A 121,896-nucleotide genomic window follows, 5' to 3' on the forward strand; every position below is an offset into this window, starting at 1 on the left:
AATAGATGCAGGAAACTATAGACCTGTCAGCTTGACCTCAATACCAGGGAAGATAATCAAGCAATAAATCAGCGAACACCTAGAAGCAAACAAAGTAATAACCAAAAGCCAACATAGGTTTGTCAAAAACAGATAATGCCAGACTAATCTTATTGCATTCTTTGACAAAGTGATCAAATTAGAATACTAATTTGAAGAATACTATCGATATAATTTACTTGGACTTCGATAAGGCATTTGACAAAGTAAACCATAACCTACTACTAGAAAATGTAGAAAAATGTGGGTTAGACAGCATCACCACCAGATGGATTTGTGAGTGGCTGACCAACTGCACTCAATGTGTAGTCCTCAATGGAACTAAATCGCCATGGAGAAAAATATGTAGTGGAGTATCCCAAGGCTCTGTTTTAGGCCCAGTACTTTTCAATATCTTCATCAATGACTTGGATGAGATGATAGATGGGGAACTCATCAAATTTTCAGATGACACCAAACTAGCAAGAATAGCCAATACCAAGAAGATATGCTCAAGAGAAGGATTTTTTAAATTTTATTTATTTATTTATTTATTCATTTGTCCAATATACAATACATATGAAAGAGAATAGACATGAAGTAATATATATAAAGATAATATGTAAAAATAGAGGAGAAGATATATGAAAGGAAGAAAATATATATGATATATGAGATAAAAGAAAGACAATTGGACAGGGGACGAAAGGCACACTAGTGCACTTATGTACGCCCCTTGACAGACTTGAACACTGGATGCTAACAAAATGAAATTCAAAGGTGAGAAAGTAAGGTTCTACATTTAGGCAAGAAAAATAAAATGTGCAAGTAAGGCATATGTGGTACCTTGCTCAATAGTAGCAACTGTGAAAGGGTTCTTGGAGTCCTAGTGGACAACCATTTAAATATGAGACGGCAATGTGCAGCAGTGGCCAAAAAAGCCAACACAATTTTAAGCTGCATAAACAGAGGGATAGAATCAAGATTAAATGAAGTGTTAATATCACTTTATAATGCCTTGGTAAGGCTACATTCATTTGGAATACTGCATTCAGTTCTGGTCAGCACAATGTAAAAAAGATCTTTTTTTTTTAAATATAATTTTTATTGATTTTTATAGGTTTACAAAAAAACAAACATATAACAGTGCACAGTGCTTGTGCCCATCACCAAACAACACCCCCCCCCCGTCACCCCACCACCCCTACAGGAGGATTCAAAGAGGTTTCACTTGTTTATCTATCTATTAATCCTTGGCTCTATCTTGAGCAAATCACTCTTTTAGTAAAATTTGCTCAATGTAAAAAAGATCTTGAGACTCTGGAAAGAGTTCAGAGAAGAGCAATAAAAGTTGATTAGAGGCTAAAACATATGAAGAACAGTTAAAGGAACAGGGTATGTCTAGTTTACTGAAAATAAGGACCAGGGGAGACATGATAGCAGTGTTTCAATATCTCAGGAGCTGCTACAAAGAAGACGTAGTGAAGCTATCCCCCAAAGCCCCTGATAATAAGACAAGAAGCAATGGGTGGAAACTGATCAAGGAAAGAAGCAACTTAGAACTAAGGAGAAAATTTCTGACAGTTAGAACAATTGATCAATGGAATGGCTTGCCTTCAGAAGTTGTGAATGGTCCAACACTTTAAGATATTGGATAACCATTTGTCTGAAGTGGTATAGGGTTTCCTGCCTGGGCAGGAAGTTGGACTAGAAGACCTCCAAGATCATTTCAACTCTGTTATTCTATTCTATAAGAACATGCCTCCTCAGTTCTCTGGGATTACATCACTTAGGAGGCCTATGAAACAGAGAAAGAAACAAGGGAAACCTTTGAGGAGAAAAGCTTTATTGTACTGGAATTCTTTAGTTACCCTCATTTTTGATTAGGTAAATGTATATTTATCTTATAGCACTTATTTTATCTGAGAAAAAAATACCAAAAAACTTTAGTAGAAAAATATGACACTATCTTAATTGGCAGCTTCCAGTAACAAGTTAAAAATGCAAATTACAGCAGGTGGTCAGTAAAACATTATTGGAAACTCCTGAGAGAATGACATTCCTGGCATTAGTGACTGCTTGAGTTGCAGTACAAAGTATGTGGGAAGTTTTTGCCTTATTTTTTTTAATTTAAATATCTGTTGAAAGCTATGAAAATCAGGCAAGTCTTCCAAGTCCAGAGACACCAGGCTAAAAATGGAGGTTATAAAAAACATAATAATTAATTAGATTTGTATGCTGCCCCTCTTCGAAGACTCAACCTGTGGGTCGTGACTCCTTTGGGGTTGAATGACCCTTTCACAGGGGTCACCTAAGGCCATTGGAAAATATATATTTCTGATGGTCTTAGGAATCAAGACACCGCTCCTCTAACCATCTCCAGGTAAGTCCACCACATGCAGTTATGCCCACATATGAGTACCTGGTGTAATGGATCATTGTGCCAACCCCATCACATACACCCCGTACAAATACAGGTGTATGTGATAGGGTTGGCACCATGATGTATTTTTGCGGACCAGTCACATATGTGTAGAGAGCAGCTACTGTGTTGAAAGGAGCAGTATTAGAGGTAAAATGACACTTTAATGAATTATAATTACTAGGTAAATGTAAAATCATGTACTGTAAAATCAACTACTAAAACACACACACGCATACATCTGTACCATGGGAACTTAATCTGGATGCTGGTCCGTCTTTTTATATTCAGCTGTGGTTGCTGTGAATACTGCCCCCCTTCTGATAGTAACATGTATGTAAAACAACAACACAGAGAATGGTAAATTATAGGAAACTTTAATGAACAGTATTGACTGAACTATGCCATGCTATTGTTATGTATTATTTTCATTAGCAAACTATCCCATAATAATGGATCGTGTAGAGAAGAATGTTAAGAAAAGAAAATATAGTGAGGATTTTTTACAGTATCAGGAATTGAGAAACCGCAGTGTGTTATTTGTTGTGAAGTTCTATCAGCCAAATCTATGAAGCTGAGCAAACTAAAACGACATTTTGATAGCAAGCATCCAAACTTTGCCGGCAATGAAAATACATACTGCATATCAGATGTTTACATTACGATTCACAACAGTAGCAAAATTACTGTTATGAAGTAGCAATGAAAATAATTTTATAGTTGGGGGTCACCACAACATGAGGAATTGTATTAAAGAGTCACAGCATTAGCAAGGTTGAGAACCACTGGTCTAATAATAATAATTATAATTATAATAAAATCAGGTGTGTCTTATAAAAGCTTTTTCAAAGCTTTTTTCCCCAGCCCTAACTAGGTGCTAACAATCTTCCTAGCTCTTACCTTGCAAGCTCTTTCATTGTTACTCTCTGTGAAGAATGTTTTCCAAGCCCTAAGTCTTTGTAGGGTTTTTTCATTGCTCTGCTTGCTCCAAATGTTTTTTTCCAGCCTTAACCAAGTGCTACCAATATTCCCAGCTCTTGCAGGCTTGCAAGCACTTTCATTGCTACTCTTTGCGAATAATATTTTCTAAGCCCTAAATCTTTGCAGGTTTTTTAAATTGCTCTACTTGCTCTGAATGTTTCTTTCCAGCCCTAACCAGGTGCTAGTGATTTTCCCAGCTCTTACTGGGTTGCAAGCTCTTTCATTATTACTCTCTCTGAATAAGGTTTTTTTTAAGCCCTAACCAGGGAATAAAATAATGTGCTGAAGCTGACCAGACTAAGGATGCTAGCCAGATGAATATCTGGTAAGCAGATTCTTTTCCCTATTTTTCTCACCCAAAATTAAGGTGCATCTTATACTCCGGTGCATCATATGCTCCAAAAAATACGGTAAGTTAGAACCCACCCATGCGTATTTTCTTTTTGATAGATAAATTGATTGGGAAATTATGTGGAAATTACTTTCACAGAAATGTTGTTTCATAAACTGAATTTCATGAAAATGTTAATTATAAAAAAATAATCTCTTGATATACAGTTTATTTTCAATATGTACTTTCAGTTTTGAAACAACCAGCTAGGGGATCAAATTAGTTTTGGAAGGATGCTCTAATTACTCATGAACAAACACTGTTTTGGAAATGAAACCTTACTTACTGTATAATTGAAATAATTTATTTCTATTTGTAATCTTTTAAAGATATTTATGTGTTAGGATTTAAATGTTTTAATGCTGGAAACTGCAAAGAGTCATTTGCTATAACATGGGTAGTAAACAAACAAACAAACAAATAAATAAAGCATATAATTAATTGCTGTCCTATGTTTTATTCTCTCAAATTCTTAATTTCAAATAGAAGGAAGAAATACAGTTAGTTGAAAAATAATTAAACCTTAGCTATTCCTATTCCTAAATAAATAGATTTTTCTCCTGTGTCATTATTTCAAAGTGTTTTAAAACTTCTCACTAATGAATACATGAATGCAACAGCAAAGATGAGAATAGATCCCAAACTGCTAGGGACATACATAACTAATCCCACAGATTTGGGGTCCAGATTTACAAAATTAAGATGAGTTTCATGGCTTTGATCCAACAAAATAACTTCACTGGAACTTTAGACTGAGATGGACTGTTGGTCTTATCTGATATACCTCTCTTAGTAGGGTAGAACTAGCATTCAGACCAGTTGTCCTCATCCACTCATAAGGAGGATCGAGTTTGTCAAGTCTTCAGAGGTTCTGCCTTGCCAGGACCCCCAGCTTTGATGTATCTGAAAAAACAGACTTGATGTGACGACTCCCTAGATCCAGTCACTAATGTGCAGGCAAACACCACAGTCGCAGCCTCACAAGTGTCGGATCAGGAACTACAGCAAATTGAACATGTACAACCCAGTCCAAAGATGGAACAAAATAGGGTGTGGTTGAATGCTAGCTCCACCCTACGAAAAGAGGCATATCTGGTAAGACCAATGCCCCTTCTCCATAGTGGTTGGAGCTACCATTCAGAATGGGACATACCAAAGCCAACATCCCTCGGGTGGGAATAGTTCTGATCTGTCTAGTAAGAAGCCTCTTGGACTTTCTGCATCACCCTCTAACAAAAGGTGGTGTCTTTTCTGAGAGCCACACTGGCAATGGAATTGGGTCTTTTGGCAGCTCTGTATGCCCATGCATTGGGAATAAGCTCCTTCTCTTCTTCCTGGTCACTGATGGGAGCTTCTGGAGGTTCTGAAGGCACTGGCTGAATCTCCGCCTCTGGCACCAAGTCCTCTCCAGCCTCATCACTGTCCGATTCGGGTGCCAGCTGCACAGGCCACTGGCACATCACCACATCAGCCTCTGTATTGCCAGAATCAGCTACCAGTTGCATGGGCTTCTGGCAGGCCACAACAGATATAGATTACCTCTGGATCATAGTCCTGTCCTCTCAAAGACCCGATTCCATTGCCAGTGTGGGTCTCAGAAAAGACACCCCCAGGATATTGCTGGCAGTTGTCACCAGTGCAGTGAGTGTCGGACCTACAGAGGGACCAGGACCCAGACATTGATGTGTTGCGGCCCACTCTCTGGAAGGGTAAGAGGAACCATTGAAGCTCCCTACAGTGTAGAAATACCCAATGGGTTATGGCAATGCTGGAAATCATTTATCCTAGGAGAGTGGATAGTGGAGTGGATAGAAGGGCAAGGGAAACCTTATGCTCCTGTTGAACAAGAAGACCCTAGACTCTAGGGACTCTAGGGAATCTATAACTGTTCCCAGGTGGAGCAGGGAGGTGGCTCCTGTCCAAGTTGATGGACAACCTGTGCTGTTGTAATGTTAAAATGGTTACCTGGAGATGTCGTGCCACTAGGTGGCACCTGAACTAAAATATCATCCAGGTAACACTGGTCACAGATGGGCAAGGACCTGAATTGAGCCTCCAAGGCCATCAGCACTTTAATAAATACTGTTGGGGTGGAAGAAAGGCCAAAGGAGAGGGCCCTATACTGAAAGTGCCACCCAAAAGTACTTCTGATAAATCAGAATGTGAAGGTAGGCTTCAGTTAGGTTCAGTGAAGCCAGGAAGTCGCCCCGATGGATGTACCCTAAGATGGGTTGAAGGGAATGCATCTTGAACCTTCAACATTTAACATAACGGTTCAGATGCTTTAGTTCCAGAATTGCCCTCCAGAAGTTGTTTAATTGCTCACACTCCTAAGAAGTTTTTCTTTACATTTCAAGGACTTTCCCTGCAAAGATCTGCCAAGAAAGAGAAGCAGTGAACTGCCAGAGGGCTCATTTCAACTTATGTCCTGAAAAGTCCTGTTGGGCTTATTATCAGGACGTGCCTTATTATAGAGGAAACATGATTGCGAAGTGTATACATCTGTACACAGGGCAATATTTTTCTAATATCTGTATTTTAAAGTGAAGTTGCCCTATCTATGCTATGGTTTTTGAATATTTGCTTTAGAGAATTATTCCTAGCTAATGTTTTCTTGTCATAGCAAATTTCTTGTGTAAGCAGCTTGAAAAAATACCATGCAGGGAAAAAAATTCTCACACCTCTATAGACCATTAGACAAAAGGAAGTAGCTAATCTGAGCAGTTCCTTGGAATTATAAAACAGAAGCAAACTACTTATTTAACTATTACTAAATACTAACTGCAAGGAAGCTCAGTTAAAATCCTACATTTTCTGCTTCAGGTGTAAAAAAGTAATATTTTAACCTTTAGCTTGTATGACTCAGGCAGCAAAATATGAGATACACTTGCAGATTCACAACTGCTGTAGCTCCAATGTTATATAAGGTACAAAGAAGTTATACAATCTAAAAATTTTCTTGAGAAATATAATTGACCCTAGTGCTAAGTCTTGAAATGGTGATGAATATCACTTAAGTTGTGAAGCACACAACTAACATTTTTCTCTCTTTCTACAAATACCATTTAGTTTTCATTTGCTTTCATGTTCCTGATATGTTTAAGAAAAACTAAAAACAAAAACTTTCAGGACAAAAACAGATGATATAGTTTTTAAAAATAAAGTGAACATCTGTAGCAATAGACATCCTTAACTAGACAATGCTTTATTTTCTAATAGAATAGAATAGAATATAATTTTTATTGGCCAAGTGTGATTGGACACACAAGGAATTTGTCTTGGTGCATATGCTCTCAGCGTACATAAAATAAAATATACATTTGTCAAGAATCATGTGGTACAACACTTAATGATTGTCATAGGGGTCAAATAAGCAATGAAGAAGCAATATTAATAAAAATCTTAGGATATAAGCAACAAGTTACAGTCATACAGTCAACATGGGAGGAAATGGGTGAAAGGAATGATGAGAAAAACTAGTAGAATAGAATATGAAGAATATGCTACTAGTAAGTAATTTTCAATGAGGATAGATCCTGATTTTCCCATGTCAATTTACTCTATTGATTATTATTCTCTGGAAGATGATTTGGGACCTTAGGACATAGATTTCAGTTCCAAGATCCAACTTTGTTGTATCACTGGTCCTGATCAGATTTAGTTCAACCCAATCCACACATTTCTCTGTATCACTGACTTCCCTAAAGAGAAAGAAAAGCCACTATCTTTAGCAAAGGGAGAGGAATTTATTCTCTCCCCCTCCGCTGAGGAAAACATTGGCAGAAGAGCCCCCCAGTGGGTACTACTTCTATGTCTCTGTGTGGGTGTTGGATTGTGTTCCTTGCAAGGACAGGCAGAGCTGCAGTATTTTACATTGCTTAAGCTCACGAGTCCTAGCAAACTGTCAGCATTAACTAAATAAGCCCCGAGCATGAACTGAGGTGGCATTAAGAGTAGCAACTTGTCTTCCTGAGAGGAGTTGTTTACCTAACTACAATACATTTCATCTCCATTACTACTGGAGAATGCTGATGTCAAGCTGCTCAGGTGTCACACACTAGAAGCCTGCCTTTCTTTTAGACATTAATCCCCACTTTGGGATCTGCCACTGAATACTCCAAACTGTCATTCTTGGAAGGACGTTGGTTGTGTAATCAGTCAGAGGGAATCATTAACCAGAATATAACAGAAGTAAACTTTAAATGAGATGCTAAATGAAGGGAAGGGAAAGAATCCATCAAAGTGTCAGGGTTAATGTTTTCATAAAATCAACCAGAGGCTTAGAACTATTAAAACTAAACAAAGAAACAAACTTTTAAATTGTTCGCACAAAGTTTTACCCTCGATAATCAGGAAGTAGCCTGCTGGGTTACATTCTCAAAGACTTAGATACTCTATCAAGTGGCAGCAATCTTATATCAGGTAGTCATTTGATGTACGGTAATACAGATTCAGAAACACAACGCGATGTGAATCTGTGCCAAGTTTTCCTTACTAATGTGGCATGCAATTATCCCATAAGACAAAATAAATAGAGAAAAGTGGAGGAATGGCATAATCCTTTTATTGCTGAAATGGAGATGGCCACAAAAGGACATGATGGGTGAATTTTATAAAAGCATGACCTAAATCATCCCCCCAAAATTATTTTTTATTTTTATTTGTTTGTTTTGTCAAGTACGTATTGGTGGTATACAAAGATATAATAGAATAACAGAGTAAAACCATGGAGGTCTTCTAGTTCACCCTCCCTATTCAACCAGGAGATTCTATACCATTCCAGATGAATGGCTGTCCAACCTCTTCTTCAACATGTCCAGTAAAAGAGCACCTACAACGTTTCCTTTGCTAGACCTCTATCTATCTATCTATCTATCTGTCTATCTATCTATCTATCTATCTATCTATCTATCTATCTATCTATCTATCTTTCTACCTACCTACCTACCTACCTACCTATCTATCTATCTATCTATCTATCTATCTATCTATCTATCTATCTTTATAACTACAGTATATCTATATGTATCACCAGAAGCTGAAAATCAAAACTATGCTACATTTAATAGCCATTAGTATACAATTTGTGCAGATTTGTCTCTTATAATTCAGGGTCTGCGGAGAGGGGCGGCATACAAATCCAATAAAAAATAATAAATAATAATAATAATAATAATGTTTTCTGATGTGGTAACTCTGACTTGCATGGCTGGAGGAATTGCTGTCATCCTACTTCATTCTCTTAGTTCAAATATGTCAATTATTTAGCTTCAAATTAATTAGGCAGGAATTAATGCATTGGGTTGGATGGGGAGATCAAACCGTTCTATCTATAGACAAAATTAGGATTATATTGAATTGAACTAAATGTAGCATAACGCAAATGATTCATTTAGAAACTGAGTTGCCCCTTTTAACTGATTTTCAAATGTTAGAGCTTTGGAACAATTTATATTTCTACCAGCTTTTTTCTAAGATCTCCCAGTTGTTAGGAGTAGGCAGGCCTCTGGTCACCCAACATTAGAGTTCAACTATATTAAGAAAGAAATACAAAAAATCTTATCAACAAATCCAGTCTTAATCCTTCTTGTCAGTTCCATAATAGTGTAAAAAACTGTCCCTGTTTATCAGCTCCATTAGTCAGTGAACTTACCTTAATTCTTCTTGTTAGTTGTTAGAATTGCTTGGTTTGAGTTTTCCTTTTTATATAAGAAGTGGCTCACAGTACCTGTTTATTTTAATACAGCCTATCTGGTATTACTGAATTGCTTTCAGTGCATTTATCAACTGATTTATATGTGATCTGCTCTGAAATATTCCCAGGCAAAAATGTCAAACTAAGTCATCCTTAATTCTCTGGGGCCTCTTTCTAACAATAAGAACAACACCCTTCATTTTTTTTAGTGAACCAGCACTTCACCCATTTTCCATTATTCTGCAAAAGCTCAACTTCATATCCCACTTACCGTGTGTAAAGATGCTGTGATAATCATTTTTATTTTTTTTTGAAAATAAATTTATTAAATATATACAATAAAAACCAAATACAGAAAGACAAAAGAGATATGCATATTGTACATTTTTTACACTCTACTTATGTAGTAATTGGGGAGTGGGAGAAGGGGGTTGTGAAGGGAGGGAAGTAGATATAGACGGAAGGAGGATAGGGAGAAGAAGGAGGGGGGGATAGAGAAGCGAAAACCAGCGTTAGAGCTGGGTCTTTCATGATTTGCGGCCTGTAGTTTGAGCTCGTAGTTGGTGTGTTTTACCCTAAGGCTTTATCGATATGTTTTGAATGTAGTTTTTAGTGCCAATATATATAATTCATTTAGGGGTTTATTTTCTTTGTAAAGTTGGAGTTCGTGTCGATCGATGTTTACAGTTTGTTGTTTCAGTTTGATGTTATGATTTGTGATGTAAATTGCTATTTTTTCAAGTTGTTTTTGTTGGATATTTTTCTTGATGGGTAATTTTTAGATAATTCCTTTTTTTTAACCAGAGGTTAAATCCTTGTTTTGCAGTTCCATTGTTAGTTTGGACATTTCTGTGCATTCCATTATTTTAATCAAGAGTGATAGAGTAGTTGGGGTTTTTTCTTGCTTCCAAAATTGTGCATATAAAATCCGTGCGGCTGTAATAATATGGATTATAATATATCTGTTTTCTTTACTAAAATTTTGTCTTGTCTTGTGATTCCTAGTAGAAATAGTTCGGGTTTCGCATGGATAGTCTGAGAGGTAATTTGTTCTAGTATAGTTTTAATTTTTTCCCAATATTTTTGGGTGGTTTCACATGTCCACCAGATGTGGTAATATGTACCTGGTTTTTCTCTGCATTTCCAACATAATGGTGATAGATTTGGATACATTTTTGCAAGTCTAGCAGGTGGCAAGTGCCATCTGTAGAACATTTTATAATGGTTTTCCTTATATGAGGTTGCCATCGTTAGTTTATAGTTAGCAGTCCAAATTTTTTCCCATTCGTTTAAATAAATTGTGTACCCAAAGTTTTGTGACCACGCTATCATAGATCCTTTAACTATTTCTTCAACAGTATCGTGTTGAAGGAGGATATTGTATATATTTGATATTTGCTTTTTAATCATTTTTAAAAGACACATCCTCTTGATCTTGTCTTCTGTCGTCTCCATCTCATTGTGGAGGGAGTTTGAAGTTATACTTAGTCGTTCCATTGTTAAAGCCATATTTCCCTCTTTCCCACAATTCTTGTCTTATGAAGACTCTATAGTGGTTTGATAGCAAAGTTGATAATGATGCAGTCAGGATTAGGGACCTGTCCAGATTCTCTTAGCTATCCCATTCTGTAGCTAAGTCTATTTTTCTCTTTTGGATTGCAAAAGAGATTGGACAGTCAGCTTGACCAACCTTTTTGCTATTATGTCATGGAAATACCAAACTTCTGGAAAAACTGACATTTTCTGAGTCATATAGTCATATATTGCCTGTCTTTTGAATGGCAGTAAAACTAAGCCACAGAGGGAACATGGATTGCATCACCAAACTTTTTAGCCAACTTTAGGATAGGGGGAATGCTTTGTAAGGTGTTAATAAGGAAGCATCCTTTGCACAATGCATAAGGGTCTGATGATCTGAACTCATTCAATTTAAATAAGAAACACATAACCTCTTTTTGGAGAAGAGTGGAATACATACTGTAGGAACCCAGCTGCTTTTCTCTTCTTTTTCATGTGTTTGCATGTTTAGTGGTTAAAGACTGCAAAATGATTGATGCTAGCATAAGTTTTATATGCAGTTTATTCTCAGCTACTGGCTTTTTAAATACCTTCTTTAGATTGCATCTGTTCCTTTATGGATTTCTTCACTGTAGATCATTCTGCAAGCTTTTCCTAATGGACGTTCTTTGATCAGCATAAAATCATTGAAAAACAAATAGGTCTCTAAAAATCTCTAGAAGACTTTTGCTTCCAATTGTATTCAGAACAACCCTGATTTAACTAAGTCGTGTGAAATACAAAAGGGGACAAAATAAGGATATCCTTGGTCCCATTTATTTTTCATTTCAGAGTTCAAAAATACAAAAATAGACTTATAAATTGAGGGCTTTTGATGATGATTAACTTTGAGTTGTCAAGAGCCAAATAATGACACTGAATACTTAATGAAGAATCTGAAGAACTTTGGGGCATTAGCCAGTTTTAAAATTCATAAACAAAAAGACAAAGAAGTTTATTGGAATATGACTACAGAAGATAAAGGGACTGTGATGAAACGCCTAGTTTCAAAAGAAGATTAGATATTTGGAGTTATATTAACTAATATGAACTATATAATGTTTTGAAATGACTATGCTAAGATCTAGAATGATATTAAAAAGGATTTGTCAAAGTGGGATAGATTACAATTGCCATTAATAGCATAATTTCAATGATTAAGAAGAATGTTTACCTAGGATGTAATTTTTACTTCAAATAATAAGATGTTGACATCAGATGTACCTTCAAACTATGACAAAAAATATTTCTAAGTTTGTATGGCAAGGAGAAAAAAAACAAGAATTAAATATAAATTGTTGCAAGATGCCAAAGAAAGAGAAAGTTTAGCATTAACTGATTTAAAGTTATATTTTGCTACTTGCTGTTTGGAAGGAAGAAAAGTTGGGGTGATTTGAAAAACAAGAGGTTATAAGAATATAGACGCATATGATTTGAGTTTTTGGTGGCATGCCTATATATGGTATGACAAATTCAAGGTTAATAGATATTTCCAAAAACATTTTGTTAGGCATGACATATTTAAGGTCTGGAATGGATATAAACCAGGACTGACTCCCCATACTCTCTTATGGTTATCACCAATGATGGGCTATCAAAATTTTTACTACCACACTGTGGGCGTGGCTAATGCAGGACACCCTGAATTTTCTTTCAACATTTTTCAGTGCAAATTGGGTGCTCTGGGGTGGAGCTCCATTTTCACTACCCTACTGTGTCTCACCCCCTCGTCCAGGCAGTAGCCCACCCCTGGTTATCACCCCAAGAAAGCTTTTATAGAAGTTAGCTTGACAAACATAGTTGACTTAGGCTGATTTATCTGACCATTTTCAAAGGAGAATCTAAATTGAAAACAAGGAAAGAACTGGAATAGGAGGGTTCTTTTATCAATGGTTCACATATTCAGATATCAGAAAGGTTTAAATTGGATACGTTTTGATTTTACAAATGAGAAAATTGACTTTGAACTAGGCGTGTATTAATTATAAACATGTCAATGTCAAGATGTATAGATTTTTATTGAAATGAATATGTAAGATGAATATATTAAAATTATGAACATTAAATATTAATGATCTAATGGGCAAAAACTTGTAGATCTGATATAATGCTGGATTAGTGGGAAAATATGTGGAGTAGAGCTTGAAATATACATTGAACAATAATTTGAAAGAGAATATTTGCAAGATGATACATTATTGGTATTAATACCTGATAAACTGTCAAAGATGTATAATAGTAAGTCAAATATATATACATATATATAGTGATACCTCTACTTACGAACGCCTCTATGTACAAACTTTTCGAGATACGAACTGTATGTTCAAGATTTTTTTGCCTCTACTCCAGAACCATTTTCTACTTACAAATCCTCGCTTCTCTCTCAGCTGCTGCAGCAAAAAAGGCGCATCCGAGGAGTTCTCCACAGCCACCCCATTTCCCTGATATTATTATTATTATTATTATTATTATTATTATTATTATTATTATTATTATTGTTGTTGTTGTTGTTGTTGTTGTTATTATTATTATTATTATTATTATTATTATTATTATTATTATTATTATTATTATTTGCTTCCGCACATGTGTGAAGGCAATGAAATTGGCAAAATTGGCAAAAATAATTGAAATCTTGCTTATGCAAGATTTCAGCGATTTTTGCTGATTTCTTTGCTTCCACACATGTGCAGAAGGAAATTCTCATGTGGTGGTGCGTGCGCACATGCCAGCCTCCAGGACTGATCCAGTAGGAAAAGGTAAGTGTGGCCCTTCAGTGGGTTGGATATAACTGTTTTTACTATTTATACTGTCCCCATCGTGTGCAAATGCTGGTTTAATTCTAAAGTACTTTAAGGAAATCCTGCCAGGACGATAGAGACCTTCCTGTCCAACCTGTTAACTCTCAAAATTCTCTCCCAGTATGGAAAGATTCTAGGATACCTCGCCACAGCCAATTCAACAGGCCCTACTTGCCAGAGCCAATTTGCTGGAGTTGAACTTGCCGTGGCCAATTTGCCACGGGAACACTCACCATGGGATAATTCAACCATGTATATTTTGGACAGTTACTTTTATTATTGGTGACCACATTTTCAGTGAAATTATTAACTCTTGTATTTCTGGATTGGTTGTCTTTATTTTATTATTATTGGCCGCAGTTTTGTCAAAATTAATTTAACTTTTTGTTGAATTGTCCTGTGGCATGGTGTCCCTCAGCGAGTTGTCCATGGCAAGTTGTTCTGCAGCAAGTTGGCCACAATGAGTTGACCGTGATGAGTTTTCCCATTTCAGCAAAGGAACTTCAAGTTCTACAGTTGGAACTACATCACTAAATTAGAAAAAGCTCATTGAAGAAGATGGAGCCAGAGTTTTACTTACTTTGAGGCTGGTTTTGCTTGTTTCCATAGGGCAGGCATCCAATTGTTTGATGCCTGTACAGAGAACATTGAAGGCTTTGATATCTGCACTTCTTGTAGCTACTTCTTTTCTTTAACATAAAACAACCTAGGTATCCTCATTAGTTCAAATAACTTTTCATAACTCAGCCCTCTCTTTCCTCACTCTCACCTCCCCCCTATCACAAAATGTATTCAACATCAAAGGGGAAAATCTTTTCATCTTTCTTCAAGGCGAGAGGTCAATAGCAAGAATTCTTTATTAAGGTAAGATATTGCTTTGGTATCAAAAGAAACAGGAGGTAAGATACATTGTTCCCACAAGGACTGTATACCCTTATATTCTCTTAGGCCCACACTAAATGGGCAAATTGTCAATGGCTAAAAGCTATGCATAACATTTGTGAGGAGATGAGTCAAAAAGTAAGTGGAGCCATATTATACATGCATGCAGGCAAGATATTTTTCTGATTTTTTAAAAGAATATTCCTTCCTTCCTTCCTTCCTTCCTTCCCTCCCTCATTCATTCCTTCCTTCCTTCCTCTGTGATATGCTTATTTTAGGGCTTGTGTTATAGTTTTCATGTACAGAATTTGCTCAGATGGCAAGAAGTTCCAGGGACATTTATTTAGATTAAATTTGCATTAATGAGATTTTTATATTATTGTACATTGTACAGAAATATGCAGATTTCTCTTTCTCTTGTCAATCAGTTCAGACCTGGAAGTGCCATGTATTAGTTCTCTTGCCTCCTCTTCCTACCTTGGAGGGCAAAAAGATTCGTGAGTCACCTGCAATCCACTAATAGCTTTGCAATAGATTTACACAGAACATTTTGCAACCATTCAACCCAATCAGTTCTTTCCTTTCCATATTCCTAACCTTGCACATATCTATGACATAATTTAGTGATCCAGCATATCTTAATAGTTAATAGTAATAATCTTTTGAGTAAAACTGATAACTATCCTTTAAAAAAAATTAAAGGCACAAACAAAATTTAAATAGGGAAATGGTTGATTGTTTTACTATTATATTTATATGTAAAATCCTCAGAAGTTATAGTGAACTCATTTTTCTTTCTTTCCTTCCTTCAAAATGTAACAAAGTAAAGCCTTCCACAATGGAGGTATTATCTGTTTCTCTGTGTTTCCTACTTTTATATACAACTGAACAAATGTCTGCATTGCTGGTGACCCAGTTTGAGTTATCGAGCCAGGAGTAATTTCTACAGCGTGAAAGACACCTCAAAGATGCACAAAAACACTAACTTCTTTAGCAGCAAGTGTGATGCTGAACATAGCTGCACAAGGGGAGAATACCAATCAGATTGAGATAAAAATGAGGAAGGGGGGTGGAGGAAGTTTATGAGAAAAGTGTGTAGAACAAATCTAATATATTAAAGAAAGTACAACTAAAAACCCTATATAGCCGCCCCAAGTCTTCGGAGAGGGGCAGCATACAAATCTAATAAACTATAACTATATATAATACTCAGTCAGACAATCCAATCCAATCACATCACACCATACATCACATTTATTGGTCAGAGGGGCAACATAGGTGAGTCTTAAAACTCTTGTGGAAGGCGAGGAGGGTGGGGGCAGTACGAATCTTTGGGGGGAGCTGGTTCCAGAGGGTCAGGGCCCCTACAGAGAAGGCTCTTCTCCTAGGCCCCGCCAAATGACATTGTCTGGTTGACGGGACCTGGAGAAGGCCAACTCTGTGGGACATACCGGCCGCAGGGATTTATGAGCCTATAATTTGAGCCTATATTCATGCCATAGGCTACCAAAAGAATATTGACAGGAGAATCTTAACACATACCAGGAACAAGCACTATTTAATCTCATGAGCCAATCTAAATGTAAGTAGAGTGGAACTTTGAGCTCTACTCTTCTAATAAGGCAAATAAATCAATTCTGAGAAACCAATTACCATATAGCTATATAACTGCGGGGATAATAATCTGAGTTCCCAGGAAGTAAACCCCTGGGATTTGATGTTAGGATGTTTTAGGAAAGGACATTGGGCATTAATGAAACTATAGAATGCTTTGGAGAAGTCCAAATTTTGGTAGAAAGTCACAATATACTGATGGGACAAATAAAATCCAGAAAAAAGGGCATAAGTAAAATTGTCAATACAGTGCATTTGAGAGGACCAATTATAAATGAACAAATTTACTGTAGACATTTTTAAATGGAAAAAAAAATTGGAATATAAACCAATCTTTATACTTCAGCTAATAGTGAGAAATGCTGGGGCAACATCTAGATCAGAGGTGGGGACATTGGCCCTTTTATAACTTATGGACTTCAACTCTCAGAATTCCTGTGCCACTATGGCTGGCTTAGGAATTCTGGGAGTTGGAATCCACAGGTCACAAAAGGGCCATATTTTCCCCACCCCTGATCTAGATTATAAACCTAGGGCATTCTCAGTTTATATAATAATATTAAGACACTTGATGTTTACAATGATGATGATTCATCAACACTATAAAATATTTATACCAATGCTTTAAGTATCTTGGGTAGGGCAGCCAGAGCCTGTAAAGGGAGGGACAGTAGGGTGGCAGATGTGGCACTGTGCCAGAGGGCAGCGGTGGCTAAGGGCAAGCTGGAAGTGGCAGTGGAAGGTAAAACAGAGGGTGCAACAGAGATAAAGGCAGGGTAGTCAAAGGGGCAGAGATTGGGAGGAGATAGATGAGAGAGGGGAAATGAAGTAGACCTTACAGTTGAAAATGTGTGCAAACTGCCAAGCATCCAAATTTGGTCAGGTAATCAGGGGAGTGCAATGCTTATAACTTTGAAGATTAGGCATAAGGATCGTTCGTTCGGTTTCATCATAACAGATTTTGAGCCAGATGAATCGGGTCCGTCTGGGCATGGTTGGCCTGGGTGTCAGAGGAGTCGGATAGTGAGAAGGACGTAGAGATAGAGTGTGAAGGTCCTGCAGAGACTGTAGAACTCCCAACGGGGGCTTTGCCTGGATCTGATGAAGAAGAGGTGTGGGACCCTATCCTAGATGCAAGAGTGAGAAGGATGCAGAGGAGGCAAGAGCAGTTACAGAGACTCCGAAGGAGGACTTGAGTACAGCTGTGTGCAGTCTATAATCCCAGGGTGCATAAAAAGGGAGGAGATTGGGAGGTTCCCTTTGCAGGAAATCAACATTTGACCATTCGAAGGAAAAGAGCACATTAAGAGCTTTTGCCATTGGTACAAACATCTCTTTCTGCAGTTTTGAACAATATAATTTTAAGAAGAGTAATTTTGCTTTGGAAACTTTGTTTTGAAACCTTGCTTATCAGTTCTGCCACTCGCTTTGAATTTTGGCAGCCGAAGGATATTCCTTTGTTCTAATTTGTGTTTTTCAACAAACCTAATTGTACAATAGACTATTTCATTTCAAAACCCTGTGTCTGAACCTTAATTGGAAGTTAATTGCTGCTCTTTTGCTGTGTTAGACAGAACACGAATGGTCACTGAACGAATGGTGGTTAAGCAAGTTAAGCACCTATAATATGAAACAAACCTCCTGATGTAACATCTCCCTTCACTAAGTGATACTAATGCAGACCAGTATTAACTTTCATGATTTTTTCCCTTTACTGTTCTGACTGGTGGGAATCACTGTGTGTCTGGTCACAATTTGTGGACTGAATGTCTTCGGAGAGGGGCGGCATACAAATCTAATAAATAAATAAATAAATAATAATAAATAAATGTAGACCAAAAAGTCATAGCTTTAAAGCCTGATGATAATTAGCTGAAAACTTGGGATCATATTTCAATCATCTCACCAGGGGTCCCCAATTCCTTATCCATAGACACTGGTCCACAGCATGACAGAAACTGGTCCACACAAGCTAATATAGTCCTATCTGCAGGATACAGGCAGCCAGGGCCGCCATCAGGAATTTTGGGGCCCCATACAGCCTAAGTGTCTGAGGGCCCCCTCCCTTCTTCCTTCCTTCCTTCCTTCCTTCCTTCCTTCCCTTTTTCTTTCTTTTTTCTCTTTTTGTTTTTTTTTCCTTCCTTCCTTCCTTCCTTCCTTCCTCTTTCTTTCTTTCTTTTTCTTTCTTTTTTCTTTTTCTTTCTTTTCTTTTTTCTCTTCTTTTTCTTTTCCCTCCCTCCCTCCTTCCTTCCCTCCCTCCCTCCTTCCTTCCTTCCTTCCCTTTTAAATTTTCAAACTGTCTTCTCCATATTCCTGCCTGAGGAATTCTGAAAGCTGCAGTCAACTGTCTTCAGCCATTGTCCAGCCCTGCGCTACGGACCCCTCCCTCCACCCCCTGAAGAGGCCGGGGACTTCTTTCCAAAGCCAGTGGCAGTGATGCCAGAACCCCCTTCCCTGGGGATGGGAGCGGGGAGGGCTCCACTGGTCTCCCTCAACAAGACCTTCCACAACACATCAGCCCTGCTGGGCAGGCCTCTTAGCGCCACCAAAGAAATGGGGGTTAAGGAAGACCCCCACCCCCCCACCTTACCCCAAACACTGGCACTCTGCATAACCCATGCGGGGGCTTTGGCTTCCCCTCTGCAGAACAGAAGCTGGGGACCCCTCCCTCCACATACACCGGATCCCTTTGGCCCATCCGAGGGCTGGCAAAATAGGTGTGCCCCCCCACCTGCTTTTCTATCACTCTCTCTCTCTTTCTCTCTCTCTTTCTCTCTCTCTTTCTCTTTTTATCTCTCTTTATCTCTCTACTTTTCTTTCTTTTTCTCTTTTTATCTCCCTTTCTCTCTCTTTTTCTCTTTTTCTCTTTTTCTCTACCTTTCTCTCTCTCTTTCTCTTTATATCTCTTTCTCTCTTTTTTCTCTCTCCCAATCTCTCTCTTTCTCTCTTTCTATCTCTTTCTCTCCCTCCCTCTTTCTTTCACTTTCTCTATCTCTTTCTCTCCCTCTCTCCCCTTCTCTCTTTCTTTCTCTTTCTCTCTCTTTCTCTCCCTCCCCCTCTCTCTTTCTCTTCCTCTTTTTATCTCTCTTTCTCTCTTTTTTTCTCTTTTTCTCTCCCTTTCTCTCTTTCTCTCTCACTTTCTCTCCCCCTCTCTTTGTCTCTTTCTATCTCTTTCTCTCCCTCCCTCTCTCTTTCTCTTTTTATCTCTCTCTCTCTCTCTTTCTCTCTCTCTTTCTCTCACCCTCCCTCTCCCTTTCTTTCTATCCCTTTCTCTCTCTCTCTCTTTCTCCCCCCTCTCTCTGAAGTGGGGAGGGCCGGGTTGGCACCAACAGAGCTCGAGACGGGGTGCAAAAGCAAACTACTCTGCTGGCCCGGGCCCACATCAGAAGGAAGGAAGGAATTGTAAAAGGGGCGATCAAGAGAGGAATGGGTGAATGAATGGACGGAGGGTGGGAAGGAAGGAAAGAGGGAAGGGACAGGAACAGAGGAAGGGTGCAAAGAAAGCAAGGAAAGGTGTGAAAGGGGAGAGTAAGAGAGGAAGGAGTGAAAGAAGGGAGGGAGGGAAGAAGGAAAGAAAGAAAGGGGAAAGGGACAGGAACAGAGGAAGGAAGCAAAGAAACTTATGAAAGGGGAGAGTGAGAGAGGAAGGACTGAAGGAAGGGAGGGAGGGAGGGAAGAAGGTAGGGAGGAGAAAGAAAAGAAGAAATAGAGGAAGGGAAGGTAAAAGAGAAAAAGAAAAAGAGCAAGAAAGAAAGAAAGAGAAAGAAAGAAATAGAATGAAAGAGAAATAAAAAGAGAGAGGGGGAATGAAAGAAATGGAAGGAGGGAAGGAAGGAGAGAAAGAAAGAGAAAGAAAGCAAGAGAAAGAAAAAAGAATGAAAGAGCAAGAGAGAAATAGAGAAAGAAGGAAGGAAGGAAAGAAAGAGAAGGAAAGAAAGAAAGAAGGAAGGAAGGAAAGAAAGAAAGAAAGAAGGAAGGAAAGAAGGAAGGAAAGGAAGGAAGGAAGGAAGGAAGGAAGGAAGGAAGGCAACTTCAAAGAAAGGTTCACTGAGCGGATGCATGAAAAGAGGGACCGGGATCTCCACTTGCCTCCCCCTCGCGCCTTGCCCTTCCCACCCGGCCGCCCGCGCGTGCTTATCAGCTCCCCGCGCCAGCAGCAGGAAGGCAAGCGAGTAAGCCGGCGCACGCCAAAAAGAAGCCATTGGCTCCCTGCCTGTCCGCCCCTACCATCGGGGCTCCCTGCCTGTCTGCCGGCCTCCCTGCCTTCTTTCCTCGCCCCAGGGAGCCACGGCTCTTTGCCAACCCAAGAAGCGGGAGAAGAGAAGCGTGACTGAGGCTCCTTTGCAGGGCAGGGAAGGGCAGGTGAACAAATGTTTCAACGGAAAAAGTGGGAACGCCCCGCGCACAACAGTGGTGGAGGATCACGGGAAGAGGGAAGCCGGCTTTAATTTCATTTACTTTACTATACTTTAGTTTAATTGGATTTGTATGCCGCCCCTCTCCGAAGACTGAAGAGATGAACTGAAGTGTGTGGCTAGGGACAAAGGAGGTGCGGCAAGGGTCTGCGTCTAAACGTCCCATTCTACCTCCGTGCTGGGAAAAATTAAAATAAAAGAAATAGAAGAAGGTTGCAAGCTCTTCTCCAAAGAGCCCCTCCTGTCTGTCCCTCAACGTTCCTGATGCAGCTTCTTTCCCCATTGCCCTCTGCTGCTCCTGCTTCTCTCCCCGCATATTACTAACATAATAACACATATTAATCATACCAGTCCCACCCTGCCTGTCTGCCGGCCTCCCTGCCTTCTTTCCTCGCGGGGGGAAGGTGCGGGCTGCTGTCGGAGGAGAAGCTCCGCAGAGGCAGAGTTCGTCGCAATCGGGGTTGGGGAGTTTTTGGCGAGCGCCGGGCCCCCCCCCCATTATTCAATTGGGCCGGGCCCGTGACGCCACTCCCAGTAATACCGGTCTATCGGCGGCCCTGCAGGCAGCACATGAAACCACACCACACACCACACACAGAAAAAAACTCAGCAGAACTGGTCACTGGTGCCCAAAATGTTGAGGGTCACTACTTCTGACCTCTTGCTTTAAAAATAATGTATGGATTCAAGTAATAGGAAAGGGATACACATCTACACTCTTCTTTATTCTGAGTGAGGTCCCATTGTCTGCCTTGGCTGTGGTTGGTAAATCCACAGTAACTGAATTTAAACATGCCTGGGATTAACATATATCCATCCTAAGATAAAATACAGGAAATAGTATAAGGGCAGACTAGATGGACCATGAGGACTTTTTCTGCCATCAGTCTTCTATGTTTCTGTGTTCTATGGCTGAGAATCCCTATATCCAGCCCATGTATTTACAGATAAATTGATTTATGGAAATAAATTATTCTTATTGATAAAATGTTCAACTATAAAAATATTACTTCCCCCAACCCTTTTTGTTTAAATACCAAAGCACATAGAAAAATCTGAACAGATTTATTTTAAAATTAAATGTACTGCATCTAATAGACATATACAGGAAATGCTCAACTAACAAAACATTCCATTTGGGATGGATTGAAGTTGCAATGGCACTTTTTTAAAAAGGTGATTTATGATCATCTTGCACAGTTAAAGCTGTTGCAACGCATCCACGGTCACATGATCAAAATTTGGATGTTTGGCAACTGGCAGGTATTTATGTTGTCTTGGAGTCATGTGATTATCTTTTGTAACCCTCTGACAAGCAAAGTCAATGGAGGAGCCGTATTCACTTAACAACCACTTCACTAACTTAACAACTGCAGTGATTCACTTAACAACTGTGAGAGGAAAGGTTATAAAATAGGACAAAGCTTACCTAAGTCTTGCTTAGCTAAGGAAAGCTTGGGCCCAGTTGTGGTTGTAAGTGAGGTAACCTGCATACAAATTTACTAGCTCTGCTTGAGGAAAACCGTTTAACTTCTATCCAGCAATTTTGTGCCAGTTTAAAACTAATCTCATTATTTCTGGCTCAGCTCTGATGCATTTGAAAACAACACTAAAGCTTTCTATAGCAGCTCTGTGCTGTTTATGAGCAATCTGCTTTCCCATCTTATCTACCAGCATTTCAAAGTTCTTTATAGAGAGGGTGGTATGATATCCATTTATTTTCAGTCATAGGAGCATCAGGACTTTTGGCACTGAGGCTTAATGACGCTATGTGTGTGCCAGCACTCCAGCAGTTTGCCAGCACTCCAGCAGTTCGAGTCCAGTTCCATGGAACAGGCTGAGCTCCTGTCTCTTGTCCCTAGTTCCTGCTCACCTACCAATTCAAAAGCTTTGTTTATGAGTAGATAGGTAGGTACCATCATTTCACTGCCATTTGTAGACGGTCGATTAACTGTTCCTCTGGGTCTTTGTATTTGCATTTTGCCAGTAAGGCTCGTAGTCGGGTGACAAAGTCATTGATAGACTCACCTTCAGCCTGCTTCAACTGGGAGAATTTGTTTCGGCTGATGCGAGCAGGAGTCGTTGGCTGGAAATGGTTCGCGAGCTTTTCCTGCAGAGCCGTCCAGGAGATGCTCTCGATGGCCCTTCATCTGTGAGCGTAGTGGCTAGGTTGTAGATCACTGGACCGCAGTAATGGAGGAATATAGCTCGTTTTCTGTTCTCCGATGCGTCATCTAGATTGCTCGCTTGGAGGAAGATGCGAAATTTGGACATGTATGCTGTCCATTTTTCCTCGTCAGGGTTGAAGAAAGGCAAGGCGTGTGGCATTGCTGAAGCCATCTCTGGAATGCAAAGGCTCGAACCCCTCATCGCCACTGTTAAATCAGAGGCTGGAGGCCAATGAAGAGGGTAACAGCTATTTATTTAATAATCAGGAACATCTAAAGTGACCAGCTCGCAGGCAGGTAGCGACTTAAAAAACAAGCAGCCAAAACTGCACCTTATACAGTGATACCTCAAGATACGAACCCCTCGTCTTACGAACAACTCGTGATACGAACCCGGGGTTCAGAAAATTTTTGCCTCTTCTTACGAACTTTTTTCGAGTTACGAACCGGTGTTCGGAGACTGCTGGGAAGCCGCACGGCTGTTTTAAAAGGTGACAGCCGGGCGGCGGGGCTTCCCAGCACCCCCCCGAACCCCGAACCCGGACGTTCGGCACAAGTTCAGGGTTCGGGGGGGTGCTGGGAAGCCCCCCAGGCCGGCTGCGACCTTTTAAAACAGCCGCGCCACTTCCCATCTGTCTCCTGAAGCCGAACGGCAAAGCCGAACTTCCGCGTTCGGCTTCAGGAGACAGATGGGAAGCGGTGCGGCTGTTTTAAAAGGTGGCAGCCGGCCTGGGGGGCTTCCCAGCACCCCCCCGAACCCCAACCCGGAAGTTCGGCAAAGGTTCGGGGTTCGGGAGGTTGCTGGGAAGCCCCCCAGCCCGGCGGTCACCTTTTAAAACAGCTGGGCGGCTTTCCAGCAGCCTCCCGAAGCAGAACAAACCCGAACTTCCGCGTTCGGTGTTCGGAGGCTGCTGGAAAGTCCTACTTCTCCCCCCCAGCCAAAACCCCAAAGCCTGTTTGCTGCCACACGATTTAGCCAGGACAGGAGCGAAGTGACGTGGAGGAATGGGGAGCTGAAACCGGGCGGTTTCAGCTTTCCATCCCTTCACGTCACTTCGCCGCTAAATCGTGTGGCAGCAAACATGCTTTGGGGTTTTGGCTGGGGGGGAGAAGTAGGACCTTCCTAACTCCCTCCCCCCCAGCCAAAACCCCAAAGCCTGTTTGCTGCCACACGATTTAGCCAGGACAGGAGCGAAGTGACGTGGAGGATTGGGGAGCTGAAACCGGGCGGTTTCAGCTTTCCATCCCTTCACGTCCCTTCGCCGCTAAATCGTGTGGCAGCAAACATGCTTTGGGGATTTGGCTGGGGGGGAGAAGAAGTAGGACCTTCCTAACTCCCTAAGAAATAATAGAAAAGAAGATACAGTAATACAATATATGAATGAAAGAATAGAAGAAGAGATATAGGAATAGAAGAAAGGTATAGGAGATATAGGAGAGCAACAGGACAGGGGACAGAAGGCACTCTAGTGCACTTGTACTCGCCCCTTACTGACCTCTTAGGAATCTGGATAGGTCAACTGTAGATAATCTAAGGGTAAAGTGTTGGGGGTTTGGGGATGACACTATGGAGTCCGGTAATGAGTTCCACACTTCGACAACTCAGTTACTGAAGTCATATTATTTACAGTCAAGTTTGGAGTGGTTAATATTAAGTTTAAATCTGTTGTGTGCTCTTGTGTTGTTGTGGTTGAAGCTGAAGTAGTTGCCGACAGGCAGGACATTGCAGCATATGATCTTGTGGGCAATACTTAGATCTTGTTTAAGGCGTCTTAGTTCTAAACTTTCTAGGCCCAGGATTGAAAGTCTAGTCTCATAGGGTATTCTATTTCGAGTAGAGGAGTGAAGGGCTCTTCTGGTGAAGTATCTTTGGACATTTTCAAGGGTGTTAATGTCTGAGATGCGATATGGGTTCCAAACAGATGAGCTGTATTCGAGGATGGGTCTGGCAAAAGTTTTGTAAGCTCTGGCAAGTAGTGTGAGATTGCCAGAGCAGAAGCTACATAGGATTAGGTTTACAACTCTTGAAGCCTTCTTGGCTATATTGTTGCAGTGGGCTTTGGCACTTAAATCTTTTGTTATTAGTATACCAAGGTCTTTAACCTTTATTCTCCCAAGGACAGGACAAGAAGCAAGGGTGAAAGCTATTCAGGGGAAGGTCCAACCTGGAAATAAAGAGGAATTATGATAGTGAGAATGATTAATGAATGGAACCGATTGTCTCCCAGAGTTGTGAGTGCTTTAAAACTGCAGGTTTTCAAGAAAAGATTGGACCACCAATAAGGACAATAATAAGGATAATAAGGATAATAATATAAGGATTCCTGTCTTGGGCTGGGAATTGGACCAGAAAACCTCCAAGTTCCTTGCTAGTTCAATTAGTCTATGATTCTTTGCTGCCATTTAATGGTCTCCAGCCTTTTCAAGACATATATTGTAATCCTAATCATTTTATTGTAAGGAAATATTGGGGCACGCCTAGCTGGAATCCTTCAGGTCATTAATTTTAAACAGCCTTTAGCTGAGCAGAAAATGGACACCAGCCTGCTAACCGTATCTAGAGGCAGACCTTTTAAAGTCCAAAAGGACAAATAAAACTTACTAAGGAAGTTATCAGCTCTAACACAAAGCTGCCTCTCAGCTATTTCTCTCCTCATGATACAGTAAAGGAGATGAAAGATGCCACTTTATCCTTCTAATAGAAAGACAAGTGAAGGGGAAATCTAAAAATACCAGGTTTATAATATGGAAAAGGAGAAAAACAAAATTACTGGCTTGTATCTCTACTCTTCTATAAGCCGGAGTGGTTAGAGTGCAGTACTGAAGACTACTTCTGCTGATCACTGGCTGCCAGCAGTTTGGCAGAACGAATCTCACCAGACTCAAGATTGACTCAGCCTTCCATCTTTCCAAGGTGGATAAAATGAGGAACTAGATCAGTGATGGCGAACCTATGGCACCGGTGCCACAGGTGGCACACGAAGCCATATCTGCTGGCACATGAGCTGTTGCCTTAGCTCAGCTCCAAAATGCATGTGTGTGCTGGCCAGCTGATTTTTGGCTTCCACAGAAGCTCTGGGAGGGCATTTGTGGCTTCCAGAGAGCCTCCGACGGGGGGGGGGGGGCAGGGCATTTTTACCCTCCTCCAGCTCCAGGGATGCCTTTGGAGCCTGGGGAGAGTGAAACACAAGCCTACTGGGCCCACCAGAAGTTGGGAAACAGACCGTTTCCTGCCTGAGAGCGCCTCCAGGAGGTGGGGGAAGCTTTTTTTGCCCTCCCCAGGTATTGAATTATGGGTGTGGGCACTCGCTCATACACAATAGTGCACGCCCATGCTCTTTCGGCACCTGTGGAAAGAAAGGTTTGCCATCACTGATCTAGATTGTTGGGGGCGATATATGCTTACTCTGTAAACCGCTTAGGGAGGGCTGGAAAGCACTGTGAAACGGTATATAAGTCTGAGTGCTGTTGCTATTACTATTGTGATTCGTACTGGATTCACAAGCTTTGAAAAATTCACCTTTGCTGGCAGGCCTGGGGCTGCTGAACGCTGGCATCCTGCTGTGGCTGATGATATGAGTGTATGATTGTGGTTAAGATTAGCGTGACTGTCTGTTTTCAATAATCCTCAGGTTTTAATATTAGATTTCATGTTTGGGTTTCTCATTGCTTTATTTGTACAGTGGTACCTCTACTTAAGAACTTAATTTGTTCCATGTCCAGGTTCTTAAGTAGAAACATTCTTAAGTAGAAGCAAATTTTCCCATAGGAATCAATGTAAAAGCAAATAAAAGCTCGGAATTTGGGTGGGAGGAGGAGGAGGAAAAGGTGGAGGAGAACAGTCGCTGCTGAAGGAAGAAGGTGAGATGAGAGGAATCAAAAAAATCCAAAACTTTAAGGCTTAAAAAAAAAGAGAGACTCTGAGGCAGCGAGGAAGAGCACGCACCTCCAATATGCCCGGTGCGAGGCTGCCTCGCATACACTGGCTACTGCTGCTCTACCTGATGCCTCTTCCTTCCCATGCTGAATGGGTCCCCTCTCCTCTCGCTCACTTGCTTTGTAGCCGGTGCCTTTCCTTCACTGGGGTGACTCCTTGGCTGCCCAGAGCGAAGGGAGTGTTTCTTTTCTCTGGGTGCTGGCAGAGATTTATTCCCTGTCCAAGCGCCCAGATAAAGGAAAATGCTTTGTTTGCTCTGCACTGCCAAAGCTTACTTAAGCGCCACCAAAAGGCTCCTTTGGCAGCCCAGATGGCTGGGATTAAAGGGGGAATGGCAGGAAATTGGCTGATCCTTTGTGCCGCTCTCAAATTTCCTGGGAAATTTTACCGAGCTAGGTTTCTTAAGTAGAAAATGGTTCTTAAGTAGAGGCAAAAAAATCTTGAACACCCGGTTCTTATCTAGAAATGTTCTTAAGTAGAGGCGTTCTTAAGTAGAGGTACCACTGTATTTGTTTTTTAAGCCATCCTGAGTCTATGGAGAAGGGCGGCATAAAAATCCAAACAAACAAACAAACAAATAAAAGATGCAAACTGTTGATGTTTCTTGAGCTGCAGTTTCAATAGTGTTAGCTTTCTGGTGGCGGGATATAGGGAGAAGAACACAATGGCTTTTCCTAACAGTTGTGCAAGGCGGACTTAAGGTTTATTTTGGAGAAAATGCCTATGGAGTTTTTCTTCACTGAAGCATGTTTTCCTTTTCTGTGTTGCCATTGAAACTTGTTTTTGTAGACGATAGAGCAATTGGCCTCTGCGTAGATTTGGCATTGCTTTGGCTAGTATAGTGCTAAAAATAGTTCGGAGGAAAACACACTGTTCCCTATTCAAATGCACGCAACAACACAGCTTCTCCAGGGCAATAACCAGGCATTCATTTTTCAGCTTAGTAGCACCATCTACTGTTGGCCATCGGGCATTTTGATTAAAAAAATTAAAGATTTCTGTACAGTGGAAAACATAAACATTGGATCATGCTTGCTCCGTTGTACAAAGATACAAACACTGTAACCCTGCTTTTTAATATGGAGGCAAAATGTGTGTATGTCAGGAAAAACATAAAAGTAATAATGAATGTGGACAAGATTGAGCAGGTATGGAATAGAACTGAATAGAAATAGGAGGGGTCTGTGTGAAAGAAGGGTTTTGAGCAGTCTGTTCATAACAGAGAGGATTGAATGAAGATTGGCTCATACAAAAAATATATGAAGGAAGAGTGAAAGAAGGCACAGGAAGAAGAAAAGCAAAACTTACATGTTTGGATGGAGCTCGCATGACCCTCAATAAGAGTTGAGTGAGAAGCTCAAAGTACAGAGGGCAGTGTCTGAATTCCAGTCTGGATCTGATACAAGCAAAGATGATTTGCAAGGATAGAAAAGCATGGAGAGGTACTGTATATGTGAGTGAAGTGGTGCAAACTGGTTCCAATTAGACTTCCTTCTACCTTATCTCAGTCTTCTATTATGGTTGCTACTTCCTATCCCTTTTCAGCACTGCCATAATGTTGCTTATTCCAAAAGAGATTAGCATACTAGGGATGGATATGTATCTACAGTATGTATCCATGTAGCAGTAGCAGCAACACTTAGATTTACAGTGATCTCTCGATTAGCGCGGGGGTTACGTTCCAAGACCTCCCGCGCTAACCGATTTCCGCGTTATAGTGGATGCGGAAGTAAAAACCACCATCTGCGCATGTGCGCCATTTTTTCATGGCCGCACATGCGCAGATGGTGGAGTTTGCGTGTGGGCGGCGGGGAAGACCAAGGGGAGGTTCCTTCAGCCGCCCAACAGCTGATCTGCTCCGCAGCGCGGAAGCAGCGAGGAGCCGAAGATGGGGTTTCCCCGTTGCCGCGCTGCGGAGCGGATCAGGTGTTGGGCGGCTGAAGGAACCTCCCCTTGGTCTTCCCCGCCGCCCAGGCAAAGGGGAAACCCCAAGATCACTTGCCGCTTGCCGTATTGCAGCTTGGAGCCTTGCTTCGCCTCCTTCGCTGCAATACGGCAAGCGGCAAGCTGCCTGGGCGGCGCTGGGGCCATGCGGAGCCGCTCATCTAGGGGGGCGTGGACCGGCAAGGTGCCCTCCGCTCTCTCTCTTTCTCTCCCTGTTACCGGTGTGGTATAAGAGAGAGAAAGAAAGAGAAAGGAGGGCGACTTGCCAGTCCACGCCCCCCTGGATGAGCGGCCCCGCATGGCCCCAGCGCCGGACTCCGTTGCTGACGGAATGCTGAGCTTCCCGTTCTCTCTCCGCCCCCTCGCCCCTTCGCCCCCCTGTGTTCCTAGGAGAAGTGCTGGTGAGGAGCAGAAGGTCTGTCTTGCCTCAATCCCCAGCACTTCTCCTAGGAACACAGGGAGGCGAAGGGGCGAGGGGGGGGAGAGAAAACGGGAGGCTCAGGAAGGGAGCTCGGGAAGGAGCCCACGGTCAGTCGGCTGCGGGAGGAAGGCGATTGTTCCGCTGCCGCCAGCATGGCCTGGCTGGCAGCGGAAGATGTAACGGAGCCCACGGGGGATTCGCCTTCCTCCCACCCGCAGCCGAGACTGATCGTGGGCTCCTTCGCAACCTCGGAGAGCTTCCAGGGCATGAAAGCTCACGAAAACCAGGAAGCTCTCCGAGGTTGCGAAGGAGCCCACGATCAGTCTCGGCTGCGGGTGGGAGGAAGGCGAATGCCATGGGGCTGGGCTCGGCTCCCCCCTCGGCTCCCCCCCTTACCAGCCCCGCCGCGGAAGGCTCCATTCTGTTCCCTGCCGGCCCGATTGAGCGGCCGGCGGTCTCCATTCAGGGAACCGGCACCCAGCGTCCCCACGCCGCCTCCACCTCCCGATAATGCGCCCGACCTCTGCCTCTCTCTTTCTCTCTCATATACCACGCCGGCAACAGGGAGAGAAAGAGAGAGAGAACTAGCGTGGACTTATTTTTTATTTTTTAATATTTTATTTTAATATTTTATTTTTTTAATTAATATTTTTTGAAAAACCGCGTTGCAGCGTTTCGCGCTAATCGAGAACGCGCAAATCGAGGGATCACTGTATATACCGCTTCACAGTGCTTTACAGCCTTCTCTAAGTGGTTTACTGAGTCTGCATGTTGCCCCTAACAATCTGGGTCCTCATTTTACTGAACTCAGAAGGATGAAAGACCGAGTCAACCTTGAGCCAGTGAGAATCGAAGTGCCAAGCTGTTGGTTGGCAGTCAGAAGAATTAGCCTGCAATACTAACTGCTGTACAACCACAGCTTAATTTTAGAGGGCTAGTTAAGTAGCACAGGATTAACTCATGCATTTCTGGGCACAAAACACTCGTGTGTGTGTGTGTGTGTTTTTCTATTTACAAATAAGAATCTTAAAGAGATGTTTTTTGAAAGGCTGTCTGTTCTTATGGCAGGAAACTTGGAAGCTTCACCATAAACTTGATATGACATTGACACCAGTGGTGGGTTTCAAAAAATTTTTTTACTACACGTTATGTGAGTGTGGCTTGGTGACCATGATATGACTTAGTGGGCGTGGTAGGGGAAGAATACTGCAAAATCCCCATACCCTACGAATCAACAGAGAATAGATGGGGGCGCAGCCAGTCAGTGATGGTATTTACCAGTTCTCTGAACTACTCAAAATTTCTGCTACCAGTTCTCCAGAACTGGTCAGAACCTGCTGAAACCCACCTCTGTTCTAAACTACCACTGTGTCTGTCATCCTCATCTCATGCCTAATTCTAAGAAGCGACATCTAAAAAGCAATTCTATAAGCAATGATTTCACACAATTACATTTGCAGAATAATTATGTTTCACTTCATATCACATTGAGGTTGTTGCAACTCCCATACATTTTGGAATTAATTGAAACATACAGTTTGACCAGGAGTCCTTAAACTTTTGCAGTCCGTTGTTCAGTACCTTCTGTGCATTCCTGTTCACTTCTTCTACATACCAACAATTTGTTTGAAGACAAATTTTCTTCTACATACCAACAATTTGTTTGAAGACAGATACTAAAGAGTGCATTTGCTCTTTCCTTAAATTGAGTTCTATCATAAATCTACATTAAAACATAAATTACAGAGGGATTAAGTTGATATATTATGTAGGCTGGATTCCTTCAAAATACTAATCCATATGCATTAATTTATAAAGCACCATTTCTAGATTTGCATTATATGTTATGTTTTTCTTTAATAGCAAATTGCTACACTGCTCGCACACTGTTCACAAGAACAATATGAGTTGCGATAGTGGTGGTAGTAACTGTAAATCTTTTCCTGCACTCTTGAAAAGTCATGCCTAGAGCTTGTACTTTTCATTAATACAGTGACAAGATTGATCTGGTTACTGATTAAAATAAATGGAGTTACCAAAAAGAATAAAAGTATTTTTAATTATCCAAAATAAATAAGATGCAAAACTGAAAATAATTTCTGCAATTACTTTAGTTCTAAAATTTTATTATTTTAATATAAGAAAAACAAGTTGTACAACTGGACAAATGAATTAATATGCTATGCAACATTAAAATTACAAGATAAAAAGAACAAAAATAACCATTTACATAAATTCTAGAAGAGGGATAAGAAAACAAATAAATAAACAGTCATGTATGTTTTGATCCAAAGAAGGCAATCTTTTTTTTCTGAATCCAGCTAATTATGTTTTATTCAACAAATGATAATTAGGCAAACTTTATTATACTGTAACAAGTGAGGCAGATTGCTGCCTGGGTACCTCATGCCTACTATCAGAGTCATGATATATATATCATATATCATATATCAGGTCCCACAGAGTTGGCCTTCTCCGGGTCCCGTCGACAAAACAATGTCGTCTGCTGGGCCCCAGGGGAAGAGCCTTCTCTGTGGCGGCCCCGGCCCTCTGGAATCAACTCCCCCCGGAGATTAGAATTGCTCCCACCCTCCTTGTCTTCCGTAAACTACTTAAGACCCACCTATACCGCCAGGCATGGGGGATTTGAGACACCTTTCCCCCAGGCTTATTATAATTTATGTTTGGTATGTATGTGCTGTTTGGTTTTTAATTATGATAGGGTTTTTAGGGGGTTTTTTATATTAGGTTTGTGCCTATATAATACTGTTTTTATCGTGTTGTGAGCCGCCCCGAGTCTTCGGAGAGGGGCGGCATACAAATCTAATAAATTATTATTATTATTATTATTATTATTATTATTATTATTATTATTATTATATGATATGAAAATAGAAACATAATAACAGTCTTCCAGTACTTGAGAGCAGTAATGGGCAGCCAAAATTTTTACTGCCACACTGTGAGTTTGGCTTATTTTGTGGGTGTAGCTTGACGGTCATGTGACTGTGTAGGAGTGGCTTGCCAGCCATGTGACCAGGTGGGAATGGCTTGAACGATCATCATCGTTCAAGTGAACTGTTAAGTCCTTGACTTACAACCTCACCAGTGTCGCTCTCTGGGGTGACAATTTGCTTTGTGTTTCCTGTGCTCTCCTTCCTGGGTCATCCCCCTGCCTCAGGCTGGGTAGCTAGGCGAACAGGTGCCAATCAGCTGTTGAGAAAAGACGGGGGAATAAATGGTCCCCCTGAAACACCTGTTAGTGCTGGTCTCCCTGCTGTTTTCCGAGGAGGAGGAGGATGGAGGAGGAGGATGGGAAGGGGGGATGGTCAGCTAAAGCTGGGCACACAGCTTCATTTCTGCCAGTGGAACTACATTCCACTCCGTCCTACCTGCTGCCCACCCCTGCTTGAAAGGCTGTCAAAAAGAAGGGGGAGATTAACTTAATTCCACAAAGATCTGAGAGCAGGACAAGAAGTAATGGATCAGTAATGGGTTGCAGTCAATACAGGTGGGATCGGGGTTCCGGTGGCAGAAATTGAGATGTGCATGCATCTCCACACCCCTGATGCATGCACGTGCATGCATGCATGAGATTTGGCTTTTGTGCATTTTCAGCAAGCATGTGCTCTCACACATGGGATTTCCCCAATTTTGGGGGGGTTGCTTCTGCGCATGTGTAGAAGCAAAGAAATCACCAAAAATCGGTGAAATCTTGCACACGAGAGCATCCTCACATGTGGTTTTGCTTGCGGCACAAGCGCAAAAGCCAAATCTGACGCATGCACATGCTCACACAATGATCCTGGAGGGTGAACCAGTAGCAGCCGGTAAGTGGAACCCTCACCTGAATGGATGGAAGGCCAGAGAGATCCAACAGTAAAACTGGGAAATTTCCTGACAGTGGGAAGTATGAATAAATTAATGTGGCCGCCAGGGGGAGCTACAATCCAAGACAATTAGAACATCCACAATATAGCAAGTTTTCAAATCCTTTCTTCTGGAAAAAGGAACAGAAGAGAGACATTGTTTGGCTGATGAATGCTAAGAATTAGAAGCGTCTGTAGAACTATTTGTCCTTTTATCTTTGTCTGTGGAACTATTCGTCTTTTATCTTTCTTTGTAGAACTATTTGTTCTTTTATGTATTTGGTTACAGTTTCCAATACCACCTGATAGCTAGCAATCCCTCTGCATAACAAGCATAGAACCATAAAATGTAAACAGAGACAATGGAACACCAAACCTAAAGACAAGGGAAAACAGCATCAGAATTAAATCAACGAAACCAGTGTTCAAGTTCTAAAGTGTGCTTAGCCACATTTTATTATTATATTATTTATATTTATTATTATATTAAAATGTATCATACATTAACTTTGGATTTTGGAATTCATTCTTGCATATATTTGCACAGATCCTGCGTTCTTCAGTAAATAAGTGTTTCTCCAGACTAACGCTTTCTCTTGTTTTCTCATTTTAAGTCCAATTATAGTAATAATATAGTAATATAGTAGTAATTATAGTAATGCCCTCAACATCCTACACGCAAATGCCACATTAATTAGTTTGTCTTGGGTGATCTTTCCAAGATTTATTTCCTTCCTTCCTCCATCCAATTAAAACTGAAAGAAACACTCTTATTAACAAAATAATATACAGTAATCAAAAATAACAGGAGCATCCACAAAGAAGACATAAAAAGCTTGGAAAACTATTTCAAAAACAAACACACCTAAGAATTTTTACCAGTTTTCTGAAAGGTCCTCCTGCTTCTTTCCGTGCCACAAAATAATAATTCAGATACTGACAGGCCACCCAGCCTCATCTTTTCCATCCAATCCAGCATCTGAAAATAGGATTGATTGATTGATTGATTGATTGATTGATTGATCGACCGATCTACTTATTTATTTATTTATTTGTTTGTTTGTTTGTTCATTCATTCATTCATTCGTTTGTTTGTTTTTTGTATGTTTTTTTGACTTCTGTCGCCTTTCTCGAAGCGACTCAGGATGCTAAACTTCTGGCAGCTGTTGCTTCATAAGTATTTGTTACAAACAATTATGACATTGTGACATTAACATAGAAATGAAGTTAGCAATAGGTGGAGACGCATTGACCCCAAACAGCAGCCTGTGACATTTCAAAGCTCCCCTGTGAGTCACAATGGTCTGTGCTTCTGTGGTAGTGCCATCTACTGGCAGCTGCTGGTATGCCTGCGCTAGATCGAACTTAGCTAACAGGCAGCCAGGACCCAGGGAATGTAGTAGATGGTGCACAATTGGCACGGGATAGGCGCTCTGCTGCAACACCTTATTCAGTGTGCCTTTGCAGTCAGCGCATATCCTGATTGTGCCGTCCGCTTTAATAGGGGTTTCCCACTTAGCATAGTCAACCGGTTCAAGGATTCACTGCCTTATAAGCTTGTTGAGTTCCTTGTTGATTTGAGGCCTTACTACTAGTAGAACATGCCTGGACTTTAAATGGATAGGGGTGTAATTGGGGTCCAGACTAAACGAAATAGAGGTGCCCATATACTTGCCCAGGTTTTTGCTAAAAACATCCTGGAACTCTTCAATAAAGGTCATCAAAGTCATGGTTGGCAATTGAGCTGATGCCGGTTACCCTACCCACAGCTGAGGGTATCATACCAATCCAAGGCCAAGGGGCTTGGAAGGCTGCTGCTGACTACAGTGAGCTGAACATGCATGTGTAGACCTTTTGGTGAGGTTTTTTGCTTCCCCATATGCGGGGAAGCAAAAAACCTCGCCGAAACACACCTGCATAAACGTCCCTGTGCGCGATTTTGCTACCTGCACACGTGCAGGAAGCATAATTGCATTTGATCCTGCACTTGCGTTCCTCAGCCGCAGAGCTGCACACAATTAGGCATTCCAGCAGCAGCTGGAATGAGTGTTTGTGAATGTATTACCTTAATATGTATTATTAGTAGTGAATTTTCCTCATCATTTCCAGTTTTAGATTTGCAGCTGTAGGCTGAATTCCCATCTATTGTACAGAAAGGAGAGTGAATGAGAAAGAGAGAACAAGAGGAAGGAGTGAGGGAGTGAAGAAGGGACAGAATGTCTTGTTGAAATAATAAAAATCTACAAGATTTGGTGCAAAGTCTTGCTAAACCAATAAAAAATTGTAGATTAAAAACATAATAAAAAGTTCCTATTTTAAAGACTACTGTCCTGCTTCTAAAAATTCCACTGTACCCAAACAACTCATACATTTGTCTGCCAGCCATTGTCCAGTCATTTTTACCTCTCTCTTGGGCATCTTATCACAGGAAATGCTTGAAATAGTTCCAGAGAAGCATGCCAGTGGAAGATGAGAACACATCTACCAGCAGGCCCACAAAGATAGAACAAAGAATGCAAAATATACTGCAATTTTTCATCCTTACCTTAATAGTAAACCTAGGGTATGAAATCTGGTGAGGCTGTAAATAATTGGTTAAGTTCTGTCTCGCTTATCGTTTCATTTATAAATTGGTCAGTAGCGTGATTATCAGTCGAATAATGAAACCTATTAAAATTAAATCTGGCTTTTTTGTCGTCATTTGGATTCAGGGGGGCAGTGTGATGGGCAAGTGCCGTGGACTTCATACCACCAGGAAGCTGCACAGTTACCATCGAGAACAGAAGTGGTATGACAAGCAATATAAGAAGGCCCATCTGGGTACTGTTCTGAAAGTGAACCCTTTGGGGGGAGCTTCCCATGCTAAAGGAATTGTCCTGGAAAAAGCTGGTGTAGAGGCTAAAGAGACAAATTCTGCCATCGGGAAATGTGTTCAAGTTCAGTTTATCAAGAATTAGAATTAGCATTTAGACATATATACCGCTTTCATAGCTTTTACAACCCTCTCTAAGTAGTTTACAGAATCAACATATTGCCCCGAACAATCTGGGTCCTCATTTTATCCACCTCGGAAGGATGGAAGGCTGAATTAACCTTGAACCAGTGGTGAGATTTGAACTGCTGAACTACACCTAGCAGCTAGCTGAAATAGCCTGCGGTGCTGCACTCTAATCATTGCATCACCCAGCAAGATGATTACAGCTTTTGTTCCCAATTAGGGCTGTTTGAATTTTATTGAGGAGAATGATGAAGTCCTGGTTGCTGGCTTTGGTTGGAAGGGTCATGGTGTTGGTGACATTCCAGGTGTTCGCTTCAAAGTTGTTAAAAGAAGCCAATGTTTCTCTACTAGCCTTTTACAAAGGCAAGAAAGAGAGACCCAGATCATAGTTCCCGTGATGCTGTGAATGGATCTAATAAGCATTTTTAGAAAAAATAAAAAATAAAACTGATGTGTAAATTTGTTTATTCCATTAACTAGTTTCTAATCTCCAAAACAAGACTGGACAGCTTTACAAAAATAAAAGAATAAGACTTCATATATACAGCAATATACATAGAACAACAACCCTTGTGAGTCATTCTTCAACATCTCATTCCAACTTACAGAGACTCACCCAATCACCCTAACCAAAGACCCAAGCCTTTGAGGAACACTTAAAGGCAGGTAAAGTGTGTGTGTGTGTGTGTGTGTGTGTGTGTGTGAGTGAGGATGAGATACAAATCTCCATGGGATGCTGTTCCAAGAGTAGATGCAGTGATCACGAGGTTCTACTGCTTGGATCCTGTTATGTGTGATTCATTGATGGGATCACCTAAAGCAAGTTCATCTTGTTGGAGCAATAACAATAGGAAGAGGGAGATTGTGATCCCCTTATATAGAGCGCTGGTGAGACCACATTTGGAGTACTGTGTTCAGTTCTGGAGACCTCACCTACAAAAAGATATTGACAAAATTGAACGGGTCCAAAGATGGGCTACAAGAATGGTGGAAGGTCTTAAGCATAAAACGTATCAGGAAAGACTTAATGAACTCAATCTGTATAGTCTGGAGGACAGAAGGAAAAGGGGGGACATGATTGAAACATTTAAATATGTTAAAGGGTTAAATAAGGTTCAGGGGGGAAGTGTTTTTAATAGGAAAGTGAACACAAGAATAAGGGGACACAATCTGAAGTTAGTTGGGGGAAAGATCAAAAGCAACATGAGAAAATATTATTTTACTGAAAGAGTAGTAGATCCTTGGAACAAACTTCCAGCAGACGTGGTCGGTAAATCCACAGTAACTGAATTTAAACATGCCTGGGATAAACATATATCCATTGTAAGATAAAATACAGGAAATAGTATAAGGGCAGACTAGATGGACCATGAGGTCTTTTTCTGCCATCAGTCTTCTATGTTTCTATGTTTCTAATAGCATTTAGACTTACATACTGCATCATAGTGCTTTTACAGCCCTCTCTAAGTGATTTACAGAATCAGCATATTGCCCCCAACAACTAGGGCCCTCATTTTACCCACTTTGGAACATGGAAGGCTAAGTCAACCTTGAGTTGGTGGTGAGTTGCACTGTAACCACTGTGCCACCCCAGCTCTTCAACACAGCAGGAGTGGATTCCTCCTGGTTCAGATCGGTTCACCTGAACCAGTAGCGACCCACTGGTGATGTCAGGGTTGGGGCCAGTTTGTGAGCACTGCCATCTCTTTTTTAAAAAAAAAATTAGCAAATTTTTCCCTGTTTAGCTGGCTTCTCCTCTTCTGTTGCTTGAAAAAGGGCCCTCCTGCTAACCCTTGGGTTAACACTGACCTTTATTTCTTCACCCGAAAAACAACTGATCAGGCCCTCAACTGTATTTTGGGATGAATCCTACTATGAACATGCACAAAAGCAAAATTGCACAAGGAGACATGCACATGTAAAACGTCATGATGCGAACCGGTGGCAAAGGTAAATAGAACCCACCCCTGTGTTGGAGCATATAGGAAGGGCAGGCAGGCAGAGAGAGACAGTCCTCCAAATGGCTATGCCCTATGTCCTGCATATTGCATAGGAACTAGACTATGTCATACATGCAGTATAGGTGATAAATGCACATAAAACTACCCCCAGAAGCTAATCAGTTTATCTCACATAGTAGGACTGTTATGTAGACATAGCAAGGCTTACCCAACACTGCTCATGCCAAGTGTTCAAAGCTTTTTTATCCTCCCTGCTGTCACTAAGACTTTAGGCAGCTAGAGAAATGTAATTAATTATATAGAGATCTAGATATATAAAGATCCAGCTTTTAGGCTTATACATTGTTTTTGAGTTTGCTTTCTTGTCTTTTGTACTATTTTTTAAAATATTTTTTTAAATTGTAAGCAATCCAGAATCATTGGAGTAATCCAATACACAAATTCATGTAAAACGAAGATTTACCCTTTCTAGTAGTGTCTGACTCCAGCGGGCATGGCTCATCTGATTCTTAGTCAAGAAAACCAGTGTTGTCCAAAGACACTGCTGGGGGCATGTGGCCAGTGTAACTATACCCTGAAGTACACAAAATGCTGTGACCTTCCCATTGAAGTTCCTATTTATTTACTTGTATTTGCATGCTTTTGAACTGCAAGATGGGCAGGAACTGAGGAACTGTCACTCATTGCACAGCGCTCAGGTCTCAAACCTGAGCTGTCAGCTTTCCAGCTGACAAACTCAGGGTCTTTAGCCACTCAACCATCATGCCCCCATACAAATTGTATGCATAAACAAACAAACAAAAATTAGAAATAAATTGAAGGCAAGGCTATAAAATGGCCAGTCTTTGAATTTCAGGAACCTAGATGACTAAGTCACTGTCTCTCAGAATATCTTGCAACTACTGTTAAATTAAAATTAACTTGGGACACCTGAAACACAGAACAGGATCAAAGTTGAATTTAGTATAGCCCGTTTGTTTCTTTAAAGGATATAAGTTATGGAACTACAGTATGTGTCAGAGGCCAATGGAGCATTTTATTTATGTGTGCTGCTCCATTTCTAACTATCAAACTATTTAAGGGACAGGCAGCTGCTACATGGGATTAAAATTGGCTGATAGCAGACAGAAGGGAGTCCTATGGAAAGTCAGGTGGTGTCTGTCATTTACTGCTTGTGACACATTTCCTTAGGACATTGGCAGCTTTAAAATGCCTAGACTTCAGCCCCCAGAACGGAAGTGACTGGGGAAATCTGGGAGTTGGAGTCCATACATGCTAACGTTGCCACGGTTGAGAAAAGCAAAACAGTCCTAGAACCCATGTCTTATGTTTGTTTCCCATTAGGCAAATTAGATGTTATTTAACTCTCTCCCACTGAATCCAATGGGACTTACAGTGCCAAAACTTCCTTGAAGCTGTCCCTTTTAACTGTTTCCTTCCTTGAGCTGTCTCCTTTTGCAAATTCTTTGGAACTGTTTCATCCAATCTTCTTTATCATTTAATGAAACAGCAGAGGGACCAGAAATAGAGATAATTTGGTTATATCATAAACCAGTGATGGTGAACTTATGGCCCAGGTGGCACGCAGAGCCATATCTGAGGGTATGCAAGGCGTTGCCCTATGTCAGCTCCAACATGCATGTGCAGGCTAGTCAGCTGATTTTCAGCCTTCTTTTCAGCCGTTTTCGCTCTCCCCAGGTTTCAGGAAAACCTCCTGAACCCTGGGATGGCAAAAAAAATGGTCCAACAGGCCTACCGGCAGTCCAGAGTCTTCAGTAAGGCCTGTGCACATGTGCAGGGAGGCAGTGCAGGGGTAGTGTGCATGGGTGAGGGGAGGGCACCGCATTATCAGTGTGGGAATTTGAAGCAAATCATATTAATTTGACAATAGTCTTTGCTGCATAAGACAACCAAGGTACTGTCCTATGGTATGTGTACCTGTGCATTTCAGCCAGATATTATTTTGATTAAGAGATGGGAGTCCAAAATACTTTCAGAAAAAAATACTTTGGTGCATGTGCAACTGTTAGCAACTCTTAAACCAAAAGTATCTTTTTCAGGAAATGCACTGCAGCTGCAGAGGGCAGTTGTGCAATCCCAGGCACAAATGCAACTATTTTAAGTGCCTGTCAGCAGATGCCAGCTAGCCAAAACACCCCATATGCTCTGAAACACATTTAAATTCAGACCACTATTCTTTTATACTTCTTACCAGACATAAATGGGATTGCAGTCTATTCTATAAATTTACTCTAATTTTCTTCCTTTTTAATTGCTATTCATTGCCTTAAGAAGGAACTGTATTTTAAGGTTGCTGAGAATTGTGAACACATTCTTAAATAGCTTAGTATCTTCGGAGAGGGGCGGCATACAAATCTAATAAATTATTATTATTATTATTATTATTATTAGTAGTAGTAGTACTACTACTAGTAGTAGTACAGGGGTGGGCAATTAATTTTGCCATAGGGCCGCATGAGAAATTGGGATGGTTTTAGAGGGCCAGACTAATATAATTAACTCAGTTCTACCCAATACTGTATATTATTGGGTAGAACTGAGTTAATTACATTATAATTATAAATTATAACTATATATTATATTATATGTTATATATATAATTATATATTATATCTTGAACATCCAGTTCTTATCTAGAAAAGTTGGACCGACCTCCGCGGGTCAGTCACAGACAGTGGGCGAGCATCCGGCCCTCGGGTCGCATCGTGCCCAGGTCTGGCTTAGCACATAAGCTAAGTTATCCAGAACTGCAGAGAACAATTATTGCTCACTACTGAATCTAGTATAATAAACATGAACTTTTTTCAAAAAATGATTTTATTACTTGACAGAATTTTTTAAAAAGAAACTATACACAAAATTATAAAACAAGAAAATGAAATGAAACTCTGAGAAAAGAAACAATAGACAGAGCACATGAATTCATTCTCATAAATGGTGGCCATATTTCATTGTAAAATCCATAGCTAAGAAATTCCTTCCTCTGTTGTTAATGATATCAATATTGCAAAGCATTGAGTAGTTGGGGCCACATGTTTAACCTTCAACCAATGCCAAAAAGTGTTTTTGCTAAAAGCAGAGCACAGAGAATCTATTTACTTTCAGCAGATGACAATGTCCATGTGACAGAGATATCGCTCAAAAAGATATGAATCTCTGAAAATATTACATCAATATTACATAGAAACACAGATGTTATGGCAAAAAAAAAAGAGACAATGGTCCGTTGACTCTGCCCTTTAGAGGTTTTTTCTTTTTTAAAAAATTTATATATATTTCATTATTGTTTATGTTTTATTTATTTTTTGTTAAATAATAAATTTCGTTTTTACTACTGATGATAGACCAGTGGTTCCCAACCTTTTTTTGGGCCATGTCCCACCTAAGCATGTCTAAAATCCCGATGCCCCCCCCCATATAATTCTTACTACTCAAAAAGTGAACTGCTCACATAGAGGAAGCCTAAAAGGCCATTAATGTGGTTTAAACAAGGTTCCAATTGCCCGCATTAAAAATCAAATTGGCCCCCTGTGGGGCGTGGGCCAACTATCTCTTCTACTATTCTTTCCACAAATATAAAAGAATCTGGAATTTTAGTAGCACCTATTAGCTGGGTCACATAATGCTTCTGACTTTCTTAGAAAAGTCAAAAGTTCCAACACTTTTCTTAAATACGGCTTTTTGCTTTTATTAATTCAATGTGAAATGACTAAATGTTTCCTAGCACCATTTTGAGAGGGAGGGTTGGCTTAGTCAGCCTTGACTCCTAGTGACTGGACAATTCCATGCAATTTTCTTGGCAAGATTTTGGATCCTGGGCCTATTTTTTCCAATGCTGAGAGAAAGGAGGACGAGCCCAAGGTCACTCATTTGGCTTGGATTAATCTTCTGGTTTCTATTGTGGTGCCTTAATTACTACTTATTATTTAGTAGTAGTGTAGTAGTTGCAGTAGTTACTACTACAGGATACTAATTAGACTTGAAAAGAATGGCTGAAAATAGGGCAATTTTTGAAGTCTCTCGCGTTTCTTGCGAAGAATTTCCCTCAGATGTGGCAACAGCAACCGCACCAAACTCATTCCTCCTCCTCAGGCGTTTGTAGTCAAACAGGGGCCTGAGCACCATGCTTTCCCGCCACCATTCCGAGCGCCCGTCTCCCTTTTCATCATATAGGGTGCTTTATGCGGTCATCGCGGGCACGGGCACATTCTGCCCCACTGGCCGAAATAGGTTTCCAAGCGGCGCGGGAGATGGGAGCGGCGAGAGTTCCCACACACAAACCCTTTCAGCGGCGCGGTCGGGCCAAGCGGACAAACGCGCCAAGGCGACCGTAAAGCCGGCAAAGCCCGCGCCTCATTTTTCCTTTTGCTCCGGGCAAACTTGATCTGACCGGGAGCGACGGACCACCACGGGAGTAGGAAACGACGACGCGGCCACTACGGAGACGGAGAGCCCGCGGCCGCCAGGAAATGCTGGAAGGCGTCCGAGACCCGCTCAGATGACAGTAAACAATCTTAATTAAGGGAGGGGAGGAGAAAGTTGGCTGGGATTCATTCGTGCGGGCCGCGGCCGCCAGGGGCCCTCTGAAAGGCCTCTGAAAGGTCCCGGCCGTTGCGTCAGCTCCGTTCGGTCGCTAAACGGTGCCCCGCTCGGTTACATAAGCGTGCCGCTTTTTTTTTTGCATGCGCGCTGTGTCTCGCCTGCCCAGGCGGGGGATAGAAACGCGAGCGCGTAGCGGCACAAACCCGCCCGCCTCCCGAGAATCGCAACTAGCGGATCTCAGCCAAGGGCGCGCAAAGGGAACGGCCGACAGCCTCCCTCTCTCGGGTCCCGGCCCGGCCCGCCCTTCTAATCCCCCCCCCCAACCACCTCCCGTCCCCGAGATCAGTTCTGCGCAGCGCTCTGCGGCGAAAAGATGAGTCAAGTGGCGCTTCGCCAGCAGCAGCAGGAAGAGGGCAAGTGAGCCCGGGGAAGGCCGAGTGGGAGGAGTCGCTGCCAGAGCCATTGATTCGAAAAGGCGCCGCAGCTCCGGGTCCTGGAGCCCTCCGGCTGCAAGGGCGGTCTTGGCGGAGGGGCTCGTTTGGAGGCGCTTCTCGGGGAGGTGAGCGGAACTCCAGCCGTCAGTGTGTGTGTGTGTGGAGGGGGTCGAGGGTAATATAGGAGGGGGCCGGCGGGGAAGGTGGCTCGAGTCAGTCCCGACTCGCAGGGTTCGCTTTGAATCCGAATGAGAATAGAAGGTGGAAGGAACCTTGGAGGTCTTCTAGTCCAGCCCCTGCCCTTTCCGTGCAGGAGGGGGACCTTATACCATTTCGGACAGCCTGTTCTTAAAAGAGCTCCAGTGATGGAGCACCCTGAAGGCAAAACTGGTGAATTCTTCAGCTGCCAACGCGGGAATCGCTCCCCGGCTGCAGCGAGTGATGGGGGCTGTTTCCATTGGAGAGAAAGCAAACTTTGCTCTTGCGGAGTCGGTCGCTTACGGGGAGAGGAATACCGGTGACCGTGGGAAGCATTAGTCGGCCGGGCTGAAAATGTTAAAAGAAGGCAAGAGACTCCGGGGTGTGTTGCCGGGCCAACTTCCTCCCCTTCCCAGCCTTTTTTGAGTTTTCAAACTGTCCAGTGCCAGCAATGCCTAGTATTCTTGCTTTGGTGTTCTTGAAAAAGTTGTTTTATGTAAAAAGTTTTTTTTAAATGCATACAGGACTCTTGGAGTCCTTGCAGAGGGGCGGCATAAAAATCCAATAAATAAAAAAATATTTATTTATTAAATAAATAAATATTTGTTTTTATTTTATTTTATTTTATTCCATTTGTATGCCGCCCAACTCCCTAGGGACTCTAGGTGGCTCACAACCCCCCCTTGCCCAAAAAATAAAACATACAGTATATTTTAAAAAATGCTGCTCTCATTGTAGGCTAGTTGCCTTTGCCGCTCTCAGTTTCCCTCGTGTTTCCTGCCATAATTACTGTATCCTCCAAAATGCCTTGCGTGCTAAACACCATGGTATTTGAACTGGCTCAATAGAGGAAGAACTGGCTGCATTGACTGTTAAGAAGTCGTCTCCCCCCCCCCCAAAAAAAGAGATAATTGTTGTACTAGAATAATTAAAATTCATTTTAGGGGCATGTTTTGTGGATCCGCTGTGTTGTTGTGTGGATTGCGCCAGAGTTTAGGCTGCAGAATTGGCAGTTGTGCTGTGGTGAAAAGGCACGTGGAGGAACATGGAGAGAGGCTTTGAAGAAGAACCAGATGTGGAGTTGCCCGCCAGGGTTGGCTTCACAAAATGGGTGTGCCTAAAAAAAATAAGAAAAGAAGAAGAACTTGGCTTCTTTTTTTTAAAAAAAAAGTGGGTGTGCCTACAATAAGGGAAAACACCTTCTGTGGGAAGGGAGGAGCCCTAGTGCAAGACAGAAGAGAAGGTGGATTGTGCAACTGAGTACTTGTGCTATTTATATTGTAACTTTGCTGAATCAATTTCAAGAGGCCTAGTTGATACTGTACCTTTTGCTGAATGTATAAGTTAAGAGCTGAACTGTCATTTTGGGGGAAAAGGCATTTCTGGTCAATCCTCTGAGAAGGTTTATTTATTATTAGAGTTGGAATGGACGCTACACATTTCGGACGTGTGGCAGTCCAGTCTCCTTTTGAAAGTCTCAAGTGTTGAGCTCTCACAACCTCTGCAGGAAAGCTGGGTTTCCTTGGTTGATCACTCTCACCGACAGAAAGTTCCTCCTTATTTCCAGGTTGAATCTCTCTTTGGTCAGCTTCCATCCATTATTCCTTGTCTGGCCTTCTGGTGCTTTGGAAAACAGCCTGAACCCCTCCTCTCTGTTGCAGTTTACTTATGGGTGCTTCTCCTAAAATGTTCTATTTCAATCTGTAAAATGACGTTTTTCCCTCTCATTTAGGCCAGGGCATTTCAGGAGCATCAAGAGTTATGATCTTACTATAACTTTGCGTACTTTTTTCTTAATAGATATTTTATTTTTCCTGATAATAGCCACATCATAGTGTTATTCAGTCTTCATTGACATCAGATTTATTAGAAGTGAACTTTGGAGGAATCCTTCCTGTTACCAAAGATGCAGAATAGATCTCTCAATATACACATAAACACACAAAAATGTTTGGCAATGTTTTTTCCTCCCAATTCACTTGGAATGTATTGGGACTGTCATTAAGGGTTATCCTTGGCGTGTTCTGGACTGAACTTGACATGTTCGGTCCTTGGCATGTTCTGGAGAAAAAACAAGAACAGATGCTGTAAATTGTAAACTTGACATCCTTTAAGAATAGAATGGAATGGAATGGAATAGAATAGAATAGAATAGAATAGAATTTTATTGGCCAAGTGTGATTGGACACAAGGAATTTATCTTGGTGCATTTGCTCTCAGCGTGTGTTTATGTCTCCCAAACATCCTTCACTTGTGTGACCACTGGTGGCGGGACCCTAACCCTAATCACTTTTTCACTTGGTTATGACCTATAAAGCCCTAGATGGCATAGGACCAGTTCATCTCTGACACCACCTTCTGCCACATGAATCCCAGCGTCCAGTGAGGTCCCACAGAGTTGGCCTCCTCAGGGTCCTATCAGTCAAACAATGCCGGTTGGTGGGGCCTAGGGGAAGAGCCTTCTCTGTGGGGGGGGGGGTATGGCCCTCTGGAATCAGCTCCCCCCCCCCAAGAGATTTGCCTTCTGATGGAGTTTAAAAACTCATCTTTGCTGCTAGGCCTGGGGTCATTAGATTTTCCCCCTGACCAATGAGTGTTTTTAATGTAATTTATTGGGTGAATGTTTAATGAATGTTTTTAAAGTATTTTTACAAATTTTAAGTTTTTTAATTCTAATGTACTGTTTGTCTTTTAAATATGCTGTGAGCCGCCCCGAGTCCTCGGAGAGGGACGGCATACAAATCCAATTAAACTTAAGCTTAAACTGGTGGGACCCACTGTAGCTTTCTAATGGCCAAGCCCCAGTGTTCTAACTCAGCTCCCCAAACATGACAAAACCTCTGAAGTGAACTCAAATATTCCTTTATTAGGAGTGTCGGCAGCCCTGGCATAAAGTTTTTATCTCACTGCAGGCTAACAAGTCCATCCTGGAAGATGAATAATTGTCTGCCACATCTATTTATCTCTGCCCCCTACCTTTTATCCCCAGAGCTAGAGTGGGGCTTTGCTAGCAGCAAATTGCTAGCACCCTGATTCCAAAGGATCAGCCCACATATTTCTACTGCTCTCCTCTCCTCTGCCTTCCGTGTATACACACACGAGGCACTGGACCCAGCTATTCTTCCTCTTCCTCATCAGCCACCTCCAAACCTGGGGGCTGTTGACACATCATCTGAGGGTTGGCGGATGGCCCAGGTTCCGCCTCTGTTTCTCTTTCTAACAGTTCTATTCCCTCTTCCCTCTTGGACTTCTCAGGTTGCCTTGATGCTGATCCTGAATCTCACACCACCTCCTCCTCTGATTTGGCTGTTAGAGGGGCTGGCGGCCGAAAGGCCACAACACCCAGAATTTGCAGGTGGTTCTGCATTTGAGTACTAATCGTGGGCAACTCTGTTTCGGAGATCATCTAAGATCAACTGGGTGTTCGCCTGCAGAGGCATATGTGTAATTAAGAGTAATATAGCGGAGAGCTAGCTTGGTGCAGTAGTTAAGGCATCATTTATTCTTTTAAATGCCCTGGTGACTTCAGTAATTAGAATGCAATATTGCAGGAAAACTGCCCACAGCTTGAAGTTCAATCCTGATGGGGCTTGAGATTGACTCACCCTTCTATCCTGAGGTCAGGAAAATGAGGACCCAGATTGTTAGGAGCAATAGGCTAACTCTATAAATCTCTCAGGGAGTGCTGTAAAAGCACTAGGGTGCAGCATATAAGTGCAGTTGCTGTTAAGACATGAAGCCAACTTAGGCAAGTCACTTTTTCTCAGCCCTGGGAAGGATGCAGTGGCAAACCATTTTTGAAATCTTGCCAAGAAAACTGCAAGGACTTGTTCAAGCAGTTTCCCTGAGAATGTGACACGATTAGAAGGAAAGGGAAGAAAAGTAATATGATGTGCTAATCCTTTCAGCCAAAACAAAAACCCTGAAAAAGCAACAATAAGTTTCTGCAATTCATTAGAAATCAGAAACACTGGGCTGGCACTGTTTTGTCATCTGAGTTGTGGCTTAAGAAGATAAACCCATTCTGTATTCCAGTAATTAAGGTGATAAAAGGGTTCCAAGATGAGAGATTTATTAGAAACATTAGCTATTATGGACCATTTTTTAAGAAAGCAATTCCCACTGTACTCTGCGGCACTTATTTCCAGCTAAGAGTACATATGATTGCAACCTAATATTACTTTGCACTAGATAACATTACTTAATGCCCAATTTTAAGAATTTTAAACTTCTTAAATTTAGTTCTTTGCTATTTTACATTGGTTTTACCATCATTTCTATTCCCCGTTGACTCTGTTGAAAATATTATTGCAATAAGGTACATAAAGCATTTTTGGTATTTTGAAATGCAGTATTAATAATCCATCTTAAGGAGAAGGCAAGTGGAATTTACAACAGAATTTAGAAGTTTCCTGAAAGATAGACTTCGCTAGTTTGTCTTCTTTATTAAGTGATTAATAAATCTCTAAAGACAAAAGAATATGCACAAACCACATAAATGTAACTTTCTGGCTTTCTCTTCAAAGTGTAATGCATTATTAATCCATCAGGACTCTGGACTGCTCTTGATTTTGATTGAAAGAGTTAACTTGCAAAAGAGCTTCTCTCTTGGGTATAATGGAAGCTGGGCACAAAATGCTTTTCACATTGTTGACATGTGTTGTTGGCACAATTTTTCAGGGAATCCTGCACATGTGATTTAACTGACTGTTGTTGGTATTCTCCATATGCTAAGGGTAAACATTTGTTATTTCCAGAAAGGGAAGCACTTCTTTGAGAAAGGCTGGGAGCAAAATAGTATTTGATTGCCTAAAGGGATAAAAGTGGGTGGAACAAACTGTTTGTCATTGGCAAACTCCAAACCATGGGGTGCCAGTGTTCTTTCTTCACTTCTTTGCCATATGAAAACAAGCAACCTTTTTATGCTCATTAATTATGAGAACAGAATGCCCTTCATTTTTCATGAACTTGGTAACATGAATTTATACATGTCATTAAAGAAAGAAAATATGCATAAATTGGAGGAGCTGGACTAGATTTTCTCCTAAAAAACTTTGGTTTTAGCTAAGAATTCCTTCAGATAGGCTACAGGGTAATCTGTAGTGTTACAAAGTGGAACAATTATTAAGTACCAGAAAAAGCATCCTATTATGCACAGTTAAGTAATTTAATTCTTATTGAACCAAATTAGATTTAATTTTGGCTGTTTTTTTCTTTCTTTCTTTCTTTCTTTCTTTCTCTCTTTCATTCATTCATTCATTTATAAGGGTGGTATACAAAGTTAAAAATGGAAATACAAAGTTTAAAATCCCAAGATTAAAAAAACTCTCCCATCCATCTTTCATTCATAACTAAAGGCCAGAGCAAGATGTTGTCACTCAAGGGCCCCAGACCTGCCAGCAAAGCAGTGTTTTTAAGGCCTTTCGAAAGGCCAGGAGGGTGGGGGCAGTGCAAATATCCAGGGGGAGTTGGTTCTAGAGGACCGGAGCTGCCACAGAAAAGGCCCGTCCCCGCAGCCCCACCAGCCAGCACTGCTAGTCTGACGGGATCTGGGGAAGGCCAACTCTGTGGGATCTGTCCGGTCACTGGGGCATATTCCACTTAGTTGCTACAGCCTCATCCAATTTTTGTTTAATTCAAAACTAAATAGCATGTTGGATTCCAGGGCCATATTATGTTGCTGAGCGTTGGCAGCATTATGAAGCAGGATTGCAATCTTCAAAAATGGTTTGGAGAAAGTATTTTAGATCTTGTTCAAACAAAACACCCCCGTTTCTCTCCATTAAAACAACCTCACTTTTTCTGTGCAAAGCTAAAATAATGTTGCCTTTACCTTAAGAGTCAGATTAATAAATCAGGTTCTTAAAGCAGCTTCATCTTTTTTTCTCAAGATCTGCTAGAAAATAAAATTGTTTCCAGTCAAGGAGAAATGAAAGAAATGCAATGAAATACATCCTTCATTTCTATCTTTGAAGAATTCATTTGTTCTAGATGAGTTTCTTGCTCATCCTTGTTTTATTGATTGCATGTAATATTCTAATTTTCTGAGATAGGGGATTTGGGATTTTTATGAGCTGTACCCCCTAAATCATCACAATTATGACAAATCATGGCTTGAACTATCCTGTTTTGCATATAATGAGTCTCTCTCATATAGTCTCTCTCATATACTGAAATAAATGAACTTTTGCATGATATTCTAATTTTTCAAGTTTTACTTGTATTAAATAGATTAAATTCCAACAAAAAATTCCAGCAGGTTGTACAAGAGTGACTGATTAGGCAAATGTGGAGGTATACAAATCAAATAAATAAATAAACAAATAAATAAATGTGTTTTTAATAGTAATTTTTAATATTAGATTTCTATACATGTGTATTATACTATATTTATTAAGTTGTACACCAACCTGAATCATTTGAAAAGGGTGGCATAGAAGTCAAACTAAATAAGTAACTAAGTAAGTAAGTACTGTAGAACTTAGGGAATACAAAGTGGCCTATTATTAATGGCCCATTTTTAGGCTGTTAAACAACAGCCTAATCAGGGAAACCCCAATAAGAAAGAAGATACCCCCACCAAAGGACTATCTATTTCATATAAATAGTTAACAAATCCCATTTTCTTCTAGCACTAAAATATGTTACCTAGCCAGCTAATGAAATGTCTACAAGAAAACCATTAAACTAGCACCAAGGACTCCACTGGCCTATCATTTTAAAAAACAAATAAATAAATTCACTTTACACAAAATGTATATATAAAAGTACATATGTTCTAAGATATACCATATTTTTCAGACTATTAGATGTACCGGTCTATAAGACACACCTAAATTTTACCCCCTTTTTGGGGGGGGGTACGTTTTATAGTCTGGAAAATATGGTATTTTCTGTTAGTAAGATAGGAAAAAAATACAAAGACGTTCTTTACTACTTGTCAAAGATTAGGCACTAGGAAATATTCCAAAGAGATTATGGGACAAGAATTCAATTCCACTATTCAACATGGGACAAGACAATTCTTCTCTTTCCAAGTAGGTTTTTGACTATCCAATACCTTCCAGAAGTGTTACAATATGTAGTTACCATTTTATTCATTCATTCATTCATTCATTTAGTCAAGTATGTATTGGTGGTATACAAAGATATAACAATATTTATATACATGATACTAGTAGAAGAGAAACATTAGGACAGAGGATGATAGGCACGCTGGTGCGCTTATGCACACCCCTTATTGATCTCTTAGGAATCAGGTGAGGTCAACAGTGGATAGTCTAAGGGTAAGAGTTAGGTGGTGGTTCTATAGAGTCAGGTAGTGAGTTCCATACATTAACTATTCGGTTACTAAAGTTGTATTTCCTGCAGTTGAGTTTGGAATAGTTTTCTTTAACTTTGTATCTGCTGTGTGCTCCTGTGTTGTGTGGTTGAAGCTGAAGTAGTCGTTGACAAGAAGGACATTGTAGCAGATGATTTTATGGGCTATGTTTAGGTCCTGTTTAAGGCGACGTAGTTCTAACTTTCTAAACCTAGGCTTGTAAGTCTAGTTGCATAGGGCAGTGGTCCCCAACGTTTTTTCTACCAGGGACCAGTTTCAGCAAGGCAATTTTTCTATGGCCCGGTGGGGGCAGAAAGGGGTGTGGTTGGGGGCGGGATTAAGCATGGGGGTGCTGGTCCTTCCCGCCCCTCTTTCCTGCCATCGCCCTGTGGCCGGCAGAACCTGCCTCCTAAACCCTCTTGCCCAGCGGCAGGTGAAGCGCTGGAGGGAGGGGGTCAGGCCGGCCCTCCTGCCTCCCCCCCCAGCCAAAAACGCAAAGGCGTGCGACGGCAGAAGCCAAAAGAGGCTTGAGCCTCCCGGTCCTTCCCGCCCCTCTGTCCCGTCCATTGCCCTGTGGCCGGCAGAACCTGCCTCCCGAGGCCTCTTTCCCAGTGGGAGATGAAGCACTGGAGGGAGGGGGCGGCGGCAGGAGGACTGGCAGCTGCTGACTCCACGGACCGGTGCAACATGCCCCGCGGCCTGGTACTGGTCCGCAGCCCGGTGGTTGGGGACCCCTGGCATAGGGTATTCCATTGCGAGTAGAGGAGTGGAGGGCTCTTCTAAGTAGGTCTTCTAAGTAGGTCTTTGACTATCTAATACCTTCCAGAAGTATTGGAATACAATCATCTTACATTGAATGGAATTGACAAGAATTGCAATTTTAAGACTTCTGAAAGGCTACAGATTGGAGATGTTTGACAGGTAAGCTACATAATTTAATTTAATTTGGATAAGATACTTTTCAATAAATTATTTATAGGTATAACATTATTAAGACATTGAGTTTCATCCAAACGACAGGTTGTGGTTTGAGAAATGAGCTTTAAAGATAAATCTAATCTCTTCATTATTTGTTGAAACCCATATTGAGACCAAAAAAATTTCTAAGGAAGCCATCAGCCTGTAGAAAAAAGTAGTGACTCAGGGGGAAATGAGCTATTTGCTAATAAATAGCCAAGCCCCATTTTATGATGGGCAATTCTGTCTTATTTTATAGAAAGAGAAAGTGTTTTTCCCATTATTGAATTTGGCAATGATATTTATGCCTATAGCAAATGTGGTCTTTGATTCCTTAGCTTCGCCCACATTCGGCAGAACTTAATGTTTTAATTGCTTTCCGTAGAAAAGGTGCTGTTTTCTACAGTACATGCAAACTTTGATCCTGTGTTTTTTCCCCCAAGTAAAGGACACAGCTTTGATGAAGTACAAATGAATTGGAATTAAGGAGTTTGTTAGATCAATTATTTCCAAACTAGAGCAAAATAAGGGTAGACCTCCCATATTTCCAAAGTGCTATGAGTAGATGTATGGATTTGAGCATAAGAAATTTTCTTTCCGTAAATGAATGGTTCTTTGGGTTTGAGTTGTCTTGGAAGGGAATTAAAAGCAAGTTGTTTGTGTTTGGATCACCTAGAGGAGGGGGCTTGTCATGATCATGCAATCCAAATCTTAAAACAGTTCTTTACTATTGAACCTTGAGGATGCTACTGTAGATAAAGGAGCAAGTTGTACAAGATCTCGCAATATTGAACATGACAGACAGTTAAATAACAAGTCAGAGAATATGGTGTGATTTGGAATTAAGAAGTAATAGGATATACATCTGTTTGTATCAGAACCTCTTTCATTCAGCATCGTAGCCTACCACAAGAGTTCAGTGATAACATTTGGTCTTCTCTTATAGATCATGGAAGTATCTTTTTTAAAAGTTTTAAGCTTAAAAATATATCTGATTTTTCAAATTTAATTTTGGGAAACACATATTTGTGAGCAATTCAAGGCGGTAGTTCTCACCAACTACAGAAATGAAAGGTGTTTATTAGGATAAAATGGATCTGCAACAGGTGGGTTTCAGCATATTCTGATTAGTTCTAGAGGACCAGTGGTAGAAATTTTGAGTAGTTCAGAGAAACGATAGTGGAAAGTTTGAGTAGTTTGGAGAACTGGTAAATACTACCTATGACTGGGCCCCGCCCCCATCTCTTCTCTGCCTCCTGAGTGCCAGCTGATTGGGAGGAAATGGAGGTTTTGCAGTATCCTTCCCCTGCCATGCTCACCAAGCGACACTATTCACCAGTTAATGAACTCAATCTGTATAGTCTGGAGGACAGAAGGGAAAGGGGGGACATGATCGAAACATTTAAACACGTTAAAGGGTTAAATAAGGTTCAGGAGGGAAGTGTTTTTAATAGGAAAGTGAACACAAGAACAAGGGGGCACAATCTGAAGTTAGTTGGGGGAAAGATCAAAAGCAACACGAGAAAATATTATTTTACTGAAAGAATAGTAGATCCTTGGAACAAACTTCCAGCAGACGTGGTTGATCAATCCACAGTAACTGAATTTAAACATGCCTGGGATAAACATATATCCATCCTAAGATAAAATACAGGAAATAGTATAAGGGCAGACTAGATGGACCATGATGTCTTTTTCTGCCGTCAATCTTCTATGTTTCTATGTTTCTATGCCCACAGAACCAATAGTAAAAAAGTTGAAACCCACTACTGATCTGCAAGTCATTATATACCATGTGATAAGAAATGTAATAAGGAAAAAAATAGATTTTGGGGGAGTAAAATACGTTTGGCGTTAGAAATCTTTTCTAGATATGTGTATATTGTTACTAGGGGCATGCAGAGAGGTAGCTCCAAAAAGGAAATATAGCAGTCATGTGATCGAAGCCACATCCATTTTTAATAGCTGTGGATACCTGCCCACCTTGCTGAAATTATTGAACATTTTGATAAATTAGTTCTCTTGCAAGGAACTGCAAAACTTCATAGACTACCTGTGAGTGGGGAGCAAAAGAGCCAAGCACATTTTCAAGGACAATGTCTTCCTTAGAGTAAGATACCTGAGCTAAGAAATTATGCTTTCTAACTCATGGGGAAGGCTCTTAAGGAGGGCAGCCCCTCCCCCATCTGAAATGCATAAATGTCTAAATGGACCTTGAAGTCTGCTAAAGTAATATAATGATATGTATAAGTGACCTTGAGGAGTAAGGGGAAGAGAAGCTGCCTAGGAAACGATCAGACAAGAGGAGGAGTTGACTGTCAGAGGAAACTTAGAAAGGAGGCATCCTAATTGATTGCGCAATTAAAAGTGGTGGCAGGAGATTCTGTTAATGCTGCCTTACAATATAGTAGAATGAGCTCATTTGGCTGATTTTTCGGTCTCCTTTACCTGGGAGAGTTGACAAGCAATGAATAGGTTTGTAAAGATTTTTTAAAAAAAATTAGGTCAAAGTAAACTACAAGGAACACTTTTTCATAGACTTTGGGGAGAACCACTGTTCTTGTAAGACCTTCCGTTTGGGAAGTATTTGGGAACATATTTGTTTGGAAAACCTTGAACAAATTTGTAGATTTCATTTCATCTCTGTGTCTTACATGTGTGTGCAATTACAGATCAAAACTGATAAAAGCTATTTTATTCTGGGGATTTTTTTTCTTTTTAGTATCATTTGTATCATTTAGTATTATTTGCTAGGAAACAATAAAGGGAGAAGGATTTTACATATTTTGTGTGTGGCTTCTCATAAGTTGGGCTTCTAAAACTTTGCACGACTTGCTAAAATAAAGAATGAACATTCACCCATGAATACAACTTTGATTTCAATGGCATTTAGACAGGGCAAAATATAAATACCATATATCATTTTTATTTATCCTGTTTTAATACCAATATGACAAGGTTTGTCAGACTTGATGGAACTGCCAATGTTTGTCATAGGCTTGCCAAGGCAAAGCATGGAGCCAAGTTTTGCTTTGCTTAGGCAAATCTGCAGCTGGTTTAGCCAGGCTAAGCCAGGAAAAAGCCCACAGTGAATTCTGAGATTCTTGACAAACGTCTTAAAGTTTTAAAAGATGTGTGTGACTCCATCTAAATTCGAGTTTCAGAATGACATAAATGTTCGTATTTGCAATAGAGATTTCTGGGTTTCTGTTCAGTTGCTTTTAAATGTAATGACGATATAGGTGATTCTTCTGTTAGTGCTGGCTATTGGCTTCCAACTGTAAGCTACATATGAGTGTCATGGCAAAAGGCTTACGATCATAAATCAAGATCTTGGAAGTCTTCTAGTCCAAGCAGATTGACAACAATGGAATTTAGTATAACAGAGTTGGAAGGGACTTTGGAGGTGGTCTAGCCCAACCCCCTGCTCAGGCAGGAAACTCTATACCCAGGGTGGCAAACCTATGGCACATGCACACACCGGGCGGCTGCTCTTCCTGGTACAGGCATGGACATGCACACTGGCAACCTGGTCTTTGTGCATGCCAGATATCAGAAGTCCAAGTGGCTGGAACACACATGCATACTAGAAACAGGAAGAGCAGCCACTTGGTCGCGTACATATGCACCAGGTAACTGCTCTCCTGACTTTTGGCATATGCGTGGGCACTCCCATTTTGGCACTCAAAAAGGTCGCCAACACTGCACTATTTACAGGACTGCCTCCTCCCTCATACCTCGCTGCGGCCAGTAAGGGCCCACAGAATTGTTCTTCTCCATGTCCCATCCGTCAAACAATGTTGGATGGCGGGACCTCGGGGAAGAGCCTTCTCTGTGGTGGTTCCGACCCTTTGGAAACAACTGCCTCCAGAGATCCACATTATCTCCACCCTACCTGTCTTCCAGAAAGCCGTTAAGACCTGGCTTTTCTGGCAGGCCTGGAATTAGGCTGATTGTAAGTGTGTATGTTTTTTATATTATTATTATTTATTTTTATTATTAGATCTTAACTGTTTTTATTGTTGTTGTATTTACTTATTATGTAATCAATAAAAACAATAATATAAAAACATGCATACTTACAGATGCTCAGTGTCCTTTTGGAGTGAGCGGCATATAAATACAATAAATAAATAATAAATAAATAAATATCTTTTCAAACAAATTGTTGCCTGATATCTTGTTAGAAAGTCCAGTGTTGCCACATTCAAAACTTTTGGAGGAGAGTTGCTCCACTGATTAATTGTTCTAATTGTTAGGAAATTTCTAGGTTGCTTCTCTCCTTGATTAGTTTCTACCCATTGCTTCTTCTCTACCCTCAGGCGCTTTGGAGAATAGCTTGACTCCCTGTTCTTTGTAGCAACCTATGAGATACTGCAACACTGCTACCATGTCACCACTTGTCCTTCTTTTCATTAAACTACACATACCCAATTCCAGCAATCAGTATTTATATATTTTAGCCTCCAGTCCCCTAATCATTTAGCCTCCTGTCCCCTAATTTGTTGCTCTTCTCTGCACTCTTTCCACAGTCTCAACACCTTTTTTACATTGTGGTGACCAAAACCAGATGTGATACTCCAAGCTTGGTCTTACCACGGCATAGGTTAATATAATCAACCAACACTTTATCCTTAGATTATCCACGATTGACTTTTCCAAATTCCTAAGAGATCAGTAAGGGGCGTGCATAAGTGAACTAGAGTGCCTTCCATCCCTGTCCTATTGCTCTCCTATATCTCCTATATGTTGTGGTTCAGCCTGAGTCAGATCAAAGACCAGCTGCGTCTCTGCTGGCTCCATGCCCGCGGGAGGCTGAGAGCGGAGAGGAGAGTTCTTTGCAGTAAGACAGTGCAGACAGCAATCATGAAAGTGAAGGTGATGTAAGGCCTGGGAGCCCTGGGGAAGGGCTATCTCAAGCAAGTAGCTGTGATTCCCTGGAGTCCCTGGATGGTGACGCACAAGCTATCATTGGTATGCGGCAGAGACGCATAGCTCAAAGGAGAAATCAACTGCGTAGATATTATCAGCATTGAATGAGGAACACCAGGGGGTTGGGTGTGGTCCTCATTAGCATGGAAGGGTTTATAAGGCATGAGAACCATTCCGGCAGCATGGAGTATTATCAAAGGGGAGTTGGTGTTATCTGCATTTTCTCTCAGCGTTTTTGTTCCTGGCTCGTGGCCCAGCAGCCTTGAAGATTGGTGTGAGGTGTGTTTCTGTTGGCTCAACAGCCTCATCTTGGCATTAAGGATCCTGTGTTTCTGTATGAACAATTGCCTTTGTGTATCTATTTGGAGTTCCAGTGTTTTCCTAATCTGTAAGGACATTTTCTGTTGGCTTCTTTTCTCTTTACCATTATAAAACTGTGTTTGGATTCAACCGGTGTGTCTGGCTTGTCTTTTTGGGTTGGTCATAGCTTCCGGAGTGACCCAGACAGAACACTATACCATTCTTCTTTTCCTATACAGTATTTCTTCTATTCTTTCATTGATATATTTTATTCCTATTTCTTCTCTTCTATTCTTTCTTAGATATATTTCTCTATGATATATCCTCTATAACCTTCATTATGTATTTACAATATGTATACCAATATAACCCTTATTGTATAATGGACAAAATCAATCAATCAATTAAATTACATTAAATAAATAAATAAATAAATGCATACATACATACATACATACATACACACACACATACACACATACATACATACAGAATGTGGAGTTGCCCTCTTAGCAGAACTGAATGTGCCCACTAGATGGGAAAGAAACTGCTTCTGGGATTGAAAACATATGTTTGTAACCCAGCACACTCTTGGGCACACACACAAACACATATGCACAGGCAGAGTAGGAGTACTTTATGGAAAATAGAAGTGCAGGCAAAAGTGAGTCATGAGGAAATAGCCTATTTTACTTTGTTCCCAAAAATACAGTAAATGCCTTAGCTCTAAATATATCTGCAGTATGAAGGGTGTTGATTTATTTATTTTTTTTCTGAAAAGCCACAGGGAGATGAAGTTGTCAGTAACTGCCTTATCTACTTGGTCAGGCAAGTTTTTGCACCACTGGTGCTTGTGTTTGTCAGTGCTATTTTGCAGCCTAACTCACTTGGGACTCTGCCATGAAAAGGCATGGAGTGGCTGGATTGTCTAGAAGTATGTAGCTTTGGGACGATTGCAAAATAAAGTTCAGAACAATTATGGTCAGAGAATCTTAATTAATGAACCTTGTCCCATAACAAAATAGCAGTGATTGTTTTCTTTGAGCCAATTCTTATTGCTTCCAACTTTAATATGGTACTTTTGCATGTGAATTTCATTTGTCATGACAAACATCCATTTTACAGGGCTGATGATTAATATCCAAGTCTAAACACAGTTGAGCTTTACTGTAGAATTCTTTATTTCTAATCTAAATGAAGTAAAATAAGTATGTAAACAACACTTTCTACATTTAGGAAAATTAAATCATGGGATGGGGGTGCAGGAAATGAGTGAAGAATGAACATAGCCACAAAATAATTAAAAGCAATGTAGAATTTTTATTGTAGGGATGAATTTTAAAGCAAACTGTAATTCATGTCTCCAAGATTAATAATACTTTGGATTATTCTACTTTGGATTATATCCATCAATTAAAAATACTGTGAAAAATCCTGATATTTAGGGAAATTCCATATACAAAATTATGCATATTCACCTAGATGGTTTACAAATATGTGCTGTATTTGTAAGTACACATACATAAATACACATAGCCTGTAAGTCATGTATTTCTATCACATAGAAACAAAACTGTCTGTCTGTCTACATCTGCTTGTCTGTCTGTCTGTCTGTCTATCTACATCTGTTTGTCTGCCTGCCTGCCTGTCTGTCTGTCTGCCTATCTATCATACCCATCCTTCATGCATTCAATTTACTTTGTTCTCCTAATATACCCAAGCCACATAAGTAAGCAGAAACATTCTTTTGCACACGTTTTTGCATGCTTCAGAAATATTCATTCTTCATAATAAACGACACTGTTCACAATAGTACTGCTGTAATCAGCATACAGTATCTTAAAATGTCACTATAAATTGAAAACTTCAACAACATTAGCAACATTTTCTCAGTGAGATTTAAATTCTTCATCTTTATCTAACTCTATACCTGACCCCTATTCTAATCCAGTTATTATGATAAATATGTGTGGATGCAGCTTTAGAGTTTATCAGGAGAATTTACTTTGTATCTTTTAAGTAACCAAACAATATACTACTGGGTTTCCACAAAAAATAAGACCCTAAAATAAGCACTTGGCCTAATTGTCATACACTCAAAAGCCCAATTGAGCTTATTATCAGGGGATTTATTTATTTATTTATTTATTTGTCTGTCTGTCTGTCTGTCTGTCTGTCTGTCTGTCTGTCTGTCTGTCTGTCTATCTATCTATCTATCTATCTATCTATCTATCTATCTATTTATTAGATTTGTATGCCACCCCTCTCTGTAGACTTCGTAGATGTCTTATTTTGGGGAAAACAGGGTATTTTGCAACTTGATTTTTTAATCAGAAATATATGAAAATCACTTGTGATTTTATTTGAAAATAATTTTCATGAAAACACTGATGAGAGCAATATGAACGAAAACACTGAAAAGTCACAGGTACGATAAAATAATTGTAATTAGGATAATTAGAATTACAGGTTATAGCATTTTGAATTTTCGACTATTTCCACTTTTTCTGTTCCTGTTCCTCACAGCCTTCAAAATTTAATATTTTATTGCATTTTTAAATAGTATCAAGAGATAAAGACCTAGACTATCAGAAACATTTTAATAAGAAAAGCCCTTCTTTTTTCAATGGTACAGAGTTTTCGCTCTCTCCAAACAAAACACATCACCGCTCTAGCCAGTTTAGAATTATGGGAGTTATTCTTCAGCAATCGAGGGTGGGGGGAAGTTTATTTATTTATTATTTAGATTTGTATGCCGCCCCTCTCCACAGACTCGGGGCGGCTCACAGCAAGATACAACTATAACAAATCCAAATATAATTTAAAATATTTAAAAAGAACCCCATTTTACTAACAAACACACACACAAACATACCATGCATAAATTGTACATGCCAGGGGGAGGTGTTTCAGTTCCCCCATGCCTGACGACAAAGGTGGGTTTTAAGGAGTTTACGGAAGGCAGGGAAAGTAGGGGCAGTTCTAATCTCTGGGGAGAGTTGGTTCCAGAGAGTCGGGGCCGCCACAGAGAAGGCTCTTCCCCTGGGGCCCGCCAATCGACATTGTTTAGTTGACAGAACCCAGAGAAGGCCCACTCTGTGGGACCTAATCAGTCACTGGGATTCGTGCGGCAGAAGGCAGTCTCGGAGATATTCTGGTCCAGTGCCATGAAGGGCTTTAAAGGTCATAACCAACACTTTGAATTGTGACCGGAAATTGATCGGCAGCCAATGCAGACTGCGGAGTGATGGTGAAACATGGGCATACCTAGGTAAGCCCATGACTGCTCTCGCAGCTGCATTCTGCACGATCTGAAGTTTCCGAACACTTTTCAAAGATAGCCCCATGTAGAGAGCATTACAGTAGTCGAACCTCGATGTGATGAGGGCATGAGTGGTTCAGTAGCTGGCTGAAGCGTAGACATCAGAGAGTTATTGTTAACGGCGAGTATTCTGAGCAGAGTCAGGTTACAAGCGGTGTGCCACAAGGGTCTGTTCTGGGTCCTATTCTTTTTAATATGTTTGTGAGTGACATAGGGGAAGGTTTGGTAGGGAAGGTTTGCCTATTTGCCGATGACTCTAAAGTGTGCAATAGGGTTGATATTCCTGGAGGCGTCTGTAATATGGTAAATGATTTAGCTTTACTAGATAAATGGTCAAAGCAATGGAAACTGCAGTTTAATGTTTCCAAATGTAAAATAATGCACTTGGGGAAAAGGAATCCTCAATCTGAGTATTGTATTGGCAGTTCTGTGTTAGCAAATACTACAGAAGAAAAGGATTTAGGGGTAGTGATTTCTGACAGTCTCAAAATGGGTGAACAGTGCAGTCAGGCGGTAGGGAAAGCAAGTAGGATGCTTGGCTGCATAGCTAGAGGTATAACAAGCAGGAAGAGGGAGATTATGATCCCGCTATATAGAATGCTGGTGAGACCACATTTGGAATACTGTGTTCAGTTCTGGAGACCTCACCTACAAAAAGATATAGACAAAATTGAACAGGTCCAAAGACGGGCTACAAGAATGGTGGAAGGTCTTAAGCATAAAACATATCAGGAAAGACTTAATGAACTCAATCTGTATAGTCTGGAGGACAGAAGGAAAAGGGGGGACATGATCGAAACATTTAAATATATTAAAGGGTTAAATAAGGTCCAGGAGGGAAGTGTTTTTAAAAGGAAAGTGAACACAAGAACAAGGGGACACAATCTGAAGTTAGTTGGGGGAAAGATCAAAAGCAACATGAGAAAATATTATTTTACTGAAAGAGTAGTAGATCCTTGGAACAAACTTCCAGCAGACGTGGTAGATAAATCCACAGTAACTGAATTTAAACATGCCTGGGATAAACATATATCCATCCTAAGATAAAATACAGAAAATAGTATAAGGGCAGACTAGATGGACCAGGAGGTCTTTTTCTGCCGTCAGACTTCTATGTTTCTATGTTTCTATGAGTGACTGTGAGCAATGAGTCCCGGTCCAGATATGGCCGCAACTGGTGCACCAGGCGAACCTGGGCAAACGCCCCCCTCGCCACAGCTGAAAGATGGTTCTCTAATGTGAGCTGTGGATCGAGGAGGACGCCCAAGTTACGAACCCTCTCCGAGGGGGTCAATGATTCCCCCCCCCAGGGTAATGGACGGACAGATGGAATTGTCCTTGGGAGGCAAAACCCACAGCCACTCCGTCTTATCCGGGTTGAGTTTGAGTCTGTTGACACCCATCCAGGCCCCAACAGCCTCCAGACACCGGCACATCACTTCCACTGCTTTGTTGACTGGACATGGGGTGGAGATGTAAAGCTGGGTATCATCAGCGTACTGATGATACCTCACCCCATGCCCTTGGATGATCTCACCCAGCGGTTTCATGTAGATATTAAATAGCAGGGGGGAGAGGACCGACCCCTGAGGCACCCCACAAGGGAGAGACCTTGGAGTCGACCACTGACCCCCCACTAACACCGACTGTGACTAACCGGAGAGGTAGGAGCGGAACCACTGGAGAACAGTGCCTCCCACCCCCAACCCCTCCAGCCGGTGCAGAAGGATACCATGGTCGATGGTATCGAAAGCCTCTGAGAGGTCAAGAAGCACCAGGACAGAGGATAAACCCCTGTCCCAGGCCCGCCAGAGATCATCCATCAACGCGACCAGTGCTGTAACCGGGCCTGAAACCCGACTGCTGGGGACCTAGATAATCGGCTTCTTCCAAGGACCGTTGGAGCTGGAGCGCCACCACCTTCTCAACAACCTTCCCCATAAAGGGAAGGTTGGAGACTGGATGATAGTTATTAAGTACGGCTGGGTCCAGGGAAGGCTTCTTGAGGAGGGGGCGCACGAGCGCCTCTTTATACAGTGTTGGAAAAACTCCCTTCCCCAAGGAAGCGTTGGTAATCTCCTGGACCCAGCTCCGTGTCACCTCCCTGCTGTCCGAGACCAGCCATGAGGGACACGGATCCAGTAAACAGGTGGCGGAACTCACAGCTCCAATGGCCTTGTCCACTTCATCAGGTGTCACCAGATCAAACTCTTCCCAGACAGGTGGACAAGTATGTGCCCCAGTCACCTCAACTGACTCGTTGTCAGTTGACTCTGTTTTCCAATAGGAGTCGAGGTCGGCCCGGATCTGAGCAATTTTATCAGTGAAAAACATTTTAAAATCCTCAGCACTGCTCTGCAAGGGCTCCCCAACTCCCCCCTGGTTAAGAAGGGAGCGGGTCACCCTAAACAGACCGCCCGGGCGGGATTCCGCTGATGCAATCAAGGCGGCATGGTACGCGCATCTTGCCGCCTTGAGTGCCACTTTGTAAGTCTTAATAAAAGCTCTTACAAGTGTTCGATCAGATTCAGACCTACTCTTCCTCCATCGCTTCTGTAGACGTCTCTTCTGGCGTTTCAACTTCCTGAGCTCCTCGTTGAACCATGGAGCTCTACTGGGTCTAGCACCACAGAGAGGTCGCAAAGGCGCAATCTGGTCAAGAGCCTCCACTGTAGCCTTGTTCCAGGCCTCCGCAAGAGACTCTGCCGAACTGTGGACGAGTGCCTCTGGAATAACCCCAAGCGCCATCTGAAAGCCCTCTGGGTCCATCAGGCGTCTGGGGCGGAACATCTTAATTGGTTCCGCCTCCCTGTGGGGAAGGATTGGAGCCAGGAAGTCAAGCCATAGTAGGAAATGGTCTGACCATGACAAAGGCAATGCTTCTAAGCCCCTTAGTCTCAGACCATTACTCAATTGCTCGGAAAGGAATACCATGTCAGGTGCGTGCCCTCCCTCGTGAGTTGGACCCTGTACTACTTGAGTCAGGTCCTTGGCTGTCATGGTGTCCATGAACTCCTGTGCCAACCCAGAGGTTTCGCCGAGTGACGGCAGGTTGAAGTCCCCCGGGACAATAAGTTCGGGGAACTCCACCGCCAACCCGGCTACCTCCTCGAGTAGCACAGGCAGGGCTTATGCCATGCAGCTGGGAGGCAGGTACATGAGAAGCAAGCCCACCTGAACCCCTAAGTCCAACTTCAGAAGGAGGGACTCGCAACCTGCAATCTCCGGAGCAACGAGCCTACGCAGGCAAAGGCTCTCCCTGGCTATAATAGCCACTCCTCCCCCCCCCCTTCCCTGGGGTCGAGGTTGATGCCATATCTGAAACCCGGCTGGGCAAATTTCCGAGAGAGGAACTCCTCCCTCCGGGCCCAGCCAGGTTTCAGTTACACATGCCAGGTCAGCCTCCTCATCCAGGATTAAATCCCGGATGAGGAGAGCTTTATTTACCACCGACCTGGCATTGAGCAGCAGCAACCTGAACACAGTACTTTAAATCAGTGATGAAATCTAATTTTTTAAACTACTGGTTCTGTGGGCATGGCTTGGGTGTAGTATGACTTAGTGGGTGTGGCTTAGTGTCCATGTCAGGGGAAAGATACTGCAAAATCCCCATGCCCTCCCCATTCCTGGGGGAAGGATACTGCAAAATCTCCATTCCCACCTGTCCATTCCCACCCTGGCTGCCCCAGCTTTATGGAATCAACTCCTCCCCGATGTCCATAATGCTCCCACCTTACTGGCCTTCTGAAAGACTTTGAAGACCTGGTTTTGCCAGTAGGCTTGGAGGCCATGAATACTACCATCTGTCATGGCCGGACTGTGTTGATAGGATAGGTGTGTATGTTCTGGTTGATTGGATTGTTGTGTGTTTATAGTGTTGGATATGACCTATAAAGCATTGGACCAGATTACTTGTGGGACTGCCTCCTGTCACATGAGTTCCAGTAACCGGTCAGGTCCCACAGAGTCGGCCTTCTCCAAGTCCCATCAACTAGACAATGCTGCTTGGTGGGGCTTAGGGGAAGAGCCTTCTCTGTGGGGGGCCCAGCCCTCTGGAATCAGTATTCTCCCAAAGATTCGTACTGTCCCCACCCTCTTTGCCTTCCGTAAGAACTTGAAAACCCATCTATGCTGCCAGGCTTGGGGTCACTAGACCTTAGCCACTGGCCGACGAGTGTGATGTATGCTTGTTGTTCGAATATGAATAAATGATTTTTAATGTTCCACGGTTTTTAGAACAGTTAGTTATATTAATTGGATTTTAAATGTTTATGCACCTCAGAGTCCCTCTTTTTTTTTTTAAGCCTTAAAAGTTTTGGATTTTTTTGATTCCCCTCACCTCACCTTCTTCCTTCGGCAGCGACTGTCCTCCTCCTCTTCTTCTTCCTCCTCCTCCTCCTTCCACCCAAATTCCAAGTTTTTATTTCTTTCCTACTGGGTTTGCATGCATTATTTCATTTTACATTGATTCCTATGGGAAAAATTGCTTCTACTTACAAACTTTTCTACCTAAGAACCTGGTCACAGAACAAATTAAGTTCTTAAGTAGAGGTACCACTGTATTGTGAGAGGTTTCTCCTAAAGTCCACCACCATTTCTATGGTTTTGAGTGTGTTCAAGCTCTTCAAAGTCCATGTGAACCAACAGTTTTCATCCATGCTACTTTTTGGGGGGAGCGGTGTTGGAGAGTCTTCTTTCATGCACACTATTGTCACCACAAATATTATCTTTTTTCTTCATTGTGAAGAAACACTCCCAGTCCCTAAATGAACTCTGCCTTCTGTAAAGGAAACTTCTTTGTGCCAACTTCCAATTTATTACATGCCCGAGGACATTTGTGCTGTGAGATTGTTAAACAAGAATGAGGAGTGGCAATAAAAACAAGATAATGGCTTTCAAACTTCAGGTGTAACTTAGTCATGATAACCTTGATTGAAATGACAAGCATATTTTGTCTCAGCACAAATCATTTATGATCTCATAAGGCAATGTGCGCAATCATCACCAATTCTCCCTTCTTGCTCTTCGCCCACTGAGGTTTATGGGATTCCCAGAATAAGATAACAATGATTTTTATTTAAGTGGCAGTTGAGAATCTGAGATTTCTCACCTTCCATAAATAGAAAGACTTTATACTAGCACAAACACTTAATCTGTTATGGTAAGCTTAGAGGATACACCATGCAAGGAACTAGGGAAGGACGGCATCTGTTAGGTCCCACAGAGTTGGTCTTCTCCGGATCCCGTCGATGGAACAATGTCGTCTGGCGGGGCCCAGGGAAAGAGGCTTCTCTGTGGTGGCCCTGACCCTCTGGAATGAACTTCCTCCAGAGATTAGGACTGCCCCTACCCTCCTTGCCTTTCGCAAACTTCTTAAAACCCACCTCTGCCATCAGGCATGGGGAAATTGATTCCCCTGAGCCGGGCTGTTTTATGCATGGTATGTTTGGGACGTTTGATTGTTTTTACATTAAGGATTTTAAACTGTTTTAATAATTGGATTTGTATTATGCTTTATTGTTGTGAGCCGCTCCGAGTCTTCAGAGAGGGGTGGCATACAAATCTAAATAAATAAATAAATCTCTTGAAGAACAACAAATAGAACAAAAGATTTATTATTAGACAGCGTAATGGTATGTGGGGATGACTTTGAGAGGCGGGGAAGACCTGCAGGCTGGGGAACAGTCAGATAAGGCAGCTTAGCCTGCAAAAAGAATGTGGACATGGCACATGTCAGAAAAAATCCTCCCTAGTTTGTGGTATCAGTATCACATAAACATGCATGCCATTCATGTGAATCCATGCATACAGTGGATCCATTTAAGAATTAGTCATATAGGTAGATTGTGGGAGGGAGATTGTGATCCCCTTGTATAGAGCGCTGGTGAGACCACATTTGGAATACTGTGTTCAGTTCTGGAGACCTCACCTACAAAAAGATATTGACAAAATTGAAAGGGTCCAAAGACGGGCTACAAGAATGGTGGAAGGTCTTAAGCATAAAACGTATCAGGAAAGACTTATTGAACTCAATCTGTATAGTCTGGAAGACAGAAGGAAAAGGGGGGACATGATCGAAACATTTAAATATGTTAAAGGGTTAAATAAGGTCCAGGAGGGAAGTGTTTTTAATAGGAAAGTGAACACAAGAACAAGGGGACACAATCTGAAGTTAGTTGGGGGAAAGATCAAAAGCAACGTGGGAAAATATTATTTCACTGAAAGAGTAGTAGATCCTTGGAACAAACTTCCAGCAGACGTGGTTGGTAAATCCACCGTAACTGAATTTAAACATGCCTGGGATAAATATATATCCATCCTAAGATAAAATAGAGGAAATAGTATAAGGGCAGACTAGATGGACCTGCACTTCATTTTTCTGCCATCAGTCTTCTATGTTTCTATGTTTCTAGGTATAGGGCCATGATGTTGAACCTATGGCACGCATGCCACAGGTGGAATGCAGAGCCCTCTCTGTGGGCACGCCAGCCGTTGCATCAGCCCAGCTCCCCTGTGCATGCGCACATGTCTCCCTCTGGCCAGCTGGTCTTCGGCTCTCTGCAATGGGGTGCATGCGCAGGGGGGTACTCATATTGCATTTGGGGGCAATGTGAGTGCCCCATTTAGTGCCCCATTCAGGCTTCCAGATTGGTGAAGGAAGCCTTCCAGGCACAGAATGGGGTGTACGTGCAGCCACCCTGCACTTCATTTTGTAGCTGGAAAGCCACTTGAACCAACCTGGAAGCCAAAACAGGGTCTGGGGCCACTACATAGGGCCCCTGTGCCCCATTTTGGGCCTGGAAAGCTGCCCACACAATCTGGAAGACAAAAATGGGTGAGGGTGGGTGCAGAGCACATGTGCGAAGGGTGGGGGAGTATGGGGGGGTCATTCATGCATGCACAGGATGGGGTGCATGTGGGAGAGTAGCGCACACGTGCGCAGGAAATGGGGGATCACGCACACATTACATTATGGGTATGGGTGCACATGCACACTGTTGCATACACACTCACTTTCGGCACACAATGACAAAAAGTTAAGCCACCACTGGTATAGGGAAACATTTATTTATTTTTATTTATTTATTTTATTCATTCGATTTTTATGCCGCCCTTCTCCTTAGACTCAGGGCGGCTGACAGCATGTTAGCAATAGCACTTTTTAACAGAGCCATCATATTGCCCCCACAATCCGGATCCTCATTTTAGCCACCTCGGAAGGATGGAAGGCTGAGTCAACCTTGAGCCGGTGATGAGATTTGAACCACTGACTCGCAAATCTACAGTCAGCTTCAGTGGCCTGCAGTGCAGCACTCTACCTGCTGTGCCACCCCAGCTCTCAGATTTGTAGATTTCAAACCTGAATTGTTTTTATTAGGCATAATATCAGAAAAACATGATAAGAAAAATATGTATTTAATATTACATGTCTTATCAGCAGCAAGGATTATTTTTGCATAATACTGGAAAAATGAAGAAATAGGGATAGGAATAGGAAGAAATAGTCAAGAAGTTATTACACTGTGCAGAAATGGATAGATTGACATTGAGAATTAAAAAGAAACAGGATGTAGAATATTATCAAACATGGAATCTATTCTACCAATGATTGGAAAATAGGAGTGGAGATTAAGAATGTAATCTGTATTGTTAAATTAAATACCCAGACAACATTATGTTTATTAAGCACTAAGAAATGTATTTAATAGATAATCAATTAAAAATAATAATAATTAGCCACATAGGTTGCTGACAAAGGGGATATGCTTCCAGGCTGTGAATGAAAGTTTGAAACAAAGGTTCAGTTTTTCAAATTGTAGGCATAAGCTAATATAATTAGATTCTTTTTAATTTGGTGGCGAAGGTGGTGGTAGCAGTGCTAATAATGGTACCTACAATATATAGAAATATTGCAGTTAGCTGGATGAGAAATCTTGCTTTCTGACATGCTAATTTCACCGTTGATTTGGATGTGAAGGCAATTTGGCTGGGACATCTGTCACCCAATTGATCACCAGAGTTGACTCAGCTGATCTGGCTGGCTACACGGGTATCTCTTTCCTCCCTTACCAATCCATGCATGTCCTTCCTGAAGCTGCATGCTTGGTGAAAGAGGATGGCCATCTCAGAGAGAAGGACTCTATTGATCTTTGGTAAAGGGTATAAAATAGCTGCACTCCACTATTAGAACTCCCAAACAAGCCCATACGGTACTTCATTTGTTGTAATGATTGGTTAGTTAGCATTTAGAAGATATATTTGGTCGTGCATTTGATCATGTGACCCCCATTTTGAAAATCAGATCTAAAGTTTGAAATATATCAGTTTAATTGAACTTAGTGGTTCGACTACTGTAATGCTCTCTACATGGAGCTACCTTTGAAAAGTGTTCGGAAACTTCAGATCGTGCAGAATGCAGCTGCGAGAGCAATCATGGGCTTCCCAAGGTATGCCCATGTTACACCAACACTCCGCAGTCTGCATTGGTTGCCAATCAATTTCCAATCACAATTCAAAGTGTTGGTTATGACCTATAAAGCCCTTCATGGCATCGAACCAGAATATCTCAGGGACCGCCTTCTGCCGCACAAATCCCAGCGACTGGTTAGGTCCCACAGAGTTGGCCTTCTCCAGGTCCTGTTGACTAAACAATGTCATTTGGCGGGACCCAGGAGAAGAGCCTTCTCTGTGGCGGCCCCGACCCTCTGGAACCAGCTCCCCCCGGAGATCAGAACTGCCCCCACCCTCCTTGCCTTTCATAAAGTTCTTAAGACCCATCTCTGCCATCAGGCATGGGGGAACTGAGACATCTCCCCCCGGCCTATACAGTTTATACATGGTATGTTTGTGTGTATGCTTGCTTTTAATAATGGGTTTTTTAGTGTTTTTTAAATTATTAGATTTGTTCTTACATTGTCTTTGTTATTGTTGTGAGCCGCCCCGAGTCTACGGAGAGGGGTGGCATACAAATCTAATAAATAATAATAATAATAATAATAATAATAATAATAATAATAATGGGACAGTTATTGATAAACACTATTACTTACATCATTCACACTTTAAATAACGTCAGTGATATTGCCCCTGGATTTGATGTCTCCACCTAAAACACCCAACTTGCCCTGAATTAAGAAACATTGCATTCCACTCCCCCTGTTTAAAATGCCTTTGTGCTCATTTCTCTCTGCCCAGTCTCTTCTAATGCAATGACCCAGCAGTCACAGAATGAATTTGACAGCAGTGTGGAGAAAGCCGAAGATTGGATGAAAACCATCCAGGAGAGGCTGCGGATAAATGACAATACTAAAGGACCTCGGTCTGCCTTGGAGGCAAGGCTCAGGGACACAGAGGTAAAAGAACCACAATATTTTCATAGCTGTGATTATTATATGAAGGCATATTCTGAAATCCTGTCCAGTATTTGTTTCTCAGAGCAAAAATGCACAAAATTGCACAATAAACATGGAGGTCTAATTCTGCTTATATGTCCTCCTTGCTATAAGATTAATTTGAAGTTCATTAACTTAATTAAATCAATTGATGTGACTTTCAGTTAAAATGTGAATAGCATAATCCTAACCCTAATAGCATAATCCTAACCCAGCTTTATTTACTGGGAACCGATGACATATAATCATATAATACAGACACACACAATTTATATTATGTCAGTTAAAATATCCCTGTGCATGAATTATTTTAAAGCACAGGATGGGAAGATTGAATTAACTCTATTATGAGAAAGTCTCCTTTATCCATTTACTTCCTTTCCATTTACTGGCTCTATGCATTTCCTTCTGTTTACTCTGAATGAAGCAACTAATATTCTATAGTCCATAATTTTCAGCGTTGTTAAAAGAGTACAGATTTAGAAGATAGATAGATAGATAGATAGATAGATAGATAGATAGATAGATAGATAGATAGATAGATAGATAGAAAGAATTATTTATTTTGCCAAGTGTTATTGGACACACAAGGAATTTGTCTTTGGTGCATATGCTCTCAGTGTACTTAAAAGAAAATATAGATTTGTCAAGAATTATGTGGTATAACACTTAATGATTGTCACAGGGGTCAAATAAGCAATGGATTTAGTTATTTCTTTTAAAGTATCTTTCTGCAAAAAAAACACCCAAACCTCATTAAATAACTTATTAATGTTTTAATTTTCATGTACAATTCTTCCTAATAGAAAATTTGTGAACTGGAACCTGAAGGCCGGTTGAAAATGGACCTGGTCCTAATGAAGGCTGATGCTCTGCTTCAGTGTATTAGTGAGGAGCAAAAGCATGAAATATTAACCAGGCTAAAGGATGTCAAAGCCATGTGGGAAGAAACAGCCATATACATTACTCATTGTCACAGGTAAGATTCTCAAGTGCCCCCCATTCGGCTGCCTACCAATGGCTTCCAAGAGTTTTCTGAGCAGAAACTCTTAAGCCAGAGAGAAAACAACAATTTTGTCCAACTTTATCACCCACTTTCTGAAGATTCTGGTTGATTTTCACATTTGCCCATGAAACAACTCATTATTTTATTTTATTTTATTTTATTTTATTTTATTATTTTATTTTATTATTTTATTTTATTATTTTATTATTTTATTATTTTATTTATTTACTTACTTACTTACTTACTTACTTACTTACTAACTAACTAACTAACTAACTAACTAACTAACTAACTAACTAACTAACTTATTAGATTTGTATGCTGCCCCTCTCAATTCCAAAACTATAGCCTATCATATATATGTCACATGTTTTTGCTGAATTTGAAAATTAAGGGAGACTAGGATAGATCTATTTCGGCCTTATTTTGGCCTCATCAACTAGCCATAACCTCACTGGGACTTGAACCTGCAACCTTTGCCTTGTAAGGCAGAGAATTAACCTCTAGGCTACAGTATCCAATCCTTTCAGCTCTGTACCAGGGAAGGGTTACATTTTGTGTCGAATCAATATACATAAATTTTATTAAACATTTTATATTAAAACAAAGTGTTACATTCTGGTTTTTGGACAATTGTCCCACTTTAATTTACATTCTTTTCTTATTCGTTTGCCTCACTTTAGTATTTGTAATAAACATATCAGGCTTCTTTGCACAGCATTAGATCATGGATTAATGTGATGGCTAAAGTTAAGCTCATTCAAAATCTCTTTAAAAGTTGAAAGAACAGTAATATGAGGGAAAAGTACAAGTGCTGGAACTGGAGAACAACCATCGTGGCAACATTTACACAGAACAGGTTGAGGGCCGTGAACTGGCACCGGTCCACACCATGGCAGCAACTGGTGCATGCAAACCAGTGAAGCCCCATCTATAGGATGCAGGTAGCACAATGAAGCCATGCCCCATATGGTCCTTGGAAAAACCTTTCTCCATGGAACCCTGGTGCCTAAAAGGTTGGCAGCCATTGCCTTAAATGAATGCCATATTTTGATGTTGGCATTTATTGACAAGTACCATTTAGATTTTGTTGACCATAGTTTAGTGCCCTCTGGATACAAACCATCCCCTGCTACTGGTCATTCTCTCTGGAGATGATGTAATTTATTTGTTTATTTTATTAATTGGATTTATATCCGCCCATCTCCGAGTACTCAGGGAGGCTTACAGCATATAAAAGAACAATACAAAATATCCTAAATCCAATTTTTAAAACTAAACTAACTAATACCCAATTTATTAAAAAAAAAAAACCCAGCAACTCTCATTCTAACAAACAAACAAACAAATGTTCCATTCATCGGCAGGGGCTGATGTCTAATGTCCCCAGACCAGTAGGCACAAGTGGGTCTTCAAATTCTTGAGCAAGGCAAGGAGGGTGGGGATGAAGTACGAATCTCTGGGGAGAACTGGTTCCAGAGGGCCGGAGCCCCCACAGAAAAGGTTCTTTCCCTAGGCCCCACCAGGCGATATTGTCTAGTTGACGGGACTTGGAGAAGGCCGACTCTGTGGAACCTGATAGGCCGCTGGGACTTATGTGACAGAAGGTGGTCTCATAAGTAATCTGGTCCAATGCCATGTAAGGCTTTATAGGTCATAACCAACACTTTGAATTGCGTTCGGAATCCAAGTGGCAGCCAATGCCGATGATGTAGTATTGGTCATACTCTCCATAGATGATTCCCTCTAATATTGGAGAAGGCAGAATTAATGTACCTAGCTGTCTTTTTTGTTCCAACAGCCGCATTGAGTGGGTGTGGTTACATTGGAGTGAATATTTGAAGGCCCAGGATGAATTTTACACCTGGCTTCACAACATGAAGTTGACCTTGGAACCTGACATAGAGTTGCAGCTTGGCTTAAAGGAGAAGCAGTGGCAGCTTAGCCATGCTCAGGTCCTACTGAAAGATATTCATAATCGGTCGTCTTTGCTGGATCGGCTACTAGAGGAAGCCATATCTCTGTATAACCGGATTGGAGATACAAGTGTTGATGAAGATGCCAGGGAAAAGATGAAGGAAGAATATGAAGAAATCAAGAACGAAGCAGAGGTGAGAAAAATCTGGAGTGAAGGCCAAATAGAAGAGCAAAGTAGATGTTGCAGCAGGTGTCCTCTGCTCCTGTCCCCTATATTTAATTCCCCCCCCCCAGCTGTACAGATCAGCAAATTGTCTTTTGTTTTGATCGGGAGTTGCAGATGTTGGCAGAGATCATATGATTCATCATGCTTCTCTTTGGCCCTGACGGTTGAGTCAAACCAGTGCCCAGGTTCACACCTACTTTACAGATCATAAAGATTACATTTACAAATTAAACTGAGCCACATAAATTGGTGGGTTGAGGGCTGAGGCACGCAAATTTGATCAGGATAGACGGGATCTTTTCTATGTGTTCTTTTCATGTACTTATGAAGTATTTTAGGCCTCTTATAAATAATAGCCTTTCCTCTCTTAAATTAAGCAGTTTTAATGCTTCAATTGAATACCAGCTAGGAGTAACATGCATTCTTCCACCTTATTAATAAAGACTATTTTCACTGTTCTGCCTCCATTCTTCTCAGTTTTGTCTATTGTACTACTGAAATATTTCCATATCTTTGTTCCATTTCTGTTCTATTTTTTATTACAAAATATTTCAATATTAGACACAGTCTAAATTACTAGAAAGCTTTTGCCATAAGCCTTTCATTTGGAACCAGATCCAAATGAAAGGCTTGGGGCAAAAGTTGTCTACTAATGTAGAAATATTTTATAGTATAGTTGACAAAATTAAGAAGAATGGAGGTAGAACAGTAAAAATACACTTTATTAGTAGGGTGCAAGAAAATTTATTGACCACTTAATGAATGGGTGAGATTATTGATAGACTTTTTCAGTAGGAAATCAGGAACAGTCTAAATATTCTGCAATATCTGGATACATGATGTCATATTGTTCTGAATCTCATTGGTTTCTCTCATCTGTTTATTTTCACATTTCAGAGTGAACCTAGACACAGGGATAATTTGTACTGTTCAGCCTCTTGCTCATCCTTCCAAAGAACTTCTAAAGCCTCTAAATCAAACTGGGATACCACATCTGTCTTGGGTTTAATTTTAAACCTTTCTCCCAATCACATAATCCCCTAAATCTTTGAGTCATAGAGACATTTGTATGAAATAACTTGCATATTTTATATATTGAATGTAATAAAGTTACTGTTACAACTCTAGCCCAAATATGAAAGCAAATCATGAGCAGAACCATTACTATCTGGATCTTTTGAAATGTATGCAATTAAAAGGAGGCAACCATGACTGAAAAGAAAATATTTATTTGCTGACAAAAAATGTTTTTGCCTAATTGTTGCATTGGTTATACTTGAAGAATAGTTACAGAACTTTACTCTTGGTTTTCCAAGGCTCTTATTGCACATTGTGTTCCAAAGAAAGTGGTGTTCCTAATGCATAAGGCACAAATTATTCTTTGTGATACATTAATTAAAATTTATGGTTCATAATAACCTTTTCTTTACAGCACTCTTTGAGGTGGTTCCTGTGAAAAAATATCATAGTCCCTGTACTTCTGGCTAAGAATTCATTGTATTTTCAAAACACTGTTTTCAATAATGATAATTGGTATTGGGAGACACCAAAATGTAGTTTCCCGGATTTAAATTAACCTTGCTAACATTTTATTTTTGTAATTTATTTTTATTCTGAATTTAGAAAGGTAAGTGAATTATCCTTCACAAGAGACACACCAGAAAGAAGGGTGGGGGTGTCAGGAGGAAAATGAAGTGAAAGCTCTCTCTCCAGAGCCTAATAGCAGATTTTGGAAAGATCCTTTTTATCTAACACATGGCAGAACAAGTTTAATTCCTCTTTTATTCTAATTTTAGTAACAAGTAACTGGGGCATTCACAAAAGGGTGTTAAAAAAGTCAAAATGCTGACTTCATTCATAATAATAATAATTAATAATTTATTAGATTTGTATGCCGCCCCTCTCCGAGGACTCGGAGCGGCTCACAACAAATAAAACATCATATACAAATCCAATGTTAAAACAGTCTTTAAAAAAAACCCTAATAAAAACAGTCATACAACCCACCATCCATAAAGTCAAAGGCAGCTAAGGATATATCAGTTCCTCCATGCCTGGCGACATAGATGAGTTTTCAAAAGTTTGCAAAAGGCAAGGAGGGTGGGGGCAGTCCTAAACTCTGGGGGGGGCTGATTCCAGAGGGCCGGGGCCACCACAGAGAAGGCTCTTCCCCTGGGTCCCGCCAGACGGCATTGTTTCATTGACGGGACCCGGAGAAGGCCAACTCTGTGGGACCTAATCGGTCACAGGGATTAGTGCGGCAGCAGGCGGTCTCAGATTCACGCAGTTGTGACTGCTATCTTGCTTTTTTTTTTTTACACTACCCAAGAACATCCCTATGTGCAGTTATCTTCTGGTTGAAATACTATTATAAAGAGAAGGGAATAACTCAGAAAAAATAAATCTACCTCTGGTTGTAGTCTTGCAATATTGAGGTCTGACTATAACTTCCAAATTCCAAGACAGTGTAGTTGGAAAACATTGGAGGAGAATCATTGCCTTACTGGCTTGTCAGTAAGTTACCACTGTAGAAAACTGGCTGCTGAATATTTGATAGGTGGATCCTTGCTCTCATCCACAAATCTTCTCTCTTGCCTTTAGCAGAAAATTATCCAATTGATGAGGTTTGTTAGCTAACCCTCCAGCTACACTAATACTGGTTTGCATGTTTGCACATTTGCCCTGAGGGAACTGCCTGTATAGTTTATGATGTCTTAATATGATTGGATTGCTTATTTGTACCTGCACTATCATTAAGTGTTGTACCTTTGAATTCTTGACTAACATATGTTTTCTTTTATGTACACTGAGAGCAAAGTCCTTCAGGAGTGGGGTGACATATAGATCCAAATAATAAATAAATAAATATGCACCAAGCCAAATTCCTTGTATCCAATCACACTTTGCCAATTAAAAATGTAATTCTATTCTATTCTATTCTACCCACAAAAGAGGTGGTAATGGGGAGGAATTAAAAAATTTGAATAACTCACAAGGGCCCCCTAGTGGAACATTTCATTGAAAAACCTGCAGCGATAATGCATATTGAACGGTGTATTTTTTCTTAAATGTTTTCTATGTTGTTTCCTACAAGTATTTTAATTTTCAATATAGTACTTGAAATTTTGTCATTAATGAGAAGCTGGCTTACTAAACTTTTCTTCCAGCACTATCTTTGCTTCCTTGAAAAAGAAATAAAGTCTTTAAAGTATTGTATTTACTTAATGTGTATGGTTCGACTGTGTGCTTGTTTTTTATATATTGGGGTTTCTTTTGGATTTTTTAACCTAAAACTGTAATTTAGATTGCTAAATATTAGATTTGTTACTATGTATTGTTTTTTAACATTGTTGTGAGCCGCCCCGAGTCTACGGAGAGGGGCGGCATATAAATCCAATAAATCTAATCTAATCTAATTACATGCTCAATAATTACAGTTTGCTTGGACTTGGGATATATAGGTTAACTGTTTCAAATTCCTGAAAACACCATATGACATATAATGAGAAGGGATTATTTTTGCGCTCTAAGTTTATATATTTTTAAAAAACAGTCTTTCCCTTTGTGATATTACTTGTTTCAGAGAAGAGTAATGTTGCTTGAAAAAATAACAACAGAGCACAAGCTATATAAGACCAATGTTGACCAGTTTCGGCTATGGCTGACTCAGCTAACAGAAAGATTAAACTGCTGCCTCAATCAAGAATCAAAGCTGTCAGCAGAAAATAGAATCAAAGCATTGCAGGTATGTGATTGCTGAGGTTTTTTCCCTCTGAAGGTGTTGTTTTGCTAAGACATTAGAAGTTCTGTTTCTTACGCTGCCAAGAGCCTCTGTGGAGGAGTTATTTTTTTTTACATCAAGATAACTTTATTTGTGCAGTTGTAACCAACATCTTGTTTAATTTCCTTGAAACATGACCATCATTTTTCCATAGGCGGGGACCTGTCACTTACCAAAATCCTGCTCCTTGCATTATTTGTATTAACAGAGCATCGATCAAAAACCACCAATTTTTCCTCCCCTAGAATGTGGAAGTCTTACCTGACTTCAGAGGCTGAAACTCTGTTATCATAAGATACAAAATATAGAACATTCTTGAAAATATTTCTGGAATCTTTTTTTCCTATATCCACATGCCTACCATCCTAATATCATAAGAATTTTTGGAACTAGTCAGAAGCTAAAATGAAGTAAGGAACATTGTGAGTTATAAGTTGTTGGACAAAATAATTTTAAAGGAACGGAGTGTGGTGTCAAAGCAGTTAAACCAGTCTTTCTGATATATAAATTTGCTACTTTATATGATACTTAATACAGTGTTCCCTCGATTTCCACGGGGGATGCGTTCCGAGACCGCCCGCGAAAGTCGAATTTCTGCAAAGTAGAGATACGGAAGTAAATACACCATTTTGGCTATGGACAGTATCACAAGCCTTCCCTTAACACTTTAAACCCCTAAATTACCATTTCCCATTCCCTTAACAACCATTTACTCACCATTATTACTGGTACTCACCATTGAATAAGGCACTTAGTGATCCTGATATTTATAAACATAATTATTTATTAACAATAATTTTTTTTTGTTATTTATTTGCAAAAATTATTAGTTTGGCGATGAAGTATGACGTTATCGGAGGGGGAAAACCGTGGTATAGGAAAAAACCGCAAAGTATTTTTTAATTAATATTTTTTGAAAAACCGTGGTATAGGCTATTCGCGAAGTTCGAACCCACGAAAATCGAGGGAACACTGTACAGAATTCATTGTGCAAATGGAAAGAGGAGGAGAAAACCAAATCAAAACCAAGCCAATATGGCTGGTGAGATCTGCAAGCTTAATACACACATGTGTGTTTTGTGTACACTCCTGACAAGCACATGCATAGAATGATTTTTGGTCATCAGTCCGGTTCATGCATTATATGTATTGAGTGAAAGTTCTACCTAAGCTATTTTTGACCATATTTATTATGTTACCTTGGGAAAGTTTCCAGTTCTGTCAGCAGTATATTATATGGATTTTGCCAGGATATTGCCAAGTCCTAATTCTTGCTGAATTGCTAGCACTCAGGGATTTTGTGTGACCTCTAGATATTTTTTATTTTAAATTATATCTTGTTTTGATGAATGAACCAAGCATTTAGAAGTGCTCCATTTCTAAAGATAATAGTATCATACAAACATGTAATAATATCAAAAGTGGTCAGGCGCACTGAAAAGATGCACACATTGTTTCCCAACAGAGATATGACATAAATCCAAGAATTACTGTTGCCTGATTCAGCCTAGGTCTGGTGGATTCATGGTTATGACATTCCTGGTATGATGGCCATTCAAAAGAATTTGGGTAACTAGGCACAAGGCATGCTGACCTGTTCTTGTGTCCATAGGCAGTGATGCATAATGGATTTATGCTGTCTCAGCACTCGTATTTTCCACATGTGAGATTGGAAATCACTTACTTTGCAATTCTCCTGCAGGATATTACAAAAGATGTAAGGAGTGGAGAAAAGAAATTGAAACACCTGGAAGCACAGTCTATAGATGTGACGCAAAACACCTCTCCCCTGGGGGCAGAAAAGATGAAAGCTGAGCTTGAGGAGCTGAAAAAACTCCTGGAGAATATAAAGCTAGTGAGTGTGGAGGAAGAGGAGAAACTGCTGAAGAACCTTCAGTCCGAAAACACCTACCACACCCAGACCAGGATGCTTGAAACTGATGTTCAAGAATTCCGTAAAAGGCTGCAAAGACTAGGAAACCACTTTGAAAAAGATGATGATGCGAGATGTGATGAGGATTTAATTTCTCTATGGCGAGAATACATGGTGAGTATTTATTGGACATTAACCAACTATGAACAAAGGCAAATAGTCACATAATGAAATGACACTGAAATTAAAGTTTGCTTGTCTATGCAGATGCAATTACATTAAAATAAATAGTGGAGACATCTTCATGGCAACATTTTACTGGGTACGAATGAATTGTGCCCTTATCCAGGATGTTGTTGTTGTTAATTTGACTTCTATGCCACCCAATCCTGTGTTCCATTTCATTGGAGCAGGCATCCTTTGTTCTATTATTTGTTCTATTCCCTCTAAGAAACTGATATTAACGTGAGAAGGTTCTGGGCTTTTTTCTTTTTTTCTAAATTTTGTATAAACATTGGTAGAAATAAGTCACTTTTACCTGTAGCAATTTATGAAATAATGGAAGTTGCCATTGTTTATTTTCTTTTAAACTTTGATCACAAGCTGATGAGTTTTCTTCAGTTGAGGTTTTGGGATGTTTTTAATCTATGATTTTTATGAAACATTAGAATGGGACAAGTTGCCACTGTAAGTTTGCTTTTATTGTGAAGTGTATATTTATGCTATACAGTATTGTGACTATGTTTTTTATTTTTATAAGATGTTTGTAGTTTTAATTTAATTGTAGATTTTATGCAAGTTAAAAAAAACCAGCTATGTATGTCAAACTTCCTTGAAAATAATTTTGTTTTTAAGGCAACAAAGGCAAACCTTACAGCAGAAGAACCAAAGGCTGAGAAACTGAAAATTCAACTAAAGGAGTTGTTCAAATTTTCACAAGACTTGCAGCCTCTTTCTGATAGTGTGATCCATGCCATACGAGAACATCAAAGGTACAGTATATTGCAATAAATGGCAGCAGGGGATTAGGTAGCTCCAAAAATACATTTCAATAAAAAGTCTGATATAGTTGGTTTCAAAATTAAGAAATATACATCTGAAAGGAGACAATGGCAAATTACAACTCTTGACTTCCACTGGGCTTAAGGTATATTTGAAATGAGATTTGCCTTTTTCTTTTCCTTCTCAAAGTTCTTAAGTGCCTTTTATATGTTTCCCTAACTTCTTGCAATAGTTTCTACTAAATCTGCACTTCTATTCTACTAGTTTTTCTCATCATTCCTATCACCCATTTCCTCCCATGTTGACTGTATGACTGTAACTTGTTGTGTATATCCTAAGATTTTTATTAATATTGCTTCTTCATTGCTTATTTGACCCCTATGACCATCATTAAGTGTTGTACCACATGATTCTTGACAAATGTATATTTTATTTTATGTACGTTGAGAGCATATGCACCAAGACAAATTCCTTGTGTGTCCAATCACACTTGGCCAATAAAAATTCTATTCTATTCTATTCTAGTTAGTCTCATAATAATACTGTGGAGACAGGCTGAAAGATAATAACTGGCTCAAGTTTACTCCTAGATGGATGAGAATTAAATCTGGATTCTTTAGTCCCAATATGGACACACCAGTTCTGGAACTCTAGTTCAAATGTAGTTGATTGCAATCCAGATTGAGATTCCCCCCCCCCCCCCATCACAGGAAAGAGAGGCATGTCAAATATCTCCCAGCCCTGGTGATAAATTGCTCATTTTAACTGGCTCTCAGTTTCCAGATGGAACATTATGAATATTATGAAATAACACTCAGGTAATAGATAGAATGTTGGTGCCAACGTATGTGTATAAACATGAAACCGTTGGGTGAGATCATCCAAGGGCATGGGGTGAGGTATCATCAGTATGCGGATGATACCCAGTTGTACATCTCCACCCCATGTCCAGTCAACGAAGCAGTGGAAGTGATGTGCCGGTGCCCGGAGGCTGTTGGGGTCTGGATGGGTGTCAACAGACTCAAACTCAACCCGGATAAGACGGAGTGGCTGTGGGTTTTGCCTCCCAGGGACAATTCCATCTGTCCATCCATAACCCTGGGGGGGAATTATTGACCCCCTCAGAGAGGGTCCGCAACTTGGGCGTCCTCCTAGATCCACAGCTCACATTAGAGAAACATCTTTCAGCTGTGGCGAGGGGGGCGTTTGCCCAGGTTTGCCTGGTGCACCAGTTGCGGCCCTATCTGGACCGGAACTCACTGCTCACAGTCACTCATGCCCTCATCACCTCGAGGTTCGACTACTGTAATGCTCTCTACATGGGGCTACTTTTGAAAAGTGTTCGGAAACTTCAGATCATGCAGAATGCAGCTGCGAGAGCAATCATGGGCTTTCCAAGATATGCCCATGTCACACCAACACTCCGCAGTCTGCATTAGTTGCCGATCAATTTCTGGGCACAATTCAAAGTGTTGGTTATGACCTATAAAGCCCTTCATGGCATCGGACCAGAATACCTCCGGGATCGCCTTCTGCCGCACGAATCCCAGCAACCGGTTAGGTCCCACAGAGTTGGCCTTCTCCGGGTCCCGTCGACTAAACAATGTCATTTGGCGGGACCCAGGAGAAGAACCCTGTGTTTCCCTGAAAATAAGTCCCTGCCATATTTTTTTTTGAACCCTGAAATAAGTGCTTGGCTTATTGCCAATGCACTCAAAACCCAATTGGTCTTATTATCAGGGGATGTCTTATTTTGGGGGAAAGAGGAAAGAATTCTGTCGGGAAGGGAATTTGGGCAGATGAAATATAAAGAAACATGCATATAACTTTGTTTTGACCATGTCTCACCTAAGCATCTCTAAAACCCTGAGGCCTCTCCTCCCCCCCATGACATATAATTCAAAAAGTGAACTCACGCAGAGGAAGCCTAAAAAGCCATTAACTAGGTTTAAACAAGGTTCCAATTGCCCCTATTAAAAATGAAATTGCCCCCCAGTGGGGCATGGGCCACACGTTGGAACCAGGGATATAGATGATATAGAAGGGATGTCAGTTTATTTCAGCTTTGATATCTTACTCATAAGTTGATTTTGTAGCTTTTCCTTATCAGTAGCTTTTGATTAGGGGAGGCTATAATTGTACAACAACCAGTTTCCAAAATGAAACTCTGCCCAAATAGAAAAGTGGTCAGAAAATTAGAAAACTACTTAGTGTTGATAATACTAAATCATCTTGAATAATCTTCTGAGAAATGTAAGAAATACTTATTATATCTGCTTTTTGCCCTGCTATTTTATTATGGAAGATAGAATGGATAATGAAGAGAGTGGAAGGGCAAAGGGAAGAAAAATCATTCTAGCTTTGGATCCTACTTTCCCACCTGCTTTTTCAAAGCCTGGACATGGGAGGATTCTTTGAAAACGGAGCAAAATAATTGAATCACTGACTCATACTGTATAAGTCATTACCTTATTGTGTACTGTCTTGTACTTGTGTATATATGTACATATTATCAGAGGTGTTAGCCAAATGTTATGCAGATGATGCAATGATAAGAAGGCTTTTTCTCCATGTGTTCTTGCTGACTTTTTCCCATGCATGTTTTTTCTGGATAAACATACCCTCCTCCATCCCCACTCCTGCCTCTAGCTTTACTAAAATATTATTGCTTCCGTGCTAAGTGCAGTCAGGAAATTATCTGCATAATCTCTTTTTTCCCCAGATCTGGGAAAGGGGTTGTCAACATCTGGTTAAGGCACAGACAAATGTTTGCTTATATCTAAAAACTGGCTTTCTTGTGATAAGCATAGACTGTTTTGGCAAGCTAAAAAGGCTTTCTGTTAATGAAATTAGTTGCTGCAGGAGAAACATTAATTCAGAGTTAAGGAAGCAACTCTGGGATTCTTGCCAATGAGGAAAAGTAAGAATGGAAAGTTTGAACATTTGCCACAGTAGAGATGACAGATTGTTGGTATCATCTTCCAAAAAAAGCATTGTTTCATTTGTAGGAAATGATAATCTCACTAATGATTATGAAGAGACAGAAGGAACAACGGTGAAGGTAGTGATCAAAGGATTTGTGCTCTTCCAAAATTGTGTTAAACATAAACTGTCCATACAGGATAACTACTATTGCAAGAGCATTATGGCATGCCAAGTGGGATAATCCCTTTTCTATTGTTTTGTTTAACTGAAAACAAAACACATTTCCTAAGGAAAGCTTCAGGTCTGTTTTCTAAAAACCTGTGTATTTGCCGTTACTGCCTGCCAGGTCCTTTAAAGCCAGAGAATGAAATTAGAAATAAGCTGTGCCTCAGGTTGTGAGCCAGAGACACAAGCAAGTTGGAATTTTCAACAAGTCAAAACAAGTTTTTTCTTTTTCAAGTCAGAGGGAGTCAGACACATGCAGGGAGGATGAAATTAATTTTGTTCAGTTTTAAACATAAACCAGTACTTTTTGAACTAATACACAAACAGAATTCAATATGCTGTCAGAATTCATACAAAACATTGTTACCAGGTGTGCTCAGGGGCAAACCGTAAATAACTTCTTAATACAAAAATCACTAAAGAATTTGTTGAACAGTAGCTAAAACTGTGCTTTTTGGAATTGAACCGTATCCATAATTATAATGTTATAATATAACATCTATAATGTTCTAGATTCAGATATGGCAAATTCATTCTAAAGAGAACCTTTTCACAGTTTGTTAGTACTAAAATTATCAGAAGAAGCCAGAAAATACACCTGTTGACTGTGACAAATCAGGGTAACCTTTCTGCTTCATTACGACCCCTTTTTTAAGAGTAGAATGGGGGGGGGGGAGAAGATCTATCATCCCAACCTCACACTTTAAATCCAATATTTTATACATGCAGACAATATAATAAATAGAAAGGGAGTATTCTGCAATAAACACACTCACCCTTGTGGCTGCACTTCTTGCTCCAACTGCTAAGTTTTAACCTTGATCACATGCCTTATTGTGTAAACCCATCTCATTGGTGAGTATTATTTCAGTAACCCACTAAATAAGTTAGTTCAAAGGTAGACAAGATGATGTACTCTGCCAGCCTAGCTAACTAGGGGTATCCCAGAATGGAGAAGAGTACAGCACTGCTAAATTTATACTTTTAGTGTGTGTATTTCTTGTTAATTGCTATTTGTAAATAAATTAGATGATGTTGTTATTTTGACTATATGGCTTAGTTTAAAGCTAGATTTCAGTGGTATAAGTCCTTCCGTCCCCTGTCCTATTGCTCTCCTATATCTCCTATACCTTTCTTCTATTCCTATATTTCTTTTTCTATTCTTTCATTGATATGTTCTATTACTTTATCTTCTTTTCTATTATTTCTTAGATATATTTTATTATGAGTATCTCCTCTATAACCTACATCATGTGTTTTATTATGTATATATAGATATATACCCACTAAAACCCTCATTGTGTATTGGACAAAATAAATAAATAAAATAAATGAATTGTAAATATCTTAGACCATCTCTGTAATTAAAGTGAAACAAAGTTGCATGAATAAATATCACCAAAAGCACTATGATTATCATTGTTAAGGGGAAAACCACCTTTTGGTAGTTGTTTTCCCCCTTTAGTGTCTCTGTTGTCTTTCTGCTGTAGGCCTGTAATATATGGTGTGTGTGTGAATCTTAAAGTTGATCCTTAAGAGGCTATTGAGGAATCCTAGCTGCACAGCTTGCTTCTTGTAATTCCCTTCAGCAGGTGCAAAGAAAATGCATCTGGGCATCTAAAAACAGTTTTGTGGATTATCTGATTGGCAGAGGCAGCTGTGGAAAGGAGAAGCCAAGGGAACGTAGGAAGCAAAAACAGAAGCTGCTTTGTGTTAAGAAAGCAGATTACATGGGCAGAGTTTTCATCCTTTTCAGTCCAAGTTGGGAATTCTTTCTCCCTTCTGCAAAGCAAGAAATTTGGATTTGTACGATTGTTTATATTTTTGTTGTGAGCCGCCCCGAGTTCGCGGAGAGGGGCGGCATACAAATCTAAATAATAAATAAAATAAATAAATAAAATAAATAAGAAATGATAATTCATAATTTATTAGTAAAGCTTCATGATTTTACTAATTTATTTTTGCAGTCTGAAAGGGAAAATGTTTAAATTGAGCACAGAGGTTGAAACAGAATTGAGGCAGCGCTTCCAAAATCCCCTGAGGGAGTTTCATCTGTGGAAACCATCAGCTCAGCGACTCCTGGACACCACGGCCCATATTTCTGACCCTGCACTGACAGATGCATTCCTGCGACAGATTGAGGTGATGGCTTTATAACATTTGGAATCTTAAAAATCAATGTGTTCAGAAACCAACGTATAAAACAACACAGTAATCTTGTTAAAATTCCAGATTCCAATATTCTGGGTTTTTTTTAGCCTGTACAGCAGCTATCACAATGTTAGGAGAACTTGAAAATTGTGAACATTCATATGAATCATTTTTCCTCATCCTGCTCAAATAGGGATCAGTAAGTAAATATCAGTAAATATTTGAATACCAGGCTAATTTAACCTTCATCATAATAGTCTTAGGCAGGTTTTAACTATTTAGCGATACACATTGGAATAAACAATTGAAGAAAAAGATAAAAACATAGTAGTAAGGCAAGACTCTGGAAATCAAACAACCTCTATTGGTATACTTTGTCTCTGTTGTATCATTTACTAGTCTCACTAGAGACTGAATGATGGCATGTTGGAAATATGTGTGTATGCCGGTTTCAATGTAAATACTGTGCACAGTTACAGTATATATATATAGACATCAGCACAGATCTCTCCCTCCCTCCCTCCCTCCCTCCCTCCCCCTCTCTCTGTGTGGTGTGTGTGTGTCTGTCTGACTGTGTGTTTGTCTGTCCTATGGAAAAACATCATAGTATATCTCTAGTCTGGATCAAAACGTATTAGAATAACACATAATGGAAAAAGTTCAACATGCATTCACCCTAAATCCCCCTTTGCTGCTAAATGCTTAAAAAGTTAACTCTTGCCTGTTAACAGTTGAAGCAAGTCAATTGCTCTACTTTGTCCTCCTGCCCATTTTGAAATTTCATTTTTTATTCCTCTCTTAAGTTGAAATGTCAATGTCCTAGAACCTCCTGGAACTCTGCAGATTCTCAAGAGCTTACCAAGAAACCAGGATTTCCTTAGATAAGTGGTTGGAAAACAGTTGCAGGATATTATTTGAAGTCTTTCATAGCAAAGACCATCCTCTCAAAAATCAAGCTCTGAATTTTGAGTCCAAGGCTTTGTTCTCTGGTTCATCTGGGGGAAAAAACAGTTTTTTTAAAAATAGCAGAACTGTAGTTACAAAATGCTGTCTCAAGTTACATCCACTGATCTTCCCCTTTTCCCATTTTTCAGGAGTTTTAAGAACTTTCCCCAATGCCATCTGTATAGATTTGTGCAGTTTTATATGCTGGTATCTTTCTTTAATTTATGTTGAGATTGATTGCAATTGGTGCCAGTCCTTGGTGAAGCCATAGACTTTACTTTCTTTCTTTTTTTTCCTTTTTTTTATACTTCTGTTTTTTAAATAATTCTTTATTCATCTCCAAAATTAAAATACAGAATAAAAAGAAAAAAGATGTCAGCTGGATATGAACCAGCCAAGCAAAAAACATCAATAAAAATGTGGGTAGAACAAATAACAAATATACCATTAATATTAATAATCAACATAAAATGTCCACCAAAGCTGGAACATATATCACATTTCCCTCCTCCCTTGCATAATAGATCTACAACTGTTTTTCCATTTATAGTTTCTTATTAGAAATACTACATTACATTAAAAAATATCACTAATGTGGAAATCTGTTGTCCATCTATCAAGTTGACCCACTATCTCTACATTTAAAAGAGAAAGTTAATAGATAACCCCACAAGCAAAAGTAGCCTTCAAATCTTTGTTAACAGTCTGTCATTATACTTAATGTTCTGAATGTACACAAATGATTTCCAATCTCTTATAAACTTGTCTAATCTATTATCTCTAATCAATGTAGTTATTACTTTCTAAATATATCTTTTCCCCACTATGATCTGTTCTTAACCTCTTCCGCAGATCTTCAAATGAGACTCCCTCTGTCATTGTAACTGACAGTGTAAAAGAGGTAACATATCTACCACCCACTTTCCCAGCATGAGAGTCTTCTCCAGATAACCTTTTCTAGAGAAATAGTCTTTGCATAATACTTTTAAAGGGAAATAATGAGTCTGGACATTTGTGTTCAAGTAAAAATTCTGGGTTGATCCAGTTATCCATTTATTTGTTTCCTTGGGTGCCCAAAAGCAATGTTGGAAAACATCAACACTCTTTCTGACTTGCTTCTTCATAGTCCAAATATCAGTTTCTATCTAGTGTTACAATATATGTAGGTAAAGATACATTATGCTGATACATTTATTTAATTTAATGCCGAATTTGATACTTTAACGCAAAAACTGAAAAACAATATGAAAATACAAGACACAGATACCTGGAAATTTTTTTACAATTGGGTCAACGACAGGGGGAGAGAGAATAATAATACTGAATAAAAAATCAACAAACAAGTAAAATAAATAAACAAAATAAATGAGTTTGAAAATACATTTATTTACATTTTTAAATTGTTTTTAATTGATGTTTGTATTTTCTACATCTTAATATTTCTAAACAGATCCACATCCATATATATACATTAATATTAATACTTATATAACTTGTACAATGCTTTTTCTTGTTGTCAGATCATGCATTCTTGTCCCACATTGTCTTTTTGTCCTCCTTTTCTTTATCCATTCACACCATTTTGTCCATGTATTATTTATTTGTTTATTTATTATTTAGATTTGTATGCCACCCCTCTCCGCAGACTCGGGGCGGCTCAGAACAAAGTGAAAACAATTTACAACAAATCTAAATTACTATTTAAAATATTTAAAAGACCCCATTTTCTAAACACACATACATACAAACATACCATTCATAAATTGTATATGCCCGGGGGAGATGTCTCAGTTCCCCCATGCCTGACGACAAAGGTGGGTCTTAAGGAGCTTACGAAAGGCAAGGAGGGTAGGGGCAGTTCTAATCTCCGGGGGGAGTTGGTTCCAGAGGGTCGGGGCCGCCACAGAGAAGGCTCTTCCCCTGGGGCCCGCCAACCGACATTGTTTAGTTGACGGGACCCGGAGAAGGCCCACTTATAATATTCCGAGTCATTTTGTTCATTTAACTTCATCATTGGTCTGTCCATCTCAGCGCAATCATATATTTTTTATATAATTTCCTTCTCCAAAGGTGCTTGAAGGTCTTTCCATCATCGTTTATTTAAATAAAACTTATTTAATAGTATTTCTAATACTATTTTAATAGTGTTTCTGAGTTGTAGTTGGTTTTTTAAAAATTATTATTCTAGTTATTCCTGTTTGGGGAAAATATTTTCAAAGTAGGAAAATAAAATTGACATTGACATAAATGCCTGATAATCAATTATTCTATTTTGTAGATTTTTATGGTTGAAAGCTCCCATCTTAAGGAACAACTCTTGAAAATCCAGATGAAAAAAGAGTTCCTGGGCAATATTTTCAAACAGGAGAAAGCAAATTTACTCTTGGAGGAAATTAGTGATGCTACAAAGGAATTAGAAAACCTGCACAAAGAACTACTCCTGAGGAAAAGCAGGTTACAGGTAAGGTTCTTCTAAAAAGTCAGCTGGTAAGAAGAATTGTGGTTTAATAGGGCAGTAATTAATACACCACCAACTGCAATGATTAATGCATCATTCAGTTTTTTCCAGATTGTTATTTTCATTCTGAGGTACTCATAGATCTGTGTTGTGAATTAGCAGAAAGCATTCATGTTCTCAGGACTGGCATGAAATCAGCTTTTTGTCTCTGGCTAGGCTTTGGTATCACAGCATAAAGACTTCGATGCATCCTTCAAGCTTTTGCAAGCACAGCTGTCTGCTCTCAGAGTCAGGCTAAATGCAGAAAAAGAACTGCTGCCAGATCTTGTGAGTAAAGAAGCCCGGTTGCAAAGGCTAGAGGTAAGTGGCATCAAAAACCATCCAAAAGAATTCCTTTCCAAAATGTGTTATGAATAGGCACAGCCAGCTTTGGATGTGATGTGTGTCACACAAACAAAAGCCTTCCAGCTGTTGTTTTTGGAGCCTTAGACTTAAAGCAGTGGGACTTGTACCTCCTTAATGTATTTTCTTGGCTTGCATGTCAGCCATTCAGTTTTAAGAACACATGTTAGTTTCTTGAAACTGTATGGCTGCAATGTGAGGCATGAAAAGATGTGGTTCCTGTAAGGATGCATCATCTGATACAGGAAGCATGTTCATTTCTCTGCTACTTTTTTCCATTTCAGGAAAAAATAGGTGTACATCCCTAAATTCCCAGTGACAAAGCTTACTTGAAAAATCAGCCATTCTGTTTAATCTACCCCATAAGATTATGTGCTTGTTGTGAAGTTTAAGGAAAAGAGGAACAGTGTAATTGGCAAAGGTGGAATGGAAAAGTAAGGCATACATTAAAAGAATAAACATTTTCTCCAAAAAAAGTTTCATTTGCTAGTCCTCACCTGTGTTGCCATCTGTCTGGACACTACAGTGCATATGTTTCTGATCCTATCTTGACAGGATCAGAAAGCACAAAAAGCACAAAACACACAAACTAATTTAGAAAAAGCATGCTATAATTAAGATAGAACCTTTACACACACACACACATAAAAATCCATTGCAAATTTGTTCTAGTGGGTTATGCTGCAAAGTATATGCTTTGAGTCTAGGGTGGTAGATTATTCATTTTTCTGCCACTCTAGTTAAGGATATAGGTTAGCAGGATTAGGATTTTTACTTGTAGGTTATTCTCTGAATGTATCCCTTTGAAATACAACAGTATGCATTTTCAAACAGGTCCTTGTGTTCTTTTAAGATGTTTTCAAGTATTCAGTGATTCTTGAACAGCATCCTGCAATGGCAACTTATCCAAAATGCAATTTTATTCTGCAGAGCATTCAAGGACACCTGGATGAATGTGCAATCCAAATGGAAGAAATAGAGAAACTTGCTCAGACTGACCCAGCACAGAAGCATAAAATGAAACAGTGTTCTTCTGACTATCAAATACTTAGGAGATCATTGGAGGTAACTCATTTTGGTGAAGAATTCTCAAAAGATGGCAGCACTCAACTAATTTTTGCTGGGCTCAGAAGCAAAGGCAGAATCAGGCCTTGTTAGTACTTAAATGGGAGACATTCAGGGAATCCCAGACATACCAAAGAAGACAATGGCAAATCATTTACTGTTGCTAAGATGACTACATAAATGGGTCCAGTAAGCCACCAGAAATGAAAGTCAATTTGAAAGGAGTTTCCCCCCCTATTTCCCCCCTATTTTTTCCTAATCTGTATGATTTTGCCCTAGTGCATGTCCATGGAGATTCTCAGTCATTCTTTCAAAAGGCAACTGGACTTTCTTTGTTTTTCCCTGAAGATGTGTCGTTTCTCATCCATGCAGCAATTGTTGCACTGGTGCATCAATTGCTTCTGACACTTCTTAGAGAAGAAAAATGTGTTCATCAGTCCAAACAACCTACATTTTTTCTTGTGGCTCATAATGGACCCTTATGACAGGGTTTCTACTCCTCTTGGGATTCCACACAAGCAGAAGAAAATGTGGGTTAGCATCCCAGTTTTCATGATAATAACAGTTGTGTTCTTTGGTAAACATAAGTAAGTAAAATGGTCCATCTCTACAGGCCCTCACCCTTCCACCAATCATTATGTAGATATTACCATTGTGGAGATATTTCCTCCAGGTCTTCTTTTAATGATTTGTCAGACATGCTCCAAGTAGAGATGAATAATAATGGGGCAAAGTCATTATTCAAGAGATCAGATTGTTTGGGTAAATATTGGCGGGAATAACATTGATGGGTTTTTTTGAAAAAAATAAATTTTATGCCACCCATCTCACAATAAAGTGAATCTGGGCAGCTGGATTTATGCTAATCCTTATAATAGCCTTAGACTTAATAATAATAGACTTAGACTTATATACAACTGTATAGGGCGCTGGTGAGACCACATTTGGAATACTGTGTTCAGTTCTGGAGACCTCACCTACAAAAAGATATTGATAAAATTGAACGGGTCCAAAGATGAGCTACAAAAATGATAAAAGGTCTTAAACATAAAACTTATCACGAAAGACTTAATGAACTCAACCTGTATAGTCTGGAAGACAGAAAGGAAAGGGGGGGGCATGATCAAAACATTTAAATATTTAAATATTTTTAAAAGGTTAAAAACAGCAAGTGAGAAAATATTATTTTACTAAAAGAGTAGTAGATGCTTGGAACAAACTTCCAGCAGAAGTGGTTGGTAAATCCACAGCACCTGAATTTAAACATACCTGGGATAAACATATATCCATCCTAAGATAAAACACAGGAAATAATATAAGGGCAGACTAGAGGGACCATGAGGTCTTTTCTGCCTGCAATCTTCTATATCACTTCACAGTCTTTACAACCCTCTCTAAGCAGCTAGTGATGAATCTTGTAATGGCATTTTCCATTATAATTCAAAAGGTAATGCAAATGGAAGCCTATGTAGTAAATTTATGTTTGTTACATGTTATGTAACATTTGATACGTAAAATAACTGCTCTGTTTAATGACAGATGCATTAATTGCCGGATGTAATTTTATCAAAGTCAGCAGTTCCCTTCCAAGCAGTTATTTAATGATAGAAGTTTAGTGATCTAAGAGTTTCACTTGCAAATGAGCAAATCAAGCTGCTTTTTACCAAGGCAAGTTGCCTTTTGATAAAAGTGTAAAAGAATCTACATGCACTTATAGAGCAAAGATCACAACTACAGTTATTTGGTTCTGAGTAATTAAAACAATGAATGTAGAAGCACAATAAAAATTAAGTATTAATAATATATTATTAGAAATACAAAATTTCCTTGGCTTCATTTCCTTTACATTATTATGTACATTATTATGTACGTTAGAAAGAGAAGCATAAGGCATTTTTATTTGTGGAGCACCACTCTGTGGCCAAATTCAGATCTGCAGTTCTATATATCTTTTTGCTAGTGAAGGTAAAATTATGTTAAATATTCAATCACTTTAACAGACTACTTCAGTTTTTTTAAAAAAAATTAGGGAAATTCTTTTTCTTAATAAAACCAATTTATAAAATGAAGACAGAGTATGAATATGGAACTCATATAATGGGCAGTACGGTCTTATGCATGCCTACTTTGATGGAAGTTGTATTAGATTCAATAGAATGTGCTCCTAAGGAAACACTGCAGCCTTCAATTAGAGATTGCCTTCACTCATTGACCACAAATGGAACTAGCACTCTTGCTAAGTGATGCAGATGTAAAATGAAAAATTACATATCACTGAGCAAGAGATTGATTTATGGCAGTAGTTCCAGCTGTGATCATTAGCAAATCACCCACAGTTGTTAAATGTGATGACATATGACCACAACTTGCAACTTACCGCTATCTCCCTCATTCACATTGCTAATCAGAAGCCAGCTATGAGGGTGATTGAAATGTAGCCCAGTGACCAGGGGACCCTGCAACTATTGTAAAGGCACACTGATTACAAAGTGCCCAAATAATACCCCCATGACTTCAGGGATGCTGCAATGGCCACAGCTTCAACCACCAAACATACTACAAATCTTTTTTTCAGTGCTATCACAACTTCGAACTATTGCTGAATTTGCTTTTGATGACTTTAGAGTTATTGAGATGATAATTTAAACAAACCAGTTTTCATTAATATCAGCCCAACTGTGTCTGAATTATTCTAGAAGATGCTGTAAGGCATTGGTAAGATCCTGTCTTATGTATGTTCATTTCAGGGATGATAATAAGGTGTATTTTGGAAGTTGCGAGGAAATGTTTTATATATTTTTTTGATCCAAAGAAAGAAATCTAATGAGTTCCCTTATTAATGATGACGGGTCTTCCTGTGGTTCTTTGCAGATCATGCTCTCACAAAGTAAGCAGCATATTCAGAAACACTGGGCTTTTAATGACAAATTATCAGATATCCAACAGTGGCTTACCGTGACCAAACAGAAACTGGAATATTACTGTGATGCTACAACTCACAATGCAATTTTGGACTTGGAGGTAAAGAACCTTTCTTCTCTTATGAGGTTATTAGTGAGCTTTCCAAAGGATAGAAATATGAAGATTCAGCTGAGGTTTACATTTTACCTAGGGAGGTCTAGAAATCAGAAAAACATTTGCAAGGTGCCATATTACTGTTTTTCCAAAGTACTATTCATTTTGAATTACATTGTTTTAAAGGCAATTTGAATACTGAAAACAAGATAAATTTATATATGTCTGTGTTATGGAACTTTAATTAATACTGTACGTAGTTCATACAACAATATAAAAATGGCATCTTCAGATTAAGAGACAATATACTCTTAAATATCATTGCTCAGGAGCCATGTTATTATTTGAAATACAGTGATACCTCATCTTACGAACCCTTCGTCATACAAACTTTTCGAGATACGAACCCAGGGTTTAAGATTTTTTTGCCTCTTCTTCCGAACTATTTTCACCTTACGAACCCACCGCTGGGATGCCCCACCCCCGGACTTCCGTTGCCAGCCAAAGTGCCCATTTTTGTGCTGGTGGGATTTCCCTGAGGTTCCCCTCCATGGGAACCCCACCTCCGGATTTTGCGATGCTGCAGGGGAATCCCAGCAGGGGAATCCCACCAGAGTGAAAATGGGCGCTTTGGCTGGCAAAAGTTCGGAGGTGGGGTTTCCTAGCAAGGGAAGCCTCAGCGAAATCGCAGCCGAAGTGCCCATTTTCACGCTGGTGAGATTCCCCTGCTGGGATTCCCCTGCAGCATCGCAAAATCCGGAGGTGGGGTTTCCCATGGAGGGGAGCCTCAGGGGAATCCCACCAGCATGAAAATGGGTACTTCGGCTGGCAAAAGGGGTGAATTTTGGAATTGGACGCATTAATCACTTTTCCATTGATTCCTATGGGAAACATTGTTTCGTCTTATGAACTTTTCACCTTACGAACCTCTTCTTGGAACCAATTAAGTTCGTTTAAAAAGGTATCCCTGTACATTACTTTCTATTTCTTGCTGGTTGACTTTTTGACATCACACCTGATATCACTAAGGGAAACAAATTATTAAACTACAGTGATACCTTGTCTTACGAACTTAATTGGTTCCGGGAGGAGGTTCGTAAGGTGAAAAGTTCGTAAAACAAAACAACGTTTCCCATAGGAAACAATGGAAAACCGATTAATGCATGCAAGCCCCCCCCTAAAAAAATCAGAAAAACGGGTGCTCTGCTCGGCGGTGCCAGGGGGCTTCTTGGCGCGAACCCGAACCCGAACTTGAAAAGTTCAGCAAAAGTTCAGGTTTGGGTTCGGGAGAACGCCGAAAGACAACGCCACTCGGCTGTCACCTTCTGAAACAGCCAGGGTGCTTCTCGATGTTCTCCTGAACGCCAAACCCGGAAGTTCGGCAAAAGTTCAGGTTCGGGTTCGGGAGAATGCCGAGAAGCACCGCTGTCCAGCTGTGCCGTGGAGCACCGCTGTCCAGAAGAGCCGTGGAGCTTTTGGCCAGTTGGGAGGCTCAAATGGAGATGGGGAATCCCAACAGGGAATTCCAGGGGCGGAGCTTTGACATCACGGAGATGTCCTTCCTGGAGTCCCCATTTCGGCCGACCAGAAAGGACGTCTCCATGATGTCAAAGCTCCGCCCCTGGAATTCCTTATTGGGATTCCCCACCTCCGTTTGAGCCTCCTGACCGGCCAAAAGCTCCACGGCTCTTCTGGGAAGGTGACAGCCAGGCGGTGGTGCTTCTCAGTGCTCTCCCAAACCCGAACCCAAACTTTTGCTGAACCTCTGGGTTCGGCATTTGACAGAACGCCGAGAAGCGCCCTGGCTTTTTCAGAAGGTGACAGCCAGGTGGCGGTGCTTCTCGGCGTTCTCCCGAACCTGAACTTTTGCCAAATTTCCGGGTTCAGCATTCAGGAGAACGCCAAGAAGCGCCCTGGCTATTTCAGAAGGTGACAGCCAGGCAGTGGTGCTTCTCGACATTCTCCCAAACCCGAACTTTTACCAAACCTCCGGGTTTGGCGTTTGGGAGAATGCCAAGAAGCCCCCCGGCTGTTTCGGAAGGTGACAGCTGGGCGGCGGCGCACAGCAGAGCATCTGGAGGCAGAGTATCCTGGTGCAGGCAGCGGGTTCGTAAGGCGAAAAAAGTTCGTAAGAAGAGGCAAACAAATTCCGAACCCCGGGTTCGTATCTCGAAAAGTTCGTATCACAGGGGGTTCATATCATGAGGTACTGTATTTATCTATGAAGGATTCAATGTCCTGACAAAATTGTATATTCTATCAGTCTGCCAAGATACAAACAGATTGCTATTACCCAAAGCTTGAAGTGATTGCTTCCAAGCTTTTTGGAACTTAAGCCAAAAGCCACAGTGGGCTAAAAATTGTTCATTTCCTGATTGCTGGTTTAAAGGGGACTTTGGTTTAATTCAGAAGAGTACATCTTCTGTTTTTAGACATAGAGTTTTGAGGTATTCATTTATTATAATGTAATCAGGCTATAGGATTCCATTAATAATTGGCAGCTTTTCATAGTACATGATAAAGATCCTGCTCTGGATATGCACTTTGTCTTTTGTTTATATTAATGAAACAAATGCTATGAATGTTAACAAAATTTAAATTGAATCATAGCTAAATATGCAAATAGAATAATGATGCTAAACATTCATTCTCCTGTATTATATGGAGTCCTTGGTGCTCTATGAGCTTGGTGGTTTTCTTGCAGACATATCATTACCAAGCTAGGTAATATCATTAGTGCACTGATCGTTGCCTAGATTGGTAATGAAAAATCTGAAGCTGAAAACTACCAGGGAGCACCAAGGACCCCACAATTCATCATCTGTGACGTGCAAATATTCTCTTCCATCAGCACATTGATGTACTTGTATTTTGTGCCTTTTAGAGCCTGCAAACTGAGTTTCCAGGTAGAGAGATCCAGTTACATCTCATTGAAGCCCATGGGCATTTGGTTATAAAAGACACTTCTCCAGAGGGAGCTGTGAATATCCAGGCTGAAATGAAGAAGTTGAAGGACTCATTCAAGTTTCTTGAAAATCTAATGTCAAGGTAAGAGGTTTTTGCACTTTCATTTCATGGCGTTTTTGAGGTTAGACCTGTAGCTGGCTGGTGAAAAAGAGAAAACAAAAGGATGGAGAATGTGCAACGACTGTATTGTCATTTTCTTCTTGTTTAACATTATAAAGCAGTGTGCAGCTGTTTTCCAGACTATAGGCTGTAGTAAATACTGGCTACATTTAGAACATAATTGTTTATTTATTACATTCCACTCCCACTGGACCCTGAGCAGGGTTAAGAGTACAAAAATTAAAACATCAGAATTAATAAAATCCAGGAACAGAAAACACATCCATCAAAAAGTTGAAAACATCCAAAACAGTACAAATAAAGAAACATAGAAGATTGACGGCAGAAAAAGACCTCGTGGTCCATCTAGTCTGCCCTATACTATTTCTTGTATTTTATCTTAGGATGGATATATATTTATCCCAGGCATGTTTAAATTCAGTTACTGTGGATTTACCAACCACGTCTGCTGGGAGTTTGTTCCAAGCATCTACTATTTCAATAAAATAATAGGTAGCATCCAAGCTAAATCAGAGTCCAAGTCAAAGTACTCCTCAAAGTTCCAATTTATTGCCGGAGCCATCTTAGCACCTACACTGGGAAACCTGAATCCCACTCAGATTGCGCCAGCATGGCCAGTCCTCTTTCCACTTCCACCCAGGTGGGTGGGCATAGGATGGCCTTGAATCACTGGAAAGAATGCTTTGTGGCTGCATCTGTTCCCTCATGAAAATCACCCCTCCCAAGTTCCCATAAACACCAGGCCTTCTATAGATACTGTGGCAAACCATTAATTTATCACCAATTTCTACACTCGCTTGACACCATGATTGATGTTTCTGAAAGCTGTAGAATGATCTGACAGGCTCAGGGCAGGGGCATTATCCCCATATCAGATCGCACTAGGGGGCATCTGTTAGCCTGACTGTCTCCATTCTGTGCCCTGGAATAAATAATAACCAGCATCTGGAAGCAAGCCAGAAACAGTGCAACTCACAGAACAGAGTGTTACAATGATGGGCATACCAAAGCATGCCCATCATTGCCTACACTGCTGCTTTCTGAATCCGCTGAAACTTCAGTTAATCTTTGAGGGAAGCTCTATGTGGAATGTACTGTAGTAATCAGAGCATGAGCTGACCAGGGCATAAGTGACTTATCTGAAAGGTGGATACATCTAAACATATTATGCTATTCACTTAAGTTAAGCATATTATGCTACACACTAAGTTGTGAAATCTACTTTCAATTTATGTACAATCTGATCATCACCTTTTGTTAATGGGTTGGGGTTTTTTGGGGTTGCCTAAATCAGGTGTATCAAATCCACAGCCCATGGGCCACATGTTTTTTCTGGGCAGCTTGTACTGAAGCCCCGTAAGATAATAAAACATACTAAAACAAAGGAAGCTTGTTATTTATATACTTCAACTAAATTATATATTATAAACTCCTCTTCACTCAATGTGACCTAGGCAAGCCATAAGGTTGGACACTTATGACTGAAACAATCCCTTCCTTTATAACTTATAGTAGAGGTCACGACAGCTGTCAGCCTGGACAGCTTCAAGGCAAGATTAGACAGAATCATGTATGCCAAGTGTATTGATGGTTATTGAAATGGATGTCCAAGTGCCGCCTCTATGTTGGTTGAGGCAGGCAGGATTTCCTTGGGTACAATTTGTTGGGGGGTCAAGGGAAAGAGAGGGTTCTGCCTTCTCTTTCTGATCAAGATCCCCATGTACAATTGGTGGGACACTGTGTGACACAGAATGCTGGACTCAATGGGCTTTGGCCCGATTCAGCATGGCTCTTCTTATGTTCTTATGCAGCTTACTGTTATATGAGATCACTCTGAATTGTTCAGTAAACCATAGTTAAAAATCCTGGTTTAGTGATATATGTTTAGCAAAACCCAGAGTCAGTATATTTACAAATATACTGCATTATATTTACATTACTACATTAAGAATTGTAAGATAGAGTGAAATAGTTTATAGTATAATAAAGTTAGAAGTGTTATTTTTTCCTGCATTATTAATACTTCGTTTTTTCGAATAAGTATACATTATTTTTTAGATAAAGAAATTTAATTAACATGATTAATATAAAAAATATAGAGTTAAATTCAATAAAAATGTAATGTACACGTGTGATATTTCTGTATTGATCTGACAACAGTTAGGGTTTTATATTTTTGTATTAGTTAGACTTCTACGACAAACGGAGCAATGGTAGTTCTTTAAATGTTTAATATTGTTTGTCTTTGTTTGTCTTTTTGAAAAATAATAAAAATATATTTTTTTTAAAGAATCCTCCCCTCTTTGGTTACTATACTGCTATTTTTAGTCTCTTTTAATCCAAATAGGACAGCAGTTGATGTGAATAAGAAGATAACCTGTTTAGACAACATGCGAGTGGAAAAGGTGAGTGTTTCTAAGCAGTTACGGGTAAGAAAATCTTAAGAGGCTAAATGAAATACAGGTAGTTCTCTACTTACAAAAGTTTGGTTAGTGACTGTTCAAAGTTACAACAGCCCTGAAAAAAGTGACTTGTGACTGTTTTTCACACTTATGACCATCCCCATGGCCACCTAATCAAAATTTAGATGCTTGGTAACTGACTCATGTTTATGAAACTTGCAGGGTAATGTGATCACCTTCTGACAAGCAAACTCAATGGGGAAATCAGATTCACATAAGAACTGTTTTACTAACTTAACCACTGCAGTGATTCCCTTAACAATTGTTGCAAGAAAAGTCATAAAATGGGGCAAAAATCCACTTTATAAATTCTTGCTTAGCAACAGAAATTTTTGATTCAGTTATGTCGTAAATTGAGAACTACCAGTACTTTTACTATATAAAAGTTTAATTGGAATGTCCTTCCCATATTGGTAATGAGAGCTATTTATGATGTTAGTGTATTCTGGTTGAATTGGTTAATGCCTTAATTGAATAGAACAATTTCTTTCCTTTGTCCACATTTCAATAACATGTTCTATATTAAAAAGCATGTGGCCTAAAAGTAAAAACATAATTATTTATAACCATCACAGAAAAATTGCAAAACTGCAGCAGTTTTTTAATTGGTAGTATTTTTTTAAAAAAACGTATTATTTATTCATTCATTCATTCATTCATTCATTCATTTATTCATTCATTCATTTATTTATTTATTTTTATTTATTTATTTATTTATTGTTCATTTTTTCCAATTTACATATCAATAAATATTTTTAACAGTACTGTGCCATATCTTTCATACGATTATTTACATTTATTTCTATACATCTTTATTTCTCTGCTTTAGCCAATCATACCACTTATTCCACACCTTATAAAATTATGTTTCTTCTTTGCTTTTCACCTCCAATGTGATCCTGTTCATCTCTGCACATTCCAGTATCTTATGCATAATCTTTTCATCACTTGGTGTATTTTCAAGTTTCCAGTATTGAATGTACAGTGATCCCCTGTTTATTGCGTCCCCAACCATTGCGAACAGGGTACTTCGCGATTTTTCAACCCGGAAGTCAAAATACCATCTACGCATGCGTGCCCGTTTTTTCTATGGGCACGCATGCGTAGATGGCAACCGGGAGATCAGCTGCTGGGCGGCTTCCCCGGGTCTTCCCCCTCTTGCTGGCGTCAGCGAGGAGTTTCCCCACCGCCCACGCAAATTCCTCGCTGCCGCCCGCCCTTCGCCCGCCCACGCCATTCATTCTCGCCGCTTTCGAGCTGAGTCCTGAAGCGAATTCGCTCCCGGACTCAGCTCGAAAGCGCCGAGAGCCAGCGTGGACAAGCCGTTCGTTGGCGCTGGCTATCGGCGCTTTTGAGCTGAGTCCGGAAGCGAATTCGCTCCCGGACTCAGCTCGAAAGCGCCGAGAGCCAGCGCCCCCCGGACCCCCAACCCGGGTTTGGGGGGCTGCTAGGAAGCCCCCCATGCGGGCGGCAAACAGCCGCCCCGCCCCCAATCTTCGGCTCCTCGCTAGCGCTGTGGGAGTAAAAACACCATCTGCACATGCGCAGATGGTGTTTTTACTTCCGCAGCGCTACTTCGCGAAAACCCGCTCATTGCGGGGGGTCCTGGAACGGAACCCTCGCAACGAGCGGGGGATCACTGTATACAATTCTTCCTGCGGTTACTATTTGTAAAATGATGTACTGGAGTTGTTTCTTTATCTTTTTGTAAATTATAATAAGAAAAGTTCAGGTTTAATTGGTAGTATTTCCAAAGGTCAGATGAAACACACTTTGCCAACTTCCTGAGTAAAAACATGATTGGATGAGTCAAAATATTTGTCAAAATATTTTGGGAAGGTGATCCTTTGGGACTTCCTTATCAAAAATATAAGCTGTCTGATCAGTACAGGCTCCAAAACTGGTGCTTTCTTCTCAAATAGTCTCTTCTCATTGGACACATGGTTATTTCTTTGTTTTCAATCTTTGTTTCTATTTAGGATTAAAAGAAACTAAAATTAGCAACATAGCAATCAAAGAGGGAAAGATTCTTAATGTAATACAGACAAGCTTTTCTTCCAGTAGTTTGTAACTGCTGGCCCTGGTTGCCCAATCAACAATCCTGAGTCCTATAACTGATTTGTCATCAGACATGCAGGAACTCCAACATTTAGCCTGGTTCTTGTTGACCCAGGTGATCCGGTATAAGCTTCTGTAAATTACCTCTCACCATATTGTTTATGGAGAGACAGTCTTCATCCAGCTCCTCTGATGAGACCCATCCAGAATAAGTTGAGCCTCTGACATAGCGCTCATTTTCCTCATAGCAGAAAAGTCTCACAATCAAGTCAAAGTAGCCCCACAACCACTTCAATAGTGCTTGACTATTATTATTACATTTGGTGTGCCACAGGTTGCTTACCCCATTTAAACTTTGCAATCTCAAAAGTAACTATAGCAAATTATTTAATAATAGTTATTTACCAGTGCAAGTGTGTCTATATTTTATTTATAAAATACTTTCAATATATCTTGTCATTTCTCCCCTAGTTCAATCTATCAATCAGTGTGAAATAATCTCTTTCTTTACTGTACTCTTCTGTAAAAAGCCCTTTGCTTTCAGAAACTTTGTGTATATATGAAAAATATGTTTCATGCTCTTGTTTGCATCTAAATCATGTCTTTTTCTTTGTTTTCTATCATTTAGAGAAAAGTGGCTAAGGGGAAAGATACCAATGAGCTCCAACTTATTAAGAACTTTGAACAATGGTTGCAAAGAGAGAACAACAAACTATCTAAAATTCTTGCCTTGAAACCATCTAACAATGAAGAGATTGGGGCAAGATGCAGCAAGCTAAAGGTAAGTTCAACCCCAAAATTTCCACATTAACCTTGTGTATGCCGCCCCTCTCCGAGTCTGCGGAGAGGGGCGGCATACAAATCTAAATAAATAAATAAATGTGTTTTTGAATTCAGTTTTGACTACTGGACCATTTTCAGAATTCTGAACAGGGGTCTTTTCTATCTCTCCTTAAAAGATGCCAAAACTGAACTTGCATTCTTTGCAAGCAAATTTCAGTAGCATCATTAGAAAGTCTGATTAGTGAAATTTCCAAAACCCAGTGTGGATTGGGGATGGGGGGAGGAGATCTTGAAGTCATGTCTTTCCAATTGCTCCTGAGCATACAGGTAGAGTTGCTGTAGTACAATTTAGGGACAATCAGAAGAACAAGTTCCTCATTTCTTATTTAAGACTTTAAAGAGCAAAACAGCATATTCAAATTTCCTAGAAACAAATTGCAGGCCAGTAAGATGTTTCCAAGAATTGTGTGAAGTGGTCTATTTACTGGAGTCTACTGTTGCTGTCTGAGGTTGGTTGTTTGCTTTCAAATGTTTTGTTATCAACTGGTTATCATCATTAGTGCAAGTGAATGTTGGGCTTGCTCCCTGTTTATGTACAGTAGCTTGTCCTGCTTGTGTTGGTGATGTAATTTTCTCCTTGTAGTTGCTTGATTAGAATTATTTTCTGCTTGATTTTTTGTCTGGAATTAATCCTTGTTTATCTGGGTATTGGCTGCTGGTGAGGATGTGTTCTGGTCTTTTTATTTTATTCATGGCTTTTATTGTGTCCTCTGAAAAGTTGTAAATATTGTTTATATGTATTTAGTGATTGCTCGGTTGGTGCTATAAAATGCATTGTTGGGGAGAAAAATAAATTGTGGCTATAGGCAAACACTTAATTATAATCCAAATAGAGCCATGAATCTGACCCAATTTTTCCTCCCCCAAAATGAAATAGCTTATGACCAGTCTCATTCTTAGAACTGATCCTCTGATCAATACAAATCCAAAAATATCTCAAATCCATATTTTAAGCTAATTGAAAGTCTGATAAACACTAAACATGAAGTACCAAGCCAAGGAATTACATTGTATTATATGTTTATGCTTTAACATATTTGTGGAATTGATAATCCTGTTACAAATTTTCTGCTTGAAAATACTTCTGAAATTCCTCCAATACCGTATGTATTACTGCCATACCTCACTTGCTAGAGTATACCATGAACTATGGAGAAGAGTGATGAAAGGTAGGATGTTTGGGAAAATGAAAGTACATTCTGTGCCATCTTCAGAAGCTGCTTCAAGGTCACTGAGGCTGAAAGGAGGAGGGAGTGGCATTCCAGAGCACAATTGAGCTGACCATTAATAAAACAGCTGACCTTAGTTTAATTGGTAACCTTGGGGGGGGGAATGAAAGTTAAGGAAGGGAAAGTATAACAGCAAAATTAATTAATTTCAGTTGAAAGGGACCTTGCAGGTTATCAAGTCCAACCCCCTGCTCAAGCAGAAAACCATACACCTCCCCAACCAGATGGCAGTCCAATCTCCTCTTCAATATGTCAAGAGTTGGGGCACTCACAATCTCCGCTGGCAGGCCATTCCATTGGTTAATTGCTCTGACTGTCAGGAAGTTCTTCCTTATTTCCAGGTTGAATCTCTCCTTGGTCAGCTTCTATCGTTGTTCCTTGTCTGGCCCACTGGTGCCCTGGAAAATAGTGTGACTCCCTCCTCTCCACGGCAACCCCTTAATGTATACTGTGTACCATGTATATTGCTATCATGTCTCCCCTGCCCCTTCTTTTCACTAGACTATCCATGCCCAGTTGCTGCAATCTCTCTTCGTATGTCTTAGTTTCTAGTCATCTTGGAGTGTATTCCCCTATTGATGCAGATTAAGATAGGGATTTTTAACGGAGGGATTTTGGCTCAGTCTTGGCTATGCATTATTGAAATAAACTTTATCTCTAATAAAATATACCTTTCTCAGCAAATGGAACCAAGGATTGTTTTCTAATTGGAGGTTTAAGTTTGTGCCAAATCTAACATTATCCTTAAGTATAAATTCCTATATCATTTTCAAGGTTGGCCGAGTTCTATTCATTCCTTCTATCAAATCTTCAATGTTGATAAACCTCTTTTCCCTACAGGAGCTTCAGCTAAGGGTCCCTGAAGGTCAATACCATTTTGAAGAACTTCTCCATCTTCAACCAGCTGGCCAAAACTGGGATGAACTAGAAGAATTGCGTTACCAATGGATGCTCTACAAGTCCAAACTGAAGGACTCCAATAACACATTGGTAGGTTTTATGATTGGAGGACAGTTCGAAGCAGTGTGATTATAAATATCTTCAAGTTATTCTGTACATTTACAAATTTTATTTTAAAATTACTCTATACACTGCCTCCTGCCCAACAAAACAACTATGTTTAATATATATCTGATCAGTCCACTCAAAAATTGTCTAGGGTCAAATATTACAGAAAATACAAAACAGCTCATCTCATAGCGGTTATGCAAATTCCTTGTCAGCTTTCAACTAATGGAATAGCAAATAGCTTCTTTATGAAAAAAAACTTATCATGTTTCTTCCTCCAAAAACATTATTCTTATTTTGATTTTTTAAAGTGTATGAATATACATTAGACATACACATTAGTGTATGAATGCCATTAAAGATGGAAGTGCCTATACTGTACAGGAGAAGGGTGGAAAACCCATGTGTCCCAGAAGTTATTAATACTGTAGCACTTAGCAGTTGTGAAAGAGATTAATTTGCAACACCTGGAGGGACACAGCCTTCTTTTACATGATTAAATATGATTTGTATGACATTTCTACATTAATCTAATAAATTATTCCAGTGGCTCCTTCTCCTAGAGAAATATATAGCTTGTTAGTTTGCCGTGTTATTTTATACATATCATTCAGAAAGAGGAAAAAGAGATGCCAAATCTATATTCTATGGGACTTTTGTTTAGTGTCCTCAGACCCAGCACCACTCAGCTTGTTGGAATAGTAAACTTGGATTTCTCAGCCAGTTTTGCTTTTGGCTGGTCTGGTTCTAATCTTTACTTTCTGATACTTAGAAAATAACTCTTATTTTATTAGGTGCAGAGTATTTTGTTTTTCTCAATATCACATGCTTGGAGTAAACATAATATCAGGAAAAATTAATGTGTTTGATTTTTTTGTGGGCCTATATCTTGCTTCCTGCAAAATAATGTCATATCAGTAGGGGTCAGTAATACCTAAGGCATTTCTGCCTTAAGCTGATGTCTGATTTAAATGGTTAAGAAACCAAACCATTTAGAATTCAAATGGCATGGTACTGTAAAACTCATTAGATAAACTGTCTCCTCTTCTAAGTCATCCAAATGAAGGCAGTTTCTAAAACAGTATCCTACCCTGTGAAGTAAAGTGTTGCACTTTAAATTCTACTAGCATTGATTAATGCTTTAAAAATTGCATCTTTTTAAACAGAGGACAAGATATTTCAAAGAACCAAACCCATTCAGAAAGGTAAGGCTATTTTTGTCAACAAGAAAAAGGTAGGAGGGATGTGTATGTGTACACACTATACATACATACAAACATACAAACAAACATACATACAAACATACATACATACATACATATGTTTTATATATGCACATGCTTAAGAGATTCTTGAAGTAAAATTATTATGTTATGGAGAATATAATTGTTGAATTATTCAAACCATCAGTTACATGGCCAATATCTTTTGATTTAGGTAATTACAGGTAATAGATATATTTCTCAATCATTGTTTCCAGAGTTCTTGATAAAGGCAGAATAATAATTTGCATAGAGATATAGAAAGCGTTTGTTTCTTTGGGTGTTTTTAAGTTCATATAAACTAGTTCAAGTTTGACCTTTCTTAGACAAATAGGCCTTTATCTCTTTGTTCCCAAAAGTTTCTGTTGTGAATAGAAGAGGAACTAACTTTGACTTCAACAGATAGCTTGTCTCAAGAATTTTCAGATAAGCAGTCAATAACTATTAGTTCTCCGTAGACCAGCCATGTAATCCTAATACTTTAACCTTCATAATCTCCATGTTGACTTGGATTCATTACCTCAATAATTTTATGTCCTGCTTCATCCTCTGTACTTCACCCTCTGTACTGTACTTCATCCTCTGTACTATGGCCATGTGTTGCTTTGTGGTAAATCATGCCATCTAATACTACCTAATCATTTGAAGAGTTTACAACCTGTCAGGGGTTAAGTAGGGTTGACTGATGGGGTAGTCAGTCCATGGGATCTTGCAGACTAGGCATCCCCAAGATGGTGCCGTAGTTGTGAAATTGAAGAGATCTGGAAAACATCACACTGAGAAAATTATTCAGACTCTTACAATCTCTGATTAGTTAAGCCAGAGACAGTCAAATTTGGGGGCTGGTATTCATATTTGGAAGCATATTGTGGGTTAGTTATTACAAGGGAAATGTTATCTGGCATGTTGCTAAAATGGATGTGAATAGCTAACAATGCTGAAATCAGATATCCAAGGGCATATTGGTGCCCTTTTGCACTACACTGTCCATCTGTGTTGATTCAGACAGAGATTCTTGTCTTTACTGTCACACAATGTGTCATTCTTTCATACCTTCTACCTACCTACCAGAATACACATAGGAACAACAACGTTGATCTTAACTATCCAGTCACAAGCTCTGATCAAATATCTCAAAATCCAGTTATATAATGAATTTTCTATGTGGCAAGGTGCTTAAGCAGAAAAATTTGTAAGTAGAAGCAATTTTTCCCATAGGAATCAATGTAAAAGCAAATAATGCATGCAAACCCATTAGGAAAGAAATAAAAGCACGGAATTTGGGTGGGAGGAGGAGGAGGAAGAAGAAGGGGAGGCGGACAGTCGCTGCTGAAGGAAGAAGGTGAGGTGAGGGGAATCAAAAAAATCCAAAATTTTAAGGTGTTAAAAAAAGGGACTCTGAGGCGGCAAGGAGGAGTATGCACCTCCAATACACCCGGCGTGAGGCTGCCTCCCATACACTGTGCCAAAAAGAGAAACCCGGGGCAATGGCAGGAAACTGCCCAGGCCTTCGTGCTGCTCTCAAATTTCCTGGGAATTTTTTCTGGGGTCGGGTTCTTAAGTAGAAAATGTTTCTTTAGAAGAGGCAAAAAAATCTTGAACACTAGGTTCTTATCTAGAAAAGTTCTTAAGTAGAGGAATTCTTAAGAAGGGGTACCACTACAGCGTCAGGTCATCTAAATCTACATCATTAAGCATTCCAAAATGTCCATGTGTAATTCTTCCTCTTCCTTTTATCACATCTCTTATTGACTTTTAAATTCATATAATTATTCATACAGGATAGCTCCCTTGAAACCCAAGGTAGGTTTTTCCTCTCTCTGTTAGCCTACTTGCTTTGGATATTTGGGGGCAGGGGGTTTCTTGGAATACCGTATTTTTCGCTCCATAAGACGCAGTTTTTTTTCTCCCAGAGTAGGACGAAAAATCAGCCCCGTCTTATGGAGCGAAGATGCAGGCAGGGAGGTGGGGGGAGGCGCTGGAGCAGAGGGGGGGCGGCAATATACTCGCCAAAAGTGTCCCGGACAGACTCTGTCTCGCTTCGCCGTCCAGGGGAGGTCTTCATCTGGAGACCGCCGCCTCTGTTGCCTCCTCCTCCCTCCATTCTCTGCAGTTGGCACGCGAGTCAGACTCAGTCTCGCGCGCGTGGAGGGGGCCAATCCCCGGCCGCGCATCTGCACCTGCCCCCCCCCGCGAACGCGCGGCTCATTTACACACACGGAGAGAGAGACACACAGACAGAGAGCCCCCAAAAGGCACCCGGGCCGGGTCTCCCGCTGCGCGCCCTTTGCAGCCCCCTCCCCATCCTGCCCTCGGCTGTCAAACGGTGCGGTCTCCCCTCCCCACGTGCGCGATGGATTGGTGGGTGCGCCGGGGTTTTCACCCCCCACCAAGCTCCCGTCCCACGGGCCCTCCGTTTTTATTTCCCCCTTCCCTCCCGGCGGCGAACGTGCCCACTTTCGGTGGGGTTCGCCTTGGCAAAGGCGCGCGATTCCGCAGCCCCGTTTATCGGCGATCTCAGCCTCCCGACGACCCACCCGCGGTGCCAAGCTCATTGTTTGCGCGCAAGATGCCCGGGCGGCTTTCGCCCCATGGCCAGGCGAGGAGGAGGAGGAAGAGGAAGGGATACAGTCCCAGATTCTCCTCTCCAAAGCCCCGTTTGCGCCCTGTTTACCCAGCCTCGCAGACAGGCACGAAGCCGGGGAGGGCAAGGTGAGGGGACGACGACAAGGACGAGGCAAGCCGAGGGGGGTCTCTCTCTCCCCCCCTTCCCTCCCTCCGCCCCAAAAGAGGCAGCGCCTTGCGGGAGGGTCTCCCAGGTGAGGCGTCCGTCAAAGCGCACGGGTACCAAAGCCAACATCCTCTCCCAAGCTGACCGCGGGGCGCGTCGGAGAGTCCCGGTGTCTCCCCCTTTGCCAACTCCCCCCCACCAATACACATGCATCCAAATCCTAAAGTTCGAGCCCTACCTGCGGTGCCCAGAAGCAGCCAAGCCCAGAAGAGATCCGTGCTTTGGAGCATTGTTACCAGCCGCCCGCCGCCGAAGTTGCGCTGCATAGATGCCTTTTGTTCATGTTAAGTTATTCTGTTATTTTAATAAATATTTTAGCCCACTTTTTGGCTCAAAATATTTTTTTTCTATTTTCCTCCTCTAAAATCTAGGTGCGTCTTATCAGCAGGTGCGTCTTATAGAGCGAAAAATACGGTAATTCTAGATGATATAATTTCAAAGCCTTTTTCAGGAAACTTCTTCTTAGCTTCAAATAATTTTTGGGACCAACCACAGCAGTTATGAGAGTGGTTAACAGCCTTCTTTATTCCAGGATATAAAAAAATACAAGATATCCTTTACAATGTTGAAAAGAAAGCTGTTTTCGTCTACCCCCAATTACTTTCCGATGGCTTTTCTAATGTGTGGAAAAGGAGCCCAAGATTCTAATACACCTTTAGCCATTGAAGCCTACAAGGTGATTTTGGATTCCCTCTTGAGTCAAACAATCCAAAGGGTTGCTTGATGCAGGGAAAATACAAGGAAGCAAACCCATGTGTGGAATATGAATTTCTAAGTGTTCTAAAAAAAAACACAAGAAAGAAATGCAATAAATCTAATAAGACATAAAATGATTAGAGAGTATACATTCCCAGAAATCATTGCTTTTGCAGGATTGCTGGCAACATTCCCAATGGGGAAGCTGAAGTCTAGGATAATTTCTTTCACATTTGTGTCTAGAATCATAAAATAGATACATGTAAGTCAAGGGGTTTTAGATGCCTTGCCTTCAAATAACCTTTTACATATCGACTTGCCATCTACTGAGATATCATTGAGTATCTACTGCATAACTCAATGTACTGTATAACAAAGGAACCAGGAAATATATATAGTCTAATTTTACTCATATTAAGGTGAATTATTTAATCTTAATGTTGTTTTCATTACAGTGATACCTTTACTTAAGAACTTAATTTGTTCTGTGACCAGGTTCTTAAGTAGAAAAATTTGTAAGGAGAAGCAATTTTCCCATAGGAATCAATGTAAAAGCAAATAGAAACATAGAAACATAGAAGTCTGACGGCAGAAAAAGACCCCATGGTCCATCTAGTCTGCCCTTATACTATTTTCTGTATTTTATCTTAGGATGGATATATGTTTATCCCAGGCATGTTTAAATTCAGTTACTGTGGATTTATCTACCACGTCTGCTGGAAGTTTGTTCCAAGGATCTACTACTCTTTCAGTAAAATAATATTTTCTCATGTTGCTTTTGATCTTTCCCCCAACTAACCTCAGATTGTGTCCCCTTGTTCTTGTGTTCACTTTCCTATTAAAAACACTTCCCTCCTGGACCTTATTTAACCCTTTAATATATTTAAATGTTTCGATCATGTCCCCCCTTTTCCTTCTGTCCTCCAGACTATACAGATTGAGTTCATTAAGTCTTTCCTGATACGTTTTATACTTAAGACCTTCCACCATTCTTGTAGCCCGTCTTTGGACCCGTTCAATTTTGTCAATATCTTTTTGTAGGTGAGGTCTCCAGAACTGAACACAGTATTCCAAATGTGGTCTCACCAGCATTCTATATAGCGGGATCATAATCTCCCTCTTCCTGCTTGTTATACCTCTAGCTATGCAGCCAAGCATCCTACTTGCTTTCCCTACTGCCTGACTGCACTGTTCACCCGTTTTGAGACTGTCAGAAATCACTACGCCTAAATCCTTTTCTTTTGAAGTATTTGCTAACACAGAACTGCCAATACAATAGTCAGATTGAGGATTCCTTTTCCCCAAGTGCATTATTTTACATTTGGAAACATTAAACTGCAGTTTCCATTGCTTTGACCATTTATCTAGTAAAGCTAAATCATTTACCATATTGCCGACGCCTCCAGGAATATCAACCCTATTGCACACTTTAGAGTCATCGGCAAATAGGCAAACCTTCCCTACCAGACCTTCCCCTATGTCACTCACAAACACATTAAAAAGAATAGGACCCAGAACAGACCCCTGTGGCACACCGCTTGCAACCTGACTCTGCTCAGAATACTCGCCATTCACAACAACCCTCTGGTGTCTATGCTTCAGCCAGCTGCAAATCCATTGAACTATCCAGGGATTAAGTCCAATCTTCACTAATTTATCTACCAGCTCTTTATGTGGAACCGTATCAAAGGCTTTGCTGAAGTCCAGGTAGGCAATATCCACGGCACCACCTTCATCCAACACCTTTGTGACATAGTCAAAGAAATCAATGAGATTAGTCTGACATGATTTGCCTTCAGTAAAGCCATGCTGATTTGGGTCCAATAATTTATTGTTTTTTAGGTGCTGATTTATCCTCTTTTTCAGTAGAGTCTCCATCATTTTAACGACAACTGATGTCAAGCTAACTGGCCTGTAGTTACCAGCTTCTTCTCTACTGCCCTTCTTGTGGATAGGCACAACACTTGCCATTCTCCAATCCTCAGGAACATCTCCTGTTAACAAGGATTGGTTAAACAAATCAGTCAGGGGGGTAGCAATGACAGATCTGAGTTCTTTAAGAACTCTGGGGTGGATGCCATCTGGACCCATTGCCTTATTTATCTTTAATCGTTCAAGTTCTTCTAAGACATCGGCTTCTAAGATCACTGGAGCTGAATCCGTACAGTTGGAGGCAATGCTATATCCCTCTATACTATTATTTTGTAAGGTGTCTTTTGAGAAAACTGAACAGAAGTAGCTATTGAAATGGTCAGCGATCTCCTTATTCCCATTAATGCATGTATTTTTCCCGGTACTAAGCTTCGTGATGCCGCAGTTTTTCTTCTTCTTATCACTAATATATCTGAAGAAGGTTTTATCCCCCTTCTTTAGAGATTTGGCAATTTCTTCCTCTTTTGAGGCTTTAGCAGCATATATTATCTGTTTCGCCTCCTTCTGTCTCATTTTATACACCTCCCTATCAGCTATACTTCCAGACTCTTTATACCTCCTATAGGCAGCCTTTTTTTCATTGACTATAGTCCTTACATCATTGCTAAACCATAGCGGTTTCTTCTTCCTTTTACCTTTAGTTATTTGTCTTACATACAGTCCAGTGGCTTTTAAGATGGCCTTTTTAAATACAGTCCACTGGGTGCTCGCTCCTGCCATTTTATCCCTCCCCTTTAATTCATTATCTAAATATTCCCCCATTGCATTAAAATTTGTTTTTCTGAAATCCAATACTTTGGTTGCATTATAGGATTGCTCACAATGAGTTTTTACATCAAACCACAAACATAGATGGTCACTGCAACCTAAATTTTCTCCCACCTTGACATCTGAAACCCAATTCCCATTCGTAAAAACTAAATCTAGAATATTCTCCCCTCTAGTTGGTGTCTTAACCAGCTGTGCCAGAGCTGCTCCTGTAAAGGCCTCTACTATATTCTTACTTTTGCATGTAAGGGCACTGGGGATATTCCAGTCAACATCAGGCATGTTGAAATCACCCATAACCACAATATCTCCCTTTACTGCCATTTGGGTAATTTCATCCACCATCTTGTTGTCATATTCCTCAGATTGCCCTGGAGGCCTATAGATCACCCCAATTCTAATGACAGAACCGTCTTTATTTTGCATGCAAATCCAGAGGGTCTCTAGATCTTGACATGTATTTTGAATTAGTGTTGTTTTTAGAGTTTCTTTAACATAAATGGCTACTCCACCTCCCCTTCTCTCTATTCTATCCTTCCTATACAGTGTATATCCTGGTATGGATATTTCCCATTCATTAGAATCCTTAAACCATGTCTCAGTTATGGCAACCAGGTCCAAATTATCTCTAGATATTATGGCCATTAATTCACAGAGCTTGTTGCTCAAGCTTCGAGCATTCGTGCACATTACACGAAGAACATTATTTTCATTATTAGTTTGCCCCTTATCATCAACAACTACATCTATTTTATTTGCAGCTCCCTTTTCATAAGCTTCCAAAAACTGCTTTATCCTCATTGGTCGGGGACAGAAATCACCCACATCAGTTACATCTCTGTCCCCTTTACCTAGTTTAAATGCCTGTCCAAAAAAGTTCTGAATTCCTCACCGAGTACCTGGGTACCTCTGTATGATGGATGCAAACCATCCCTCTTAAACAACTCCCTATTAGACCACCTACTGACATCATGACTTACATAGCCAAAACCTTCAGCTTTACACCACTGCTTTAACCACACATTAAACTCTATGATACACGTTGTTTTATCCTCTTGGCCACAAATAATAATGCAAGCAAACCCATTAGGAAAGAACTAAAAGCTCAGAATTTGGGTGGGAGGAGGAGGAGGAAGAAGAGGAGGAGGAGGAGAGTCGCTGCCAAAGGAAGAAAGTGAGGTGAGGGGAATAAAAAAAATCCAAAATCAATGCTTTTTTTAAAAAAAAAGAGGGACTCTGAGGCACCGAGGAGGAGCGCACACCTCCCATACACCCTGCATGAGGCTGCCTCCCATACACTGTGCCAGAGAGAGAAACCCAGGAAGGCGAGAGGGGGGAACCTCCCACTCCTTTGACTGAAAGGCTGCTGCTGCTGCTGCTACCTGCTTCCTCTTCCTTCCCATGCTGAAGGGCTCCCCTCTCATCTCATTTACTTTGTAGCCTGCGCCTTTCCTTCATTGTGGTGACTCCTCAGTTTGGTTGAAACCGAGTTGATCCAGCCAGGGTGAAGTGCCCCCTTTTGCCTTTCTGCGCCCAGATGCTCCAGGAGGCAACCTCATGCCAAGTGTATGGGAGGCAGCGCAAGGGAGTCACCACAACGAAGTGGTTTATTTCCTCTCCAAGCACCCAGAAAAAGGAAAACGCTCCATTCACTCTGGACTGCCAAAGCCTCCTTAAGTGCCACTCAAAGGCCCCTCTGGCAGCCCAGAAAAGCCCAAGATGGTCGGGATTAAAGGAGGAATGACAGGAAACTGGCTGGGCCTTCATGCCACTCTCAAATTTCCTGGGAAGTTTTTCCGGGCTCGTGTTCTTAAGTAGAAAATGGTTCTTGAGAAGAGGCAAAAAAACACCCGGTTCTTGTCTAGAAAAGTTCTTAAGTGGAGGTACCCCTGTAATTTGTTAATTTGTTTGTGGGTGAAGGATCTTTCTGGGATTGAAAGTGATCTAAAAATGATATGACCTCTGAGAAATGGAGAACAAGGGTTGCAAAATCTGCAGTTTTGTATGTATTATTGCTCATTTTCAGAAGTAAACCCTGGAATTCTGCAGGGCTTATTCCTAGGTAAAGAGGCATCAGATTTCATTCTTAATCAATGTATGGAGACTCATAAGGGAGTTATTTATTTCAACATTTTAAACAAGCCACAGATAATGTCAGGCCTTACATTCCTAAGGTGGACAAAAACTTGAATTATAATTGTCAGATATTGACACCAAAAAAATCTTATGAAAAGGGTACCAAAACAAAAGTTCAAGAAACACACCAAAACCATATTTCAATATTTATTGTAAAGATATATACATTTTATTTGGCTGTGTGGTTCCGACTGAGAAGCAATAGTTGTATCTGCCTATAATAACTATTTTTATTAAAAATAGAGGCGGCCACAGGCAATGCAGTCCTATGCATGTTTAGTTAGAAGTAATTCCAAATTGTGTGTATGACTGAAATCCTAAAAAAGCTTTGTACTATCCACCCATGTAAAATACAGTTGGATAGTTTCTAAATCAATGGTTTGTGAAATTAAGCAATCAAAATCAGGATATGTGGTTCAGATTAAAAATATACAATAATGCAATTTTATTATAAACAAGAGATAAGATGATTAAAATGAGAAATTGAAGATCTTGGGTCCTGTGGCTTTTCCATAATTTGACAATGAGAAATAGTTATTTGGCTCCTTGCAAACCTCAGAGTATTATAAAAATAATGGAAATAAATGTTTACTTCCCTGTTGTGGAAAATATTGCTTAAGTGTACTTAGAATCAATAAAAATGAAAGATTGGGGATTATTGGGGTTCAGAAATTTGATTTGCTTTTCTTTGCACAATGCACAATTTTATTAAAGTTCTTTGCTATTCAAATAATTAAGATTTATTAAATTCACATTGCTTGACTGGCTTTTTCTGAGATGTTACAGGATACTAAATAGTTACACAGGATATGCAATTTAATCTTATTTAAATGTTGTGTTATTATTGAAATTAGTCCAGCTGCCCAGGAAAAATATTTGTACAGCCCTTTTATCTAGCATTGCATTCAGGCATCCATATTAAAAAAAAACCTGAGAAGTTATATGCAGAATAGCAAGAAATATAGTAGACATTGTCATACATTGAGAACAATTGCCAGCACCTGCAGCATTGATAACAGAGACTCTTGTCACTTAGCTGCAGATTTCTCTCTCTCTTCTTGAAAATAAGAAATTAAGCAAGGATAGGAAATCTGTGACCCCTCAAATATGTCTGAATAACATTATGTGCACCTGTATCATTGACCATGTTGACTGGGATTGCAGGAATTGCAATATAGCAAATTGTAGTTTAGTAACCAAAGCTTAGCAGAGGGTATCTGTAGAACCACAACTGTAGTTTAGCATTGCTTGACTATCTTTTGTATTAATTTTGTAGGGGAATCAGTCAGCATAGGTCACTATTACACCACTTTGCTATGTCTTATTGTATTATATTTAACTCGGGGTGGGTTCCTCCCAGTTCAGACCAGGTCGCCCAAACCGTTAGTGACCCTCTCATGACATAACTTTGGCATCACGAATCCGGTTCTGTCAGTGCTGGTTTGTGAGCACTGCCATCTTTGTTTCCTGAATTTTTGGTGAATTTTTATGTGTTTGGATTATTTATTTATTTATTCATTCATTCATTCATTCATTCATTTATTCAATTTGTATGCTGCCCAAGTCCGTGGGGACTCTGGGTGGCTCACAACCAAAAAAATAAAACATACAGTGTAATAGTACAGCTTCTAACAAAACAATTTAAAACCAAGAATTTAAAACCATGCTTGTCATTTATGGCCAAATCCCAATGGTACACCATCAGATCAGCAGCCTCAGGCCTGCCGGAAAAGCCAGGTCTTTACAGCTTTCTGGAAGGCCAGTAGGGTGAGGGTAGTCTTGATCTAAGGAGGTAGCTGGTTTCAGAAAGTCAGAGCAGCCAAAGAGAAGGCCCTCCTCCATGGACCCGCCAGCTGACACTGTTTATGTGACAGGACCCAAAGAGAAGACCTGTAGGCCGTTATAGGTTGCTGGGAGCTATGTGGTAGAAGGCGGTCTTGATGATAGTCTGGCCCTAAGCCATGTAGGGCTTTAAAAGTAATGACCAACATCTTGAATTGTGCCCGTAGACCAATCGGGAGCCAGTGCAGTCTGCGGAGAATTGGTGTAACATGGGTGTACCTAGGTGCAAACACAACAGCTCACGCGGCTGCATTCTGGACCAGCTGTAGTCTCCGAACACTCTTCAGGGGTAGCCCAATGTAGAGCGTGTTGCAATAATCTAACTGTGAAGTGATAAGGTCATGAATGACCGTGACAATATCCTCTTGATTCAAGTACAGTTGCAATTGGTGCACTAGGCGAACTTGTGGAAAGGTCCCCCTAGCCACAGCTGTCAGATGTTGGTCTAATCTTATCTGTGAGTCTAGGAGGACACCCAAATTGTGAACCCATTCTGAGGAGGGTAATTCCCCCCCAGGATGGCTTCTCCTCATTTTTTGCGGTGAAAAAAGCCCTCCCTGCCGCCCCTGAGTTAATACCCACCTTTATTTCTTCACCCGAAGCACAGTTGATCAGCTGTGTTCCGGGTTGAATCCATCTTCTGAGCATAAGCTGAAGTGAAATCGCATGAGGGAATGCGCCCGTGTGAAACATCGCAATGTGAACCACCCCTAATCTCACTGCATACTTGGTAACCCTCTGAGAGCAACAAGCTGAGAGGCTCCTTTTCTTAACATTTCAGTGAGCTTCATGCCAGTTTAAAATATGTTCTTTAACCACAAGAATTGTGTTCTGATGTATCTAGAGAAGAATTAAGGAAGGTTAATGAAGACCAGTCTTCTCCAGCCATTATCCCCTGGAAGTGTTTAATCTGTGATTTTTAGAATACATTGCTGGAATAGCCAGAAGATGATGGCTGATTGTAAATTCCTTTGTTCAGTGCCATCACAATTTTGAACAGTTGCTAAGTGGGCAGTCGTAAGTTAAGGACTACCTGTATCACATCTATCCTTCCTCTGGTCATTCCCCCTTTTGCATTTAAACTTCTTTCTTCACTGGCCTTCAAAAAAAAATAGTGCAGTTCTCCGCTTACATCGCTAAACGATGAAAGTAACATTTTGACCGAGTCTCAATTTGCAATAAGCATGTGTGCTTCCTACTCCTAGATCCTGCAGAGGCATCACAATGCTGAAGTTGTGACAGCCTGGGCATTTCCATGGTAACTGGTGGAGTTATTAACACAAGATAACAGGTTCTGCTGATGATCTGGCAAAAACTAAGGGAGAGGGTGGGAGGCCAAGTATTGCAGGAATGCTAAATTTGTAAAGACTTTTTTTTTACTCTGTGGGTCTAACTTCAGAGCAGCAGAGATGGATTAGAAAATTACATCCTGAGGGTAAGATGCAAGTAGAAAGAACATTTCAGTTTATATCCCACCTTTCTGTGCAAATAGGCAGATGTACGGAGATATATAGATTTCATAATGGGCATGTTTTGGAATAAGACTGAAAATCAATCAGGGCTTTACAAACTGTATTTAAAAATCAGTCACAGATTAGACTCATACTACATTTAATTCTGGCTAGGTTGATCATGAAAAAAGATTGTAGGCATAGATTTTTCTTTTGTAGATTTTTCCCACCTCGTTTGGAAAAAAGGGAGGGATATAAATTGAATACTATGTCCATTATTTAGGTCTGATTTGACTCCATTGGGCTGTTTTTCACTTTCCCCAGGAAAGCCTCCTGAAGCCTGGGGAGATTGAAAAATGGCCAACCAGGCCAACCGGAAGTTTGGAAATGGAACTTCCAGTTGAGCCGTTGGGCCATTTTTCACCATCCCCAGGCTTCAGGAGGCTTTCCTGAATCCTGGGGACAGTGAAAAAATGCTGATAATCAGCTGGTCAGCACACACACTTGCATGCCCTCAGATATAGCTATGTGTGCCACCTGTGGCACTGGTGCCATAGTTTGCCATCACTGGTCTAGGACATAAAGGTCATTACTTTTTTAAAACCTCAGTGAGATTCAGGATTGGTATTTCAAAGAAAATACAAAAGATTATTAGCAGCACAGTCCTCGGAGAGGGGCGGCATACAAATCTAAATAAACTAAACTAAACTAACATCAATAATTCAATGTTCAAGATAGGTCATTCTATGAGCATCTCCTCTTATGCTTCAAGATTAAGACAACTTTGATTCAGATGCTTTGCATGCTTATTGATGATTCCCAGGCTCTGTTTGAAGCTAAGACTCGCTCATTCTGAAATTTCATCAAGAATAAAGGAAACACAGGAAGGGCAATGGACGCAAAATAGCATAACCTTTAAAACATGAGAATATTCCATTTCTCTGCTGAGAGCTTTACCTGAGATAAGGCATTATAACTCTTTTGAACTTGAAATTTTCCCTCTCCCCTTGTTCCAACCTTTTCCCTGAACTGTCCAATCAAAATTGCCAACTTGAAATGGATGGATATTTTGATTTCTATTTCTTCAATATCTTATGAATCAAACATTCTTCATCCTAATCCCTGTCAGATGTTTGGGACCACAGCTTCTAGAATCCCCAAAGCCATGTAAATGTGCTCTCAAAACGTAGGAAGGGCCCTAGGTCATGAGAAGCTGCTACAGTATATATTTTGGAAATATTCCTTGTCATAGAGCATGGCCATCCCATAGAAGCAGTGAATCTGGAAAATGTTATTTATAGTAGGGCCCTAGAGATTGGTAGCCCAACTCCTGAAACATATCCATTTATAGAATTAGTGCAACGTGCTTTGAGTTCTACAAGTAGAAAAGCCTGGTTTATTCCAAAACAGTTCAGTAAGGTTTTCAAGCAAAATGAGAAATTATAATTAACGGAAACCTTCTCAGGTGGCTTTTTTTCAAAAGGGCTGCATGCACTAGCCCAGGGATCTTCAAACTTGGCAACTTTAAGACTTGTGGACTTCAACTTCCAGAATTCTCCAGCCAGCCATTCTGGGAGTTGAAGTCCACAAGTCTTAAAGTTGCCAAGTTTGGGGACCCCTACATGACTAGCCAAATGATTCATACAACCTCATTCAATTTAAGATATGATTGTGCAAATATAGCCACGGTTTCCCCTGCTGTCCCTTTGCTACTATTTTGTGACAAGCAAGCTGCAGAATTTCACCTTGAGGAAAGGGGTTGGTAAAGCATCCAAGTGAGAGGTAGGTCAGATCAGGGTCACTCTTAGCTCTTCAGAGATTAGCTCCTTAGAGCCAGTTGAGTCAAGTGATTAAGGCCCCAGGCTAGAAAGCCAGGGACTATAAGGTAAATTTTTGATGCATGGAACTCAGTACCTGACTGTAGCATCATAACCTAACCTGCAAAACTTTACCCTTAAACTATCCACTGTTGACCTCTCCTGATTCCTAAGAGGTCAGTAAGGGGCGTGCATAAGTGCACCTGAGTGCCTTCCATCCCCTGTCCTAATATTTCTCTTTTACTAGTATCATGTATATAAATATTGTTATATCTTTGTATACCTCCAATACGTAATTGACAAGACAAACAAACAAACAAATAAATAAATAAATAATAAAAAACAGCAAATGTAGCCCAAAAGGCCACCTTTTATGATGCCATTGCATTCAATGTGTAGAAAATGTTGCTTCATGACATTGTGATTATTTATATTTTGCATCTTTGCTGTCATTAAGCAAAATCAGGTCCTGGCCATGTTTTGTGGCACAGGACGTAATTTTATTTCGGTCCAAATTTCTTTTCACATATCTTTATTATAATGAGCCATTGCTAAGCAGCAGAAATAACCAAGGCTACTGAATTGAGTTCAAATTTCACAATCTGTTCCACTTCCTTTTTTCATTCCCTGGCAGCCTGAAAAATATGAGATTGTACAAGAATAATAGTAGTAATTTAAAAAGATAATGGGGAAACTTTCTGCTGCCCTCCAGTGATTAAGGTGAGCAAGACAATGAAGTGCTTCCGATGCTAAATAAGCCGACATGGTAGATGCCTCAAATGCAGGGAATACACACAAGTAAGAAACTTTTCTGCCAGGAGGAAAGAGTGTGAAACTTGCACTTTAACATAATTAAGTTCCTGCTTGGCATGAAAACCTTTGGGAAAAACTGTAGCCAGCATTTGGCAATCACAAAATGAATATTTTTTAAAAAAAATCCAGTGTTTTTCCCCAAGGCAGAAAAATTGTCTGGAAAAGTTATTTCATAATACAGAATGTTTTCTTAGAGACTGAAGGGTTGGCAAGCTAATACCGAGTTGATCCAGGTCTATAACTGCTGGAAAGAGGTTTTAAGCACCCCAGAAATATTTGCCTTTTATGTTCATTACTTGGTTTCTTACGGCTGTGGAGTAGGCCACTACGGAAGCTTTGCTTACAGTATTCACACAGAAGGTATTATCCAATATAATTTTTTTAAATGGATTGCATTATTCAGCAATTGTTGAAAGTTGGTTAAAAATCAAATGCCCTATAAACCTACAAGGCGTCTGATGTGCAAGAAAATGGCATCTACTGAAGAGAGAGCCGTTAATCATATTGGGTCAGAGAAGAACAGTACAGTGATACCTTGTCATACAAACTTAATTGGTTCTGGGACGAGGTTCTTAAGGTGAAAGGTTTGTAAGACAAAACAATGTTTCCCATAGGAATCAATGGAAAAGCGATTAATGCGTGCAAGCCCAAAATTCACCCCTTTTGCCAGCCGAAGCGCCCATTTTTGCGCTGCTGGGATTCCCCTGAGGTTCCCCTCCATAGGAAACCCCACCTCCGGACTTCTGTGTTTTTGCGATTCTGCAGGGGAATCCCAGCAGGGGAATCCCAGCATCGCAAAAACAAGTGCTTTGCTGGCAACAGAAGTCCGGAGGTGGGGTTTCCCATGGAGGGGAGCCTCAGTGCAATCCCAGCAGCGCAAAAATGGGTGCTTCGCTGGCAACGGGAGTCTGGAGGCGGGGCATCCCAGCGGCGGCGGTGGGTTTGTAAGGTGAAAATAGTTTGTAAGAAGAGGCAAAAAAATCTTAAACCCCGGGTTTGTATCTCGAAAAGTTTGTATGATGAGGCGTTTGTAAGATGAGGTATCACTGTATTTGTTAATTTTGTTATTTACAGTATTTATAAGGCCACCCCAATCAGTTAAGACTCTGGGCAGCAAATAAATCGAAATAGAATAGTAACAGCCAAATAGAAACACCCAATGGAATTGTATGGTTTTAACAGTCTTGTGGAATGTGAGAAGGGAGGGGTCAAACATACCTCTTGAGAAAGCATGTTCTAGGGAGTGTACATATGGTGGAGAAGGTTGGTCACTTTCCCCTACCCCTCATACACTTCTCATGGGTAAAGAATTGTTTGCAGGCCTCCTCTTGATGTCCAGACCAGAGTGACAGATTCGATTCTGGTAGGGCTGTGCCTGATATAGCCCAGAAGTACACCACAGTGAGTTTTAAAGGTGATAACTAGCACTTTGAATTGGACTCAGATGTTTCCTTGGAGCTATCTCAGAATTTGTGCTATTTTGCAGAAATGGGCTTAGTCCTCCAGCATTCTGATTGCTCCATTCTGCACAGCAGCAGATGCTGAGTCATCTTCAAGAGGACCCTAACTTAAATTACTTAGAGTAGCCCAGTTGAAGGCAGGAGTTATTATATATCGCTAACGTATGAGTATCATGGACTCCATTAATACCTATGGCTTCTGTTTTTCAGGGTCGACCAGTAAGTGCATGTTCCTATCTACATCGTGTGTGCTGTGCTGCTTTACCCCTCCAGCTGCTGCTGTTGCTCCTGCTACTCCTTGCCTTTCTGCTCCCACTAGCAGAGGAGACACACAGTTGCAAGCTCACCAACAACTTTGCACACTCCTTCAGCTTAATGCTGAGACATGATCGCCCACCACCAATTTAACTTCTTCTTGCCTGCAGTGCAGCTAAGTTGACAGATTGCATTTTTCCCAACAGTTTCCCCCACCAAAACAGATCTTTATCTTGTGTTAAATCCTTCAAGAATCATGGCAACTGCTAAGGAGTTCATTTAAAACTGGAAACTTGGTTAAATGACCGCCATTATCCAATGTATGCTCAGGCTGGAAAAATGAAGTATTCATATTTAGAGCTAAAATACGTTTTTAAAATATATGACTATATTTATATTGTATATATGATTTTTATATACCGGTATATATATATATGTCAAAAATGTCCCGACATCAGTGTTTTCAACAAATCCTACTCTTTATTTCAGTATGTCTTTGTTGAAAAATAGTCGGTGTTAAGCACAAAAATAAAAAAATTATGAAAAGGTATGAAAAGTATGAAAAAATGACTTGCTACCCAAAAATAGCAACAGCCACGTGTCATTCTCCTTCCTGATTGAAAAAAGTAATTGATTAATTGCATTACCAGTTAATTTCTTATTGAATGTATATAATATGCACAATCCAGATGTGGACTTTCTATTCAACCCTTCCTATTGATCACCATGGCTATTGCTAATTGGATATTCATCTGACAAAATACAGATGTATTTGAAGCACTGTATACAGAGATGCACATCTAAACTGGAGAAGACCTTAACTTACAGTATATTCTGGGAAAGGAATGAGGGATGCCTCTTAAGATGCCACTTGCCCTCTGTAGATTTTACATGTGCCTGTATCAGAAACAGTATATTTTTTTAAAAAACCTACTGTCCAATTAGTTGTAATTGATTTCTGCTAATCAATTATGTTGTTATGGGAGGGCCATAACATTTATGGGAGAGCCATAACATTTTACATGCAAAGGATTCCAGCTGCTATCTATAGCACTGACATTTGGGTTAGTTTGAATCTCGGGAAATTTGCTACAGAAAAGATTGCACTAAATCAGGGATGTCAAACTCAAGGCCCAGGGGCTGGATCCGGCCAGCAGGATGTTTAGATCTGGCTTACGGGGCTACACTGGAAATAGCAAAGGACCACCCATGGTGCTTCTACCAGCAAAAATGGGGCTCAGGAGCAAGCTTCCTGAGACGCCCTCCCAAGCTCCATTTTCACTGGCAGAGGGTTGCAGGAGGCCATTGCAGCCCTTTCCAACTGGCAGAGCGCTCAGGCCACCATAGGCGCTCCTGACATGAGTAAGGTCAAGCTGGCCCCATGGGCCTCCCAAGGTCAAACACAAACCTGATGCATCCCTCAATGAAATTGAGTTTGACACCCCTGCACTAAATGGTCCAGTGGTTTGAATAAGTTGTTGCTGCTTCCTATTTTCCCA

The 121,896-nt window shown here is 40.4% G+C and overlaps 1 protein-coding gene and 1 pseudogene across 6 annotated transcripts; both read left to right on the plus strand.

Annotated features, from left to right (window-relative positions):
* Positions 1–35,841: 35,841 nt before the first annotated feature.
* Positions 35,842–36,505, plus strand: LOC139157133 (small ribosomal subunit protein uS12-like; annotated as a pseudogene).
* A 5,949-nt stretch (positions 36,506–42,454) lies between these two features.
* Positions 42,455–120,790, plus strand: SYNE3 (spectrin repeat containing nuclear envelope family member 3). Of its 6 annotated transcripts, none has more exons than XM_070752823.1 (18): positions 42,455–42,602; positions 69,300–69,457; positions 70,303–70,475; positions 72,304–72,613; positions 76,229–76,390; positions 78,129–78,473; positions 79,155–79,291; positions 84,419–84,593; positions 87,826–88,008; positions 88,222–88,365; positions 89,338–89,472; positions 92,344–92,493; positions 95,372–95,535; positions 97,922–97,979; positions 100,723–100,875; positions 103,007–103,156; positions 104,341–104,379; positions 120,353–120,790. In XM_070752823.1, exons 2-18 carry the CDS (start codon positions 69,314–69,316, stop codon positions 120,548–120,550), a joined length of 2,820 nt encoding a protein of 939 aa, XP_070608924.1. In that variant the 5' UTR covers positions 42,455–42,602; positions 69,300–69,313; the 3' UTR covers positions 120,551–120,790. The 6 variants fall into 6 exon arrangements, with proteins under 6 accessions (XP_070608924.1, XP_070608876.1, XP_070608915.1 ...); XM_070752775.1 differs by having other exon boundaries at positions 42,472–42,602; positions 97,922–98,003; XM_070752814.1 differs by lacking the exon at positions 42,455–42,602 and adding an exon at positions 43,102–43,199.
* The last annotated feature ends 1,106 nt before the right edge of the window (positions 120,791–121,896 follow it).

The sequence above is a fragment of the Erythrolamprus reginae genome, chromosome 1, assembly GCF_031021105.1.
Source record: "Erythrolamprus reginae isolate rEryReg1 chromosome 1, rEryReg1.hap1, whole genome shotgun sequence".
NCBI classification, from domain to species: domain Eukaryota; kingdom Metazoa; phylum Chordata; class Lepidosauria; order Squamata; family Dipsadidae; genus Erythrolamprus; species Erythrolamprus reginae.

Coding starts and splice junctions, on each gene's coding strand:
- SYNE3 (XM_070752785.1), top strand. CDS start 43,627: ATGTTAAAAGAAGGCAAGAGACTCCGGG. Junction 72,614..76,228: donor AAATCAAGAACGAAGCAGAG/GTGAGAAAAATC, acceptor TACTTGTTTCAG/AGAAGAGTAATGTTGCTTGA. Junction 88,366..89,337: donor CCCGGTTGCAAAGGCTAGAG/GTAAGTGGCATC, acceptor TTTATTCTGCAG/AGCATTCAAGGACACCTGGA.